General features: G+C 41.9%; 1 protein-coding gene and 1 long non-coding RNA gene across 3 annotated transcripts; one reads left to right on the forward strand and one right to left on the reverse strand.

Moving 5' to 3' along the window:
• Window positions 1-34,354: 34,354 nt before the first annotated feature.
• On the forward strand, window positions 34,355-97,394 carry LOC138751358 (uncharacterized). 2 transcript variants are annotated; one of them, XR_011349865.1, is made up of 3 exons: window positions 34,355-34,432; window positions 92,449-92,506; window positions 96,912-97,394. It is a non-coding gene; the product is annotated as an uncharacterized lncRNA (long non-coding RNA). The 2 variants fall into 2 exon arrangements; XR_011349866.1 differs by lacking the exon at window positions 34,355-34,432 and adding an exon at window positions 81,000-81,208.
• Window positions 97,395-103,197: 5,803 nt separating this feature from the next.
• Window positions 103,198-113,975, reverse strand: igf2b (insulin-like growth factor 2b). Its single transcript, XM_069897127.1, has 5 exons — window positions 113,650-113,975; window positions 111,535-111,688; window positions 109,561-109,730; window positions 107,507-107,760; window positions 103,198-103,452 (listed from the first exon to the last, which is right to left on the reverse strand). The coding sequence occupies exons 1-4, from the start codon at window positions 113,716-113,718 to the stop codon at window positions 107,530-107,532; spliced, it is 624 nt and encodes a 207-aa protein (XP_069753228.1). The 5' UTR covers window positions 113,719-113,975; the 3' UTR covers window positions 103,198-103,452; window positions 107,507-107,529.
• Between the last annotated feature and the right edge of the window lie 30,204 nt (window positions 113,976-144,179).

Consider the following 144,179-nt stretch of genomic DNA (forward strand, 5'->3'; position numbering starts at 1 on the left):
TTGGTTTGTCCTTCCAAAATGCAACACCTCACACTTGTCTGCATTAAATTCCATCTGCCATATTCTGGCCTGTTTTTCCAGTTGGTCCAGATCCCTCTACAAGCTTTGAAAGCCCTCCTCATAGTCCACAATGCCTCCAATCTTAGTGTCATTAGAAAACTTGCTGATCCAATTTCCCACATTATCATCCATATCATTGATATAGACAACAAACAACAATGGTGCCAGCATCGATCCCTGAGGCACACCACTAATTACAGGCTTCCAGTCTGAGAACCAACCATCCACTACCACACTTTGTTTTCTCCCATTCAGCCAATTTCAAATTCATTTTACTCCCTCTCTGTGGATACCTAGTGTCTGAACCTTTTGAACTAACCACCCATGTGGAACCTTGTCGAAGGCCTTACAAAAGTTTTACAATATCTATTCCCTTTTGTTCATCTACTTTCTTGGAAACCTCCTCAAAAAACTTTTAAGATTTGTTAAACATGACCTACTACACAATAAGCCATGGCAACTATCTTTAATCACCCCTTAGCTGTCCAAATATTTTAGCCAATCCCTCAGTACACCTTCCAATAATTTACCTACTACTAATGTCAGGCTCACAGGCCTGTAATTTCCTGATTTACTTTTGGAGCCTTTTTTAAACAACCCTCCAATCCTCCGGCACCTCACCTGTGGCTAAGGACATTTTCAATATTTCTACACTAGTTTCCCTCAAGGTCTGAGGGAATATCATGTCAGGCCTGGTGGATTTATCTACCTTTGTTCACTGTAAGGCAGCAAGCACCTCCTCCTCTTTAATCTCTATATGTTCTGTGCCACTACTGCTTGTTTCCTTTACTTTCTTATATACTATCCCAGTTTCCTGAATAAATACTGTTGCAAAAACCCTGTTCAAGATTTCCCCAACCCATTAGGCTCCACACACAGACGAGCACTCTGATCTTCTAGGGGACCAATTTTGTCCCTTACTATCCTTTAACTCTTAACATACTTGTAGAAACCCTTCGGTTTATCTTTATATTATCTGCCAAAGCAACCTCATATCTTCTTTTTGCCTTCCTGATTTCCTGCTTAAGTATTTTCCTACATTTTCTATACTCTTCAGGTATCTCATTTGCTCCTTGTTGCCTAAATCTGCTATACATCCCTCTTTTCTCTATTTACCAGATTGCTGAATTCCATTGAAAACCAAGGTTCCTTAATCTTGACAGGAACATGCAAATTCTGCATTCTCAAAATGTCACCTTTGAAGGTCTTCCACTACTGACGACATCTTTGCCAACTTATCCCAATCCACTCTTCCCAAATCCTTTCTCATTTCTACAAAAATTTTCCTTTCTCCACTTTATAATCTCAACTCGAGGACCAGACCTATCCTCACCTATAATGAACTTGCTAATGGTATTATAGTCACCGGACCCAACATGTTTGTCTACACATACATCTGCCACCTGACCTGTCTGGTTCCCTAATAGGAGATCAAGTATTGCATCATCTCTCATTGGTACCTCTATACGTTGATTTAGATAAAATCCCTGAACACATTTGGCACACTCCAAGCCATCCAGCCCTTTTACAGTATGGGAGTCCCAGTCAATATGTGGAAAATTAAAATCTCCTACTATTACAACTTTTTGTTTCTTGCATCGATCTGCTATCTCTCTACAGATTTGCTCATCCAATTCTCTCTGACTATTGGGTGGTCTATAATACAACCCTACCAGTGTGGTCACGCCTTTCCCATTCATCAGTTCTACCCATTCGGCCTCTGTAGACACGCCTTCTGGGCTGTCCTGTCTAAGTACAGCTGTGATGTTTTTCCCTGACTAGCAATGCCGCTCCTCCCCTTTCATCCCTGCCTCTCTATCACATCTGAAAGAACAGAACCCTGGAACATTGAGATGCCAGTCCTTCACTCCCCCCCCCCCCCCCCCCAGCAACCATCTCACTAATAACAATAAGGTCGCAATCCATGCCCTAAGCTCGTCTGCCTTTCTGACAATACTTTCTGGCTTTGAAATAAATACACATGAGAACATTTTTATCATGTACAAACTTTTGATTTCTGCCTATACATGAGTCTTCGCATGACCTTTATTCTCCTCCACCTCACAATCTGGTTCCCATCCTGCCAATCTAGTTTAAAACCCCAGAGCAGCACTAGCAAACCTACCCACAAGAATGTTGTCCCCCTTCAGTTCAATTGCAAACTGTCGCATTGGAACAGGTCCCACATTCCCTGGAGCAAAGCCCAATTGTCCAGAAACATGAAGCCCTCCCTCCTGTACCATCTCTTTAGCCACATACTTAGCTGCATTAACATCCTATTTCTAGCCTTACTAGCATGTGGCATGGGTAGCACTCCTGACATTGCCACCCTGGAGGTCCTGTCCTTCAACTTTGCACCTAACTCCCTAAATTCTCTTTTCAGGATCTCGTCATCCTTCTTACCCATGTCATTTGTTCCTACACAGACCATAACATTTGGCTGCTCCCCCTTCCTCCTGAGAATACCGAGAATTCAATTTGACACATCATTGACCCTGGCACCAGGGAGTAAACAAACCATCCAGGATTCTCGATCTCTCCAACAGAACCTCTTATCTGTCCTCTTAACTATTGAATCCCCTATCAATACTGTTTTCTTCTTTTCTCTCCTTCCCTTCTGAGCTGAGGGTGCCAGATATGTGACCACAACAATTTGTCCCCAGTAGATCGTCCCCACCAACAGTATCCAAAACGGTATTGTTTATGGGAATGCCCACAGGGGTGCTCTGTTCTCTCTGTCAATTCCCCTTCCCTCTCCTGACAATCACACAACTATCTCCCTCCTTATTTTTGGGGGTGACTGTCTTCATGAAACTCCTCTGTATCACCCTCTCTGCATCCGGAATATTTCAGAGTTCATCCAACTCCAGCTCCAGTTCCCTAACTCAGTTTGTCAGGAGCTGCAACTGGATGCACCTTTTGCAGGTGTAGTCCTCAGGGATAATTGTGCTGTCCCAGATTCCTCACATCTCAAAATCAGAGCAATCTACTGCCCTAACTGACTCCATTTACTTACCCCTAATGTCGATCCGAGATATCGATCCAAAGGCAGCCCCGCCAAAGCCTCGTTCATCACCAACCCACCGAAAAACAACATTCACTGCATCTCCTTTATCTAGTCTGCTTGCCACTTCTTCAAAGAATTCCAATAAGTTTGTCAAGCAAGAGATACCCTTTTGGAAACCATGCTGACGGTGGTCTATCTTATCATGTGCCTGACTAGCAGGTCCCATTGGCGAGCCCTGTGCTACAAAGCCTACACCAGTTTTGAAGACAGGCGCTGCCAAAAACTGATGGAAAACCACAAACGACGTCACAGAGCAGCAGCCACAGTCATTACAGCAACAGACGTCCCGTGCCCCCATCGTGCCAGACTTTGCGGATCCAGACTGGGACTACAGAGTCACTTTCGTGCCCACAGATGAACTGCACAACAACGTGTCTTCTTTGAACCAAAGGACGACCAATATCAAGTACTCTGCAGCTTCATCCTTGATAAATCACGATATAATAATTCAAGTTTAATACTTCAGTCTAATCTGCGAAACCCTTCCAGAAAATACTCTCAAATCTTTACACAGACTTGGCTAGTTTTGTTTTCATGCTATTTCAAGTTACACGTTAGTGACTATAGGTTTTTCCATCAATTTCTTTTACTGTCAATAATATTTATTTGGAAAGAGAGTCAGGAGATCAAACAAAGTTCAATACAACTGGATCCAGCTCCTAAAACTCTCTACACATTAACACTCTGGGAGGACCAGCGCCAGAAGAACAAAGAAGGATTTCACCAGAATTTTTCTCCAGGGAGTTAAGGCCAGCTAAAGAACATTAGCCTAATGAGCCTCACTCATTGTCTAAAAATAATTCTTTTTTTTTGTGAAGGGATATTGCAACATTTTGAGGCAGGTGTGTCATATATTGTGGTCAATTAATTTTTGATTATCCTCAGTAACTGTTATTCTTCATTGTTATCGTACTTGGTTTTCCAAACATTGGCCAAAGTTCACAGGCATCACTCTTGTATCTTAGATAGAAGGTTCAAGCTGCACTCCAGTCACTTGGCCATATTGTCGAGCTTGTGCAATAGGAAAGAACTAACATGCAAAAACGAATTGTGCAAATTAGATGCTAAAGTGAAGCCTGAATCAACCTCATAGTTGAAATTTAAAAAAACTCTATGCCATGATTTGCAAAGAGTAGGGGAATTCTTACAGAACTTGGCCAATGTTTAACCTGCAGCTAAAAGTGAGCAGATTATTTGGTAATTACCTTAATGACAACTTTGCTATGCTCTGACTGCTTGCTGGTGAAGGGGTCAGCAGGGTTTTGGTTTGGAGCTGTGGTGCAACTCTTGACCCTCCACACATGAGGAAACTCCTCTCTGCCCCTTCCAGGTGAGAATGGCAGAAGCTGCATTAACTGGAAACCAGCACAGCGGTCAGGTTTTCCATGGACCTCCATACCAGTGTGCCACATGCCTCGTGTCATATGTGTTAGCAAAGGAAGCTGGGAAGGCTCCTGTTCCTGAGAATGTGCCTGAATTTGATGCCTGGAAAAATGCAGGTACCTGCATGAAGTCTTCTGAATGGGTAATTGTGGAGGAGAATGTTTTTTTCTGCAAGGGCTCCTTGCAATCACTGCTGCAGTTGGAGATGTTGCTTGGACGACAGCTCCCCAAGAAGCCCATGTGAGAGAGGTGATTGGCTCCATTTCTTCTGTCAGGTAACATTCTTCTCTCATTTCCTTATTTCTCATCTGGGTAGCATGGAACCTCTTTGCAGTGTATCGCTTCAGAACCCACAGCAGCTATGGGGACTGGCATTCCAGATCATTTGTTTTACAGAGAGAGGTTTAGCATTCAATTAGAGAATAAAATTTAAATTTTAAATTTAGAGATACAGCCCGGTAACAGGCCATTTTGGTCCACGAGTCCATGCCACCCAATTTACACCCAATTGACCTAAATAAAAGAAATATGTATCTGTGCCTTTAAATAATGTCAAGAGCTTTTGATGGTTTGTAAAGCTTCTTCACTTCAGGAACAGGTGGCATGAAATGGGATATAGAGGGAAAAATGGGAAGATGCGTATTTCATCCTTAATAATCTAATGATTATTAAGTCCATGGCACTGATAATGCTTGGGCAATCAGTGAAAGACTATTTGTGTGTTTAATTCTATTCTGTCTCCATGTCCCAATCTCACAACCTCTCCTGATCAATAAGCAGATCATGTAAAAAAGCATCTCTTCTCTTTTCCTCTTTCTTCATCACAATCCCACTTTTGTCCTTTGCAAAGTACCCAGAACCTAGAACCTTCTGCATCTGTGCATGAATCAGGGGTGCAGTGCTGCCTCAGCTCACCGGAGTGCTGCTCCGCCACCTCAAGGGCCACTCAGGGCGGCGGTGGCAGCAGTTCGATGGGGGATCAATGGTCGCCTTCGTTGCCCATAATTCCCCCATGCAGCTGGAACTGCTGTGCCAGCGCCAGGGAAACGCACATGCCTGTCACACCCCCCACCGGACCGCTGAGCATTTTTTTCTTTTCTGGACATACATGTTTCTTCTACGACCAGTTGTCCTACTTTGTAGCCCTACAGTTCGCTGTCAATTACACAACATGGTAGCCATCAAGGCCAGGTCTCGCGAGACCTCCTTCCCACCATTTTTGGTGAGCTCCAGCACCTAAAACTATTGCACTGCACCCCTGGAAAGAAGACAATAAAAACAGTGAAGCTGGAAAGATGTGAACTCTCAATCTTATTGTCATAACACAGAGTCAGATATTTACTCCAGAAGTATTCCAGAGACGGGTTAGTTCCTGCACATGGTCAGATTACAGGCACATGAAAATCACTGTTGGCCATGGCCAAATGCTTGCTGTACTGCAAAGCAAGATGGAATGCATGCAAAATAAAGGTCAAGGAAGAGTGCAGTCCAAACAGAATAGTGCATAGTTTGGATTCCACAACACACAGCTATTTAGGAGCAATTAGTGGTAACACTGGAGAATAAAATTACAAATCTGGATTAACCAAGTAGTTAAAAACATTGGCAGTTTGATTCCATTGCTGATAATCCAGTTGAGACCAAAGAAGGATAGATCAAAGAATCATTTAATTGACAAATAAAAGTAACTTTGAAGAGATTTGAGGGATATATCAGTAAAATGTAGTCACCGAACAAAAAGAAAATTCCTAAATTTTTGATTGAGGAGAGATTTCTAAACAATTTGATTTCTCAGAATAAATCAGTTTGATTTGATGTAGGCTTAAAGGGTTTTAAAAATGATGATAGAGTGAAAATTCTTTCATTTGTGGGAGCACATAACCTTTGGCATTTTTACACAGAAACTTCAGAATTATTCCGAAAAAAAATAGCATACTTACCTCCGGTGTGTCCCGATGTGGTCGTTTACACAGGGGCACTCTTAGGGCACTTTTACACAGCTTCCCTGTGTTGCAGAGTTTGTCGGAAGGTGAACGCCATATTCATTAGGCCTGCTTCTTATGGAGTGGCTGCGGTTAATTTACGCTGCAGCCGCTCTGTAAAAATGTGTAGGGGTAGGAGTGGAAAAGTTACAGGATAGAATGTGGATTAAAAATTCCGTCCTGACATTTTTACACTGCCTCTGGAGCAGACATTTTCCTGAAAGGTTCTGCTGTTCAGTGGCTGTGTAAAAGTGCCTCTTAACTCCAATCCAGATCATTCAGGAAAAAGCATTGGGGGAGAGAACATGTAGTTTTGCATTTTAAAAAAAGTGGAAATTTGGAAGCCTCTCCCATTAAATGGAGTGGCTTCCAGCTCGATTTTTAATCTTGTGTCTGGCAAAGCTGTTAAAGGATGGAACCTTTTAGCTCAATGGTGTGAGCAAAATCTGTGCTCTGTGCATCAAAGAATGATGGCAAGTGTGAAAATGTAGACCACAGACAAGGCAGCTGGGTCACAGCTTGAATAGACTCAAGGGAATGCATGGGTAACTGAAGTCTAAATTAGAAAATGAACTAAAGACACTGGCGTACTTTGACTTTTCATGCACTAATTTTATTTATTTTTGTAAGTGGTTTATATGAATGTTTGCACTGTGACGCTGCCACAAAAAACCACAAAGTTTGTGACCCGTTCATGACAATAAATTCTGATCCTGATTCTCAAACTGGATTTTAACCTGCTCTTTATTGGTGTGATTTTAGAAGGATGCTCGGTCTGAGAGGGAATGGAAAGAATGTGGGTGAGCTGGTGAAGGGGGGACGTTGATTTGCGATCCTGATATGGGTCATGAGTAATCTGACTTTGTAGCAGCTCAGGAGTCGGGGCAACCCTTTCTCTTTTCCTCCTTCTATCACCATCTTCCTTGTGCTCTTGCTTGTCAGCATCGAATCTGACTGGAATTGAGACGCAACATTCCCACTAAATGGCAGTATTGCAAAATAATTTACATCATGTTCTCACAATGCTACATGTTCTTAAATATGTAAGATCTGGGACAGAGACAAAGTCAGACCATGGCTTTTGGAATTGTTTATGAACTTGTCACGTTATACCGAGTGCAGAGAGAAAGGTTCTTCTGTGAGCAGCTGAACAGGATAATTCCAACATACAACGTAAAGAGAAAGAAAAGGAGCACAATAACTGAGTATGGAGTTGTACCAACCAAAGGCACCATGCCAACACTGTTGTGGGGTTCATTCAGGAGCCCGACGGCTGCTGGGAAGAAACTGACTTTTAGACAGCTGGGGCATAATTTCACACTCTTGAGCTTTCTCTTTGATGAAAAGAGGGAGAAAAGATTGCGTCCAGGGTGCGATGCGTCCTTCACTGTGTTAGCAACCTTTTTCTAGGCAATGGGGGATGTATACATGGGTCCATGGAGGGAAGGGGCAGGGATTACATAATGTTCTGAGATGCCTTCCCTGCTTTCTGCAGTCTGCTCTGGCATTAAACAGAGCAGCTCCCATGCCATGCTGTGATGCATCCCACAAATATGTTTATGATAGTGGTGTACATGTAGAAGTTCTTGAAAGACATAGGAGACATGCCAAACTTCCTTGGATTGCAACATGGACTTTTTTGGCTATGCAGAAATATAAACATGGGAATTACATGAATTAACTTTTCCTTTGGTCTTGTCCTTCACAATAGGAATTAGTTAATTTTCTGCTTTTAATCAAAGATACTCTATAATGATACAACACGGTTGTTCCCTTTTTTTTAATTAAAGTTGTGACTTACAGATAAACAATTAAACTAAGAGATAACCTAACCCTCTTGGATGGGAAAAGATAACTCAAAAATGACATTACCAAAAAATGTTACCTGGCTGGTCATTGCTTCACCTTCATTCAACAGCACAAAATTTGTTTTTCTGGTCATTTTCTCATTGATGTTCAAGGGAGCTTGCAGCATGGTAAATTGGCTCCCACCTTCACTAAATTAACAGTGCTTGTTTTTGCCCCTCCTTCAGGTTTTAGATTTATTGAGTGATAGTGCTTTTGAAGTATTTAGAGACATAAAAGTTTTTTAGACTGAAATGTCGGGAAAATTAACCTAATGACTGCCTGCGTGGTCGTTCACACTGGGCGCCTGAGTGCAACAGTCCTGAAAGTTGGACGTGCAGTAGAGTGGATGTCCGTCAACAAATGTTTCCAGTGCGATTTACACTGCAGGCTTCCTCCAAAAAAAGCTAGAGGTGCTCTGTAGGAAAAATCACGGGGCAGGAATTGGCGCAAATTTCTTGCACATTCCCTTTTTCGACTGCCCGTGGAGCGGCAAAATTCCTGGATTGTGCCATTACGTGCCTGCAATCTAAAAACCATAATAGAAAGATACATCACATAAACAGTTTCTTCAGCCCACAAGATCTGCACCAACCATTTACACTTATCGACATGAATCCCATTTTATTCGCCCCAAGGTCTCATTGACCTCCAGGTTCTACCACTTACCTACAAACTCAGGACAATTTGATGCAGATAATTAACCCACCAATCCACGCTGTGGGATGTGGGCAGGAAATGGAACACCTGGAACAAACACATGCAGTCATTGGGGAAACATCAATTCCATTAAGCCAACCCCAACCCCAAAGGTCAGAAGTAAACCTGGTTTTCTGGAATTGTGAGGCAAAAGCTTTACTAGCTGTACCACGGAGCTGCCCAAACTAATTTAATTAGTTCACAACTTGTTGCAAAATCCCAAGATGAGAAAGGCACGGTCACTATATAAAGGCAAGTTTTTTTAACCTCTTTTTCTGACAATGAAACTCAAGACAGGCAAAACTACTAAATCTTGCAGTCAACCTCTATTAACCATGGTTTATAATCTCTTAAAGTACTGTATTATAACCAATGCCATGAAAAAGTGAGAGTGCATTATTTCAGATCAGATTTCAGATTTATTGTCAGTGTACATCACATTTGCCATTAATTGGTAGTGCAAAAATAAACTGTACACAGTGTAAACAAGAAAACAAATATAAGAATTGTAAACAGTTAATGAATTTAAAACAAACTGTCTGTGCAATACAGAGGGAACAAAAGAATATCAACAAAGTGCACAAGTAAGTCCTTAAATGAGTCTCTGACTGAGTTTGTCATTGAGGATAGTGGAGGGGTATCAGTAAATTTAGATATACTTTTACATACTGATTTTCACCTCATTGAATAAACTAAACAAAAACATTCAGAATGAGGTAGTTACAAAATGGTTTTCTTTGGTTGCATCGAGTTTGGCTTTGCAACCTCCCGACCTGCCTTGCATCACCACACACTGACCCTTCCGCCTGCACGACGAGCTTCAGTGTCATTCCAAAGGTGGTTTGAGGGTGCTATCACTGAAATCTGAGTGGCTTACTGCGGGAGTTGAAGAACCGATTGTGAAAGATGATCAAACAGCAGGGAGAAGCAGTTGGCAAGGCCAATCCCTTGCTGCAGTTGTAGATCCTGCGCGAAACAACTCGGCTCTTTCATGAGCGCAGTCAGCAGATCACACAAAGACAGCCTCTTGTTTTAGTATATTCCGACTTTCCTTCTCTACATTGTGTAACATGTCTGTCAATTCCACCAGGCAGAAGTGTTGTTCTGGGTGGTAACATTTTCAGTGAATGAATTTTTTTTTTAAAAACTGCAGGAATTGGAAATCCAGAATAAGTAAAAACAGCCCAATGTTGGAAAAACTCAACATATCAGGTAGTGTCTGTGAAAAGAGAAACAGATAATCTTTCGGTTCCAGGACCCTTCATCAGATCTGGGAATAGGGTAAACAAGATAGCTTTCCTTTTGTTCTATCTATCCCTCCACCATCTTTTCTGCTGTTGTAAGCTAACTGGATCTAATGAAAGATCAATGAGGAATGTCTGCATCCATCATTATGAGCTAACATTAAGTTTGACTGAATAGGACCAAAGTAATATACAGGTGCTCCTCAACCTACCATGGAGTTACACTCTGGCAAACGCACCTTAAGTCAGAAAAAATTGTAAGTTGAAGAAAAATACTGCACTTACCATTTTTTATAATTACATTTTGAATATATTTATTCCACACTGAAAAATAAAACCCATTGATGTACACAGCAGAAAGCACACTGGGTGTGAAGAATGTTTGAGTTGAGCCTACATCGCCAGAGACTATGCCGTATGATACTCTCACGTGGTGCTGCCATCGCCCAGCATCATGAGAGAGTAGCGTATTGCATATTTCAAGCACAGGAACAGATCAGAATTTGAAATTGAAAGTACGGAGTTGAACCATCGAAAAATTGTCAGTCGGACCATTGTGAGTAGTGGGGGGGGGGGGGGGGGGCACCTGTAAAATGATGATGGATCGCAACACAGTGGACATTGGGAGGCTCGTTCAAAACGTGTAGGGTTAAGGATTAGAGATCTCATAAAGAGCAGGGTTTTAAAAGGGACAGGAGGGAACAGTTTTTGTGAAGAGTGTAGTTTGGAATCTGAAATGAAGAGTTATGGTGGAGATAGATTCCATAGAAGTCTTTAAGCAGGAATTGGAATGTTTTTAAGAAAATTTGCTAGGGTTTTGCATAAAGGTTGCAGAGAAAGGGCCATTAGTTCTACTAGAAAATTCCTCCGATAAATATCTAGAATGCGTATGATGGACCAAATGTATGTTGGTGACTGCTATACATCAATTTAGCCAATATGCAATTTTATTGAAAATAAAATATCCTATATAAGTTTAAACAAGGATATTGCACCATTAAGCCAACCTAAGAAATATCAAGGAATTTTTTTAAAAATGATGAAAACACTGCCTGATTGCATATGTTAAGGGAAGATGTAAAACATAGCAATGTGCAAATGAGTTTACACTATAAAATGCAAAAGAATTTTTTTATAAAACACATACAATTTGGAATATAGTGAGAGTATTGGTCACCAAGAGCATCTAAAATGGAAACTATTCCTCTACCACAAGCAGCCATAGGCACAAATACTGACATGTTAGTCTGATGGTGATGGTCACAAAATAGCCATTGAGTTACACAGCACAGAGAGGGGCTCTTCAGCCCAACAAATCCATGCCAATCTTGTGACCCATTTACCCTCATTAGGGCAGTATCTTACTATGCCCTACCAATTCAAATACCTTCAGCCTTGATCAGGGTGCCAAGCAGAAATGTTGACTCTCCATTTCTTTCCATGGATGCTGCCTGGCCTGTGGAATCCCGACAGCATCATTTTTTTTGCTCTGTCCAATTGTATCTTCAATGTATTGATTGTTTCCAATTCCACCACCTTATCTTGTTTCAGATGGCAACTTCTCAACCTGTTAAAGAATTTTTTTCAGATCTCCTTTAAAACTCCTTCTCACATCATTTTTTTATTATTTGTTATTAAAGATACAGGCCCTTCCAGTTCAAAAGCCTGCGCCACCCAATTACATCAGTTAACCTACTAACCTCATACCAGTGGTGGATCTAAGTAAAACAGCAGGCATGACAAGCACTAAAATTGCCCCCATCATTAAAAAAGTCATGAACAAAGTTGCCAGTTGGGCAATTTCCACGCACAATTCAACTAGATTTGAAGACCTGCCTTGAGAAATTCCTGGCAGGAGCGGGGGCATCAGTATCCAGGCAGCAGCAGGGACGTCAGGGTCCTGGCGAGACCAGGGACGTCAAGCTCTTGGAAGCAGTGGGTATCTAAGGCTCTGAGCAGGAGTGGGGATTTTCATCAGAAAGCAAAATGTGACAGTGTCATTAAATATCCTCAGACTGTCCTCCATACCTCGAAGTTCTTTTGTCAGATGGAGATTCTTTGTTGGGCTCGGGACTCGGGAGTTCGATATTGGGTGGGCAAGGTGAGAACAGTGGCGCTCCCATTTCAAGTGTTGCCCAGGGCATGTGCCCTGGCTGCCATACCCTAGATACACCTATGTCTCGTATGCCTTTGGAACATGGGAGGAAACTGGAGCTGAAACTGCAGGAAACACAGATCATGCAGAGAATGTACAAAATCCTTACAAACAGTGAAGGATTTGAACTTGGGTCGCTGGCATCGTAACAACATTCTTCTAACTGCTGCTACACTAACTGTGCCTGGATCAGGAGATCAGGTTCATCAGGATTTTGGAAGAAAGCCATTTATCTTTTATTGCTCTTTAAATTGGACTTTTCATTCATAAACTGATCTCTTCTACAATCAGGTATTTTCACAGGGAAGGATTGGCCCACCAGCTTTGGGGACTGACACACTCTTAGTAGCATTGAGATTGTCTCTGCCCCACAGTTCCAGTGAAAATAAAATGTTTTAGAGACAAATGGGTTTGGAAATCTGAACACTAGTCTGGCAAATTTCCACAAATGTGTGGTGGAATGTGTACTGACCAGCTGCATCACGGACCGGTATGGGGACAACAATGCCCCTGAGGTAATGGACACAGCCCAAGATATCACTCGTAAAACCCTCCCCACCATCAAAAATGCTGCTATTGGAAAGCAGCAGAATCATCAAGGAACCTTACCACTCATCATATGCACTGTTCTTGCTGCTTCAATTAGGAAAGAGGTGTAGGTGCCGCAAGACTTGCACCACCAGGTTTAGGAGCAGGCCCCCCTCCCCACCATCAGGCTCCTCAACAATAAACTCAATCAGGGACTTATTTAAAGACTCTGAATTTTGCACTTCATTGTTTTTTTTTCCCTTTCTCTCTGTATTGCACAGTCAGTTTGTTTACATTTCTTTATTTGTCTACATATGTTCATTGAGTCCATTTTATTTTTTGCACTGCCAATAAGTGGTAATTCTGCCTCACTCACAGGAAAAAGAATCTTGGGGTTGTATGTGATGTCATGTACCTGGCAATAAGTCTGAAACCTGAAATCTGAAACCCTGGGACTGTGCAAGTCACGAGCACTGGAAGAACACTCAACTCCAGATAACTGATCAGTCTGTGAAACAAGTATGGGGGAGGGGGAAGGTGGAGAAGGTAGGACGAAGGGAGGAGTTGTGAGAATAGATCAAAAAACTGGCAGCTTTTCCAATGAGCCATAGCTGAAAAAAAGTAAAGGGCAATTCCAATGTTGGAACCCACCACAATTTCCATTGCATGCAATAGACAGCACGAGAATTATACTCCAAGAAGTAACCACAGGTTCCATGTTCTTTAATAAACATTACAGGTCAGGGGCACTGAGGTTTGCTTGCTCTTGAGTTCTGTTCGGATTGTAGTTTGGCTTGGACTTGGCGGGACTTTGTTCTCTTCATATCCTTCACTACAATATTGTTGAAATCTGGCAGTTTGGAGAATTCATTGACCTGGGATTGTTATACAGAGAGATTCACATTTGTCTCACTGTTTATGTCATTTATGCCTGTGTCTGTCACGCTATCTTGGTTTCATCTGACATTTCCAAGCACTTGCCTAATTTGTAGCTGACCTCTTAGATTCTCACGAATGTCGTCATAGGAGAATATATTAAAAAAAGAGCCTTTCCAGCCTCCAAATACTTTTGTGTTCTGTTAAAATAAACTGTAACGATCAGGAGATATTGTCTTGTAAATTCAACAAAGTTAGTTTGTTTTAATGAGGAAAGGCATTCAGTCATTCCCTTGCTTCAATGAACGAAACAAAATTAATACCTTTCCTTCACTTATTTTCTCCTTTACAATTCTCACTCCAATTTCCAAGGCACAAATTCTAGATTAAAAACTGAACTTAAAATTAACTTTATTTCGACACATCTCGAATCAAAGAAGGATCAAGCTTTCAGGAATAACTAAACCTTAAAACTGAAAATTAGTTGTAGTACTAAAAATCAAACATATGAATCATATAGATAAATAAAATCTATTCTTCAAATTACATTAGATTTCAGAAAGGTATTAAAAATCCATGACTCAAAACAAACTAGCGTATGAAAGTTATATTTTATAATTATTTTGTGAAGGGAAAGGTGTAATTAATATGGTGCCTGGAGGCCAAAGATTGCAAACGCACACTAAGAACACAAACATTTTGAAGTTACAGCTTAAGCTTTCTTATTTGCTTATCGACATAGCATTGATCATTGTTGTTCTATCCACTGGCCTCACACATTGGATAGAGGAGGGGATGTATGTGCGAACACTTTATAGGAGGCTGCCTATTGGATCGATTCCTTTGGATTTTTCATTGGAACGTACAAAGAGTGAATCGTTGAATAAACTCTAGATGCGCTGAATTGAATCACACAACTTCTCAATATCAAACGCACAGAATCTGATTTTACCTGCTTACGGACATTTTGGGGAGACATTGCGGCTTGAACAGCCCTCAAGAAGCTCAGCACCATAGAGGATGTAGCAGCCCAATGGACAGGTAGCCCATCCACAACCAATCACTCACTCCATCACTGACACACAGCAGCAACAGTTTGTACCGTCTACAGGATGCACTGCTGCAACTCACCAAGGTTCCTTGGTCAGCACCGTCTGAACCCGTGTCCTCTACTATCTGGAAACATGGACAACTAAATCAGGTTGCCTTCAAGGTCATGCACCATCTTGACTGGAAAGGTATCAAGTAGATTGTTGGGTCTAAAGCCTAGAACCTCCTACAGAACTGTAGGAATGCCTTCACAAGAAGGTCTGCAATGGTTCTGGTAGGTGCTTCACCACCACCTGCTCAGGAAAATTTGGGGTTGGCCAGTGGACACTGGACTTGATGCCCTGATTCTAAAAGCGAATTTTGCAAAAAGTGAAAGATGAATGAGGGCAGGTAGAGAGATTTTTATAAAAACGTGAAACTTGACTTCACTGTCACTGTGTTAAAATCTTGTAAGTCCCACCCCAACAGCATTCTGGGCGTCCCACTGCAATACTTCAAGAAGAAAGCTCGCTACCACCTTTTAGGGAGAGGTTCAGCAGGAGAAGCTCACGACCCTGGAAGAAAGAAAAGATTTTGTCGTGTGCATAGCCTGGTGAAGAGGTGCAGAGAAATCCTGTGCTGTCAGCTGTACAAACATCCAAACTGAGTTGAGCAACCAAAAGAAGAGGAGTAAGTAGACTTGAAACCAGAGGGCCCCGAGCAGAGGCTAGAAGGAAGTAAGAGTAGTGGGAGTGGGAGGTTGAAAAAAGTAGCAGAGAGGGGGATGTCCCGCCGAGCATCCATGCCCCTCACTGGATGGAGGAAGCTCGCATTGGCACCATGTGACTACCCAAGGGACTCCTTGATAGAGAGAGATTTCTACTAAAGAGCCATAAAAATCAGTCTATGAGCCCCTTCTCATACTCCAGACATCATCTCTGCATCTTAATAACATGCAGGATCATCCAGCAGATGCTAAACAATCCCTCAAACCGGCTTTGACGTTATTTTGCACTGATTGTGACATGTCAGTTAATGAATCACTGCTCAGTCCAAACACATTAATGACAGGTTGACAAGTTCTGTTTCTCCTGATCAGTGGGACCTCTCTCCCAGAACTCAGAATCTGAATCAGTGTCTTTTGAAAAATCTGATGGTTGAGGTCATCGTGACACATCTTGCAAAGATATGGAATTTTTCTCCACAGTTATCCACTGCAGTGGAATTAAAACAAGGGAATGTGGAAGTACTCAGCGGGGGTGGCCAGTGGGACAGAGTGGCAGTGTGAGTGAGCGAGAGAGAGAGAGAGAGAGAGAGAGAGAAGGGGAGAGGAAGGGAGAGAGAGAGAAAAGTAAGAGGGGGAAGAGCGGTGCGGGGTGGGGGGGGGGGGGCGATGCAAATAAATCCTGAGTAACCAATCCCTCCTCAGAAGTAAAGCCTTCAATTCCCGGCAACATTACATGGATGGGAGGGGCTAAAGCAACTCGGGCAGGAGGGCACATAATGTTTGGCGAAGACAAGTTGGGCCTGTGCTCTATGACTCTGTAGCATCCCGGTAAATGTCTTCAACACTCTTACTAATGCTACTGCATCCTTCCTGCAGTGTGTTGAATAGAACTGTGTGCAGTGCTCCAAATGTTGTCTTGACCAGTGTCTGACACAGCTCCTTTAAAAGCTGACAGCCTTTTCTGATTGCTGCACAGTGAAGTGTCAGGAACTGTGTTGAATTGAATGAGGTCCTGTAAGAAATCACACAGGTCCCAACTTTGTGATGGTTTCTGGATGTAAAAAGACCCTGGAGCTGTTTCTCATTGGCTTTTAGTCAGTCTTGCAGCATTTTTGCAGTAGACTCAATTTAGTGTTCACACTAATTGCAACCATGTTTTAACACAGTAAAATTGGATGCAGTCCCGAATCTAGCCAGGATGGTTACAATGAGATATTTGTTTACTATCATGTGGGTCATATAAGGATTTTCACCTCCTGTAAGGACTGCCAGATGACTCTAGTTACTACATTTCTGCTTCTCAGACAAGTGGCCCCAGTTCCAAGCTGACTCCAGGTTGCACTGGGGAAGATTATGTTGTTGCTGCCCTTCGAATGACCCTTTAAACCAGGGGGAGAATTGAGATGGAGCTTCAAGATCCCATAGCACTATTTAATAAACGAGCATTCTAGTGTTCTGGATATTGTTCTTTCTTCAAGCTAAATCATAAGATGTTAATCGTTTGTGACAGAGAGATATAAGGTGGTGAATAAAATAAAGCATTTCTTTTTATTAACATTGAAAGTTCATAAGTTGAAATTTGCTTTGCTCTGTCTCAGTTAACTACAACTGATGGTTTGACTTCTAAATGTTTTTTGAATTAGTTTGTAGAAATCTTAAATATGAATTAACAAAATGGATGGGGTAAAGAGATTGATATCTGTAGATGATGTGTTACACAGCCCTTGGGAAAACCAAGACAAATAACCCTGACATATTCTCCAAATCTCAAAACAATCTAATTCCAGTACCCAAGAAAGTAATTCCCTGTTGTAATATGCTTTGATTTGGTAGCACAATTTTACTGAAGCCTTACAAAAAGTATACTTTATTTACTCGTGGGATCGAGACATTATTGGCATGGCCATCATTTATTGCTGATGCTGCGTTGTCCTCGAGAAGCTAGCTCACTGCAGTGCTAATGAGTAGAAACTTCCAGAATTCAGAATGAGCAACCACGATGAACTCAAATTCCCATTCCTCAACCTTTGAACAAATATCCTGTAGGAAGAAGAAAAAGGTGCACAGATTTCAACCTTGGGTTCTGAGTGCTTGTGATGCAGGGTCAAGCTTATTAACTTTCTCTTTCAAGTGCAAACTCCTGCCATGTGTCATGTTTTGTTCATATTTCTGCATTTTAATTTCATTTTGCATTTGCCAATCCCTATTATTCAGGTCCCATCAGGTCCTGCCCTTTTTACGTTAACAAATCCAAAATGATTTGAATCAAAATAATAGTGTGCTCTGAAAATCGCTATCTTGAACCTGGCAGTCTGATTCATGTACATTTATGATCCTGAGACACAGGCACCCACCCTACTGTCAAAGAGAATGATAACATCATTACCAACGTCACAATGCCACAAAGGAATGAACTTGAAAGAAGAATGAAAAATGTGTTTATAAACTGTTTAATTGTTTAAATTATTTTTCTGCTTCCGATGACAGCAGGACTAAAACAATCAAGTTGAAGGACATGTCATCTGTCATCTGTGGACCTGGTTAATTCACACAGCCACTTTGCCTCAATCAGATTGATGACAGTGGGAACTCCAGAGAGTGGCTTGCACAGTGCATTTCAAATTGATGTGAAGCATCATCCTTGCATGTTGTGCCTGTAGATTTATGCCTCGTCTTTTTTTTTATCTGGGACTGAGTTTGAAATGTAAACTATGTGGAGGGGGCCTCAGTAAAAGACATCTGCATGGGGGATGTATAAATTCTCAGGATAAGTTCTGAAAGTCAGGAAGGAGATGCTATCAAAGTACCAGTCCACAAAAGAGAAAAGACTGAACAGGCTTCATCTCGCAGCAATTCAGGAGGTCTATGTTATTTAATATCGTCACTTCTCTCAAAGCCCTTTTTCTCCCGTTGACTGAGATGATCTTCATACACATTCTCACTTTATTGCTTCACTTCCTTTAATTCAATTAATATTTCTTCTTGACACTTCACAGTCTGAAGAAAAGTCCTAAACTTCAAGTGCTTGTTTTCTCCACCCGAACTGAACTTCAAGCTTGTCCTGCTTTGAGTTGAAACTAAAACACACAGAAATGCTTGAGGAACTTAGCCAGCCTCACAGCATCCGTAATCACTTTTGGCATTTTAGACTTCAGTTCCTGCATTTGTGCAAATACAAATTGTATGCGACACACTGTAGAAAGTTTTACTTCAGCATTTAGTTTGAAGCATGCCAACATTTCTCATCACTACCTGAATTATCTCTCCCAATCCGATATCTGTGCTGCTGAAGCTCAGTGTTCTGAAATCCTGCCATCCTCATGGAATTCATAATAAATATCCACCATATTTCAGTTAAAATTGATTTTTGCCTGAAGCATTAACTTCTCTCTCAGATGCTGCTTGATTTACTAACTGTCTTCTGAAATGCTCTGTTTTGATTTCAGATTTCCAACTTCTCTTTAAGTTCTTGGGTATTATTCAGATTTTCACACTGATTGCCTGTGAAAAAGATCCATGTTACTGAGGTTGCACGAAGAGACAAGTTAACCGTGGCTAAATCTCTACAGTCCAATTTCCCATGGTGTTCCATAATTAAGAATTATAATCTTAAAATACAGCAAATAGTCCACAGGACAACCATTTTTCACTGAACCTGCCAGTGCACTTAACACGTTGGCAGTAATTGTAACAATGATGTACGCTAATTGTCTAATTCCGTTTTAATTATTGGGAATAAGATTTTCCTTTTGTTTTATTTGATCAATTGTCCTCATTCTATATTGGATTGAACAGTTAAAATCTTACCCAGAATAAAGGGGCATCATTTCAGGTGTGCTGCTTTTTCTCTGTTGGAATGGTGGCTTCACTTCAAAAGCAATGCATTGTGTAGAATGACAGGAGAAGGAAAAGTAAAATGTGATCAAGAGGTGTGGCTACACAGAACTTACATTTGAAAATTAAGGTTGAAAATACCACATGAAAGTGAATAGGCTTCAAAAAGTCAAATTGATTAAGTCTATTGTCACATGTGCCAAGGTGCAAAGGTAGCTTTTATTTTGTGAGCTGACCAATAGATACCTCATACATAATACAAGCAGCACACTGTACAAAGCACAAAAATGAGGAGTTATGGAAAGAGACCAGCTGGTGCAGGGCAAAGGCAACTTAGTTCACTCAGGTGTCTGATAACAGTGGGAAATAAACCGTCCTTGATCTGCTGGTGCATGATCACATTCCTGCGAATCTTCTTCCTGGTGAGATGTCGGTGAGGGGCGTGTGTCTGGGGAGGGGTGAGTTTTTTCATATGTTGGCTGTTTTTCCAAGGAGGCAGGAGTTATAGATGGAGTCACTGGGGAAGGGGGTTATGTATGATGAGCCGCAGTGAACCGCATTCACAATGTCTTCCAGTCTTGGGTGGAGCAGTTCCATACACGCACGATGCATCTGTAGAAGTTGTGGAGTGATGCAGGTGACATGCCAAATTTCTTCAAGCTTCTAAGGAGGTAGAGGCCCTAGTGCTCTTTCTTGGCCAAGCATTGACATGGGTGGAAACACTGAGTATAAAAGCAAGGAGCTATAATTGCAGTTATACAAAACTTCAGTAGAAATATTTTATCTCCAAGGATTTGACCATCCAGAAGGGGACATGCCCTTCACTTCATGACAACTCCAAGTGACACGCAAGAAGTAACACCAGCAATCTAGTGTGCATGGCTTTTCTTAACCTCCCAGAGGCTTTTGACACCATCAACCAGGAGTCTCTCCTCAAATTGGGCTGCCTATAGAAATTTGCCTCCATCTGACATTTGCTTCATAAACGAACCAATAGAGCCAATCCCAGTGAAGACCTGTCAGGTAAGATTACACCATTACTCTGACATTTCTTTCAATTATTCTCACTGAAAAGTGGCACTTCCTTTTTATCATCTAATCTACGGGGCTAATGAGAAACTATACGACCTAGAACACATCCATTGTGGAACAAACATCACCCTGCTCTCAGTGATTGGAGTGCAGTACACTAATGGCACTTGTGCTTATGCCTGTTTCGGTGTCAAGCTTCAACTCATTGTCAAATCATTCACTGAAGTTTGGAAGCAAAGGGGCCTTATTAACAAAAGCACAGTGCTGTTAAATTACAGTGGTGCTAGAAGAGCTAAGTTAAAAGGTTAAGGAGCATATCATTTATGAAAGACTATCAGAAACAAAGTGTTGTAAGTTTGTTTCCACATTGGCTTAGAGTCAGCAACAATCACCAAGACTCTGGGTAATCATTTGTAGATTGTAGGGGAGTGAGCAATTACATATTCACACAAACATGAGTTTTTCAAACGCTGAGTGTTTTTTTAATACTGTATATGGGGACAATGGGTGTAAACTCAGTTACAAAGCAATTAGATCATTTGAAACAAAATAATGATGAAAAGATGCAATGAATGGAATTCGAGTTCAGGTGCCAGCTGAAGAGATGGCACTGTCTCTGTAGTTATCCATGTCGTCATCTCATGATTGAAGAGATATATTGAGAGGAAAAACTGTAGGGTGGAAACCATATATCACTCACCATGAAAACCAATAAAATTAGAAAATTAATGATCAGAGCAAAGAGAAATTTTTTAAGACAATTTCAGCACTTAATTAAGTTATGTCTGTGGATACTAGGTATTTGATTGGTAACCAAAAATAGATCAATCTGAAATTCAGAATGAACTAATTAGAATCTATTTTCATCAGACCGTGGTTTGTGACCACTAAATGCATTTGCCTGCTTTCTGCAGAGTCCCATTATGCACCCTGACACTTTTGCACCAGTCCCATTGTACATGAGTCCCATTGAGCACCAATATTGTGCACCATTTCCATTGTGAACCAGTTCCACTGTGCACCTACATTATCCCATTGTGAACCATGTCCATTGTGCATCTATCCCATCATGCACCAGTCCCATTATGCACAATGGCTATTGTGGCAGTGCTGTCATTGAAGACTGTTGTGGTCCAAAATCTGACCACCTGGGTGCTGGAACCATTGTTGTTTGTCATCTATATCGATGATCTGTATGATAATGTGATAAATGGATAAGTAAGTTTGCAGATGACACTAAGATTGGAGGCGTTGTGGACAGCGAAGAAGGTTTTCAAAGTTTGCCGAGGGATCTGGACCAGCTGGAAAAATGAGCTGAATTAATGGCAGATGGATTTTAATGTAGGTAAGTGTGAGGAATTGCATTTTGGAAGGACAAACCAAGAAAAGACATACACAGTAAATGGTAGGGCACTGAGGAGTGTAGTAGAACAGAGAGATCTGGGAATACAGATACATAATTCCCTGTAAGTAGCATCACAGGTGGATAGGGTTGTTAAAAAAGCTTTTGGCATTTTGGCCTTCATAAGTCAAAGTATTGAGTATAGGAGTTGGGATATTATGGTAAAATTGTACAAGACATTGGTGAAGCCAAATTTGGAGTATTGTGTGCAGTTTTGGTCACCTAACTACAGGGAAAATATCAATAAAGAGTGCAGAGAAAATTTACTAGAATCTTGCCCAGACTTCAGGAACTGAGTTACAGGGAAAGGTTAAACAGATTAAGACTTTATTCCCTGGAGCATAGAAGAATGAGGGGAAATTTGATAGAGGTATTTAAAATTACGAGGGGCTTTTTCCACTGAGGGTAGGTGAGAAACAAACAAGATGACATGGGTTAAGAATGAAAGGGGAAAAATTTAAGGGGAACATTAGGGGGAACATCTTCACACAGAGAGTGGTGGGAATGTGGAACAAACTGCCAGCTGGAGTGGTGAATGTGGGCTCAATTTTAACATTTAAGAAATATTTGGACAAATACATGGATGGGAGAGGTATGGTGGGCTGTGGTCTAGGTGCAGGTCAGTGGAACTAGGCAAAAAAAATGGTTCAGCACAGACTAGAAGGGCTGAAGAGGCCTGTTTCTGTGCTGTAATGTTCTATGGTTCAGGTCTAAAGCTGCTTGAGATCAACTCCCAAAGTCACCTGCTGCCTCCTCTGCCATAAGACTGCAGCCTTCCATGTGTCTTTCCACAATAATTGAGGTAGCAATTCATGAGGAGAGATAAAACCACCTGGAAATGTGGCATGAGAGTGCCCATGGTCAGTAGATAGAAGAAGACATGGTTTTAATTAGGGACTTGAAGTGAACTATTAATTTTGTGATGGCTTTTCCCTCTCACAATGGTCTGATGGTCAGTGACAAAGGGAAGCTGTGGGACTGCTAATGAAAGGGGATATGGTTGCAGTTATTGAGTTCCCACATTCATGGTAGGTCAGGCAGAAAGGGCTTGTTTTTTGTCTTAGCCTTTTTCCCTGCTGCTCCTTCACCTCCTGCACCTTAGATGCACTCTTTGCCCGTTCTGTGGCGAGCTGAGACAATATACTGCAGGCAACCAGAATTTCTGGCACTGGATCCGCAAACCTCTGCCACACCTACCCAAACAATGGAAACATGATTTCGGCCTACAGACGATTTTCTCATTCATATTGAGTGCAGCAACGACCTGAGGTGCTGAGTCACCTTCTTGGAGCATTCCAACCCTTTTGGTGAAGGCAATCCATTGTGTTATTCGGCATGGAGACTGCAATAAAGAAAAAAGGGTGATGGATTTCCAAGTCAGGATGGTGTCCAACTTGATGGGGAACCTGCAGGGGTTGATGTTTCTCTGTCCATGTGAGCTCATTGACACTTTCATAAGAACAGTGCACAGATGCACAAATTTATAACTTCCTGCAGCCAAACAGATATGTAAGACACCATAATATGCCAAAGAAAAGAGATAATAAATAGTAGGAGAGATAAATACATGTTCTCAGTTGCAGTTAGTGCAAGGAAAAAAAAGCAATGTTTTGGTAGTGCCAACAGATCCCAGACCAGCTTCTGGTTAGAGTAGTATGCAAACGTTCATGAGCCTGATTGCAGTTGGACGAAAACTGTTCTTGAACCTCAAGACACGGGACTTTCAGATTCTATATCTTCTGCCTGAATGTTACAGTGAGAAGAGATTGTAACCAAGGTGAAAGGGAGCCTATATGATGTTGGATGCCTTTTACGATCAGGGGTTGTGTCAGGTATTTTGGGAAACACATTGCTGACCTGCTCTGGTTTACATTGCATTTCTAAGTCAGTTCCAGTTGAGTTTCTGATCAACAGCAACTCCCACTCCCACCATTTTAATAACAAGGGACAGCAATGATATGGCTACTGAATGGGAAGGTAAGTGGTTTGACTGGCTTGTTAAAGATGTTCATTATCCAGAACTTAAGAGGGAGAAATATGGGAAATTAGATCCTTTTATTTAGTTCCTCAATAGGACATAGTCAACAAAACAAAACATTGGACATGTCATTAATGACACGGGAATACATGAATATAGAGTGAACTTGTGTGTTGCTTATAACATGTTCTCTCCACCTAGAGGCTTCTATCCAGAGAGAAGGAAATGACATCAGTTTTAGTATCAGTGATCTTTCATATTCAAGTACTAGATAACCACCTAAAAAGTCTTACAAGCAAATCCAGCTGCAGGCTGGAAGAAACAGATGCTCATTGCCACAGTCACCTTGTCTGACAATGAAGCCTTTGCCATGTTTCGCGGTTGAACATGATTGCACCATGTGGGAGATTTTTGTGAGCAAGTTCCTTCTGCAGAACAACTGGTTGAAATGGAATACCTATACACAGTCTCTTCTTTGGCTTGGCTTCGCGGACCAAGATTTATGGAGGGGGTAAAAGTCCACGTCAGCTGCAGGCTCGTTTGTGGCTGACAAGTCCGATGCGGGACAGGCAGACACGGTTGCAGCGGTTGCAGGGGAAAATTGGTTGGTTGGGGTTGGGTGTTGGGTTTTTCCTCCTTTGCCTTTTGTCAGTGAGGTGGGCTCTGCAGTCTTCTTCAAAGGAGGTTGCTGCCCGCCAAACTGTGAGGCGCCAAGATGCACGGTTTGAGGCGATATCAGCCCACTGGCGGTGGTCAATGTGGCAGGCACCAAGAGATTTCTTTAGGCAGTCCTTGTACCCTTAGGAAATTAGCACCCTCCTGTATGTTCTCCACCAGGAACATGTCCTGCTCTGCATTCTGGTTTGGAGAAGGGTGGATTGTATTTAAAGACATGGGCAAGCAGAAGGTTATGAAGGAATTTTTAAAAAATAGATAGAATCACGAAATAACTTAAAGAGCAAGGGGAGAGTGAATAAGGAATTTTAAGAGAGTCAAAAGTAAAGGAAGTGTTGTGAGGGGATTTAAAGACAAAGAAGGGAGGCTTTGTGGAACAGTCTGAAAATAAGGATAAAGATTTAGAATTGACCAGGTGATAATGAAGCATTAGCAGAAAGTGGTTGGGTGGACTACATATTAATTAGATCTAGTGTAATTAGCCCCCTGCAATGCTCGCTTTATTCCTATGATTATGTGACTTGCTACAACAACACCATTTACAGATTATACACCAGTAGTGAAGGTGTATAACAAGGGGTAATGAGTCAGCATAATGAAAACTTGACTGAATGAATGGTGTTCTAGCAACCTCTCACTCAATGTCACCCAAACCAAGGAGCTAACTGAAGACTTTAAGAAGGGAAAACCAGAGGTGTACAATCCAGTGATCATCGGGGTAACAGAGATGGAGAGGGTGAGCAAATTTAAATTCCAAGGACCTTTCCTGGACTCAGCATACAAATGTCATCGTGAAGAGCGCATGTCAGCACCTCTACTTCTTCAGGAGTTTGCTGAGATTTGAAACCTTGGCAAACTTCTACAGATGTGTAGTGGAAAGTGTGCTGACCAGTTGCATCACGGCCTTGTATGGTGGCACCAATACCTCTGAGTGGAAAATAGCGGGCACAGCCCAGAATCTCACAGGCAAAACTCTCCCCACCATTGAAAAAATCTACATGGACCACTGCCGTTGGAGAGCAGCAACAATGATCATGGATCCACACTGCCCAGGACATGCTCTGTGTTCGCTGCTACCTTGAGGAAAGAAGTATAGGTGGAGCAAGACTCATGTCAGCAGGTTCAGGAACAGTTACTAACCCACCACCATCAGATTCCTAAACAACAGACTCAATAAGGGACTCATTTAAGGACCCTTACTTTGCACATTATTAATTACTGAATATTTATCTTTTTCTGTATTGCACAGTCAATTTGTTTACATTTCTTTCTTTTGTATGTGTATCTTTTCCTGAGTAAAGTTTACATTTATTGATAAGTAGAAATTCTGCCTGGCCTGATAAACTCCGATTATCCAAAATGCTCGGGACCGGGCCTATTTCAAATAAATGATATTTTCAGAGAACCGGTCATGTTTTAAAAACAGCAAATCACTTGTAACAGTTTTTAAACAACAAGGGAAGGCTTTTAAAGCATGAAATAATATTTAATTTTTTTTCCCCAAGTTTTTTTAATTTAGCATATGTAACAAAATTGCATACAACACTAGAAAATTCTATTTATCAAAAGCTAAGCAGGCTTTTTTATAATTTTCTCCCCCTCTCACTCACTCCGTCCCACACAGAAAAATTCTGAAATAATATTTAATTCACACCAAAAAACAACCTGAACAAAATAAAATAAATCCAAAATAAAATACTCAAAATTTTACTTGAGGTTTTCCCAAAACTCCAAAACTTTTTCAACCTGTGACGTCAGTTTGGCGCCAAAATAAATTTGGATAACTGAAGATTTCTGCTTGTTTCGGGTATCCTCGTTTATCCAAAATTTTGTGGAGGTGAAATTACATTATTTCAGCTTTGAAATTTTTTGGATAAATGAGGATTTCTGATTTTTCTGAAATCCTCAGTAATCCAAAAACATTTTTGGAGCTGAACAGATGTTACTTCCGGGTCCAAAAAATTTGGATAATCCGATTTTAGATAATCTGAGTGTGTGATGTCATATCTGTACACTGAAGATAAATTTAAACTTGAACTTGAATACAGGCAAAAACCATTAAAATGGTCCAATTAATGAACAAATTGTACTTATGAACTGACAAGCCGGCTGGAAGTAGAGTGCCGACAACTTCCAGTTTGAGCATGCTTGAGTCAGCATCGCGAAAGATTATGCTGTGCGATACTCTCACATGATGCTACCATCACCCAGCATTATGAGAGAGTAGCTTACCACATAACACAAGCACAGGAACAGATTTGAAATTGAAATGTATGGATTCAAACATCGCACCTTTACAGTACTGTATACTCTTTATTTCGTCTGGTTTACCAGTGACTCATGAACCAACAGTTTGGTGATTCTTTACTGCCTCCTTGGGTTAAAGGCAGCTAGAAATGAACTGATGTTTCTTTGCAGCTGATTCCATCTCCAAGTTTCACGTGGCAAAAATCCTAAAACTGTACACCTGCACTGTATTTGTACTGTACCACATCTACTGGGGGAAAAGCCCTGAATCGACTGTACTGTACACACATAATAACAGAGTAACCACGCCTCCAAAGCATAACTCCAATGCAAGCGTTGCACAATCAAACCCTGACTCCAGCACCAGGTCCATCCTCTCCAACAATAGCCATCTCTCCATCATCTTCTCCTACATTATCCAATGTACTGTATTAATATGTTGAAGATGTTGTAGTGTTTTTGGAAGTGTTTTACATGCATAGAAAGGTAAAATATATACTATGCTATATACTAAGATAAGCATTTGACTAACTGACACTAAATAAGGACTGTATGTACTTGTTTCGACTTAAAAACAAACTTGAGTTAAAGACAGACTTAGGTCACGGAACTCATTTTTAACCCAGGGACTGTCTGTAGTTCAATTTAATGGGCTGTAGTGCATGAGAGAGTGTGCAGAAGAATAACACAAGCATAATGAACCCTTGACGTTGTGTGGCTTCCCTTGGCAATGTGTAACTTGTTCAGATAAGATTAACTTGGTCCTTTATGAGCTTTGCAGCAATCGTCAAAAACATGCAGCTTTTATTTGAAGTCTAGTAATCCTGATATGTTGTACATTTTCCAAGTCTAAATGACATCTGGTTCTTTTTTTTTAACCTGGCTTTGCATCTTTCAGTTAATGCCAACTTTCATCTGTTTTTTTCAATTTGGGTGTCCTTTGTCTTCTGTAAAGTCTCTTCTGAGTCCCCTGGTGTTTTTTAACAGTATCCTCTTGACACAAAAGATGTATTAATTGTATTGTTAGCAGCCCAGGGAATCTGGAACAAAACCAGTGAAAACAATAAAAGAGTGTAGGAGTATCCAGGTCACTGCAACAACTTGCAACATTGCTATGGGACTGTTCAAAGAGAAGGCAGCTTTAAATAAGACAATACTATGCTATGTGCAAGCACATGATATTAACCTGAGCCAATTTGGCTGCAAAATGCTCAGTAGGTCAGGCAGCATCTGTAGATGGAGCAACGGTTAATGTTTCAAGTTGAGGACCCTACACCAGAACTGAGGCAAAGAAGAGAGCAGGATAGTTTTAAGTTACAGAGAAGGGCGGAGGGAGATTGATGAGACAAAAGGATAAAGTAGGGTGAGGGTGAGGTAACTGCAAAGATAGTCTGAAAAGTAATCTGGTTGAGAAGTTAATAGTGGCAGTCCAAAAGAGAGAAAATGTACCAAAATCTGAAATTAGGACAGTTGGGGATTGGCCAGCACACCTGGATCCCATGTGATTTGACCTTCCGAACCAGTCTACCATACAGGACCTTGTCAAAAGCCTTACTAAAATCCATGTAGGCAATGTCAACTACCCTGTCCTTGATGATCCTCTTAGTTATCTCTTAAGAAAATTAAAATTCATGACATGCACAAATCTTGCTGTTTATCTAGAGGTAAAGATAAAGTTTCCATTATTGTCCCATTTAGATTGTAACATACATGAAATTCTTTCACTTTTGTCTACCTTAAGGCAGACAGAGAGTCACCACTTGTCCAGCACCCTTCACAGAAACCTACAGCACCTGGTGTTCCTAGGCAGACTCCTCTCCAAGTATTGACCAGGCCTGAGCCTACTTAGCTCCTCTTGTTTTTAATGAAATAGAAAATGGCTTGGCATTCTCGATAATCTGAATATTTAATGGCCCCTTTCGGCCTTCCTAATGCCCAGCATGAACTCTTTCCTGTCATCTTTGCCTTTCCAAATGCAGATAAATTTTAATTCTCAAAATCCCCTCCATTAACTTTCCCATTGTGGTAAACTACTGCTGCCGGCTGAACACGCCTCCTGAGATCAATCCTACCCATAGCCCTTTGCATGCTCCCCATTCCACTCTGCCTTGATCAATCAATGAGGTTGACAGCTATTCCAGTTTATAGTTAATGGAAGCCTATCAGTTTCACAACTTCAGTCTTTTGAGATTATTGACAGTGCGCCACCAATGTTAGGCTCACCAGTCAGTAATTCCGATTCCTTTCCTTGCAGCCCTTCTTATCAGCACAACATTAGCAACCAATCCCGACTTCTGGTGGCTCACCCTTAGAAAAGGAAGATACAGAAACTTCTACCAGGATCCTTGCAATTTCTCCCTTAGTTTTCCACAATGTCCAGAATACATGGCCGGGCCCTAGGCTCCACCTTTATGACGCCCGAGACTGCCACCACCTTCTTTTTTGTTTAGTTGATATGCTTCAGGGGATCAGTGTTCTCTTCCCTGAAATCCCTAGCTCCTCTCCACAACCAGTAAATTGTGAAAAAGAAGCATTGCCTATGGACTGTTTTACCTATTGGAAGTGTATGACCAGTGGGGTGCCATAGGGGTCGCTACTGGGATCTGTGCTATTTCTCATGTTTATTAACAACCCTGAGAGTATTTTCTCCTGCGGGCACAGCACAATTACTACTCATTGGTCATGTAAAAAAAACTGTACACAGCGTATACATTTAAACAAATAAAGAACTGCAAAAAGATAACGAATGCAAACAAACTAACAGCGCAATACAGAGAGAATTTTTAAAAATCAATAAAATGCACAGAGTGCTTAAGTGTATCCCTGACTGAGTTTATTGTTGAGGAGTCTTATGGTGGAGGGGAACCTGGTGGTGCAAGTCTTGTGGCATCTATAACCTCTTTCCAAATGGTAGCAGTGAGAACAGAGCGTGTGCTGGGTGGTGTGGATCCTTGATGTTTGCTGCTGCTCTCTGATGGCAGCGTTCCCTGTAGATGCTCTTGATAGTGGGGAGGATTTTGCTTGTGATTTCCTAGGCTGTGTCCACTACCTTTTGCAGGCTTTGTTCCCCCTGATATTGGTGTTCCCATACCAGACTGTGATGCAGCTGGTCAGCATACTTGCCACCACATATCTGTAGAAACTTGCCAGGGTGTCCAATGTCATACCAAACCACCGCAAACTCCTGAGGAAGTAGAGGCACTGACGTGCTTTCGTCACAATGCTTTTAGCGTGTTGGGTCCAGGAAAGATCCTCTGAGATAGTGAATCACAAGAATTTAAATTTGCTCGCCCTCTCCCAACGATCACTGGATTGTATACTACTGGCTTTCCCTTCCTGAAGTCAACAATCGACTCCTTAGTTTTGGTGACATTGTGTGCAAAGTTGGGGTTGGTGCCCCATTCAGCCAAGTTTTCAACCTCCCTCCTGCATGCTAACTCATCACCTTTCTTTGTACAATCCACGACAGTTGTACCATTGGCAAATTTGTAGATTGTGTTATTGACATGCTGAGCCACACAGTCGTAGATGTAAAGTGAGTAGAGCAGGGGGCTAAGAACACAGTCCCATGGTGCTCTGGTACTGATGGAGATTTTTGAGGAGATGTTCTTACCAATCCTCACTGATTGTGGTCTGGAGACGAGGAAATCCATGATCCAATTACTGTTGAGTCCCAAGTCTTGGAATTTGCTGATCAGTTTTGAGGGGATGATGCTGTTAAATGCTAAACCTTGACAAAGAGCATCCTGATGAATGCATGTTTACTCTCCAGGTGTTCTAGATCTTTGTTTAGTGATGGCATTTGCCATAACCCTGTTGCTACAATAGGCAAACTGGAATGTACCCATGACAGCACTCAAACAGGAACATATAAGCTTTTTAAAACACTTCATCCCTGCAATGCAAGTGCTTCTGGTTGATAGACATTAACGTAGGTTATTACACTCTTCTTGGACACCAGTATGATTGATGCCTGTTTGAAGTCCCCTGCTCTACTCTCCCTTATATCTACGACTGTGTTGCTCAGTATGATGGTGACCTCATCTACAAATTTGCCAATTATACCACAGTAGTGGATTTTACAAAGAAAGGAGATGAGTCAGCATGCCGGAGGGAGGTTGAAAACTTGGCTGAATGGGGCACCAACCCCAACTTTGCACACAATGTCACCAAAACTAAGGAGTCGATTGTTGACTTCAGGAAGGGAAAGCCAGTAGTATACAATCCAGTGATCATTGGGGGAGGGCGAGCAAATTTAAATTCTTGCGATTCACTATCTCAGAGGATCTTTCCTGGACCCAACCCAATATGCTGGAGTGAGATATTGAAGATATCTGTGAATACCTTGGTAAGTTGGCCAGCACAGATTTTTAATATTCAGCCCAGGTACTCCATCCGGGCCAGATGTTTTCCTCGAATTCACTCTCCTGAAGACAGCACACGCGTCATCCTCAAATATGAACAGGATGGGATCATCAGGGAACATGGGGGTGCGGAGGGGTGATTCTTCGTTGTTTCTGTCATCAAATAGGTATTGAGTGAAGCTTTGACATCTGCTGATTTGGTTTTGTAGCAGGTTATGATATTCAAGCCCTGCCACAGGTGTAGAATGTCCCTTGTTGTTTTCTTTTTCATCCAGAATCTCCACTTTGCCAAGGAGATAGTTTTTCACAGGTCCTACCTGCTCCTTCTGCTTTGATCTGGATTTCCATACTTCAATATCTGTGATCTGGATCTCAGCAGTTTCATTATTCATTATTCATCCAGGGCTTCTGGTTGGGGAAAACCCTGAATGATTTGGTGGGGACACACTCATCCACAGCTGTTTTGATGAAGTCTGTTACAGCCCTGGTGTAATCATTCAGATTCTCAGCTGAGTCCCTGAACAGAATAGATGGGAAATAACTGCAGGTCCTTACCAGATGACCAACATTTTATTTTTCCAAAGTCAATGATCAAACACTGCTGACAATTCAACAGGACTGGTGGAATCCACTGGCCCTGCAGGAGCTGGTGGGATTACCCACTGTTTGCACTGAATCCATTGACTTAAATGGTGAATACAGGATTGGAGGGTAACAGTAAAGACAAGGGAAGCTACACTTTCCTGCACTTTTTAAAAACATTTTCAATGTTTATCTTCATTGTTAAACTGGAAAGATAATCAATGTTACTTTTGCTACTGGTTCAATATTTTGTTTATAGTTTAGTTTGTTGTGAATTTTGGACTTTTTGAAGCACAAAAGGGTGAACTATGGGGGGATCAGTCAGTGTCTGAGTCGATGGGATTCCCGTGGACACTACAGCTCCCCACATCTGGCCAGCTTCACTCATGCAGCCCTTCCGCAAGCTGCAACGTTCCCGAATAACCCAAGAAACTGTTAAAAACAATTGACACAAAAATGTTCATTAAGAATAATGCATTCATTTTAAACCACAGTCACCTCTGAAAATTCATCGTAAACATCAGTACTACTGAAAATAAATCACTTAACGAAGGTGAATGACTTAATTTAAATAAATGGAGCTTTGCTATGGCTGGAGTATCGAGTCCAAGAATTAAGGAGTAGAAAGCAAATCATTTAGTCCACCAAATTCATGTAAATTGTCAGGCACATGTGAATATTAATCCCATTGCAGACTCCCCACATTCCCATCCACACATCACAGATTCTATTACTCATTCAACATAGAAACATGAATATAAAGGGGACGGAGTAACATCTATTAGGTGCAAGGTGAGGTTTTCGTTTGATTTTGACATCAGATTCGATAAAGATACATGAGTCAAAGGGCCTATTCTTGTGCTGTGCTGTTCCATGTTCTATGTTCAATCTGCTTATGGGAGGAAATCTGAGTTCTCAGGGGAAACCCTTATGACTGTGGAGAAAATAGCAAACTCTACACAGACAGCACAGGTTCGGATTGAACCTGTCCCATTGGAACAGGCAATGGCTCTATTAAGTGGAACGGCATGTTGTCCTCAGCTGATGGATCAGTACTTTCTCTGTACCTTTGTGATTCAAGTGCTTGCCACATTACTTCTTGCAGTGAGAGTCTCTGTCTCTATCCTCTCTTCAGTCAGTGTGTTCCAGATTTCAACAAATATCAAGGTAATGATAAATTCTTCTTGAAATCCCTTCTGGCCCCATAACCCTTCTGCTATGGGGAAAGGCTTCTTACTATTTATATTGTTATTTCCCTCCTAATTTAGAATATAGAACATTACAGCATGGTACAGGCCCTTCAGCCCACAATCTATTTTAATTTAGGCCTACAGCATGGTAACAGGTCCTTTCGGCCCATGAGCCCTTGGAGCCCAATTGCACCCAATTAACCAACAACCCCTGTACATTTTTAAATGTTGTTGACCTAAATAAATCTATTCCATGACAATCTGATCCTTGCCTACCTCACACCCATGACCCTGTATTTCTCTTACATCCATGTGTCTAGCTCTGTGTCTTAAAATGTCCCCTCTGTACCAGCCTATAAATCACCACCCCTGACAATGCATTCCAGGCATCCAACACTCTCCATGTGTAAAAAACATACCTCTAACATGTTCCCTAATCTTTCCTCCACTCACCTTGAACAGATGTTCTCTGGTACTTGCTACTGACGCCCCGAGGAAAAAAAAGATATTGGCTGTTCAGCCTATCTATGCCTCTTGTCATCTTATATACATCCATTAAGTCACCTCTCATTTTTCATCAATCTAAAGAGAATAGCCCTAGTTCTGGTAACTTTGCTTCATAAAACATATTCTCCAGTCTAGGCAACATCCTGATAAACATATAACATTTTGTTTGCCTCTATCAGTGCCTCAGCTCCAATGACAACCCACCAGGAACATTCTTACTGAATCTGCTTTGCACCTCTCCAGTGTAATCGCATCCTTCCTGGAGCATGGTTAGCAGAACTGCATGTAGAACTCCAGCCTAACCAGTATTGTATTGAGTTGTAACATAAGCTCTCTGCTCTTACATCATGTGTTCCAACTAATGAAGGCAAGTATGCTTCCATTACCACTTTATCCATCAATGCTGGCATCTGCACAATCCTTGAACTTTTATACCAAGATCCCTCTGTTCCTCATACACCCTATGGCCATTCATTGTGGATGTCTTTAGAATGCCTAAAGCGCATTATCTTCCAATCATGTGAATGAAATTCCATCTGCCAAATATCCTGGATCCTGACTATTATCTTCCCTGTCAAAGAATCCTCTGATTGTGAGAGGTGTGGGAAAATCAGGCTATGACAGACTCTGATTTTTCTCTGTATCTTTAAAACGTTGAATGTGATGACCAAATATTTGGCATGAAGGCATTTCTTCTCACTCCTTTCTAAATGCAGTTTGCACAAATGAAAATTTTGAATCACAGTTTGTTCTTCCTCACACGATCCATTACAAATAGTAAATAATTGCTTGAAAGAGACAAATTGTCTTCCAAAATAGCATTATCATCTTCACTCCGGCTGACAAGCTTTCAGCCCTGCAAATGTACTTCTGTTGATCTCAGGACGACGTGTTCCACCAACCCTGTAATGTTTCCCTTTCTAATAATTGAGATGAAAAGATGTGAAGGATCACTCTGCTCCTCGTTTGACTTCTTTTTCTTATCCAGGAGGATCATCAAGAGCAGTTCTCTTGAACAATCAGTGGGTAAGAGTAAAGGCATTTTGTATTGCACAAATTCACTGAGGAAATCTGTATCCAGCATGGAGGCGAGATGTGTACAAGGTCTGAAGAGTTCAGGTTTGCACCTTGCGCTTTCCTGAGACGCTGCTCTCGGGCAGTGCAAGAGTATTTGTCAGCATTCTCTCTCGAACTGCTGTTTCAACCTTGCTTCTTTAAAATTCAGCTCTTAATGCTCATTGTATCCATGCATTTAATTTAATTTTTTTAAAATTTAGACATGCAGCATGGTAACAGGGCATTTCACCCCACGAATCTGTGCTGCTCAATTTACACTTAATTAACCTACATCTCTGGTACATTTTGAATGGGAGGAAACCGGAGCCCCTGGAGGAAACCCATGCAGACATGGAGATAACATACAAACTCCTTACAGACTGTGTGGGATTTGAACCCTGGTCTGGTCCTGATCGCTGGCTCTGTAAAGGTGTTGCGCTAACCGCTATGCCAACTGTGCATCATTACAAAACAGTGTTCGTCGTTGTCATTCTCTGAACTAATTCTGGTAGTTACTTTATTTTATTTCTTAAGTGATTGAACAACAGTGGAACTTAATGTCTACGATTGGACAGGTGCTTATTCCCTTCATCCCTAATTCCAAAAACCGAACATTTTTTCCATTGGTGTTATGTGCTCACCAAACGTGACCCGACGCGGCCCACACTGAACTCATGCTTGAAAATCCACATCGTTAATTAATGGAACATGAGGGAATGCTTACTTTATAAGTGCCACCGGAAAAAACAGAGACCAGCGACCCCAATGTCCAGCACTGCTGCCACCACTCCCTATCCAGCGTTGTGCGTCATTGTTTTGCGCAAATCTATACCACCGCAATTTTAATTCCAAAAGCCGAAATAATCCAAAAACTGAAAGTGCCCAGTCCAGTCCCAAGAATTTTGGATAAAAGATTAGGCACCTGTATTCAATAAATCTCCCAGTCATAGGAAACCAGAACAAAGGGCTACTAATGATCTTACTGTGACAAGCGTGATAGAAACATAAGGACAAGTTAGATAGAACCTGATGTCTTCTTTAGAAATGTAGTGGAAAAAAAGGACTAACCCAAAGGTTGACCTGGAAAACTAATAAACACTTACAGGTACAATCTTCTTTGGCTTGGCTTCGCGGACGAAGATTTATGGAGGGGGTAAAAAGTCCACGTCAGCTGCAGGCTCGTTTGTGGCTGACAAGTCCGATGCGGGACAGGCAGACACGGTTGCAGCGGTTGCAGGGGAAAATTGGTTGGTTGGGGTTGGGTGTTGGGTTTTTCCTCCTTTGCCTTTTGTCAGTGAGGTGGGCTCTGCGGTCTTCTTCAAAGGAGGTTGCTGCCCGCCAAACTGTGAGGCGCCAAGATGCACGGTTTGAGGCGTTATCAGCCCACTGGCGGTGGTCAATGTGGCAGGCACCAAGAGATTTCTTTAGGCAGTCCTTGTACCTTTTCTTTGGTGCACCTCTGTCACGGTGGCCAGTGGAGAGCTCGCCATATAACACGATCTTGGGAAGGCGATGGTCCTCCATTCTGGAGACGTGACCCATCCAGCGCAGCTGGATCTTCAGCAGCGTGGACTCGATGCTGTCGACCTCTGCCATCTCGAGTACAATACCCCTTATCCAAATACCCAAAATCCCAAACTTTCTTCGTCCATGGTCCCATAAGGTAATACGTAATAGAGTTCAGAAATCCTGATCGGAGAACAGGACATTGCAGACGTAAGTAGTGCATTATTGAGTGTCGATTTTTCATTATATGCCTACTTCAGTAAATTTGTGCAAATGTAAACATTTGTATTGTAATGTGAATACAGGTACATGTCTGAGTGAATGAGTGCATTTTTGAAATGGTGTTCCAAAATCTGAAACACTTCTGGTCCCATACATTTTGGATGAGGGGTACTTGACCTGTACCACTAAGTTTGAAATATTAAACAATATTTATCACCCAAGGATGGCCCAAGTGCAAAAGCAAGTAATAATGAGGGTTTTGTGCAAGGTCTTCCAACATAAAGGCAAGCAATTATTTAAATTTAAAATTTTTAATTTAGACATACAGCACAGTAGCAGGCCCTTCCAGCCCCCGAGCCCATGCCCCCTAAATGTCCCAGTGAACCTACAACCCCCGTACATTTTCTTTACAAAAGACTTAATTTGTGAATCAACATGATTTATACTTCTGAAAAAAAATTTCAGCAGGTTTTTAATGGCAATTGTAGCTTCAGGCTGTGATCTTGTACTTCCCTCACCCAGGATTGCAATGTCTTTCTTGTGTGTGAGTATTTAGTACTCATCAATGAACGGATTGGAGAATGGAAATTTCCACTTCAGGCATCAAGAGCTGGCTCTCACTGTGAGGCCAGGTGTTGTATGCTATGAAAAGCTCTCTCTACTTTGCTCCGATCTTCCAAAGAAAATCCCCATTACCATGCCAGCAGGGCACTCTGCCATATCCCACACATGCTACTCCTTGGCCAAAATAGTGATAGGCAATTTAGTGGCAGACAAGGGTCAGTTTTGTCCAGCAACGTCATGCTGACTGTGTTTGGATCAGGAATGCCCCAATGCCATTCATGTATGTCCCCAAGAATGACCAAAGGCCGACACTTTCAACCATCTGAGCTGACTTCTCCACCGAGAAATAGAGCTGACTATTCAATGCACTGCCTTCATTTCTGGCAGATCTTTCCTAATTAAATCACCCCTATATACCATCAGAGCTCACCACCTATTATACCATGCAAAATAAATTGTTTCAGTAGGGAAGAATGGGAGAGGGATGGGAGGGAGAGACAGAAGTCCCTGAGCGATACTTGTTTTTCTCAAGCTTTGGGAGATGATGTCACAATAAAATCTCTGTCTGTCTGCTTTGAGCTTAAACAGCTGTTCCTGAACCTGATGATGTTCCAGTGGCTGATAGAGTCAGCTGAACAGGCCTCACCATACACAAACATGCATAGGCTGAGCAGAGCAGGAAAGATCATTACAACCCACCAACCATGTGGTGCGTCCACTTGTGAAGATTATAATAAACTGCATGAAATCTCATTGTTTGATCATTCCTTTTAATAGTTTGCAGTAAGTAATATATTTGCCCAGAAATATATCGCAAGATATATTGCAGCACTTACCTAAAAAACTTTCTTTTATTCAGATATATCTGAACAATTGTTGGGATTCACAGAGTAAGAATGAGTCAGCATCACAAAAAAAGATAAATGATACTCTTAGTTAATATCGATAATTTGACTCTGAACTCCTGGCAAAGAGTCGTGTTGGTGGTGTTACGTGTTGGAAAGTATGACTCCTGTTCTTCCACACCTACCTCTGCCTACTGCCTAAAAAAAAATCTGCGGATTTTTCTGTGGATATTTGAAATAAAACTAGAACTTGCTGTCAATACTCAGCAGGCCAGGCAGCATCTGCAGAAAGAGGAACAGTTCATACTTCAGATCCAGGACCCTTCATCAAGAGGGGGAAAGAGAGAAACTACTTACCAGGTAAAACTAGCTTGTTTCCCTCGCCCAGTTCTGCGGGCGGCAGTACCTGGTACGCTACTCATTTCTACTCAGTCTGCCTGATCTGCTGAGCGTTTCCAGAATTTTCTGTTTTTTTTATGACTATTTCCTGTTTCTTCCCATCAGACATCTTGATGCACAAACTTAAACAAACCTTGTTCCAAATGTTCATCCCTTATTTAATGATCAACATTACTCCACAGAGCTTTCACTATGAGCATCCTGGCCAGTCTCTCCTCATGGGATGCCCTTCATAAACTCTCCTCATGGAAGTCCTACACCTTAAAGCTTCCTTCAACCTTTATTCTTGGCTAAAGATGCCTTATAATTAGAAGTTGGTCCAAGCATTGGTTGATTTTGTGAGCCTGTGATGCTGATACATTTTCAATGGGTTTATCTTGCACTTTTCTGAGTTGCTGCTGGAGCTGAGATCAGATTATGGCGAGCGGGGGCATGATTCTCAAGGTTCTAAGCAAGCTCGACTGTTTAGAAGATGAATGACATTCAAGACATTTAATTCTTATTGCTCACTCTCTGACACCTTGCATTTAGGGAGCCTCCAAGTCGTGCCCAAGAGACTCTCCTTTGCCTTCTCCACTTCATGAAAGTGGCTGTCAGAGGATTGTGACATCTCCCACAGAGATACCTGTGAACAATATCTGAATCATCTCATAGGAAACAAATTTGCTTCAGCGTGAGGTGTTCACGTCACTCCATGCCTTCAATTCACAGGAGGCACCTATTACATCAGTTTGCCACTATTTATCTGTATTACTCTAGTGGCAAATACAATGGTTTCAAAAGAGATGATAGTGGCAGTTTTCCCAGTGGAAAAGAGGCACAACCTTTGCAGAACACGCAGTTTTCATTAGGTGGCAAAGTATTCCTGAGAGAAGGAGTTGTAAGTAGCATGCAAGGAAGCCCTAGGGCCTTTCATCGAAACCCCACGGCCTAGATAAATAGAACAAACTTTCACTGAGTTAGTGCACCAGTGTGTCTGACCTCAGAATCAGCCTATCTATTGCTACATTATGTCAGGCTTTGGGATCACAGCAAAGAGCTGAAATTTTTTTTTCCACAACTTTGAGCCTGTTTAAAGGATGGGGGGGGGTTGACGGTGGGACAGAAATGCAGCAACTTCTCTCAACAAAAGCAGAGTTATTTCTATGGAAGAAAAACATAGCATGTGAGGGATAGGGTAGTGTATACATAAATCATTTGTATAAAGTCACTCTCATTGTAATGCAGGCATCAGACCTGATTAGCTTAGCCACCCGGCCATCACGCACACACACTGTCTGGGAATAACACTGCCATTAAGTGCAACTTACAGAAATATTATCAAGCTTATCCGTGTCTGTTCCTCCACAACTGATCTCAATATTGGATGAGTAATAAAGCGTTCAGAACTGGAGGCACAGCATTAAGGTAACAAGGCTAATCCTTGCTTCTGCACACGTTGAGTTCACTGAATTGTCTCCAACTATCCAAAGTAACTCTCAGACTGGATCCATCTACTGGTAATTATTTTCCCCAGCTCTCATCAAGCAAAAGTGTGCAACAAGGTCCTGGTTTAGTAAAAAGTAAGGCGAAATGGCAAGGATATGGTAAACTGGCTGGATCAGCTTTTCCCAGGATGGGAAGCAATACCTATTCAAATGTGCACGTCGATGAAGTACTTGATTAGGTATTAAACATTAATACATTACAGCACTGTACAGGTCTTTCGGCCTTACATGTTGTACCTTCTCTACCTTGCTCAACCTTCTCTACCCTTTAACCCTCCATTTTCCTTTCCTCCACATGCCTGTCTAATAGTCTTTTGAAGGCTCCTCATGTTTCAGCCTCTACCACCACTCCTGGCAAGGCATTCCAGGCCTCAACAATTCTGTGTGTAAAAAACTACCCATTGATGTCTCCCCTATACTTCCCTCCCTTAATTTTATGCATGTGTCCTCTAGTGGTTGTTATTCCCACCCTAAGAAACAAGTATTGGCTGTCCAACCTATCTATGCCTCTCATAATTTTGTAGACCTCGATCAAGTCCCCTCTCATCCTTCTACGCTCTAAAGAGAAAATCCCCATCTTTGCCAACCTTGCCTCAAAAGACATGCCTTCCAATCCAGGCAACATCCTGGTAAATCTCCTCTGTACCCTTTCCATAACCTCCACATCCTTCCTATAATGAGGCGACTAGAACTGGACACAATACTCCAAATGTGGTCACACCAGAGACTTATAAAGCTGCAAAATGACTTCTCTACTCTTATGCACAATCCCCATTAATGAAGCCTTGAATCCCATAGGTTTTTTTAAACTATCCTATCAACCTGAGCAACTACCTTGAAGGATTTATGGACATGAATCCCAAGATCCCACTGTTCATCCATGCTCTTAATTAACCAATCATTAACCCTGTACTCAGCTTTATCACCTCACATTTGTCTGGATTGAAGTTCAATTGCCATTGTTCTGTTCAACACTGCACCTTGTCTATGTCCTCTTGCTATGTCTGACAACCTTTAGCTCCATCTACAATTCTTCCAATCTTCGTGTCATCCGCAAACTTACTCACCCAACCTTCTGTATCATCATCCAGATCATTTATAAAAATCAGGAAGAGCAAGGGACTGAGAACTGATCCCTGTGGCACTCCCACTAGTCAATGCCCTCCATGCAGAGAGCCTCCCTTCCACCACTACACTCTGTCTTCCTCCTGCAAACCAATTATTTATCCAGACAGCCAAGGTTCCACTGATCCCATGCCTCTTAAGCTTCCGGATGAGTTTCTCATAGGCGATCTTATCAAATGCCTTACTGAAATCCACATAGACCACATCTACCACCCTACCCTCATCAATTTCTTTCATTATTTCCTCAAAAAACTCTATTAGGCTCATGAGGCATGACCTTCCCTTTACAAACCCATGCTGACTATTCCTGAGTAAATTATATCCCTCCAAATGCTGGTAGATCCTACCCTGAAGGATCTGTTCCAATAGTTTACACACCACGGACATGAGACTCACCAGTCTATAAATTCCCAAGATTCTCCTTATTACTTTTTTTAAACAAAGGGACTAGATTTGCCATTTTCCAATCCTCCTGCATCTCTCCCATAGTCAGAGAATATTCAAAGACTATAGCAAATGCTCCCACAATTTCTTCTTTTACCTCCCATAGCAACCTAGGGTATATCTCATCCAGGCCCGGGACATATCAATCTTATTGTGACCTCTTAAGTCATTGCACATTTATGAATGAAGAAATTTATTTAGCTTCATCTTCCTTTGGATGTTAATCACAATTTGGAGACCAGACAGCATGATCAAGATCAACACATTTGACTGGATTAGCAATCTCCATCTCTAAAACTTCCTTTGGAAAATGTGCAAGAAGAATTATAGCAGAGAAATACAGAATCGAAGAGGAGCTGCAGTAAATTGTCATTTTCCAACATTGCTTCCTTTCCTAAATATTTTTTTTGAGGGTGAAGGCAGTGAAAGATAATGAAGTAATTCTGAATAAAATAACTATTTTTCTCAAACTAGGGATTTGTTTTGATAATTGTGATGTGGTAAACATGGACAAGAAATAAAAAGCTCAGCCTCTCTCAGCATAATTTTGTGGTAATTGGTTTATTGGAAAATAGACAGTTCATAGACTGGAAGCAGGTGCAAGGTGGTGGGGGCAGGAATACAACCAGCCTGTGCCATCTACTCAAGTACATGTTTGACACCTCTAGAGTCCAACAAACAATAGTTTGAATGCAAGCCACAAAGGCAGCAGATGCTGGAATCTTGAGCAAATGCAAAATGGCTGACCACTTTGTCAAATACCTCTGCTCTGTTTGTGAGTCTAAACTTGAGCTTCCTGGAGCCAACTATTTTAATTCCCCCTAACCATTCCTGCTCAGATAAATCTGTCCTTGAGAAACAATACAGTATATATCTCCCGGACAAAATTAAGAAAGGTGTGAAGACTGATTTTTCTAGTGTTCTGTAACCCCCACCTCCATCATCTCTTCTTTACCTTCTCCTGTTCAGTACTTACTTTTTCCACCCCTCTCTTTAATTTCTCTTTCGACCACCCCCCTCACCTCCCCTTACCAGCTTCTACCTGTTTATCCATCTCTCACACCTGATCTATACCCTATCACCTTTGCGCCCTTCCTCTAGCTTCTTTCCCCTTTACATGTGTATTTACACATTATTATCTTTATCTTAATCTTGATAAAGTATCCCCACCCAAAACATTAATTGACCATATCTATCCATGGACTCTGCGAGACCTGCTGAGTTCTGTGTTTTTACGAGTTATTGCCCTTGTTTTTCAAATTAATGAGTGTGCCTGGAACTTTGGAAATTGCAAAGTGCCTCTGCAGTTGAAAAATAACAAAATTATTACATAGCAAATGCAATTTCATCATAGCCTAATATATGTTGTAAACGGGACAACACATATAAGGAACTAATTCAAATTAATTACTGAAAAATGCACTTCCATTCATTTTTTTATTGCTTTCTCTTTTAATGTTTAATAAATTCTGTTTAACAGTTGATAAATAGCTTGCTGTTCATTTCTCAAGGCACATTCCAACATTGGGCATGGTCTCAGAGCACAGTAGAACATAGAAATCAAAAATTAAAAAAAAAAATATTTCTTGAAAGTAAAGCCCTCCATGTTGTTCCAAATAGCAAGTTTAGATGATGCTGTGGGAAGCATTTCTGACAACAAGTCTGTTTTTAAATTGTTTTATTTTTATTCTTCCTTCAGAGTGGAAAGAATGAGAAATGAAGTAGTGTTTCCGGAGGTATATTGTGACCTCTTAAATCATTGCACAGTTATGAATCATATTTCTGGCAGTAATCTATATTTGACTTATTTAGACTGCCAGACAACTGCATCTCAAGCCCACAATAATGCATAAAACTTGGCTTGGCTTCATAAATGCTCATTTGTTTCTTGTCAGAGTTGCTCCTTCTTAACCAAGATTATGGGCATAATGAGAAAGCACAAAACACTTAACACTGAATCTTTAATATTGTGACAGTAATTAACACTGATGGAGTGGTGGAGAGTGACTCGTGTTCTGCAACCAAAATCATGTTCACACTTCAGCGCATCTCATCATTACAAAATAGAAACAGATGAGAAAGTTTGCCCTACTTGGCTCATCCCTGCAGGAAGATCAAGAACCCGTACCACCACCACCATCCCTGCATCTCAATCTCCACCACTCATCACAGCAGCTAAAACGTGCCCTCATTCTCCATGTAACAGAAACTAACTTGAGACAAATTTAATTTACAAATTGCTCTGGCCAACATCCTGAACTGTTGTTTAAGAGAAGATGTGTAGACAGTGAGGGACAGAACTAGGGTAAGAGTTTCAAGGAAAGAGATCAGCTGCTTAGGAATGAGAGGAGAATAATAAAGATCTTGGGAATTCTCCAATTCAGCCTGGAGTGCTCGCTGTTGAGTGTACTGTATTTCAGCTTGTGGCCATTAGAGCTTTGGACAATGATGAATCAATGGGTATGGGGATTTTGTGGGAAAGTGGGTGAGGCATAAGTTGAAGTAATTGAATAGCTGGAGGACTTGAGGGCCATTTGATCCATGCCAGCTTCTATTTCTCATGTTCGTATTGGAATTATGTTCAAATTGCCTTTTTCTTTGGGTGATTTGAGCAGGCTTGAGAAGAATGGTTCCAAACGGCATGGCCTTAACTTGTACATTTGATTGAGAAAGGTCAAATTATGAAACCATAATGAATGCAATCTGGGTAACATGGTGGTGCTGCAGTTAGCAATGCTAGCCCAGGGTTGCTGGTTCGATCCTGACTTTAGATGTCCCCTAAATGGATCTTGCAATTTCTCGCTGCGATTCTATGGTTTCCACTCGCTACTCTGATCTCTTCTTATATGCCACAGATCTGTCAATTGATTGGTTAAATTGGCTATTCTAAATTGCGCATAATGCAGGAAAATCTGTGTGGGGGCACACTTGTATGGGGATGCAAGATGAAAAATGGGATTAGTATAAATGGATTCTTGATGATCAGATCAAAGATAATGGTCCAAAGGGCCTATTTCTGTGTTGTGTGATTCCATAGGAATGAGAATTACTTGTCTTATTCCAGATGCGATATCCAGAATGGCCTCTCACTGATCAATGGGAAACAAATGTGAATGAAGAGTACCTGCCCTCCAATAATCAATGGTCCTAAGGTTAAGATTTAAAATTTTGTCCAGATGATGCATCAGATATGTGAGGAAAAACCTTTGTTACGCAAAGTGGAGAAAAAAATTTGGATTCACTATATCTATCAACTCCCCTCCATCCCATCCCATCCTCCTTCACTAAGGATAATTTAGAGTCACCAATTAACCACCCAGCTTGAATGTTTTTGGGACTTCAGAACAAATTTCAACACCCAAGAGATTGCATGTAGTTAACGGGAAAGTGAGCATGGAGCTCTCCAAATCAGCACATTTACCGCACTTTTTCCAATGGATAGATGGTCAATCAGGGTGAACAAAATTACCCCTTGGCACTCATTGCCCCAAGATGTCCTGCTGCCACTCAACTTGCCTGTACAATGGTGCTAGTCAAGAATTTTCTCTCTAAGAACCTTGGACATCAGGTGCCCAAGATGGTGGAGTCCATACTCAGCAGCCCAAACCTCCAAGATTGTGGGCTCTGGGGAAGCAGGGGATTGGCACAGGGTAGCAGAGTGGCAGCAGTACAGATGCCTGTGGTCTGTCCCCACACATCTCAGCTCCAGGGTGGCCTTCCACAAGAATTTTGGAATGTCCCAGTCAGCATTTGAGAGCACCGTCTGAAGAGTTACAACCATGCACAAAGTTCAGTCTCCAGCTAAAAGGGACCAACACAGGGCTTTTGCAGTGCATATTTTTAAAGTGATAATGAACTTCGAGGTCACCCTCCTTAAAGTGGATACCAAGGGGAAAGGAGGGAGGCAATTTTATTGACTAATCATCACATGGAGAAGTCAAAATTCTACACTCTCACTTTCATTCTCATTAGACCAATAAATGGAATTTTCATTGCCTGTGAAAATATTCTATGTTTTCTACCTCAAAGCAGCTTGATGGTTCTGAAGTGGTCGTCCCAAAGATTTCAGCCAAACTTCAAAAATCCTGGTAAAGATACTATGGTAGATAACTTGGATCACAAGAAATCTCTGTTTTAATGCTGATGGTAAGATGGTAATGTAATATGGCAAGAAAAAAAATTGCATTTATACAGCACCATCAATTTTGTCAGATGTTACTTGAAATAAAGTATAAATAGTGGCTTTGCAAAAGGTGGCCAAGATTTTGCTCAGCTTGAAGATTTTAAAAGAGGAGAGACGGTTAGAGAGATCATGTAGTTTGGAGGGAATTCCAGTTTGGCCAAATAGGCCAAGCCTATTTATAAAACCCTGAGACTCCTTGATGTAGACTACATTTGAGAATGTAAGTTTGGTATCAGCAATAGTTACAGACTTAATAGCCTAGAAATTCATTAGTCTAGATTTGATCATGTCAACCATCACATCTAGTTGAGGTCATATTCTATTGACAGGTCCAGATACTTCTTTGCCCTAATCATGTTCGTGTGTCTGATGTTTCTCTGCTGCCAGAGACGTATCTTGAAATGCTATATATTGCACAATGGTCTTTTCCTCACTTAAGTTTTTCTGATTGTGCAGCCGGCGACCTACATTAAACAGTCACAGTAAATCTAGAAGCACGCTGTGCTACTTTGTTGGATTAAAGTCTCTTTAGTGGGCCAGTCTGTGTAGCACGCTGAGATTGGGATATTGACTGCAGGCTGCTCAAACACCTTCCAAAGTCCATGGTGTGCTCAAGGTTACAGGGAGTGCTTTCCACAACAAATAGCTCATTCAGTGGCTATCGCTGTGGTGACATCTCTGGCAGCATTCTTTTACTGGAGCTTCACTATGGCAATGATTGGCCATGCTCAGTAGGTCAGCAACCGTGGGAGGAGTACCTACTCCCATATGGTCCTCAGAAACACCCTTTCTAACCTGGACCTCACTGATCAGTGATGTGTTCACAGATTTGGATTTTCCACATGCTTGAGACAGAGAGAAGAGCTTCGACCATATGATCCTACTTAGCTTGCGCTCGCCGTGAGGATTAACATAATAATGACTCTCAACATCTTTGCCACAAGTGGCCAACGCAGAACTCTGACACATCTCCCAATGTGTTGCTCATTGCAGCATCAGAGACCTCACCAAGTCAATGTGCAGTGTAATTGCAAAGAGATTATTTCATCTACTTTGCTCTCGTGAGCATCCTGTGGCAACTTGGGCACTAGGATTTGCCAGCACTACTGTCTTCTCACAAGTGCAGCTGGTTATTGAGTGCATTCACATACCTAGAAGGACTCCCATCAGTGACCTGGACCAACAGGAAGGGTCTCTTCTCAAGTGTCCAGTCAATTGTGGATCATCAGGAGAATTTCCTGTTGACCTAAATCATGTTTCTTGGAAGTACAAGGGATGCTTTCATCCTCAGACAGCCAGACATTTTCCATGACCGGCACTGGCCCAAAGGACCAGGGACAAGGTCTATCTAGCCTTTGCTCACACCATTGCCCAGTCCCATTGCCGCGGCTGAACAATGAGTTCAGTACAGTAAAATGAATGTACCTTGGTTAATCCAGTTTCCTGCTTATTCCCATTCAGACTGAAAAAAGGAAACTAAATTTATCTATAGCTTCTTTCTTCTAAATTTAGGATCAAGACAATCCCTTTTATTTGCAGCTCACATTAAAAAAATAAGTTTGATATCAGTCTATTAAATCTAAACAGGATCCTTCTCGATATTGGCTAACAATCTTTATAATGTCAGTAAAGATCCTGAATCCTGGCAGTGAACAGATAGGTCCTAGTGGATGGCTCTTTCCCCTTGTGGTCTTTATTAATTTATCATTGTAGTGCTCAGTTCCTGTCAAATAACATAGAGTGATTATTCTTCTACATCTTCAGTCATATTCTTTCCTGTTCAGATCTAGTGTCGCCTCTTCTAGCTTTGAACACACACACACACAACTTATCAACAGCAGAAGAACATCTTCTGCAGAAGTGAATAACTACTGCATACAGAGACCCCGTTTACGTGAACTATACTTGACGAGTTCACATTGGTGAACCCTGATTTGTTAATAGAATCCTTCCGTTAAGAAAAAAATCATTCCTGGGTTGGCAAAACAGAAAAATCTGATTTCAGTTAATTATATGTTCATAAGCAGGAATTTAAACAGGGCAAAATTATAAGTACCTATACCTGATTATCAACAGGTTACATATAGTAAACAGACAGAAGAGATATGTTAAACTTGTTGATAACAAAAAGATAGTTCTCTGTGACATTTCTCCCTGACCCCCTTAGGTAATGGAATGAAATACCAGGATATCAATCCAACAGTGCAATCTATACTACCCAACCCCGAGCAGTCACATTCCAAAGATGGCATTCCTCTGGACCAGCGGCATTCAAATTTTCTGGTTGCACAGAGAAATTGTGTAATCCACAGTCTGTGTCCACATGCACTTTCTACATCACATATACAAAGTGTTCATTCCCTAAAGTGAAATTCACTTTTCCTTGCTTTTGCTAAACCTTTATTCTGTAAAACGCATTTCATGCAGCTGCCTCCCTGACATGAAGACTTGCACAATGGGTTTCAAGATCAATTCACTAAGCGCAGAACAAAGAATTTGCTTTCATCAAGCCCTCTCAGGGTTCCTTGCAGTGGCTCTCGACAATGTAATTTTAAATGAACTTTTTGAAAACATGGTGATCAATCCCTCTCAACTTTAAAACATCCCAATGTGCTTTACAGCAAGTGGACAAGTTTTAGAAGTGCAGAGCTTGCTGTATAGTGGACAATATGAGCAAACAATCACTTCTGGAGGAAGTCAGGGGAACACGACCCAGTCCTCATTGAGGGCACAGCAGTGGAGAGGGTCAAGAACTTCAAATTCCTGGAGGTCAACATCTCCGAGGATCTGTCCTGGAACCTCCATGTCGATGCAATCATGAAGAAGGCTCACCAGCGGCCATACTTTGTGAGGTGCCTGAGGAGATTCGGTATGTCACCGAAGACGCTTGAAAACTTCTACAGGTGTATCACGGAGAGCATTCTGGTTGGTTATATCACCATCTGGTTTGGATTTTCCAACCCTCGAGTCAAGAATAAGCTCCAGTGGGCTGTTAATTCGGCCTGCAACATCACAGGCACCAGACCATTTCATCGAGGACATCGACATGAGGTGGGGTCTTAAAACAGCAGCCTCTATCCTCAAAGACCCCCACCACCCAGGCCATGCCCTCTTCACTCAACTACCATCGGGGAAAAGGTACAGGAGCCTATAGACAAACACTCAGCAGAAAAAGGACAGCTTCTTCCCCTCTGCAACCATATTCCTGAGTGTTCAATGAACCAAAGACACTGCGTTACTTTTCACGCTCTATTACTTTTTATGTAGTAAACCACCTACGGCTCCTAGAACGCTTCCACCAGCGTTGTCTCCGCTCCATCCTCAACATCCATTGGAGCGCTTACATCCCTAACGTCGAAGTACTCGAGATGGCAGAGGTCGACAGCATCGAGTCCACGCTGCTGAAGATCCAGCTGCGCTGGATGGGTCACGTCTCCAGAATGGAGGACCATCGCCTTCCCAAGATCGTGTTATATGGCGAGCTCTCCACTGGCCACCGTGACAGAGGTGCACCAAAGAAAAGGTACAAGGACTGCCTAAAGAAATCTCTTGGTGCCTGCCACATTGACCACCGCCAGTGGGCTGATAACGCCTCAAACCGTGCATCTTGGCGCCTCACAGTTTGGCGGGCAGCAACCTCCTTTGAAGAAGACCGCAGAGCCCACCTCACTGACAAAAGGCAAAGGAGGAAAAACCCAACACCCAACCCCAACCAACCAATTTTCCCCTGCAACCGCTGCAATCGTGTCTGCCTGTCCCGCATCGGACTTGTCAGCCACAAACGAGCCTGCAGCTGACGTGGACTTTTTACCCCCTCCATAAATCTTCGTCCGCGAAGCCAAGCCAAAGAAAAGTAATGTTGTAAGGTGGTTATAATATGAAAGTTTGCTCTACGATTGCTGCCGCAAAACACCAAATTTCATGACCATAAATTCTGATTCTGTTTCTGAAAGATAAATTTTGTCCAAGTCTGATATTGAGGTCTTTGAAATAATTTTAGATCCTCTACACCTAAAAGGACATATTGGATTTCAGTTGAAGTTATTACCTGTAACTGATTTAACTGTAACAGAATTTTAGTCAGAATTTTATGCTCACTTCTTGAGAGTGGTGAGAAGATACAACTAAAGCAGAATAAAAAAAAGCTTTGCTGAAGTTGTAGTCTTCCATTAAGACAGACACAGAAGTTCAAGTATGATATATCTATGGCATAACCCTCCCCCCCCCCCCCCCCCCCCAGAAAGCATAGGTGCTAATTATTCAATCCTCTCAAGTTGATGAACTAATAGTAAATTTTAGCTCAATTGAGTTGTGAACTAAAATAGTCTTATTTTACTTCGAAAATAATACTTGTTGAACGTTGATTCACTGATGTAGAGGCCACCAAGAATATCAGCATGTTATTGAATTGTACTAGTCCTGTTGGTTGAGGCAGAAGTTTATTTTTCAATGGTGTCACATTCCTTAAATAAATACAATTGACATAGGTCAAGAGTTACTTCATTATCTGAATACCTTCATGTTGATCCCCTTGTATTATATATGAGAAGAGTGGCCTTAGGGACTTTTAAGTACAAAAGGGCACTTTGCACTTTAATCAAGGTTCCTGTTATCTTGTCCTACATTCTAAATATTCAGCCACACTCTTAATATTAAAGTCACTGTGTTTCCCAATGGTTCAACAGTAAGTTATATCTTCTTTGGCTTGGCTTCGCGGACGAAGATTTATGGAGGGGGTAAAAAGTCCACGTCAGCTGCAGGCTCGTTTGTGGCTGACCAGTCCGATGCGGGACAGGCAGACACGATTGCAACGGTTGCAAGGGAAAATTGGTTGGTTGGGGTTGGGTGTTGGGTTTTTCCTCCTTTGCCTTTTGTCAGTGAGGTGGGCTCTGCGGTCTTCTTCAAAGGAGGCTGCTGCCCGCCAAACTGTGAGGCGCCAAGATGCACGGTTTGAGGCGTTATCAGCCCACTGGCGGTGGTCAATGTGGCAGGCACCAAGAGATTTCTTTAGGCAGTCCTTGTACCTTTTCTTTGGTGCACCTCTGTCACGGTGGCCAGTGGAGAGCTCGCCATATAATACGATCTTGGGAAGGCGATGGTCCTCCATTCTGGAGACGTGACCCATCCAGCGCAGCTGGATCTTCAGCAGCGTGGACTCGATGCTGTCGACCTCTGCCATCTCGAGTACCTCGACGTTAGGGGTGTGAGCGCTCCAATGGATGTTGAGGATGGAGCGGAGACAACGCTGGTGGAAGCGTTCTAGGAGCCGTAGGTGGTGCCGGTAGAGGACCCATGATTCGGAGCCGAACAGGAGTGTGGGTATGACAACGGCTCTGTATACGCTTATCTTTGTGAGGTTTTTCAGTTGGTTGTTTTTCCAGACTCTTTTGTGTAGTCTTCCAAAGGCGCTATTTGCCTTGGCGAGTCTGTTGTCTATAGAGGCTCTAAAAAAGCATTTGTGGTGTTGCAGGTACGATAGAAAAAAGCAGTTTCTCTCCCTCTGTTGAAGCTTTCATGATCTGAAGTGGTTCAGTTTCAACTAGAAATCATTCTTTGATTTGCTCAGTCAGGTATCTGTTCTTGTTTTCTCCCTGATGATTGACTTCAAATCTAACCAAAGGCAATTGCTATCTCATCTTCAAACTCTCCATTCCCAATATGCGGCTGGGTTGCCGGACATCAAAAAGCTTTTTGCCCTGCTGAATGATTCATCAGGTAGGATGGTACATACCAAGCATTTTTTAACAAATTCTACCCGGCAGACATGGCACATTCCAAAACCATGAGCACATCACTTACAGTAATTTAGGATTACTGTTAAAAGTGTTCATCTCATGACAGATGATTGTAACAGAAAGACAGGAGATGTATTGGATACCCTGGGAAAATAAATAAAGATGCTTCATATGGCTCCTGATAACTTTTTTTTCTTAGAACAATGTTGAAGTAACATCATATCAGGTCTCATCTTACACATAAACACATCTATGGGATGAGTGACACTTTAAGACAAAGGATGAGACGATCTGAGAAGTGAGCATCCAATGCAAAGCAGAACTTCAAAGGATCTGTGATTTACTTTATTTAGAAAGCAGCATCATCAATATAATATTTTTGAAACTTTTTGCTGTGATTTTGCTATTTTGCTTTCGTGATCAAGCAGTGCATATTGTAACAGCCACAGACTGTCAATTCAATGTATGTTTTGTTTGATGTCATGTGAGTGAATGCCAACAGTAATGGTGTAGGAAAGCTACAATTTGCTGTAAATTAAAATTGTAGTAATGTCAATTTAAAATTTTCACCACCAATTAACTGGACAGGCCAAGGAAATACACATTTTGATCTGAACATAGATATGAGATATTGTATTATTTCTCATGATGCCATCAGCAATGCTGATATTGAGAAGAAGATTATTGATCTGAAGACCAAACCCAAGTTTGTCATAATTTAAATACAAACAAAGTTTGCTACCTCATTGAAAATACTCTATCTTAGATCTTAAAATGAGGAAACTGTCTCCTTGTACTCGTGGATATTTCATGGTAAAAATCTCTGACACTAAGGAATACAGAGCACTTCCAAGTCCAGGGAGCCTTCTTCACTCAGCCAGTAACAAATTAACCAGTTATTCCATTCATTGGTGTTTGTGCATCATTAAGTCAGGACTACGACTATGTGGGGGTCATACGAATCATTTCATAAATATATCGTGGAAAGTACTTTGCGATATCTTGTCACCAGAGGGTGCTGAACAATGCTGGTAATGATCTTCACTCCAATAAAATATTACGACGCCGATATTAGCATAGATTTTCTCCCAGACAGTAATGAATTTCTGTAATTCTCTACCCAAAGAAGCAGTAGAAGCTGCCTTATTAAATGTACTTAAGATACAGAGAGATTTTAGACGGAAAGGGGAATTAAGGGTTGTGGGGAATGGGCAGGTTAAGTCAAGCTGGCCAGATCAGCCAGGGTCATGTTGAATGATGGAGAAAGCTTGGTGGGCCAGATGGCCAGATCCTGCTCCTGTTTTTCATGTTCTTATGTAGGAAATGACACTGAAGATGAAAATAGCACCAATAAAAGAGTATCTTACATGAATGTAATAATGTTTGAATTCTGTACAATTCATTGATAAGGTCAGATTTAATAATATTGGTGTTGAATTCTCAATCATCAACAGTAACTGCAAAAACTAGGGAAATAATTTCTGTAGACGTTCATACAAATTTGCAGTGAATAATTGAGTGACCTTTGTGAAGATCCAATCTCAGTTACTCTGGGTAATAAAATCCTGGACACCTGGTGCCAGAAGGGGATCAGGTGAATTGAGGATTGTTACGTGAAGGCATCTTATGTAATTCTTGCAATGGAGGAACAAATACCATTTGTCCATTAGAATATTCTTCTGCTATCTGCAAATAAGATCCATTTTAAGGGAAAAATTGGGACCATCTATGACCCTACCTAGATGTGGTAATGTGAAGATTCTAATTCGACAAGGGAATGTGTGTAAATTTATCTCTAAGATGTATTACATATTCCAAAGTGAGGGCCCGAAGCCGGGCTTAGAAAGGTCAAGGAAGAGATGGGAGTCGGGCTTAGGCACAACAATCAATGAAGAATGGTGGCAGGATCTGTGTCTGAACAGCGTGACTGGAGTCATCATTGCCAGATACAGGTTGTTGCAATACAACTTCTTGCACCAGCTGTACCTCACACCTCAAAAATTACACAAATCAAAGCCTTAAATTTCAGAAATGTGCTTTAGGTGTGGTGTGGAGGTTGGAACTGTTGTCCACTCCACCTGGTTATGTACAAAGGCAAGATCTTTCTGGGACATTCTTTAAAAAATTATAAAAGTGGATTTTTCACAGGATCCAGAAGTGTACCCTCTGTGAGACTTTGGGAACATGAGTTTTAGACTGTCCAAATACCAAATTTTGTTCGTGAAAGTCACCTTGGTGGTAGCCAGGAAGTGTATCGAGGTTACGTGGAAGTCCAACTCCCAATTAAATACCACCTGATGGAATATGGAAGTGCAGAGTTGCATTCCCCTGAAGAAAATCACATACCATCTAAGGAGGAAACATGATGCATTCATTAAGGTGTAGCACACAGATAGATTTGTCTCCTCCCCCAGTGATCCATCCCAGTTGGGAAATTAATGTAATCAAGAAAGAAGGACATGGCACAGGCAACGTGTTTCTTTCAGTTTCATTTTGAGTTTTTAAATTTCTTTTTTAATTTAATTTAAGTTCTTTTTAACTTTTTATCCTCTGTTACTTAGCCTTTCTGATTTTTTTGCTTTGGTTTTCTTTCCTAGGTTTCTGTAACAGGTCTTTGACTCCACTGGAATTTGTATCAATGTGTAATAAATCATTGTTACACCATGATTGGCTGCCTCTTGCGATCGATCCTACCCATAGCCCCTTGAAGGCTGTCCCTTTCCTTTTGCTCTGATCAGATGGTTGTTTGATAGTGTTCCTGTGTTTAGCTATTAAAAGCCTGATTGTTTCACTGCTCAGCCTTTTGTGAATTATTGATGGTACATCACTATGTAATTTAATTGACTGTACTTTCATTTGTACGGGGGGTGGATTTGGGGAGGTAGGAGGGCATAAATACAGACTCTACATAGTACATGAATGTTAAATAAGATTATAATGTTTCTTTTAATTTTCCGAGTCTACGAAAATTAAAATAAAATATTCAAACAAAGGATCCAGTCTCGGTTACACCTAATTTTGGACAGCCTTGCTGAAAGGAAGAAAGTGTTGATAAAACTATTGCTTTCAATTGTGGACAGTTGGTTACTGGAGGAACATTAGGGCTAGAAGGAAAAAGATGCTCTGCTGATGGACTCAATTAATAAATAGTATCAGAAATCACAATTAAAAAGTGGATAAATTGTTTTTTTTTCAATAATGCATGAAGGTAATGTGGAATTTCAATATTGTGATGCATCTTTATAAACAGAGCAATTGGTGTATTATTATCAAGAAGCAGAAATTTTACCATTTGAAGAACCAACAGGATACTTGAAAGCAGCTGAGTATTATTACAAGCTTTAAATAGCTGTGGGGCAGAGAGATTTGCATCAGTATTTGTCAGGAAATAAGTTAACTAAGGATACAGGAAAGACCTAGGATGCATAAAATAGCTCAGAATGAATTTTCCAGTAGTAGGGTAGGTGTTATGGGCTGAATGGACCCTATTGGGTTTTATGTTTGGCAATTCAAAATTCAATTCACTTCAGTTATTGAAAGGCCAGTGATCTGAATCATTAACTCTATTTCTCAACGCACACAACTCTAATCTGTTGAACATTTTTCATGTTTTATGAGTGTTGATGTATCAAATAGATTTGCTCATAATGGAAGAAGAGAAGTTGAAATTGGCATCAAATGAGTATGCAATAAAATATGACTGCTTATCTTTCCCTTAGTTAATTTATATCTAGTCTTCTGCTGGTGTAATGCTTCAGAAAAGTTATGAAAGCTTTATCTCATCTGTACCCTGCAGAGAAGTAACAATTTTGGAATTGAATGGATCTGCCTCGCCCTCTCTCACAATCCTCAATGCGAGCAGAGAATAGTTGTGCCTCAGTATTTTTCCAACCAATTGTTTAATCAATAAAGAGGAGTTATATAAAAGAGACATCTTAATTAAAGGAAATATTTTTTTTAGACATACATACATACAGGCATACAGCTCAGTAACAGGATCTTTTGGCCTATGAGCCTAAGCCACCCAGTTACATCTCATTGATCTACAAGCCTTGGTATGTTTTTGAATGGTGGGAAAAAACTGGAGCACCCGTAGGAAACCCACGTAGACACGGGGAGATCATACAAACTCCTTACCAACACCACAGGATTCAAACCCCAGTCCCAACTGCAGGCGCTGTAATAGCATTGCGCTCTCTGCTATGCTAACTGGAGCTAGGATTTCTTAGTTCTAAAATATGCATCTTTGTTTTCTTTCCTGCATCACAAGATTGAACGGAGGATATACTGAAGATCTGAAAGGCACTATGTAAACGTGTCTCGTGAGTGCAACTGATGGTCCAGAAAATGTCCCCAAAATTTAGCTTCAAATAAAGAACACAAAATTGTGCTGGGCAGACTGGGCAAAGAGGTCCTTTCATGAGAGATGATTGATAGCGTGATTTAAACAAAACAAAATTTATTGCCCACACAAGAAAGAATCTGCCTTCAAGCTCCACCAACTCCAGAGTAATTTAGAAATGTTAGCAACATATTTAAAGGAGTTCAGGAGCAAAAGGCAAAGAAAAATATGTCAAGGAATCAGCAAGCATCAGGTGCATATTTTTTTTAATCAGGTATATGATCTTGACTGACACATTTACCTGGAAGCTGTGGAAGTAGACACCAGGTCTTTATAAGCAAAAAAAGATTCCTGTCACATTTGCTGGAAGAATATTTGTGACCAAAGATGCCAAAAGGAGAATAAGATTCAGATTTCAGATTTATTGTCAGAGAACATACCTGACATTACATACAACCCTAAGATTATTTTTCCTGCGGGTGACCACTTACTGGTCGTGCAAAAAAAAACCTGACTTAACCTACATGTAAACAAATAAAGAAATGTAAACAAAATGACTGCGTAATACAGAGAAAAAAATCAGTAAGTGCAAAAGTGAGAGTCCTTAAATAAGTTTGTTGTTGATGGAGATGGGGTAGCAGCTGTTCCTGAACCTGGTGCACTGAGATCTCTTTTCTAATGGTAGCAATGAGAATAGAGCATGTCCTGGGTGGTGCAGATCCTTGGCAATTGCTCCGAAGGCAACGACCACTGTAGATGTTCTCAATGATGGGGAGGGTTTTGGCTCTGATATCCTGGGCTTTGTGCACTAACTATTGCAGGGCTTTACCCTCGAGGGTAATGGTGTCCTCATATCAGCCATGATGATGAGTGATGAAGACCAATTGGCGGGAAAGATCATCTCTTCTCTGCACTTCCTATCCATACCTTTGAATTATGTAATTGCACTCATCCCAGATACACCTGCCTTCTGAATTGAAGTATTTTCCCCTTAGATCCCTCTTAAATTTCTTCCTCTCACCTTAAACCTAAGGACCTCACATGAAATAAAGGGAATTAAGTCCCAGTGTATTTAACCGCTTTCTATGATTCAAGACCTTTAGTCCCAGCAATATCCTGATGAATCTCCTCTGCATCCCTTCCAACTTTTTGACGTCCTTCCTATAAACATGTTGTGATGTGGGGAATGAGCATTGAAGATTGACGTAAGGATTAGATCAAAGGGTCATGGGATTGCGAATAAAACTGAAGGCAGGAAGGTGGGTTTGAGATCAGCTGGTAAAACTCCTGGATAAAAGTCAGTTTTAAATCAGTGTAGATGATAGAGGATCTGATGTCAATGGCTGTAGATGGTAGTGAAAGAGAACTCAAAATCAACTCCAGAAGAAGATGGATCCAATGAGGCTTGAGATCAACCATTATGGGCAATGGGCAAATATGCTTTTGAGTAAATCCGCAGAAAAGAAATCATGAGGAAAGCTCATGGTAAAAATCAAAGAATTTAGATGACGGAGAAAGGAAATGAGAGCATTATAGGTTTAAGGTATGTAGACGTGGCCATTCTGAGCCATCAGAGCAGCTGAAGAGTATGTTGGTTTGGGGAGCAGCAAAGTGCACGAGTCGGACAATGAAGAATCTGCCAGAGGAACTCAATAGGTCAAACAGCATCAACGGATGAAAAAGAATGGTCAGTGTTTCAGTTCGGAGCCTGTATTGGGGGGGGGGGGGGAATAAGCAGGTTTTCGAGGATTCCAATTAATGAGAGAGAAAAAACACTCTAAGGGTGCACTTCCCTTCAACATCAGGACATGACAGCAGCACAGATAGGAGGGCTGTTGCCTCACCCATGAGCAGCCTGGGTTTGATCCCGACCTCTAGTGCTGCTGGTGTGAAGTTTGCACATTCTCCTTGGACCTTCTGGGTGCTCCAGTTTCTTCCTACATCCCAAAGATGTACAGGTTTGCCTATTCATTTGCCATTGCCCTATTGTTCCTAGAATCTTGCTGAATGGCTAAACCTGGGGTGAGTTGATTGGGAATTTGGAGAAGTAATACAAGATTTGGTGGGCCAGAGGACCTTTGCGTGTGCTGTATGACTTTATCATTGACTCAATGACTCTCTTCCAGACTAAGACAGCAATCATCCATAATTCCAGCTGTTGCTACTGACAGATGTGGAAAACATGCATTGCTTAACGTAATAACATTTATGGCTCCTTTCTCATTGAATAACAATGGCATGGTGTACAATTACAACGCTTTGATAGATTACAAAAGACACAAAAGTTTGGCATTCAATAGATGGCATCTATGTTCTCATGCAAACTACTTGACATGATGCCATGACCTAGATTATTTGCGAGAGTTTTCAATCTATTAATGTGCAGTTCGGTAGTAATCAGGAATTTGCATTGTACAGCAAGACTAATCAACATCCACAAGACCACACTCTAACCTCCAGGAAGGTAAATTCAGATTGAAAATAGAGTTCCTCAGGAAACTGTTCCTTCCCCTTTATTTCTTCAGAGTTGGAAGTCACTTTGATTTAGAAGATCAGGTTAAGGGAAGGATTGCATAAAATTAGCCATTACCCCTGGGGTATTGTAGAACTAAAGGTGATCTATTCAATATATTTAAAATTTACAATCAGGGGGAGACAGAGAAAAACTATTTCCTTTGCAGTCAGATTTTTTTTTAAAAAGCCAAATTATTAAAATTAGCTTGATATTTTAGAATGGATTCAGGAAGTGTTTTCTACTCAAAGTCGTATAGCAGATGGTTGTGAATCCCTGGGCAATTTTAATCCAGAGAATGACAATGACCGACAAACACCAGTTTAAATGCATCAATACAATGAGCAATAAAAACTAAGTCTAAAAGAAACAAGGTCAATGAGGGAAACTGCAGTTCTGGAGAGAATGCCGCCACATGCACCACATGAGAACAGCATCTCAGGAAAATACAGGGCACCAACCTAGACCTTGTACATTCTCACCTCCACGCTGGATACAGATTTCCGCAGTAAATTTGAGCAATAAAGTTGTCTTTGCTATTTACCCACTGATTGTTCAAGAGAACTGCTCTTGATGATCCTCCTGGATAAGAAAAATAAGTCATACGAGGAGCAGCGTGATCCCTTCACATCTTTTCATCATCCTTTAATCTCAATTATTAGAAAGGGAAATATTACAGGGTTGGTGGAACACGTCGTCCTGAGATCAACAGTACATTTGCAGGCAGGGCTGAAAGCTTGTCAGCAGGAGTGAAGATGATAATGCTATTTTGGAAGACAACTTCCCTCCCTCATGTAACTATTTACTATTTCTAATGGATCGTGTGAGGAAGAACAAACTGTGATTTAAAACTTTCATTTGCGGAAACTGCATTCAAAAAGGAGCTGAAGGGTTTGGTTTCATGCCAAATGTTCTGTCATCACATTGAAAGTCTTAAAATTGTACTTAAATATGTCTTCTATCAAAGAAAATCAAAATCCATCATAGACTATTTTTACCACATGTACAGCAGACAAAATTATCATGTATATACTGCGCAGACCAACTAATGGAGGTCCTTACAGACCTCTGTGACAGAGTATATAGATATGTTTTTGGGAGATAAACTGGGAAAGGTTTGTTAGAGTAGGTTACATACAAATACTTTAAAACAGATCTTATTTGAAATACTGGAGCTCTGTCCCATGCTAGACATATCAGGGCCTCAGAACTTTCCTCAAGGTCCATTGTAAGCCAAACAAATATAGCTCGATCCCAGCGGAGGAGATTACTGATTGGGACTTGCTTACAGGAGAATGCGGTTCAGTTCCATTTATTTTGCCCAAAGGGAATTCTACTCCCAGGAGCTGGACAATACATACTTTCATCAGTGTCCTGTGTCCTCTGTAACATGTACTGGATTATATGATGCATGTGAGGGATAAGGCGATCTATCCTCTGAAATATTTTCTAAGTCTTTCTCAACAAAATTTCCCTCATCTATATAATATTTCACTATAATCCTCTGTATTTGTATTTTCTTCATCCAATGCTTAACTTCAGTCAGTTTTAATCCCTTAGAAATAATCATCAGTTCCCCTTTTCTCTTGCTCTGCAACTCTGCAGGTGATGGTTGTGACAAAAAATGTATCAATGGATATTGCTGCTGTTTTTCCACACACAAGCTTGAAAAAAAAACATAATCTTCAACACATCATTGCAGTGGTCCATCGTCCCCACAGGTTTTAAGATAGCCATTATTATCCTGGAACCAGGATAAAGGCCTCAATGATCACTGTCCCATGGCAATGACCATGGTGATGGAACGTATCAAAGCGTACCTTCCAGAGACACTGGACCCATTTCAATTTGCCTATAGACAAAACTGTTTCACTGATGATGCTGTAAACACTCGGTCCTGACCCACCTGGAGAACAATGCCTCACATGCCAGGCTGCTGTTCATCAACTTCAGCTCAGCTTTAAAGATGATCATTCCCAAGAAGGTGGTGGAAAAGTATCCTCACTTGGACGCAACCCTGTAACTGGATTCTGAACTTCCTAACGGAAGGACGGCAGCCTGTCAGTGTGGGCAACAGGACATCGAGCACCATCATGCTGAGCTCTGGAACTCCTCAGGGCTGTGTGCTCAGCCCACTCCTGCTCATGCAATTGACCCACAACAGCATTGACAGATCCAGCTCCAAGAATGTCATCAAGTTTGCAGATGACACAACTTCTATTCCTAAATCTTTTTTTTCTTGATTCTCTTTTTTCCTTCCTGCATATGGCTAGAAAAGTACCCCCACTTGAATAAAGTTCATCTTCAAAAAATATTTTACTGGCCGGTCAATGTACATAATTTGATTCTTTTATTGCAATTTGATAACCAAATTGACCACCACATTTGGGTAGAAATGGAATTAAACCTTACTAAGAATATTCCCATGTTGGCAAATCTTGGGTCATCTTTATCATCTTCTTTATACAAACTAACTGACAACCTGATTGTTAAACACAGTTTGAGAATATGGACACAATTTAAAAAGTTTTTTGGATTTCAGAGCTTTTCTCTTATATTCAATCACCTCTTTCCACCTTCTTTGCTAGACTCTGCCTTCAAGGATTGGCACAGATTGGGTATTAAATGTTTTAAAGACCTTTTCATTGACTACAATTTTGCATCTTTTGAACAATTGGTTGTAACATTTAACTTAATCAAAAGCTCATTTTTTTAGATATTTACAAACTGGACATTTTGTTCATTCACAGATTCCTGATTTTTTTTCCTGGGAATCCCAATGTAAATATTCTTGGTACATTTTTTGAGCTACAGCCTTTCTATAAAGGCTTAATATCAATTATTTATGACAAATTGGCTGATTTAAGACAGGCCCCATTAATTAAAATCAAGAACGCCTGAGAGCAGGGTTTGAACCATTCACTGTTCAATACGGTTTGGAATTCTATTTTTAAACTGATTATCTCTACATCCCTCTGTGCACAGCATTGTCTGCTGCAATTTAAAGTGGTTCATAGAGCACATATGTCTACATTTAAATTATCTCACACTTATTCGGACATAAATCCCCCGATGTGATAAATGTAAAACAGGTAGTGCTTCCTTAATTTGTATGCTTTGGACCTGCCCCGGCTTAGAAAAATTTTGGAAGTAAGTTTTTCAAACATTATCAGTGATTTTAAATTTAAAGTTGGAACCTAGCCCTTGAATTGCTCTTTTAGGAACATTCTGAGAAGATGATGTGTGTCTAACTTCAATTCAATGCCACATTTTATCTTTTACTTCGTTGATGGCCAGACATGCAATTTTGATTAAATGGAAGGATAATTCTCCACGTACACCTGCACAATGTCTAAGAGATATTACGTCTTGTTTAAATTTGGAAAAAAATTCGATATGCGGTTAATAACTCAAATATTACATTTCAAATTAGTGTTAATCTGGACTCTTGCCGCTATGATGTCCCTCTCTAAGACTATGCCACTTGGATTCATTCATCTTTAACCTTGCTGAGGGGAAGGGGTGTCGAAATTTCTTTCTTTTTTTTGTTTCTCTTCTGTTATGTACTATTTTATTATCTTGAGTGTGCTTTGGAAATTGTACTTAGGATCATTGTGGTAACTTTTTTTTCTGATCTTATAGGACACCTCGTAAATTTATGGTTCAACTTTTTATTGTAAAACATCGATAAAAACATTTTAAAAAGGAAAGCAAGGACAGTGAGGGTGGGGACAACCAGCCTTGGCTAACCAAGAAAATAAAGGAAGGCATCAAACTAAAAGGTTGTACATATGAAGTTGCCAAGAGCAGTGGGAAACTAGAAGATTGGGAAAATTTTAAAAAGCAACAGAGAACCACGAAGTGAAGAATAAAAAAGGGAAGGTGGATTATGAAAAAAGTTTGGTAAAAAATGTAAAAATGGACAATAAAATGTTCATAATTAAATAATGAGGAAAAGGATGGCTAAAGTGAACATAGGTCCTTTGGAGGATGAGAAGGGTCATTGATATTGGGCAATAAGGAGCTTTGAATGACTGTTATGTGGCACTCTTCACGGTGGAGGATGCCAAAGATAGAGGTTATGGCGGCGATGAGAGGTGAGGACCTGGATACAGAGCACTGAAGAGGTAGTGCTGAGCAAACTAGCGGGTTTTAAGATTTATAGCCTCAAGATTTGGAGTACAAGTAGTCCCCGACTTGCGACAAAAATGGGGACTGAAGAATCGGTCATAATCTCAAAAAGGATGCAAGTCAGAATTGTGCCCGCATGTGTGGAGTACCAAAGTCTTAAGGCAAACTTTTTAATTAAATCTTTTTTTCATTGTACATTTGATGATAACAACTTAAAGCTACCTGAATTTGTCGATCAACCTTGGAGAATCTTTACTCATTCTGGTCTATGCTTATCTTGTTAGTTGGCATTCTGGGGTCCCAGGGCTGGGTGCAGCCATCTTGATTCCTGTGTACATGTATGAGTCTTTGGTTGGCACATGCACAAGCTTTTGGTGGGTTCATATATTGGAGTTCGGTTGGCACATGCATGAGAGTTAAGCACACTGATGATATTGAATTCGTGTCCTTAACTCTCATGCATGAACCAACCATGCATGCACCTATCGAAGACTCATGCATTCACACAGAAATCAAAGACATGCCCAGCCCAGGATCCCCAGAATGTTGATTAACAAGGTAAGTACGCACATTTTAGTTCTTACATGCAAAGAGCATGTTACAGTTTGTGAAATAAAACATAAACCGTGTAGATTTTATATATTTTTAAAACATTTGGCAATATATGCAGATGGTCGTAAGTCACATAGGTCGTAAGTCGGGACTACCTGTAGTAGATTTCGAACTATTCACCGATGGTGAATCTGTGGAATCCTCTGCCCATTGAAGCAGTGGAGGCTACATCCATAATCATATTTAAGATGAGATTTAATAGATTGTTACGTAGTATAGGAATAAAAAGATATGGGGTAAAGGCAAGTATTTGGAGATGAGCCTATCACCAGATCATCAATTATCTTATTGAATGGTGCAGCAGGCTCGATGGGCCAGATGGCAGACTCCTTCTCCTATTTCTGATGTTTTTATGGTCTTATCCTGGACCCACGACATCTCCTCACATGTCAGGGTGGCGCAACAGCAACTGCACTTCCTGCAAAGTCGGAGGCGGGCAAGGCTACCAGCTTCCACCTTGTCAACTTTCTAAAAGAACTCTATCGAGAGCCTCCTGCTGGCTTCATCACAGTGTGACGTGATTGCTGCAGAGCATTGAATGGGAGGTCAATCTCCACAGGTCCATAAGAGTGACAGAGAAGATCAGTGGTGTCTCATGGCCCTCCATTGGCGTGATCAACTCGGATGGTTGTTTAAAGAGGACATGCAAAATCATTCCGGACTCTTACTATCCCACACACAGCATCTTCCAGCTACTCCTTCAAGAAAGAGATATAGGATTTTATGTTTTAGAAGTGTTGACATACAGTGCGTTCAAAAAAAGAAAACTGAGAAATGGAAATGGGGAAAAGGGGAAAGGTGGTGGTAAGGAAGCAGAAATGAGATGTAAACAAAGTATGAGATGGCCATGTTGAACTATATGACTATAAATATTAATGGAATACATAACCAAATCAAAAGGAAGAGGATATTAAATTTACTGAAAAAAATAAAAAAATAGATATAGCATTCGTGCAGAAAACACATCGAACTGAAGTGGAACACAAGAAATTAAAAAGAGACTGGGTAGGGCACATAACAGCAGCATCATATAATTCAAAAGCCAGAGGAGTAGCTATATTAATCAATAAAAATGTACCAATCAAAATAGAGGAGGAAATAATAGATCCAGCAGGGAGATACGTAATGTTAAAATGTCAGATATATTCAGAACTCTGGAATTTGGTCAATATATATGCACCTAATGAAGAGGATCAAAAGTTTATGCAAGATATTTTTTTGAAGATTGTAGATACACAGGGGAATATATTGATAGGAGGGGACTTTAACCTTAATTTGGATTCAAAGATGGATAAAACTGGACAAAAGACTAGAAGAAAGAACAAAGTAACCAAAGTTATGGTTAAATCAATGCAGGAAATGCAACTTTTGGATATATGGAGGAGACAACACCCAGAGGAGAAGGAATACTCATATTATTCGAGTAGACATAAAACATACTCAAGGATTGACCTGTTCCTGTTGTCAGCCCATATTCAAGGGAGAGTTAGGAAAATGGAATATAAAGCTAGATTGTTATCGGATCACTCACCCCTGTTATTAGCAATAGAGCTGGAGGACATCCCACCAAGAATGTATAGATGGAGATTAAACTCCATGCTACTTAAAAGACAGGATTTTAGAGAATTTATTGAGCACCAAATTAAAATGTACATTGAAATAAATACGGAATAAGTGAAAGACAAATTTATATTATGGGATGCAATGAAAGCATTAATCAAGGACAGATAATAAGTTATGTAACTAAGATGAAGAAGGATTACAATCGGGAAATAGAACAGCTGGAAAGGGAAATAGTAAGTACAGAAAAAGAACTAGCAACAAGGGAAGATACAACAAAAAGAAGACAATTGGCGGACAAAAAAATAATATACAAAACACTTCAAACATATAAGGTGGAGAAGAACATAATGAAAATAAAGCAGAAGTATTATGCGCTAGGAGAAAAAACACACAAAATACTGGCTTGGCAGCTTAAAACAGAACAAGCTAAAAGAACGGTATTAGCATCAAGGAAAAAGGACAAATAAATTACATATAACCCAACAGAGATCAATGAAAACTTTAAGGAATTCTACGAGCAATCATACTGAACTGAGAACGAAAGGAAAGAAGACAAAATAGATGAGTTTCTAGCTAAAACTGAACTAACGAAATTGCAAGAAGAGGAGCAAAACAAATTGATAATACTATTTGAAATAGAGGAAATACAAGATATAATAAAAAAGCTACCGAACAATAAAATGCCTGGGGAGGACGTACTCCCAATAGAATTCTATAAAACATTTAAAGAGTTACTAATTCCTTCTCTCCTGGAAGTAATGAAGCAGATTGAAGAAACACAAAATATGCCAGATTCATGTAAAACAGCAATAATTACTGTAATACCAAAGACAGGGAAAGATCCACTAAGAAAAAGATATAGGAGTATCAGAACCAGAACCACCAGACTGAGAAACAGCTTCTTCCCACAGGCAGAGAGACTGCTAAATGAATGGATAAACTGCACATACTACCCTTCGAGACTCTACTATTTATATGCATTTACGTCTGGTCGTGCGTTTACATATTTTTGCACCGAAGACCAGTGAACGCTCTTTCAATGGGTTATACTTGTACAATCAGGTGATAATAAACCTGAACTTGATCTTAATGAGCCACATAATCTCAGAGGATTCTTTGACAATGAAAATGATAGTGTTGGCATCCATGGTTAAATTGATCATTTAGTAAGATCGGCAGAGCAATGGCAGTTGGAAATTAATCCTCATGTTGTGAAAGGTTGGATGTTAGGAAGACTAATAAATGTAAGACATATGGAACGAACAGTTAGGGAACAGGGAGAGTAAAGGAATGGCTTGATCTTGGTCTAAAAGTTTAAAAATTGCCAACACAAAATTGCCACTGGTAAATCCAATATTGAAGGAGGCTTCTGACATAGTTGCCTTTGTTAGCAGGGGCATTAATTGTAAGAGCAGGGAACATGATACAGCTTCATAAAATGTTGTTTGGGCCACGCTGGTGTGTTCTACATGCATTTCGGGAAACCTCATGCCTGGAAGAAAGTGATTACTCGGAAGAAGTGCAGAGATGATTCATCAGGGCGTTGTCTGGGATTAAGCATTTCCATTACAAGGAGAGCCTAACTATCATGGGATCATCTTTTGTGAAGCAGAGGGGGATCTTGATCAAAGCATACATAATTATAAGGGGCAGATGTAGGGTAAATATTGGGAAACTTTTCCCCATAGCAAAGGTTTCAATTGAAAGAAGGGATTTGAGGGAGATGTTTTTTACCCAGAGCACTGATAGAGCTGGAACACATTGCCTGACCCAGATAGGGGAAGTGGAAACCACTACAATATTTAAGATGTCTTGAGGCAAGTTCTAGAATCACAAAGGCAGAGAAAGCTACAGAACAAGTACCAGTGAAGTGAATGGGGTGAGGACATCGTACTGTAGTGTTTGATGGTTGTTATGGACAGCACACAAGACAAGACAAAGCTTTTAACATGACAAAAAAACAATTCATTCAATTTCTGCATTCTTTGATTCCCTGTCTTGAAAATATGATGAGAATTTCCTTTGGTAATTCAGAAATATTCTTGTAAACCCAACATTTGAGGGACAGATTGGAGAGTATAAAGAGAATCTCAATTGCATAACAAGTTTAACCCTCCTGAACTCACAGCAGAGTAAACATTAAATATTATTGATCGCCTTAGGCAACCCTCAGGATTGAAGATGACTTGCTTTCTCTCCATCTCTCTAGGATCTGAGCTGACTGATGTAATCCATAAGGGAATGGAGGATCCTTGTATTGATGGGAGGAGGGGTGTCCAATGAGGGAGGTCAGTTGGGTGATTTGTGGGGTTGTGAGCTCCCATATCATTCACATTGGGGTCCTATGTGCTCCCACTGCATGGACTCAATTTGGATACAATGAGCTCACACAAATTAGAATAAGATCATCATCTCTCCTTCCCCCATGATTTTAACTGAGGATCAAATATTGGACAGGACAGGATGGTTTCTTTTCCATTTGTTTGTAACTCAAGGTTGATGCATTCTTCATAAAGTTACTATCATAGAGTATAATTCCATCTAATGTAGAGAATGAGATAGTATTTCAGTCTAAGAGTGCTGTGGGATGTGCCCCATTTCCCCAAAATTACCTTCTCTGGATACAGAAGGCCACCTCCCTGACCCATGTGGTCCTGGAATGAAATGGTGAAACCCTCTGTGGTTGCCGGGCCACAAACAGAGAAGTGTGTTAAGGGAGGAGAGTGGAGCATTCAGGCCCTGTAATCTCTGACAACTGCCAAACTTCTCTCACCCCATCCATTTCCAGCTTGTCAATGGTTGGATTCACCAATGGCTTGTTGTTGGATCCTTGGAGAGGCTATGGCAGGTAGCAAAACAAGCCCCAGAGCATCCTGGACTACAGAAACTACACACTTCAGATGTGCTGTGGTTTAATTCAGGTGCGTATGACCTTCTCCACTTATATTTCACAAATGTACCATGGAGAGTATTTTGACTCATTGCATTACTGTCTGGTATGGAGGTGCCAACACTCAAGACAGGAAAAAACACCAGAGGGTATTTAACTCGCCCTGCAAGATCACAGACACCCAGTCTTCACTCCATCGAGGATATCTACAAGAGAAGGTGTCTAAAGAAAGCAGCCTCTATCCTCAAGGCCCCCCACCACACAGGCCAGGCCCTCTTCATTCTGCTACCATTGGGGAAAATGTCCAGGAGCCTGAAGACGAGCACTCAGCGGCACAAGCTTCTTCCCCACTGCCATCAGATTCCTGAATGAACAATGAGCCCCAGACACTAATTACTTTGTCTGTTTCTTTTTCTTGCACTATTTAATTTGTTTTGAAATGTAGTTCATAGAAATATTGCACTTTTGCTGCCACTAAACCAGGAATTTCACAAAATGTTCATTATGGGTCTTAGACTACAATGCCGGAAAAATCGTGGAAAAAATTAACATAATTACTGCCTGTGTGGTCGTTCACACTGGGCGCCTTTTTAGACTGCAATACATGAGTGCAACAGTCCTAGTGGTTGGACTTGCAGTAGGGTGGATGACTGACAGTGAATTTTTCCCGGTATGATTTACACTGCAGGCTTCCTCCAACAAATTGCAGGGGTCCTGCTGGATTAATCGCGGTGCAGGAATCGACTCAAAGTTCCCGCTCATTCCTTTTTCAACTGTTTAGTTGCAAAAATTAGTTTAGTGGCAAAATTCCTTGATTGTGCTGTTACATATACCTGCAGTCTAAAAAACATAAAACAATAAGTTCTGATTCTGATTCTTTACTCTCCTGTGATCCGGGTTCAATCCTGACCTCCGTGCAGTTTGCATAGAAATTTCAAATTTCCCTTGAGAGCTTTGTTTTCTTTCCATTCCAAACACATGCCGATTGTGGAGTTAATTTGTTATTGTTCATTGCCTCTATTGTATTGGTGAGTGATAGGATCTGAGGGGGCTGGATGAGAATGTGGAGAGTGGGTGATTCATGGTCAGTACAAACTTGGTGGGCTGAAGGGATTAGTCTATGCCTCTATATCCATGGCATCTGGGCAAATGGTCACCTATCTTGATTCTTTGTTTTGTCCTCCTCCCCTTCCTTTTATCTGCATGCTGCTTCACAGTCTTGGGCTCCCGCTAAATGATCCAGGAAGCAAAGCCACGCTTTGAGGTCTGCGATAATTTATCCAATCAGATTGTGGTAAAACACTGTAATAAATCACTGTAATCTGGTCAAGCATACCTATTGGCCGGTTGTACCTGTGGCCCCTCCCCCAGGTTTCTGCATAAAGGTGACTGTTCCACAGCCCCCTGCAGGACAGCTGAACAGGAGGGATACACTATGTTCTCAAGTGAATTAAAGCCTATGGGTTTCTCCACAATAGTTTCCCGAGTGATTGATGGTGTGTGACAGCATGTCAATTGTTGTATGTGTGGATATTGATGTCCATTGCCATTGTTAGGCCTCATTGCCCAGCCATCAGTTTCTCCTAATGCCTCAAAGGCATGTAACAGAATGGAACAAAGAAATCATGATGCTATCAGATGCTTTAGGTTGCACAATGCAAGAGAGTCATTCATAACTTAGTCTTTGAGACAATGGCAACATCAATTGTGCAACATCGTTGAGTTGGCATGTAGCCCCTGCAATATACCATCTGTATGATCGATAGAACTCTGCATCAATGTTCTTAGATCGCTTTGTCCAGAGAATTTTGATGGTGGATGGCAAATTGCAAGGCATTGAAAATATCTCCAGATCAAGACTGGAAGAAATGGGATGCATAAAATCTCTGGTTACAGTGACTTTGGCAAAACAACATGCTAATGGCTGAAAGAAGCAGCAATAAACACAACAAGCGGAAGAACCTCACACATTGTTTCTTGCTGAGATTCCGCCAGGAGAATTATCCGTGAATACTCTGGGAGGATGCCACTTTTGCTTGGAGCCATTTTTCACTCCAATTCCCTTTCCCAATTGCTTCTGCAAGGCTGTGGCTCATCCTCCTTTCCGAGACAATTGCCAACGGATGTGCCTGCGTGCTACTGGAATGTGCAGAAACCTTGAAGTCAAGTTCTTCAGCACTTTGCCACATCACACTCAGTGGACTTCAGCGGTTTTAAAAATAAAGCTCAACAAAGCACCAACCACATGCAGAATTCCAGCAACAGCCAGCTTCAATCAATCAGCAGCCAGCCTGCAAGTGGTTGATAATCCCTTTAAACAGTCGTGGTGGGGGTCCTTCCTACTGCTGAATGTGTACAACTTGGTGAGGTTAAGAGAGGGTGTTGCTGAGGCACTGAGCTTCACTTTTGCAGTGTTTATGTCAAATTAGCATTGTCCATTGATTGATGTCATGCTTCCAACTACAGGGACTGCACAGCCTCAGTTTGTGATCTTATACTTGGGTACATCTGCGGAATAAACAACTAATGAGGAACAAGTGCTGAATGCTCGAGGCAGAACATTCATTTCACTTATTTTCAACTTCTCTGGGAATTTGAACAGAGGATCGAAAACTAGCCCATGTAGTGGGAAGATTACATTTGAGCCTTATTCTCTTCTGTATAAATGCGCAAAATAGCAACATGGGCAATTACAGCCCCATTGAGTCAAATGCGAACAAGTCAGGGTGTTGCAAAGCGTATGAACATTTTGCCCTCCCAACCCTGGGTTACAGGCTTAAAGACAGCTGGGAAATCGTGACTGCTAGAGCTCTGTGGGACGACTTTGGGTGGTCGCGACTCAGCTCCAAAAGCAGGAGGGTTTGCAGCATAAAGCTGTTTAATTGGCCACCAAATTGTTTGGCTGATTTAGAGATTCTATCAGATTACTAGAGTGGAAAGAGAGAGAAAAGTATAGATTATCCAAGTGATATTAGGAATAGAGGTCTATAATTGCACGAAGAGATTGAAATTATGTAATTTTTGCCACCAGGGCTGAGAAGAAATTTAAAAGAGAAGCTACATTTATATAGCACCTTTCAAGGAATTGCAAAATACCATCCTTTTGTAAACAGGAATCTTCCATGGACAAATACACATTAATAGTCAGACTTCCTGCTTCAGTATCACTGAGCAAGGATTAAACAGTAACCGTGAATAATGCCCCTACCTCTTCTCGAGACAAGGGGGTGATGCTACTTTGCAGTAACCAAAAGAGTGGACTGGGATGCAGGTTATCATTTTATTACTTTAACAGCAATACAACACTTCCTCATACAGCAGTGGAAGTGCGTCGGGGCGTCTGAACTCAAGAATTTAGACTGAAATAATGAGATTGCGAGATTGTTGTCATATACATTATACAATATACATATGCACTAAAATTCTTACTTGTTGCAGCCAAATGGGTACTTCATAAAATAAAATAACTATCATAATTTATAATAAATATTCATTACATTATATTGAAAATTAGTCAATAAATACAAGAGATAAACAATAAATTATTCAGTTACCCAGGGTGCAAGAAAAGAGTCCTCTTGTGGTGTTGGAGCAGTCCATGACTAACGTAACAAAGGAAGGTTTCTAGAGCCTGACAAATGTTGGAAATAAACTGTTCTTGAACCTGGAGGTGCTGGTCTTCAGCCTTCTATACAAAGATCCAGTTGCAGAGAATGAACGGAGTGCTAGATCCGTTAGATTGGTCATAGGTTTTGTGGGTATGATCATGTGGGTCCTGAACCTATCCCCTCCTGGCTCAGATGCAAGAGTGCAACTTACTGAGCCACAGCTGAAAGTTAGCTGTCTGGGAGCAGTTCTTAAGGTGACAAGGCGGAAAAAAATTATTTGGTTGAGAATTTAATTATGCACCCTTTGCAATTTATGGAAAAGTAAAAAACAGAAGAAATTACGTTGTATAAAATAATTAATTGAATTTTCTACCATTGTGAGTAATGAGGACAGGACTGTAATTTCTTTTAGCTGAACATGGATAAACATTTGAAGCAAATACACAAGATTTGCAAGAGAGAGGGTTTCGTTTTACATTGTTTTCAGTGGTTTGAAGATGATGGAGCTGAATACCCTCTTACTCCTTTGAAACCTTCTATGGTTCAGAGAACATCGTGTAGATGTTAAATTTACATTAAATATTTTAAAATTTAAAATTTAGACACACAGCACGGAAGCAAGTCCATGTCCACCAATTAATGTACGCCCTCCGGTATTTTTCCAAATGGAAAACGGAGCCCCTGGAGGAAACCCACACAGGCATGTGGAGAACGTGCCTATGCCAACTGTCCCTTTCAGAGTTCAGAGGAAAGAAAATGAATTTTAAGAGTTTGGTACAAAGTATAGGATGCCTGCATTACGGAAATAAATAATTTATCAGAGTTTTGCTTGGTTAATTACCTATTGCCTTCAGATTATCTGTCAGAAATAATGACGATGATTTTAATAACTATTTGATCAATATTACAATAGTGTGTCTTTTAACAAGCCCATAATCAAACCTCCTAGAACGCTTCCATCAGCACTGTCTCCACCCCATCCTCAACATTCATTGGAATGACTTCATCACCAACATCGAAGTACTTGAGCTGGCAGAGTCTGCAAGCATCGAATTCACGCTGCTGAAGACCCAACTGCGCTGGGTGGGTCACGTCTCCAGAATGGAGGACGACGCCTTCCCGAGATCGTGTTCTATGGCGAGCTCTCCACTGGCCACCAAGACAGAGGTGCACCAAAGAAGAGGTATAAGGACTGCTTAAAGAAATCTCTTGGTGCCTGCCACATTGACCACCGCCAGAGGGCTGATCTCGCCTCCAATCGTGCATCTTGGCGCCTCACAGTTCGGCGGGCAGCAACCTCCTTTGAAGAAGACCGCAGAGCCCACTTCACTGACAAAAGACAAAAGAGGAAAAACCCAACACCCAACCCCAACCCACCAATTTTCTCTTGCAACCGCTGCAACCGTGCCTGCCTGTCCCACATCGGACTTGTCAGTCACCAACGAGCCTGCAGCAGACGTGGACACACCCCTCCATAAATCTTCGTCCGCGAAGCCAAGCCAAAGAAGAAGAGAAATCGAAACATTGTGTGCACTCAAATCCAGTGCAGTTTGAATTGAAACTTATTATTTTAAATTGTTTGCAGCAAAAGACATTGCATTGCAGTGGGGATTTGCCTTGATCTCCCCCTCCTCTGAATAAATCCCCAGGCTCTCCTGGGCTCCCTTGGAGACTGGAACACTGAAGAATTGAAAGTTTAGCCAGCTGTCAAAAGCAATAAATTATTTTGTCTTTCAGAAACAATTGAGGAATAGTGAAGTCAACAACTAAATACAAATATTGCACTGATTGAGGAATAACACAAAACCCAGAACTACATATATTTGCTGATCAATCCCTCAGAACTGTTCCAACCTTTTTTAAAAAAACCTCCCTGCATCAGATTTACCCGACACAGATTGTTTGGGAGGTTTCTCCACTACAAAGTGCTGGATCATTTCTGCAGCCTTGCCTGCCTTCCCTGGAAACATTCAAGCACAGTCAGGAAAATACTGTAAACTGCTGACAGTAGCTTTAGAACTTCTGAGTTTGCGTATTAGTCCTGAAATTGCAAACAATTATTTAGGAAAATGTTGGCAGATAGATGGAAAATTAGAAAGTTATTGCTGCCAAATTTAATTTCCTTAGTATATTTCCTCACTTCATGGTTTTCCCTCATCTGATGGTATAATGTTTGCCACATGAATATCATTCTCAGTTGTTATTGTAAACTGTTATTTCTCAACCTGTGGTCTGGTGGTCTTACTGTTTGTCATTGGTAGTCCATGGCAGTGGAGAAAAGACAAATCTCACCAATAGAACAAACAAGTAACAAGTAACAACTAAAATATGGCTGTAAATTTGATGAGAAAAATATTTAAAATAAAATTCCCACCAACCAATTATCTGGAATGGTGCTCAAGCTTTCCAGGCCCAGATTCTCCTGTCCCTCCACCATCACCACCAGAGTTCAGTGTTTTTCTTTCATAGGCGGTCCCTGGTAAGAAAAGACATATTTAAGATGTACGTGGATAAGAACCACTGATCCTGGTTATTAATGGCTGGATGTTCCACCACGTTTACTTCCCTTTCATTGTTGGGCTTCAAACCAACCAAGGGATCCCGTTCACCTTACAGGAACTCCATTCCCTTGTTCCCTTCTCCGTGTTTCTGCCCAAGTGAAGTTGTCATTTCCTTCCCTCGATTATTATTATTCCATTTTTGTCCGTCATTTCCCCAATTCGGTTGAATATTCCTCCTTCCGCTTCGATAGAAGGCCCTTTTTCACATTATTGTCACCTTTGTTTTAACCTGCCACTCCACTCTCTGTGGATCGTAACCTGCCGCATTTACTCCTGTCATTAATATAATCTCTAATAAATAGACCCACAGCTCTTAATCTTTTTGCCATTTTTCCTTATATTTTTTAAACATTCAATATCGAGGGGCCAAACTGGCCTGTTTCTGTGCTGTAATTGTTTTATGGTTATATGGTTATAATATCTAGTTCCCATTCCTGATTTTTCTAAAACCTTTTCTCATTAATCCTGACTATATTTAGTTAACTGCAACATGATTGCATCATGTTTTATTACTGACACTGTACACTATTGTCCTCAGTTGCATGTATTAAACACACAATGAAATGGATATTATATTGTCCCTCTCTTTCACAGTGCATTTAGCGCTTGCACCCGAGGATCATTTCTATTTTACTTAGTTTATTTCTGTGCAGATGAAGTCACTAACAGTTCTTCACATTATTATCAATAATCTTTTCTTTTTTAAATTGCACTTCTATAGTTTTTGTTCTTGGGCAGCGGAACAGCGGAGCAAGCTTGAGGGGATGAATGGCCTACTTATACTCTTATTTTCTGATATTTTTTGATCCATGCTTTTCTTCCCTGTTTCATGCTTCTCTGAGCATTAGCGGTCTGCTCCTGGATGCTGAATGGAACTTCAAGTTTCCAAACATTTTTATCTCCTCCTTGCATTCTCTCACAGTCTATCTTCAGCCTCATTCATTGCCAGGGTGAGGCCAAATGTAAGCTTGGGCAACATCATAATCCACCTGGTTAGCCTGGAACCCAATGGCATTAAAATTGAATTTTCCAATGTCAGCTGGCAACCATTCTCACTTTGCTCTCAGCCTGTCCCTCCCCTCCCAGTGGTCTTCATCTACTCCCACCTTCATTTGTCCAGTAGACTACCTGCTCCACCCCTTTTCATGCTTGCTGCCTCCTTTTTACCCTTTTTGTAAAAGAGTGTGACCTGAATGAAACGTTGACTATTTATTTCTCTCCATGGATGCTCCCAGACCCATTGAGTCTTTCCTGGTTCTGTTTGGTTGCTCAAGATTCCGGCATCTGCAGTTCGTGTGTTTCTCAAACACATTTATGTTTACTTACTGAATCTCCTTGAAACTTTAAAGTTTTAAGAATGAATAGTGCACCCTTTAAATTTAAAGGATATTACCTTGGTAGAAAGTGTTTGGAATACCTGCATAATATTTTTCAGAAGTGTGACACATATGATTTATTTCATTGATCTATCTCCTTGGCATTTCCATTTGTGAAAAGAGAAATCCATTGCATCAGCATAATTTTTGTTATTGAAGACAGTGATGCTTCAAAACTTCAATACCCAGCAATTTCCTGATTAACGCACATCTCAAAATATCTCCACACAGTTAAATCAGTCTCTAATTTTGTTTAACTATTCAACTGTGGGCTAAAGTACTCCACTCATGTTGACAGTGGGGTTGTTTCAGCCATCACATCATAATTGAAGCTTAAACCTGCCAAACAGATGGGTGATTCTTGGGATGCAACTTCATTCCCGATCGACTGAATTATGGATATTTTGACAAACTACTCAAAGACATGGTCATCCCATTTGACTATTGATACAATTACAAATGATTTCTTTAACTTTATATGCCCGTTCTCTGTTTTGTGGTGAAGTAATGCCGAATTGTACCTTCGAAGAGGAAGTGACTGTGGATAGGAGATTCTGGGTATCAATGAGCATGGTTAGACTCTCAAACTTGATTCATCATTTACAAAGAACAACAGTAACAGCATGCATTCATATATTCCCTTTAATGAAGTAAAACAGAAGTCCCAACACAATTTGAAGTCAAGCCCATAGGGAAACATTGGAGCCAGTGACCACACTGATGTGGTGAGTTTCAAAAGGTATCTGAAGGCAAGAAGAAAAGGTTAAAGAGTAAAATCCCAGAGTGGGTACTGCTGATTGTGGTGGGAGTATTTAAACCCGAAGATGATCAATGAACCCAATACCTCCAAAGGTTAGAGGGTTGGCTGGAGGAGATTGCAAAGAAAGTGAGAGCAAGACCAAGAAAACCAGGATGAGAGTTTTTAAAGTCTGCAATACCTGGGTATCCCTGATTTCATGGGAAGCCCTTACGCAAGCCAGCAGCATTTAAAAGACATTGTGTCTCTAGGCTGAGTGCCAAAAACCAGTCACTAGTCACCTTTACTGCTCAAGGGTCTTTGTCTCTGCTGGTTTGGAAAGTGAAAGTAATCTCCATTACATTTCAGCACTTGTCCTCAACTCCTGAGGAAACATCAACCAGGTATCAGCTTTGTGAACTTTTTATCTTGATAAGGAATTTTGGAGATCATAGTGCAAGTGAAGTAGGTGACATCTGACTGTTTACCTCATCAACTGCTTCTTACTTTAGACAAAGCAAGTCTCAAGATGGCTCACAATCAATGAAATACCCTGGAAATGTGGTCACTGCTTATTGAAAGAAGATAAAGATTCAGAATTCCAAAACCTATCCTAGATAAGATTGAACTCTATGGCTTAATTTCATTAGAGACCTATAGTGACTTTGGAAAGCCAAGAAAAAAGAAGTCAGTCCTAGTATATTTCCTTTTGGTGATGTTAGACATATGCTTATGCATAACCTTTCCCATCTCTTTCATTGACACTAGCCAGAGATCTTCACTTCCTTGCAATTGTTTTTCCCATAATCCTGAGGCCCTTCTCATCTCCAAGAGCCATCTCTTGGTCCCTCCTCAACACTGCCACACTCAGCTCCTGATCACTCAACTCTCTGACTGCATCACTAATGCTTCCCTTTCTGGCTGGGATTAGCCTTCTCAAAAAAAAATTACCTCAGAGTTTTTCCATCTTTCCCAACAACTACTCCCAAATGTGTTAAGGCCATGGCATGTTTTTGAAGTTCTCTCAATCGTACACAAATATGTTTGTCAAAAGATAATTTACCTCTGGCGCTTTTGTATGCTCTCCAGATTCTGAGATAAGTACACAAATAATAACACAAAAAAAGTCCCATGTGACTCAGGACCACTTCAGATATCTTAAATTGTGGCCAACATGTCAATGTGCCACCAAACTAATCCTGACCACAAACCATCAGTTCAAATTTCCTACAATGCCTGGTAACAGCGACAAATTCCATCACATTTTAAGTGTATGTTTTCATATGCTGTATGTTAACCACCACTGTTAACATAACTTGTTTGCTTTATGCTTCTGATTATAAACATGTGCAGCTTTACAGTATTCTGAACTGTTTACTCAAAAAATTCAGCCCTATTCATCTTGGATGAAGTTAGATTTGATGTCTCTCCAGCAAATAAGTGATTAGTTCAAAATGCCTTTCTCTTGATTTTGTCTCAATTGTTTTGAACTTTCACACAATTCTAGTTCCCTTTGTCACTGACCAACAATAAGACTGTGGTGAACTTCAGCCAAATGCAACTCAGTCGTCAAATAAAATAACAAAAAGAAGTTTTTAAATGAACCACAATAGGATTCTTACTTTGCTTTATCAGATTCTTGCCAATAATTCACTTCAAATATTCATGATGCGATGGATATGCTGTGGTGCACCTCAGTCAATGTCGGCGCATTGCTTACTTTTGAGGGTCTGCTATGATAATAATTTACATTTGCACTAAAATTCTTACTTGCTGCAACCAAGCAGGTACTTTTGTAATAAAGTACCCCAGTACAGAAAGAGAAAATAAATATAAAAGAGAGATGGATAATATGTATTCACAGTTACAGATAATGTAAGTAAGTGCAATAGTGCAGACAGATCTTTTTGTGATCCTGCTTATGGTTAGTGTAGAAAGGGGAGGTTCAAGAAACTGACAGCCAAGAGGAACTTCAGGTTCCTGTACCTCCTTCCCAAAAGAAGCACGAAGAAGAGGTTGTGACTAGGGGGATGTGGATCCTTTCTGATGTTGTCTGCCTTCTTAAGGCATCACCTCACTTCGATGCCCTCAGTGGATGGGAGGTCAGAGGCTGCAATGGACTTGGCTATGTGTTCTACTTTCTGCAACCTTCTGCATCACTGGACACTTGACCTATCAAACCAAGCCGTGATGTAACCAGTCAATATACTTTCCACTGTGCACAGGACCTATCTCCCATAGAAGTTTGAGAGAAAATCTCCTCAGATCTCCTCAAATGTCTTAGAGAGCTGAGGTGTTGGTATTGGTGCATCATAGTAAATATAAACCATTTGAACCCTTTATATAGCTACCAGTTTGACTCATTCATGGATAAGGATATAAACCACAGGAATTTTGGTTAGCAACTTGTTCCACAAGGTCCATCAAATCTCCAAGTTAAATTTTAGCCTGCACCATCTCCTTGATGCTCATTATTTAAAAATAAAACGCTTGAATCTCACAAAGGTTACCGTTGGTTCATGTTTATTTGTCCATGAAAGAGCTCCAGCAAATTTTATTTTAAAGGACAGAGAGAGTTAGTAAACATCAATGAATCATCATTGCCTTCATTTCTATAACGAGCTCAACTCTTATGCTTCATAGGTTAGCTGTTGTGTCACTGTTTAATTTAACTTATCAAAGGGCACAAGAGTTATTCCAAAGTGTTACAGTCATACTTTTTATAAGCTGAGTTTAAGATTTTATTTTGTGCAGTTAAGGTTATTTGACACATCAGAGACATTGTAGTCAGTGAGTGGCATGTTACCAGGACATTGACGGAAATTTCACATACTGCACTGTACCCTCGTGTTCTTACCACATCTGGCCCCAAACCCAGAGTGCATAGCCTAAGTATACTGCTGGTTATTAAACTATGTCAGATATCACACAATTCAACTTGTCTTTCCTTTCATTTGCAAGAAAAAGTTGCACAAAACTGACCCAGCATGTGGTGCTGAATATCTCCCCCTGTCCCACAGAGAGTCCATTATCCATAACTGGATTGCACTTTACAGAGTCCTCAGCCATTGGTGGGCTGAAGCCATCAAAGGCGATGTTATGATCAGAGGCAATTCTCCTTCTCATGTTGCACACACCCTCTTGTGCCACAAACCCCTCAATTGTCAAGCTGCAGTTTACGCCTCTTGCTTCCCTGTGAAATCCATTCCTCACCAACACAATGGCCAAGAAGTACAATGTACTGAGAGCACAGCAGAAGAACAACAGAGGATGTACTTTGGATCTGGGCCTCAGAATTACAGCAACTTGCTGACTCTGGGGCAGCCTCACAGCATCACAGTGTCCTGGGTTCAATCCTGACCTGAAATGCTGTCTGTGTGGAGCTTCTGACCATGCCCGCTCCTTCCAGAGCTCTTGTTTCCTCTGACAATCCAAAGTCGTCTGAGTCATTTGGTTGATTAGCTGCTCCAAATTACTCCTTCCATATAAGTGATGAGTCGAATATGGAAGGTGGAGCCATGGGGGTTGTTGAGTGTAGGATTAGTATACATAGATGGTTGACCTACAAAACCATCAGAGGACCTGTTTCCATTCTGTATGGCTTCATCATTTTAAGTATAAATGTAGGTACTACATTTATTCACATCATTTAACATGCAAGGTCAATGCTTCTGGTCAATGTTTTTCATCATTTTAAAAAAGCATTTAGATTTTTTTTAGCTATTTTTAAAATGTCTCTGTCAGAGCTTTGTCTGCCTGTCACTCAGCCCTTGCTCCACTTCCAGAGCTGCCCATTTGATTTGGAGAGAGGGATGGTCAGCTCAGCCCACTCATTGGATCCAGAATGAACTGACAGTGGGTACTACCTGGTGCATCAGCAGGCAAGGGGGTTTACCCAGAGCCTGAAGCCCAACCCTTCCAGCACAGAAGCAGCTTGGCAAATTAATTTTAATCATATAGCGTCAGGGAGCCTATACTATTAGCTTCTTTGCAGAAGTTCCTCATGGTTCTGCACTACAAGTTCAAGCCACCAACTTGCTATCTTCATGGTTGTGAAGAATATACTGCAAAGGAGCTAAAATGACTTCGGAGCATTCCCACAATCTGCCCTTCAACAGCATGCCCATTGTTTGGATTCATCAAGGGAACTTCTGCCTTCTGTCAGGACAACAGCTTTTGTTATCTCACACTGTTGTCTCGCAATCATTCATCACAGATCACTGTTCCTGATGATCCAACGGTGAAATCAGAAGCAAGGCCTTCAAGGTCCAGAACTGAAGTCTTGGACCTTGAAGCCATTTGCAATTTCCTTTCCCTCTGCTCAGCATGCATCCCCCAGCAAGACTGCTTCAACCGGTGGGACACTGACCCAATGGCTAGCTAGTGTGAAGAATATAGGCACTAAAACAATGGGCATCTAATTGCGTTGTCGTTCTGCTCTCTGTTGACCTTTATTTGGTGCTCTGATGGGCCTTTCCATTTTGTTTCCTTCCTTTATCTTCCTTTTCACTCTCTTCCATTTCCCCCTCCTCTTCCTTCCTTGATCTTCCTTTTCATTCTCTTCCATATCCCCCTCCTCTTCCTTCCTTCATCTTCCTTTTCGTTCTCTTCCATTTCCCCCTCCTCTATTTCATTCTCCCTTCTCTTTCTCCTGCTGTTGTTCACCTATTAACGATTGAAACATTGGCACTGGATCCTCAGGGAGTAGATGACAGCAAGCGCGTGGAGCTCTGCATGTGAGATGCAAGGATCCTCCAGAGTGATCCAGACAACAAAGTTGCTGCTGACCATGCAAGAGGCTACTCCGCTCACCTTGCAAGTAGCAACATCTCACTTGATATTTGCTCAATATACTTGTGTGCATTGTACTCTGGATCAAGTGGTACCATCATAGTCCTTGCAATCTAGCAGCCACCTCCTCACGCTCGATTCCTTTACACTAAAGTGCCTGATAGTAGCATTCAAGAGACTTCTAAATAGACATGGGAATTATGCAGGGAATAGTTATCTCCAATCAGCAGAGATGCACTTTAATTTTGGCATTACCACGGACACATTTGGCCGAAGGAACTGTTCTATACAGTTCTACATTCTATGTACAATGCCATTGTCCTTGTTAAGACCCTGTTGCAGGCTGGAAATAAGCAACTTGGTTTACACTCATGCTGTTTGTAGTCAGAATGTCTGCATTACCAATTGCATGATATATCCACGCACTTAAATTACTGAATGACGAGATGATTAATTTTAATCATTACATGTACTGTTAGAGTAGTAAGCATTGTGTGGGAATTGAATAATCTCCTTCATTGAATGACGTTAATCTTTGATATTGTTTGAAAGCAGAGGTCCTTGAAAAGATTAGAGCATTTGTTTCACACCAAAACCATGTTAATAGTGCTCAGTTTGAAACAGGCCAAGCACTTGCAACATAGCATCTATTGTATAAAGCCTTTGGCAGTTGTTTTGTAACTTGGGTCACTATCACAGCCTGAACCAAACTATTTGCAACCTTGGCTCTTATCTGACCCCGGCATGGCTTCTGATCCCATCTTTTCCATGGCAACTACTTATTTCCACTTCCATAGCAACTTTGACCTCGTCCCTGCCAATGTACACCTGTATCTGAGTGTTTCCAGATATCACTCTTCCAAAATTCAGATCTCCAACTTTCTCCCTCTGAAAACATGAGCTCAACCAAAATGCTGTGCTTGAAAATGAATCTGGCCCACTTGCCCCTTCCTGTGAATTACATTGGCTTCTCAAGTTATGAATCCATTCAAAATAAAGGGAGAACATTCAGCAGGCCAGACAGCGTCTGTGCAGAAATGGATCGCCTTAAGATTTTAGGTTGATCTACTTTCTTTATGTTTGCGCCCAGGAAATCCAGGACCTTAGCTTAAAGGTGAGTGTTACATCCTCCTCCTTTACAACCTCCAATAATGGTTTTTGTGCATCTTCACACCTTTTGGAATCCATAAGGACCATACCTATAACTACCTCACCTCCGAGCTCCTGCATTCTCTGACTAATTATTCATCCCTCCTCTTTTAATACATTTCTTAAATCGATCTCTTGGACCCTTTGGTTTTAAATCTGCCTCTTTAGTTCAGTGTCAGTGTTTGAGGATGTACCTTGCGGTAAACCACTGTATGTATATATTTACCTGTCTGGGCACACCCATTGGCCCATTCGTACCTGTGGCTCCTCCTACGCGCTCCTGAGTAAAGGTGACTGTCTCTCATCCCCCTCCTCAGTTCAGGACAGTCGACCAGCAGGGATGTCCCTTCATTCTATTGAGAATAAAAGCCTTTCAGTTTTGCTCAACTTCAGTCTTTTGATTCATTGATGGTGCATCACACCTGGTCAAAGCAATGTTATTGTCAAGATAGCATGAAATGTGGGTTGTTACTTGTGATATTAGAGCAACAAGACTGTTTCATATTTCAGACAGAAATATGAGCTACGAAGAAAGTCTTCACATGTTACTTTTTCTGATGAGATTAGTTTTCTTTTTATTTCATTAAACCGATGTGGGCATTGCCAATAATACCAGCATTTGTTGCTTTCAACCCAATGTGTAACAGTCACATTGGAATTTAGGGCAGAAATTAGAAAAGTGAAGCACTGCAGATTTTGGAGGTCATTAAAACAGAATATGCTGCATGAATTCAAAAGGTTGTGAAGAGAGAGTGCAAGGAAACCGATCTAAACTTTTAGGCCAATGGCATTTATTGTCCTGAAGGATTAACTTTGATTCTGTCCCCACATGGGGCACAGAAGAAATTGCTTCATTGATATTTTACATTGACTTTGAGGATCAATGTCTTCAGGTTCCAGGGATTAGCTCAATTTTTCCAAAGGCCAAACTGAAAACTGCATTTAGTGATAACCTGGCTAATCCCCAGCAAAAAAAAGCAACACTATTAATTGGAGGTTAAGGGACACGCTCCCAATGCCAACTCCGCTGTTTGTTGAGGAGACAAGGTTCACTTATTCTGAAAACACACAATTATTTGAGAAGAATGCATTGCGACCTCAAGCTTCCTCATTACGCATCAAATTATTACGTTGTGACCATTAAACCAAGAAACCTTGCAGTGGATTTTGCTGTCAACTGGTTATGCCTTTGGCACACTTTCCCAATGCTAACTTAGTTCGGCCATAATGAAATTAAGTTAGGCTGGCAAGTCAATCACACTGAAGTATTTCCATGGACAGATAAACTAGAAAGGAAATGTTAATTGTATTTTAAACATTACAGAACTGAAGAAGAAAATTGGAGGATATATAATTAAAGGCTGAAATGTCATAAATGCACTTTATTAAATATTTGAAAAGATTAATTTTGAATGTTACTCATTAAAATCCATATGCATAAAATATTTTTGTACCAGAAGGCTTGCTAAACCATAATTCTGAGAAGTAAACAAATTTTAAAAATAGTTACACCACTTGTGAGATGTAAGATTTGGTGGATTTTTCAATGAAACGTGTTAATAAATACGTGATTTCCCTTTGATTGCAATGGAAACGTGAAATAAAAGCAGCAATAGGTTTGGCGTTTCCACACCGAACTTTGCTGAAATGAGTGGACTAAAAGCCGCTGCCCATTTCACAGAGCAATGTCAATGTCCTGGACGTTACACTTTCATTGCAACCACAGAAACTGGCCCTCTTTGGAAAGTTACATTCCCCCAAGTATTTTGTGGAAGAAAATCCCACCCCCTTTGACCAGGTGTGATGCACCATCAAAGTACAATACACTGAGCTGTGCAATGTTCACAGATTTCTGTCTTCCCATTGAACTACGACTAATAATAATCCTTGAAAGTAAGTAAAATTCATTTTCTTCAAGTAATGGAAACAGACTCTAAATGGAGTCTTGCTGCCACGCACACCCTGTAAGGATGTACCACCCTCAGCTTCAAGTACAATGTCATTTTGATCAGAAATGTCACAATGCAAAATGATGGAGAATGGCTTCACATCAGCATCAGCTGCTGCAGGTTTCAGAAGTATCTGTAATAAAATGTATTCAATAAACACAATGTCTTACCTTATGTCTTTGATTGGTGGCTCAATTGGTGCACGTCATTGGGCTGACAAACAACGTGCCGCAAGATTCATCAACCAAAACTAGTATCTTTCGGTCAAGATGCTGGAAGAGACCCAAACAGCATTGATCCCTCAAACCACATTTGAGACTGATTCTTATTTGAGGGAGGTGGTTCTGGACAATTTACTACCATGATTCCAGTGTGGAAACTGTAATTACTTTCTGCAGCATGATCAATGACCACCTGCAGACACGAAGCAAGTAGTCAAAGGCTTTATTAACCAGAAAACCTCGGCAAGCCTCTACACGCTGCCGACTCACATCCAAGGCAGGTATGGAGGGAGGAGGAATTATTGGCCTTTATTAGGGATCTTACAAGGAGGAGCTACGGGGATGGAAGGTGAACCGGCCACCCCAGTCCAGCGAGGTCATGCCTGCAACACCCTGTTGCATCACACATGTATAGTCTATTTAATGTTGTAAGGTGGTCCGAGATGTTCTGCAATCATTGAATGTGATATATTGGTATGTGCCTTCCTAACATGTATGTATGTCTAAATTGTGAAACAAGTTCAAAGTACAATACACTTAGCAATACAAGTGCAGTATAAGTGCTTGAGAAACTCAGCAGGTCACGAAGGATCCTCAGGAAGTAAAGGGTTTCCAATGTTTCAGACCTTTCCTGAGGCATACAGAAGTACGTTCAATACCATGGTAAGTTCAAAGACAACTGTAAGTTCATTAAAGTTTTCAAAGGCAAATCATTAGCTTAATGTTTTGTGATATCAAATTATCAGGCACAAGAATATAAACACAGCTTATTTCTGCTGATTCTGTGTGAAAGCACATTGCATTATCAGGCATTGTAACTGGAAGGTACAAGCATTCCAAATGCTAGAAAGATGAGCACCACCTCCATCAGTTGTAAAAAGGAAAACCAAATCAGGAACTAGTTCGAAATACAAAAGTTCTGAAGAAGTTAAAAGCAAGAGAAAAATGTACAAAATGACACTGTAACTGAAGCTGAGGCTTGGTACATCCCTTAGTCTTAGATGAGGCACATGTTACCATACATAGAGGCCTTTGGAAGAGGTAAATGTGTTCCACATGATAATGAGTCGATTGTTATAGATATATGTACAATGTGCATTTACACCAAAATTCTTACTTGCTGCAGCCAAACAGATGTTTTTTGTATGGAAAGTGATAAATATAAAACATTGGTAGATAATAAATATTCATTTACAGTTAACATAAGAATAAAAGTGATGTTTCAATAGAGCAGGAAGGTCTTTTGTGTCCCTGGAGTAGTTTATAGTTGGGGTATTAAGGAGAGGTTTGAGACCCCGATGGCCACTGGGGGAAAATAACTGTTCTTGAACCTACAAGTGCTGAACTTCATTTAAGTCCTGTCAGTTTATTCCTTATGAAACAATATTTCATCACCAAAGATGCATTTATGAATAATAAATTAAATAATTGAAATTATATACAGTGACCTTCCTAATTTTGGGACAAAGACATTTTTTCCTTTATTTGCCTCTGTTCGCCACAGTTTTTAAAATTTGTAATCAAACAATTCACATGTAATTAACATGCACATTCCAGATTTTATTGAAGGTTACTTGTATACACTTTGGTTTCACCATGTAGAAATTACAGCAGTTTTTGTGCATAGTCCTTTCATTTCAGGGCATCATACTATTTGGGATATTTGGCTTCACAGGTGTTTGTGAGTACTCAGGTATGTTTAATTGCTTCATTTGTGCAGGTAAAAGAGAGTGAGGCTTGCTTCCAAGATTTTGATCATCTTTGGAGTTTGTAGTTGCCATTTTTCAACATAAGAACCAGAGTTGTGCCAAGAATAAAACAGTAAGAGATATCGCCCAAACCTTAAGATTACCAAAATCCACTGTTTGGAACATCATTAAGAAGAAAAAGCATACTGGTGAGCTCAGTAATTGCAAAGAGGCCATTGGGCTAAGGAAGGTCTCCACTGCTGATGACATAAGAATCCTTATCATAATGAAGAAAAATCCCCAAACACCTGTCTGACAGATCAGAAACACTATTCAGGAGCCAGACATGGATGTGTCAAGGACTACTGTCCACAGAAGACTTCACGAACAGAAATACAGAAGCTACACTGCAGGATGCAAAGCACTAGTTAACCACAGAAACAGGATGACTAGATTACAGTTTGCCAAGAAGTATTTTAAAAAGCTTGCAGAATTCTGGAAAAATGTCTTGTGTACAGATGAGACCAAGATTAACCTGCACCAGAGTGATTCCAAGAGGAAAGTATGGAGGTGTAAAAGAACTGCCCAAGATCCAAAGCATCCCACCTCATCTGTGAAACATGGTGGTGGGGGTGTTATGGCCTAGGCAAGTATGGCTGTCAAAGGTATCGGTGCGCTCATCTTCATTGATGATGTAACTGCTGATAACAGTAGCAAAATTAATTCTGAGGTGTATAGAAACATCTTATTCGCTCAAGTTCAAGCAAATGCCTCTGAAGTCTTTAGCTGGTGCTTCATCCTATAACAAGACAATGAGCCCAAACCTACTGCTAAAGCAACAAAGGAGTTATTCAAAGCTAAAAACTGGAAAATTCTAGAATGGTCAGGTCAGTCATCTGATCTAAATTCAATTCAGCATGCCTTCCATATACTGAAGAGAAAACCTTAGAGGACAAGCCCCTGAAACAAACAGGAAGTGAAGATGGTTATAGTAGAGGCCTGGCAGAGCATCACCAGAGAAGATATTCAGCATCTGGTGATGTCTGTGAATCACAGACTTCAAGCAGTCATTGTATGCAACAAAGTTCTAAACATGACTGCTTTAATATGCTGTACATACCCATTTCTATATCCCAAACATTATGGTGCCTTGAAATGAAGGGACTATATATAAAAAGTGCTGTAATTTCTACATGGTTAAACCAAAAATAACCTTGAATAAAATCTGGAATGTGCACTTTAATGACATGTGCATAGTTTGATTACAAATTTAAAACTGTAGAGCACAGGGGAAATAAATGAAAAAGAAACATTGTGGAGAGCACTGTACGTACACACACACACACACACACACACACACACACACACACACACACCTCCTTCTATGTACACACACACCTCCTACTACGTACACACACTCACACACACACACACACACACACACACACACACACATGCAATGTGTTATATACATATTTATAATTTCTTTTTTTCTGAGCAACATCCCAGTCATCCTAAATTGTCCTTTTTAAGACACCCAGATTCAGAAAGAGCTCTACACATTATTTTCCAATTGAAGACTCACTTTTTTATCATACTGAATTAATAGAAACACTTGGAACTGGATCCCAAGTTAGTCACATAAACAAGGTTTTAAATGATGCTCAAATATGAGTCATTAAATTTTCAGTAGTAACTGATGTTAGTTGATAATTATACAGAAGCATTGGCCTAGAACTTCGTCCACATACAAAATCCATGAGCACAGTCCATTTTCAGTAGATGCATGCCATTTTCAAGTAACACCAAGTTAGCATATTCAAATTAGAAAACACATCATGATTGGAGTCACACAGTCAGAAATTCTGATGAGCTCTGTGATTATATGTTTGGTCATTAACTAGACATGGAATTGAGTGCAGTAAAAATATACATCCAACCTACATCTAAAAACGTAGGATGCAAATAAGTATTAAATTATCCCAAGCCAAGTCTTCATTCTGTAAAAGTACAAATATAACAGATTATTGGGGATAGGGAATTGACTGATTTGATAAGAGTTCAAAACGCAGTTACAAAACTATTTCCTACTAAACTTCTGACAAATTTATTTTTCTCTTTTTGTTTTCCTGATGTGAAATGGGTTAAACTCAATATCGCAGGTGGTGGGTTGGGGGGTGGGGGGAAGGCTTTGGGGGATGGAAATTTGTTAATCATTTTGGAACTTTGTAAATAAAAATTGAGTGTTATCTACCTTTGATCTATATCAATGCAAATAACTGCTCATCCTTCAAAACCTGTCATACTGATACCAAATGGCTTCAGTGCACTGATGACATATACAGGCTCATTATTTCAAATTACCTTCAACTCACACTTACACAAACTCAAAGCCGTCTAAAAACTTAAAATCTGAAACATTGCTTTTCAATTAAATTTGCATACCTCATACAGCTGGATAATTTAGATGTTTTTTTCCAATCAAAATAAGATCTTCAATTAGGCTTCATTTCAAACAATTCAGTGAAAGGTTGAACCAGCATTACTCCACATAATAAGAAGTTCAACTTTGCAGAGATTAGGGAGCAGTGGAATAAAATGGATAACTGCAAATATTAGAGATTCGAAAGCAAAAAAAAAACAAAAAGACGGGAGGGATGAAAATACGTCCCAGTAAGAATTTAAAGGCAAAAGTTCCATTATTGTCATGTAACACTACATTTAGAATTTAATGTATATGAAATTCTTTAACTTTTGTCTACCATAAGGTAGACAGAGAGTCACCACTTTGTGCAGCGCCCCTCACAGAATCCCACAGCACCTGGGGTTCTTAAACAGTCTCCCCTCCAAGTACTGACCAGGCCTGAGCCTGCTTAGTTTCCAAGATCAGACAATCCCAGGTGTATTCAAGCTATTAGGTGTTAAAGCAACAATGCAGGTTTGGTCACTCCATTTGATACCAATTTATTTTCACTCATTCCCAAATCTGGGATAGGGTTCTCAACCTGTTTCTCTTTGTACAGATTCTGTCTGACCCACTAAGTGGTTCAAGCATGTTCTACTTGAAGTCCATAGCTGGACTAATAAAAGGACAATGTCTAAACCAGGACAATTCATCACTTCAGAGGGGTTCTACAATGAATTTGTGGTAGATTCAAGGGAACAATAGCATGAGCTAAATTATTGGATTAATAATTCTGTGGCAATACTGAGGATTCTGAGGTTATTAGTAAATATTTTACCATTAATTAATCTATTTAGATTTTTATAAAAATTAGGTCTGACTGAAATACCAAGCTATTGTTAAAATCCATCAGGATTTCTTTTGTTCTGCGGGCCTTTACCAAATATGAGGAGTGAATCCGAGGAAACCATCTGGTGCGGATGGAATACCCAGCGAGTATTAGAAAACTGTGCTGACCAACTTGTCAATGTATTCACGGATATCTTCAACGTCTCACTCCGCCAGGGTGTGGTGCACATCTGTTTCAAGCAGGCACCCAAGAAGAGTGTGGTAAGCTAAATGACTATCAAGCAGTGGCACTCACATCAATAGGGATGAAGTGTTTTGAAAAGCTGTCTGAGTGGTGGCATGGATCCATTCCAATTCACCTACCATAGTAACAGGTCTAAGGTGAATGCCATCTCACTGGTATGACATCAGAAACCCTGGCAAATATCTACAGATGTGTGGTGGAAAGTGTGCTGACCGGCTGCATCATGGGGATACCAATAACCCCGAGAGTAAGACCCTGCAAAAGGTAGTGGACACAGCTCAGGACATCATGGGCAAAACCCTCTCCACCATCAAGAACATCTACAGGGAATGCTGCCGTCAGGGAGCAGCAGCGATCATCAAGGCTCCACACCACCCATTACATGCTCTGTTCTTGCTGCTGCCATCGGGAAAGAGGTGCAGGTGCCACAAGACTCGCGCCACCAGGTTCAGGAACAGCTGCTCCCCCTTCACCATCAGACTCCTCAACCACAAACTCAAACAGGGACTCTTTTAAGGACTCTTACTTGTGCATTTTATTGATTTTTTTATTCTCTCTCTATTGCACAGTTTGTTTACATTCGTTAACTGTTTACGGTTCTTTATCTGTTTAATGAGTTCAGTTTTTCCCCCACTACCAATCAAAGGTAATTCTGCCTCACCCACAGGAAAAAGAACCTCAGGGTTGTATGTGATGTCATGCGTGTACCCTGACAATAAATTTAAACTTTGTACTTTGAACAAATCTCTTCTATCTGTAACTTCCAGGCACCTAGTGGTGTACTCACAATTGCCTTTAAATGTAATGCATCAGTGATTCATCAGCATTTTGCACTGTCATGTGAAAAGGGCAAGAATGAACCATAAATGTTGGATTTTCCTGTGATGTCCACGTTCTCCAAATGTAATACCTTGGAAGCTTGTTGAAAGGGACAATGATTTAAGCATCATGGAAGTATATCACTAATGAGCAGTTGAGATCCATCATCCACTGAACCTATTCCTCATCTGGAGCAAAGACCCCATCTTAGCTGAAGAACTGCAAGAATTATTAACCTTATTCAGTCTTTCCCTCACCTGTCATCCGCTGAAGAATGTCTCTGGCAGAGGTTGTAGAGAGGGCGAGTGGGTGGGTTGGGGGGGGGGGGGGTGGTGCCTAAGCAGGAACAGATTTGGGCCAGAGAAAGGGTTGGAAAATGAACTGAGATGGTGATCAGGTAGGGATCAATGTCACAAAAGAACCAGGTTCATTGGGCCCATGAACAATCAGAGGTAATTCTGTTCTTGCTGCTGCCATCGGGAAAGAGGTGCAGGTGCCACAGAACTCGCACCACCAGGTTCAGGAACATGTGGTCAACTTCTAATGGTCTTAAAAACAGACAGAAAGATTGGATGCACAATTAACCTGTCTGTCCAATCAAATGATGATAAATCATAAGATTCAAAATTCCATTCAGTGTAATGTACACAATATTCGAAAAAAAACCCTCTCCTTTGTTTGCCCTGTAAAGATGCACAAAGAACCACAATAAGTTCAGTCACAGGGAAGACAAGAATTAGAAGCAAATCAATTCCCATCAGAAACATTGAGCGTCTGTGGATACTTTCCCCTTCTCTGCTGCCAGCACCTCCTGTGCCCCCATAACCTCCATAGCCGCATACCTTCCTGTCCTGTGCCCCCATGAATCCGAGCTCGAGGCATCCGAGTCACACCTCTTCGACCTCTGGTACTAAACCCCTGAGGTATGAGGAAACACTCAGCACCCAAGTGATTGTGAATGACAGCGGCATTCAGTCAGCAATAATAATCTTGGCTCCAATATCAGCAGCTAGCACCATTTAAAGCTGGCCTGCTCAGCTCAGTGATAACCTGCACTGCTTGAAGAGTGGGTCTCAAGAGATTCATGGATGCATAGCATTGTACAGAACAGAAATTGGTCCTTCAGCCTCTCAGGTCCATACCAGCATATTAGATGAAGTTGTGGAAATGAGGGGAGATATTCTCCATCTTCAGTGGTTAAAAAAAACTCCAGAGAGTGGGGGAAGATAATGAATGTCAATTCCCATAGCATGGGACTAGCATCCACAAGGTTCAACATGCAGCAGGCTAAAGTTAGCTATTCTCCTTTGGTACTTGTTACTTCACTGGCCCTAAATTTCAAAATTTCAAATAATTAAAAATGAAGATAAATTAAAATTAAGGATCAAATTATTAAATTACTTCTAGAGGTTGAGGAGCGCATGAACAAAGCACTACAGAATTACAACAGCAGTAAAACAATGTCAACTTGCAAGAATGACTGGTGGAGAGCATCGCTTACAACTCAATAGTGACTCAAAAGAAAAGTGGCGTTGGAGCACTGAGCTCCAAAATAAGACAAGGATTTTAGAGAGCATGGGCTGAATTCAGATCTCATTCGTTAATGCCTTTCGGTCCTTCTCACACCTTGCTTCTGAAGGTACACTATTCTTTCCCCGTATGTTCAAGTACATGCAATTGTTTCAATTCTTGACTGAAAAGGTATCCATTGTCTTTATTCACCTCAGATATTTCTTCTTTTATGTTAAGATGTGTTGATTAAGAGTTTGAACTTTATTTTCTTAGCTTTAGACCTTATATATTCAAAGCTACAATTCTGTGCTCAACGTTGATGCTCTTTCAGTTGCGTTCAGACATCTGCACTCCAGCTCCGTGTGGAAGACTGTTTTTGTTTCTTTTAATGCTGCTTTCATGATTAATTTTCTTCTGAACGTTGAGGAGCACATGCCAGAAGCTGTGATCCATCTGGATTTGATTTGACAATCAGCAATGAGGAAAGAGATGACCCTTTGCTGCTTGTTCACCACCCAGAGAGGACATGTGCAAAGTGTGCAGTCCCTTGATTTCAAAAGGAAACAAAATGAAGCTTTGTTAACCCTTTGTCTTCCTTCACTGCAGCCTTCCTGGCCCAAAAAAAAAACCTCTGGTTTTGTTAAGAGACGGTCATGCTATTTGAGGCCAAGTGTGAGTGATCCAGTTTAATTTGTCGTTCCTTGTACCTTCACAAAAATACAGAGAATCAGTGGAACATTGCATATGATTATTTAATGATTACATGTGTTGACATGCACAGTCTTGTGTAATATTTCACAAAGGAGCAAAGTTGAAAGGACAGTAAATGAGACCTACTCTCATTTCTTGCCTTTCTTTTAAAATATTTTATTGAGTTTAACATAATACTGCATACACAAAATATTAAAAAAGCAAGGCAAAATAATAATGCATACATAACATAAAATTAAAGTAAATAGACAGAATGCCATATTTTAAATTCCATCCCTAATTATTAAATGCGATTATCTGTTAAAATAATTATACATATAAATCAATTAAATACTATTATAACAAATCACATTATACCTTACAAGATCTTAAAAAAGGGATATTATACAGGATTATTATAATTAAACTAACAAATCCACTAATTTAAAAGAAAAAAAACCTGTAACTAAAACTAATCTAACCCCTCCCTCTAATCAAGATCACAAAAAACTACAAAGATGGATCAAATCGTGGCCTGTAGAAGACGGGCAGACCAGCCTTTCCTAAAGCTCTCTTTGATGAAGCTGAGAAATTCCCTCATTGGCCCTGATTCCCTTGAAATAAGGAAATCTATCACAGGAGGTTCAAATACTTTGCTGCCATTTTGTTTTGATATTTCCTTCTCTACTGTGTTTTACCTTTGTTTGAATTTGTGAGGCACCTCCAGTCTACAAGTTGCGTGGCTGGAAAGCATCCATCATTTCAATAAGGTCATTCATTTTGATGATTTATTTTGTACTGATTACAGCACATCCTTCTCATTTCTTAGGTGGATGGAGAATCTGAGCAGACGCAGGACCAAAATCTAGTTTGACAAGGGGAAGCAGGTAAATGGAATAGGACGATCGATGGAGATGCGCAACAATAACATTATTCACTGTATATTAATGTGGCACTTTCTACATAGTACAATGTTCCAAGATGAGTTGCAGGAGTGATTATCAAACACAATTTGGCACTAAGTCACATTAGTAAATATTGGTCAAAGCAGTAGGTTTTCTGGAATTCTAAGAAATGAGGAGAGGTGGACACATTTGGGTCATCAGTAATTAGGCGCTGGATTTTTGGACTCAGGAAGGGTAACCCCTCATGTATTATCCACGGCATGCAGCATTGATTTATATCCTCTGTTAACAGATATTGTTTTCTCCCTCTCCACAAGGAACTGTATTTTTTTTACAGTTAAAAAAAATGCCAGAAAATAAATTCCTTCCTCTTCTAAATGTTGGCCCTGTTCTGTGCTACATTTTTCTTGGCTTGTCACCATAGTTTTCCGGCAAGAAAACAGCCACTGTAATCTGTCAGTGCCATTGGCAACAAAAATTTAATCTCATATTACTGCTGACACAATGATTGTCATGTCACAGTGCCATATATTCGCACTGCCTTCCATCCAGACACTCTAACCTCGTAAATGCCACTTGCCTTCTCACTGCAGTGTCTCTCTGCTATTGACATGAACTGCCATTAATACTTGCCCATGAGCAAATTAGATCAAGTGTGCCAACCCTTTCAAAGTTCAGTGCTTCAAATTGTCTTTCAAAATTTTGCATTGAAGAATTACACCATCAATTTGCCATGAACGTAGAAATTAAAAAGCGGTGTTAGTAAATACAGCGTAGGGAAGGAAGGAATTTCTTTAACTGAACAAAAGTGTACCTGGTGAAGTATTCAAGCCCAAAATAAGGTTAAGAAAACAATGAGCTGCCGGAGAGACTCAATAAGTGAGGCAGCATCCAACGTTTAGGGTCTGGACACTGGCGTCACTAGAGAGGTGTGGCGGACGCGAACCACACTGAGTGACCCCATCAGAGGGGGTGACACCAAAATGACTGTCTATAAAATTTTCTGCAGTGTTTCAGCAGAAATGTTTTTATTTTTTTATAAAAATATCCCTGTCATTAGTTACAACAGAAACATTTTTTCCTAAACCCATCTTATATGTATCAATATACCTACAAAGCTAAACCTCTATGCTCATTTACTTTTTGAACCTTCTAATGCGCTGTCATTATTACCCAATTACAAGGACACTTCGAATCACATGGTTTCGTCCACATGCACTACAAGCACGCGTTGCTGCTGCCATTTTTATAGTCGTTGCTTTTGTACAATTTTTTAGTGTTTTAGCTACAATATTGTGGTCATTGGTATTTGTGAACCTGTATCAATAACCTTTTTTGAGAATGAAGTAGCAATTAAAGGAGAATCACGGCGGGAAGGTGGCACCGTGAGTTACCGCACCGGGTGGCACCAACCCTAGTGATGCCACTGCGTCTGGATTCTATGAAGACTAAAGTAAAAATGGGGTGATATTATAGATGAGCCCCTCTTTATTTTAATCTCAACAATGGATCCCAACCCAAAACGTTGACTGACCATTCCTGCCTGACCCACTGGGTCCCTCCATCAGATCATTGTTTGCTCAGGATTCCAGCCCCTGCAGCTTTTGTGTTCCCTTCCATAAGATTACTTGCTTTCCTTAAATCTAGAAAGTAAAATGCATTGATCAAAACTGCCGATTTGAGATTTTGGTAAGTTTGTTGCAAATTCATTGCTCTAACCATTGAAATTTTAAACATGCCTATCAGGCCAAGTGTCGTGGTAGGACATGATGACGCAAATGTAGACAGTGTTGGAGCACACTGTGGTCTGGCATACTTGCACGGGGTGAAGGTTCATTGTGTGAGGTAGCTGGAGAAAAGAACACTAACACCCTCCCACTCCCTATTTGTACTTCTGACACCCCACCCATTCTGCAGAAGCACTGCTTTGTTCACTGGTGTAATAATCAATTCCTTATTCATTTTTTTATGTTGAATTCACTTTGAAATTCCCCGTAATGGATCGCTGTTCAGTTTTGGAACTGGATTATTCACGCTCCACACATCCAAACACAAAACAGGAGTTAATCATTCCGCCTGTCCACCTATTCTCAGCTTCATTCACCCAGCAGGATTCTCCAGCCCTGAGCTAGCACAAAGTTGCCAATCTGTGCTTCTAAATATTCAATAGCTTTCTGAGGGAAAGCATTCCACTTGGTGAAGAAATGTTTCCTGATCTCCCTGATTTTAATGCAAGGTCTTTTTCTCTGGCTTCCTCACCAAAAAGCAGTTTCTCTCGGTATATACAACTAAATTATTTGAACATCACTTTATCTTCTATCTTTGGCTTGGCTTCGCGAATGAAGATTTATGGAGGGGGTAAATGTCCACGTCAGCTGCAGGCTCCTTTGTGGCTGACAAGTCCGATGCGGGACAGGCAGACACGGTTGCAGCGGTTGCAGGGGAAAATTGGTTGGTTGGGGTTGGGTGTTGGGTTTTTCCTCCTTTGTCTTTTGCCAGTGAGGTGGGCTCTGCGGTCTTCTTCAAAGGAGGTTGCTGCCCGCCGAACTGTGAGGCGCCAAGATGTACGGTTTGAGGGGATATCAGCCTATACTTAATCAAATACAGGCCAATTTATGCAACCTATCCTCCTAATACTGTATCGGACTCTTGAACTACAGCAGGATTTTCTTTTCACTTAATACACACTAGCTTTTGAAATTTGTGCAATTCATATCAACCAAACATTTCAGAATATAACTTGTCCTTTAATCAATATCTCCGTTAACCCATTTTGTCTCACCCTATCAAAGGTATTCCTGTTCTTCTACCCTTCCCTCCATCCTTCACTTTCTCCCCCATGGGAATCTAATGTCTTTCCTCATTTAAAGGGGTGACTTCTCAGACATGGAAATGTTAACTGGTTTTTTTCCCTCTCTCCTCAAATGCTGTCTGCCTGATCTTTTTGGTTTTTTTCTTCTGTATTTCTTCAGATTTCTTGCACTTGAACTTTTATTTTTGGTCTTCTCAGATTCTACTATATTCTCCACCTAAGAAATGAGAAGGAATACATTGTAATCAATACAAAAAATAAATAATCAAGAGGATTGATTTACTTATGGTGATAGGTATCTTCATACTATTTAGAGAATTGCCATAAATTTACTGTGGTACGTCATTAATGTTAATCCTTACTCAAGGTTTCCTGGTGTCCTGGAAGACAATTCACTCAACCATCATCGCCGAAACCAAATAATTTGGATATTTATCCCCATTCTATTTGAGAGATATTTCTCTTTACAAACTGTCTGCTGTTAGTTAGCTCACAAAACAGGAGATGACTAGGATATAATTGAGGCTGAAGCTCTTTGGGAAGTCCTGAGAACATAAATGGAAGTTCATTCCTTCACATTAAACCTCTTCCAAAGCTTTCTGCCTAACAGCTTGCATATGGTAGGTATGCGGACTCAGCTTTGTATTATGGCTGTAATCATTCTTGGTATAATATGTGCATGTAGATTAAGAAAGTGCAATGAATCGTTTTGTGCTTACTTTTCTTGGCTCAACTTATCTCAGCTATTAAATATAAATTTGTTTAAGCATAGTTTATGGTTTTCTGACAGCCTAATTCAACATTACCAGCAGTTTAATACACTGATGAGATGCTTCTTAAGCCAGACATCTGAGAGTGACCTCGACAAACCACATAATTTTTTTTAACTATTTCATTTTCTGGATGTTTTTCTTCTCGGTAGATTATTATTCCCCATGGTGAAAAGAACTTCACGGCGCTTGTTTTCTTCTCTTGGTGAAAAGAAGCTTGATTACTTTTGTGTTCAACTCAAATGAAGATTCAATTTTCCCTCTGAATTTCTCACAAAATCCCAATTTGTTTGCTGTGGGAGAATGAAGCACAAACAGGCCGTTTCAATAGATATGAAAAGTTTTTCATCAGTTTTCAGGATTTGGTCATTATTGAGAAGGCCAGCACATTTTTTTTTGCCCTACCCTATAATAGTCCTTGATCTGGGTGTCTGTTGAGACACTACTCATGGGGTTAAGAGTCAGCCTCATTGATGGGACTGGAGACACATCTGGTAAGTCCTGAGATTTTGTCCCCTGTAGGATATCAGTGAAGCAGACCAGATTTACAGAAATCCCATTTCATTTTAAAATGTGGTGATTACACAGGACAACCATATTTTTCAAAAGGTTTGCTTCCTGAAAATTAATTGTAGATTATGATAGACAACTTCAAGCTGAACACAAGATAATTTCAGACTTTTCATATCATGTAGAAACTTGGAGAAACATGAGCTCTTATTGTTTAATTGCATAATGATGCTAGCACATTGTGTTAGTTCAACTGACCTAAAAATGTTTCACCAATGATTTTCTCTTGTACTAGGTATCAGATGTCTCTCATGTCATTGACCAACAATAGTTGGCCAGCATTGATGGGTTCCAGTTGCCCTGATACCACTTTTCCACGGTTGCAATGTCCTGGTGAAACCTTTCATCATGTTCGTCACTGACTGCACCAAGATCAGCAGGGAAGAAGTCCAAGGGTGAAGACAGAAAATGAATGTGCAATGACATGTTTCACCTTACAGCTTTTTATGTTTGAAATAAACTTAAAATATGACAGGAATTTTTTTTTAAAAAAAGGGATACATCTAAAAAATGTGATCAGAAGACCAAAATCCATAAAATACATCCAAAAGTGCTCAGGAAGCAAACTCTTCATTATCCAGTGTTATTATTTGAATTTAAATGGTGGAATTTGAATGCAGATCAGTAACATAACCCTTTTGTGTTTTATTGTTGCTGAACTTAAATAATGTACACAACAGAAAAAGTAAAAATTGCAACCAGTGATAGGCAAATTTTTATCAAAACTGACGAATAAAGTCATCCTAAATTTAAGTTTGCAGAACTGGTCAATTTATTCTTCAATGAAAGTGTATTTTGGGTAACATGACAGATGTTATATCGTACAAAAAAATCTGCAAACCATGGGCTCTTGTGCAGTTCCCAAAAGTGCTGGAGGCCTTCTCCAGGAGGACTCAGACCCAAATCATTAACTGCTTTCTACTTTCTTTGGATGCTGCATGACCTGCTGAGTTTCTCCACCATTTTCATTGCCTTAATATTGCATTTGTTTCAAGCATCTTCTGGAAGTGCAGTTTTTGTCTACAACAAGGTGGACAACACATTCTCACCTAGATTGTGACTCACTATAGTGCAGGTATTGTATATGGTCCAGGAGGAGACTAGGAATGTCCCTTCCAGAAGGGAAAAGTCCTGGATAGACCAGTAAAATTGTAATTATTGCACATTGTTGCAATCTGAGAAAATTAGTCCTGGCACTGAAGTAGGTCACAATATGTTGTCCACCTTGTTGTAGACAAAGACTGCACTTTCAGAAGATGCTTGAAGCAAACACTTGCAATGTTAAACCAATCAAAGTAATATCAGATGCCATGGAATCCCTAGTTAATAAGGATAAGAGAGAAGTACATAGATGAATACTTTGTTGACAGTGATTAAACAATGGATTAAGCATAGATACAGGATGAGGTCCTTACCCGGGAAGAGACATACAAGGCAATTGAACAACTGAAAAGTGGCAAAGCAGCAGGTATGGATGGAATCCCCCCCAGAGGTCTGGAAGGCTGGTGGCAAAGCTCTACATACCAAACTGCATGAGTTTGTCATGCTCTGCTGGGACCAAGGAAAGCTGCTTCAGGACCTTCGTGATGCCATCATCATCACCCTGTACAAAAACAAAGGCGAGAAATCAGACTGCTCAAACTACAGGGGAATTACGCTACTCTCCATTGCAGGCAAAATCTTCGCTAGGATTCTCCTTAATAGACTAATACCTAGTGTCACCGAAAATGTCCTCCCAGAATCACAGTGTGGCTTTCGCGCAAACAGAGGAACTACTGACATGGTCTTTGCCCTCAGACAGCTCCAAGAAAAGTGCAGAGAACAAAACAAAGGACTCTACATTACCTTTGTTGACCTCACCAAAGCCTTTGACACCGTGAGCAGGAAAGGGCTTTGGCAAATACTAGAGCGCCTCGGATGCCCCCCCAAGTTCCTCAACATGGTTATCCAACTGCACGAAAACCAACAAGGTCGGGTCAGATACAGAAATGAGCTCTCCAAACCCTTCTCCACTGACAACGGCGTGAAGCAAGGCTGCGTCCTCGCACCAACCCTCTTTACTATCTTCTTCTGATGCTGAAACAAGCCATGAAAGACCTCAACAATGAAGACGCTGTTTACATCTGGTACCACACGGATGGCAGTCTCTTCAATCTGAGGTGCCTGCAAGCTCACACCAAGACAAAAGAGCAACTTGTCCGTGAACTACTCTTTGCAGACGATGCCGCTTCATTTGCCCATTCAGAGCCAGCTCTCCAGCGCATGACGTCCTGTTTTGCAGAAACTGCCAAAATGTTTGGCCTGGATGTCAGCCTGAAGAAAACTGAGGTCCTCCATCAGCCAGCTCCCCACCATAACTACCATCCCCCCCACATCTCCATCGGGCACATAGAACTCAAAACAGTCAACCAGTTTACCTACCTCGGGGGCACCATTTCATCTGATGCAAGGATCGACAAAGAGATAGACAACAGACTCGCCAAGGCAAATAGCGCCTTTGGAAGACTACGCAAAAGAAAAACAATCAACTGAAGAAACACACAAAGATCAGCGTGTACAGAGCCATTGTCATACCCACGCTCCTGTTCGGCTCTGAATCATGGGTCCTCTACCGGCATCACCTGCTGAAGACCCAACTGCGCTGGGTGGGTCACATCTCCAGAATGGAGGACCATCGCCTTCCCAAGATCGTGTTATATGGCGAGCTCTCCACTGGCCATCGAGACAGAGGTGGACCAATGAAGAGGTACAAGGACTGCCTAAATAAATCTCTTGGTGCCTGCCACATTGACCACCGCCAGTGGGCTGATATTGCCTCCAACCGTGCATCTTGGCGCCTCACAGTTCGGCGGGCTGCAACCTCCTTTGAAGAAGACCGCAGAGCCCACCTCACTGACAAAAGGCAAAGGAGGAAAAACCCAACACCCAACCCCAACCAACCAATTTTCCCTTGCAACCGCTGCAATCGTGCCTGCCTGTCCCGCATTGGACTTGTCAGTCACCAACGAGCCTGCAGCAGACGTGGACATACCCCTCCATAAATCTTCGTCCGCGAAGCCAAGCCAAAGAAGAAGAAAGCATAGAAAATATTAATTCATATTAATGTAATTCCACATGAATGATGTGCTGTCATTCTTAAGGTACTGTATAATGTGCACGTGCATATCATGCACAGAAAATCATAAATTGTATGAAAATATTTTCATATAATGCGCACATGCGTATACTGCATGGGTGTAGTATTCTAATATTCTAAAATTCTCAATGACAAAAGCAAATTACATTTAAAGGGGAGATGAGACAAAGCACATCCAAGTATCTGCCACAGTTAATCTCCCGTAATTAACACCCAATCCACTTACCCCAGAGGTGTCAATCGACCATTATATAGATGATAACATGCTCCAACTGCAACACATTAACATGCTTTGATTGAAGACAGGCTTCAAAAGAATTAAGCAGTATTTTAAATTCTAATATTGTCTCAAGTCAGAGCCATTTGATATGTTTAACTTTCTCCCTCAGGGAGGGGTGTGGACAATTAAGATAAGGTGCTGTGCCAGAATGTCTTGTTTAAAGGACATTCAGTAAGAAGAGATATTTCCAAGATCAAAATTTCTCATGCCCACTCTAAATTGTGTACGTTCTTTTATTGCTGCTATTATATTCTCATGCTTGTTATAACATTCCCACGCTCACTATAAATTGTGTCATTCCCACGACCGCTATAAATTGTATGCGTTCTTTTAATGCCACTATAATATTCCCACACCCGCTATAAATTGTGCACGTTCTTTCAATATGTAAAGATATTCTCATATAGTGCACACGTGTCTAATATGCTGGGAAGAGTACCTGGCTGGTAAAATATGCATATAACGCACACGTTACAAAAAGCAAAAGTTAATTCTTGTGCCAGTTGACTGAAGAAGCTGTGTTCCTGGTTGCAAAATTTTGAAATTTCAAATCATGGTCTTTTATTAGTCAAAGGATATCAAGTGACATGAAACCCTGGTCAATAATATGCAGATAAATCTTCATCTAAGTTAATGAAGGAACTGGCTTTGAAGTGCTACACAGCCATACCTAATCAGGAGGAAGAAAGATTTGCTCTTTCCCAGAGGTAGAGGGAGAAAGTTGTACTCTCCTCCCACAAAATATATAGTTGAGGAGATGGTCAGCAAAAGCATTGGACCCCAGTTATAGATAGGATGGACAGAGTGATTTACCCTAATAACTTAACCAAGTCAGGAGACATGAGATCATACAGTGATTCTCCCTGTCTCTGTCCGACCCAGCATTTCCATATACTCTGAAAGGAGAATTTAGAGAGGGCCACAGATAGGCAAAATGTTCGGAAAGCTTTCCCTGTAGCTGACATGCCTAACACACAGAAGAGCATGAGTTTAAGGCATGGGGCAAAAGGCTCATGGAGGATCTGAGGAAGAATTTCACTCATTCGGCAGATGGACAATCGTCAAGGCATAAAAATGTGTGGACCAAGTATTGGTAAATGAGCTGAACATGGAGGAATAATTGATGGCCAGCATAGGCCTGGTTTTGTGCTGTATGGCTCTGTGATTTTCACCTTGCAGTAGCATAGGCCTCTGTACTCCCTTCACTTCATTACCTCGCTAGTCATTCATGTACTTTCACCTCTCATGCTAACTGAAGTGGAATTTGTGGCATCATTTCCATCATCATCCTCCCTAACTCCTCCAGCTCAATCAGTCACAAGACTTTATCCATTCCTTCTCAGGAAGGAGCATGCAAAGTGCCTACAGAGAGGACAGAAGGAGGGCAGTCCTAATTTATGTGTCCCTCAGATTCAGCAGAGGAGGCTTTGAATACTGAGAAATGGCACATCAGCATCCCTCTCAGTCTGAGCCAAAGAGAAAGGCTTGGTAACTTGCAAGTATCTTTGACCTTCATTAATTAACGTGTGTCATCTGAACCATGGGGGGAAAGTTGGGATTTGGCGACAACTATGTCATGACCCTTTCCCTGTCTTCGCTCATACACTATGTACGACAACAATGTTATCCCTCAGGGAAGCACATTCCATCGAAGCGTGTACAGTTGTTTGGCTGGCTGGGATTCCACCCCACCATCACAACGTACAAATGAACACTGCAGATAGTGGTGAGCGTGATCGCTATGGAGATTCAGTGATAAAAGATGCAATCTTCACACAGATGCTACCTGAACTCTGGAACCTGCCATTGGAAAGGAGAGCATGCGAGGTACAGGAGCAACAGCCAGGTGGGTGCGTATGTTGTTCTCAACTAGAAGGAGTACAGACAAGTCCCACTTATTTGTGAGTGGAGCAAAACATGATTTGCTGGAGGAGTTCCGTGGGCCAGGCAGTATCTGTGCAAGGAACTGTAGAGTCGACATTTTGGATCGAGACCCTTCAGCAAGCAAACTCTCCATTTCCCACTACAGATGCTGGCTGACCATTTGATTTCCTCCAGTAATTTATTTCTTTGCCCCATGTTTCCAGCATCAGTAAACCCTTGCGTCTCCAGCCCCTTGTGGGTAGACTTGAAGCGCAAAGAGATGATGAGCTTGCCTGAGTTGGTGAAGTTTGAAGTACCCACACAAGCTGCAGGGGATCTACGGCGAGGGGGCCTGCACGGGCTGTAGGCTGGCTCATGGGGTCCCAATGTCAGAGCCTGGATTTGAGCAAGAATGGCTGCTGAGGAGAACTTAGGAGGCCGAAGCCTTCCTCATTGTGTCGGAGGTTTTGATCTGGTTGCTGATGGATCGAACAGGAGTCGATGTGGCTGCAGAGGCAGCGGGAGTGCTGGAGGCCAATCCATGGACACTTACAGACTATGAAGGGATTCTTTCTCATACTGGAACGACACTAATGGCAATTCTTAGGCTGCCCTACAGTACGCAAAAGGCAATTTCTGTCATATTACATTTTGTACTATTACATAACAATAAAGCATTCTTGAAACTTGACATCCCTGTGGTGAAAGTCTACCCACTTAACCATAGGATTCGATTTGAATTGAAAAAAAATTGCATATACTAGCAATGTGCAATAAAAATAGAAAATGTTGTTAATACTCAGCAGATTGGGCAGCTTCTGTGGAAATAAAGAGTTAATCTTTCAATAATGTTTTAATTTGTCGAGGAAGGGAAGGGGAGGAGACATGTCATTAATATGGGGAGAGCAAGGGGGACCGGATGACACAAGTACCGGTTAATCATCGACATCCCCTATTTAGATGAGGTGAAATAGGAGCTGAATTCAAAGAGGGAAAATAGAAAACAAAGCCAGAATTGTGAGACTTCGAAGCAAAACGCTGGAGATACTGGAATAAAGACAGGGACTGCTGGAAATACACTGCAGGTCAAGAAGGTACTGTGGAGAGAAAAAATAAGAGTGTGTAGCTAGCTGCTACAAGCTAATGGCTCTGTGGAGCCTACAGCAGAGGAGAGGTTATAGCTGTATGGGGGTTAGCTTAGAAAGAGCATGCTGTTCAAACAAAGAACGACACGAACCCCAGTTGAGAGTAGTTAACACTGAGCTTTATTGTGCTCACAGCCCTTTTATTCTCAAGCTGAGGGGCGTGGTCAAAGGCCCCTCAGCGCTGATTGGTGCGTTTGTGATCTGCTTTCTTGATAGGCCAGTTAGTCTCCTTCAGTTGCGGCCAATTGGAGGGCAGCGCTGCGGGCCTCGTGCAGCCTGCTGGGTGATCACGTTCGTCCTTCATTTTGTGAGGCGCCCCGAGAGGGCTGCTGCAAGGGTCATCAAGCAGGTACTGCAAAGAGAAAAATATGAGTGAACCTTTCAGGTTGAAGAGTACTTGTTTGTATTCTCACTCTAATGCCCCCCATTTTATAGCACTTTCCATTTTCTCTCTTTCACCTTCCTTCAAGACGGGTTTGGGTCATGCAACACAGGAACAGGCCCTTCAGCCAACTATTAAACAGTTATTTCAGTTAATCATTGCATTGAATAGCATGGCTACAGGCATCTTTACCCTAATCCCTGTTTACACAAATCCCATTTTATCCTGCTCACATTCCACCACCCACCTCCACACCAAGACCAATTTACAGTGGCTAATTGACCCACCAGCCCACACATCTTTGTGAGAAAACCAGAACATTCAGGGGAAATCTTTCAGAATGACCACTTTCACCCCTATTGATAGCACCAACAGTCCAACCTTTCTCATTCATTAGGCTGTGAAGTTAATGAACATCTCCATAGCCACACAATCATCGCATCCAAGATTTCATATTTTTTGCCAGCAACTTCTGAGCACATTTTAGATTGGGTTGTGATAACCAGGAGGACTCACAAACAGATGAAGATTACCATTTTACAATTGGTCATGCCATCATTTTATTGCATCAGAGATTAACAATGGTCATTTTCCTGTTTGATTGTAAACGTGCAGCGCAGTTGACAGCCCTGTTACTTTTAATTGGAATGGTTTAGGTTTGGATCATTAAGACAGGCTTCATTCTCCGAACAATATTGAAGGAATGCAATCTTGTTTGGACAAGATTATAGACAGCTTTTATACAGCTGCTGAAAAGCAGAAAATCTGCACTCATTTCTGCTCCTGTGGCAGTGTAAAAACATCATGTCAGAATTTATATGCTAAATTCTATCCCGTAATTTTTCCAAGACCCCTACACTTTTTTATGGAGCGGCTGCGGTCCAAATTGACTACAGGCATTGGGCTAATAAATAAGATGTTCCCAGTGACAAGCTCTGACACATTCAGCTCACGCCGGCAACACGGGAGTTTTAAATACCGAGGGACACATTCGACTTGAATGCCACGGACAACAATGGCCATGTCATGCACTGGATTGCTTCCGAGGTCTAAGAAATTGACCTGCACCTTATGGTCAATTACAATGTCCACGAGGTGACGATGCACGTCGGGAGTACGTTGCACATCCACATCAGCGCCGACCCATGTTTGCCCTCCGACAAACTCCGCAACACAGTAAGGTAGTGTAAATGACCACATTGGATCAAAGTTTTTACTTTAAAAAAAAACTGAATTTCTCCTTTATTTCTGTGTAATCATAAATGAGAAAGTGAAGCAACACTTGTGTGTAAAAGATACGATGGTTGTACTTGGAAGAAGAGCAATCTGGTCAATATGTCTCCATCAACTAATGTTGCCAGAGTAGGTGATACAGCTGTTTACTATTTTGGGAACTTGTTTAGTGCAAATTGGTCAGTTTCACACACACTACAGCAGCAATTACAAAAATTACTTCAATGTTAAGTGACAAATGGTGAGTGGATCTTTATATAGACACCAAGCATTTACTCAGGATCAAAAAGATGGCAGACTAGGCTAATTTCTGTTATTTCATTCTTGTACAAATGGCTACCCATAAGAAGTTGGCAAACTCCTAGTGATAGTTGAATTCTATGGGAAATTTTGCAGTTATCTAGTCCCAAGATCAATCACCAAATATGACAGCATCAAAGAAACTTTTCTTAAGGCCTAATGATGGGAGCACAGACGAGATGCCCATATCCCTTCTGAATTTCTTGTCCTCACTTTAAACCTTAGGGTTGCAAAGGACAAAAGGTCATTTGCAGTTCTGACACAGCTCTTTCCGCCCAACCAGTGGCATCATTGTATCTCAGCAAAAAAAATATAAAGGCAAGGAGGTGGCAATATGCAACACTGCCATGAACAAGGCTGCTTTGGGATCATTTATATTTTCCACACAGTAAAAACATTTTTAGTTTGAAATTCACCAGAATTATGCCACCTGATTTTTTTTTTTTTTTTTTTTTTTTTAAATGTCAATTTTCAACCTTGCTTGGGGAAGGAAATAAAACAAAAGCCATGAATATTGCCAAAGTTCCCAAAACTTGATAAATCTCATATACTGTTAACCTCTGAAACCCTTCAAAAATTAGTCTACAAATGTTGTCCGCTGATACTTTTCAAATATCCAATTACTACTTAAAAAAAAAAAAATGCTGGTTATCCTCTTGGAGATCATATTAATGGAGTTACTGATAGAAAATCACCAGATACGAGAAGCATGATCAACTCCGCCTCATTTCAGTTTTTAAATGAATTGGAACTCTCAACACCAGAAATTAGACATTTACCAAGAATTATTTTAATCACAGTTTAAAATAGATAAGTGAAAATATTTTAAATATATTGTAATAAATTGCTTTTATTGATATTAAAAGAAAAGTACAATGATTGTGAATCTCTTTCTCTAGTGTCTAGTGTTGGTTGAGTGCACATGTTAAATACATGACATTATATTAGTTAAAAAGAGTACATCTTAACTGTATTTGCTAAAACATTTAAAAAAGTAAAAAGCTTTAACTAATGCGACTGCAGATGTTTCCCTTCATTCTGGCTGATGCAAACATATGACAAAAGGACAAGGTTTACTAATTACTATTGAAGTGAAGTAACTTCTGAGTTTTTTTTTTAAAAATGAAACTTTCCATTTTTGACAAAACAATGGTGAACAGAATGAAGAGTCACTTAAACCAGAAGTGATTCACAAAACTAATAAGAAACAAAAGCTGTTAACACAATGTGGGTTGAGAAACAAAGCTGTAACCAAGTAATTACACTTGATTATACCATGGCTGACAGCAGTGAGCATGGGTATACGTCCATAGTTTCCACAAAGAAAAAAAGAGACCTGAGGTCATTTGGCTGAATCAAGGCACCTCACAGAGGCTTCCACTACCAAATAACACCCAAGAATGTGCGCGCACAAGAGCGAGAAAAAGAGAAAGACTTTCTTTACATTTTTTGGTACAAAGCATCTACGAAAGCTTTACTAGTACAAAATTAGACAAAATAGTTTATGTCTTTGCAGTTGCTCATCAGTGCTAAGTACATTATTTGGACCAATTTTTATATATATTTTTACACAAAATAAATAATGCCTTTACGCAGTGCCATTTTTTTTTAAAATAGCTTGGCGGCTCAACACTGCAAGATATAGCTCAGTCTAATTCCAAAAAGAGATTGCTTCTGGTCACTAAGCTCGAGTTCAAGTAGGTTTTCAAAGCAAAGCAAATAACTAAGAGTAAGAAATAAAGTTGCAAAATATAGAAAATAATAATTACAACACTGCTGTTTCCCTTTGATTTTGTCTTTTCTTTTCAAAATGCCTTGTCTTCTCCTCGCTTATCTTGCGCCGTCAAAACCAAGCTAAATTTTTTATATATATATATATAAAAACATTTCCTAAAACGGAAAAGTTCATTTCAAGTTCTATTTGATGTTCGTGCATTTATTAATTCTTCGAGTCAGCTCTTTCGCTTCTTTTAAAGAAAGTTAGCACCGTAACACAAGTGTGCATGACCACACTTATCATTCAAAGAAATAGTGCCGTTGAAAGAAAAATAATTAAAAAAAAGACGCAATGTGAGACTGCACACACCCCATTGCCTTTTGTCCCTCACAGGACCTCCTAATCTCATCTTATTTAAAAAGGTGCAGGATCTGGAGGACACTAAGTATTCCACAAAGTGTTGATATCCCTTCTTGTATAGGTGCAGAACAAATCGAAGATACATTATCTAGACTGCATTGCATGACATTTGTATGGAAAACGAACTGTACTCTTCGGTGTGACCCCTTTGGCCCAAACTTCTCAGACGCTGCGACTTCTTTTGCCAGCCACTTTTTACTGGGTCGCACATGCATCATTGCACTTCTTTGTTGGCTGATAGGAGGGGAGGTTAAGTGGGAGTGGGGGCATTGGAGGAGAGGAAGGGGAGAAAATAACTCAGTTGGAAGGCCACAAAATGACATCCTGTACAAAGCTATAATCCCTGTCTTTTACCACATGTGCAAAATATTTCTTCTTCATTCCTGACTGAAGTACTTCTTAGATGATCCTCGTACGTCAAGGGGTGGTTTGACAGGGAGAGTCACAAGTGGCTTGTGCATTTCGACATACTGCAAGCTCTCAATTTGCCTCCTCAGCCTGAGGGCCATGTAACTTGGAGGAATGCTTCTTCTAAGACGTTGGGCAGATCTTTTTTGCCAAAAGTCATATTTTGAATACTTGGCAACCAAAGGCTTCTTAAAGCTTTCCTGTAATTTAAAACAAAACAACATTAGCAGCCATATCAATAGGATGGAAATAATAACATCAAAAGGCTATCTGATGTTCCTAGCCTCAGATAACTGATAAGCAAACCATCATGTCCCATTTTTCACTGGCTTAGCACTGCCAGTTCTCCAACAAACAGCAAGTTAAATCTATTGACAACCAGTAAACAAGCCCACACAAGAGATTGGAAGGTTTTTCTTCTCCCTTTCTGAATAGTGAGGCATTTTTCCAAAGTCTACCTTGAGAAAAATCAACAACAGGTCATTAGAGATGAAAAGTTTCAGTGAGGTTATGGAGTCTTATAAAGCGTGGATCCAGGTCAAAGTTCAGGTGTTGATCTGGTCCATCCCCATTACATCAGCATGGTAAGAGAGGCTCGCCACCTGTGTCCTCAAAAAGGGGAAATGGCCCATAGGTTATTCTGCTCTTTACCTGTTTGAAATGGCTTTCAAATTTTTGTTGACAAATAAAAAATAGCTGAGTAATGAGCTTACAATCAAAGGGAAGTGGAGTTGGCTGGTTTTAAGAAATCAAAACAAGGTGGGCCTATTGAGTTAAAAGGATGTTGAAATAATAGCCATGCCTTTGTCTGTGTGGATCAAAACCAAAGATTGCTACCAAAAATAGACTGCCCTTTGCAGGCTTTGCACTGAGATACCTCTCTGGGGAAAAACCAACTGAAAAGGTCTCTTTCAATAAATTTCTTTACTTTAAATGAAACAATCTCTCAGATGGTCTTAATTTTGCACTGGTATCAAAAGATAAAAGGCTTAGCAGAAAAGCTCAGATGTTGAAAGTAGAATAGTAATACTTTATATCACTGGGGAAAACAATTAACTTAATGTTTCCTACAGTACAAAAACTCTCCAAATATGCGTTGCCAGCAACTGGAATTAATTGTGTTTTGATCATGTGATGAAAGCTTTAGGTGTGCAATGAAAGCAGGCTCCTAACTACTTAAACTGGCTGGTGCATTCACAATTATGAAGGCTTTTTGACAGAATAAGTAAATAACAATGTCACTAGAAGGGTTGATAACAGAGTTCATAAATTTACAAGCTGGCAAGAGAACAAAATGGAAAAAAAAAGATTTTCTTTTAAAAAAACAGAAACAGGTGGACAAGATATGGAGTGCACTGGCAATTAAGGAAGATTCATTAGGAACGTGCAAACTGGTAATATTGATACCCTTGAAATATGCAGGGCTTGAGGAAAAGTGCAGAAGTTTGGGACTAATTGAATGTCTTTGAATGACCTTGCTTTAAGGACCAAAAAAACCCTGCTTCTATGCATTACATCAAATGCCAGCAAAGTAATATTTACACTTGGAGAATCAAGTGCTTTAAGCACAGCTTTTGATTGGTTTGTTAGCAGCCCATGCCATGACACACAAATTTCAGATACTCTGGAATGAAGGATGCAAATACAATGATAAGTTTTGATAAGAAACCCAACATTAAAAAAAAATCAAGTAAATCAGGTACAATTTAACTAACAAAAACATATTTTTCACCAAGGCATATTTGATTTTGTCTATCATAACTGTCAATAATAAAAAGGAAAATTAAAATTTTGCATCCCCTGAAAGACCAACAACTCTTGTGGTTGGGGGAGAAGGTGGGAAAAGTGACTGAAACAGCACTCACCCCATTTGCACACTAGTTTACAAACTACTCACCCCCCCCCCCCCACATTCCCCCATTCCCCCGAAGCATGCAGCAAGGGCACAGAGTTGAAGTGTTCTTAGAGAGACCACCCGAGTGAGGAAACAAATCACATACCTTGTTCGCTGGTGGTAAGAGGTTGAAAGGTGACCCAGAGAGATCTCGCTCTTTCTTGATTGGCTTTGCACAGTAGAGCTCTAAGAGGCCTAGGTCACAGCTACGGAAGCAACATTCTTCTACTATTCCTCTGTTCTGTCTGCGGCTGTTGGAACGCCCAGTTGGTCTACCTGAAAGATGCAAGAGAATACATCTTATTTTTCTCCTCAGTTTTCAAAAAGATTTCAGAAGATACTTGTAAATATGGACTTAAAACAGTGTAAAAAGTTGCACACCTTTTCAAAACAGCAATGACTACTTGGCCTTGCCAACACAGCAGATAAAGCCATGCAATGGGGTCCAATGAACTGTATGCTATTAGCTGAAGGATCGGAGTAAAAGATAACTGGCCGAGGTAATGTGCAATCACATTTAATGTCAGTTTACTCTGAACTTTACTCATGTTAACTTATTCCAGTGGCTCAAGGACTGGCAGACAGTAATTATCCTTTTGCGGATCTCACTGATGGCTGCATTCCTTTTTCTCAGGTTGATGTAGATAGCATTACCTTCTGTTGTGGTGGGGGCATACAGACAAACCCTTAAGCTACATTGTTACGAAAGAGTTGCATTTCCGTGCAAAGGCTTTATCTTTCTCTTAAAAAGAACCCTCTACACATTGTCATTTCCATCTTAACTGCATGTCCCTTCCCTTGCGAAGATTCTCCAGATCATCAACAAAAACAACACAGACATGTTGACTCAAGACATAACGATGTCATCATTGATAACCAGTTCTACAAATTGGAGTGTTGCTAAATATCAGTCTAGCCCACATTTGTTTTAAAATGAGGACAATTCCATTTGTACGCCGCTACTGAATACCAGGTGCAATAATTGGGGACTACCACTGACACATGCAAAAAAAAAATTCTTCCCCCTCCCCTTTCTTCAGTAGAGGCCAGATCATTAAAAAGGTCTTTAAACAAAAGATGGAATGCTGCAGTGGTATTACTTTAATCAGAAGAATGTGGAAATTAACAAACACTCCATTGTGACTATCAGTCGAGGTTGAACTTTGCGTCCTTGTATGTGAGAGAGAGAGAGAGAGAGAGAGAGAGAGAGAGAGAAAATGTGCTTATTCAGCATGGGTGCAAGCTTTGAAATGAGTCGATTACTTTTTCCACATGTTCTAACAGTGAATACCGGCCTTTTCTTTCTTTTCTGAGCGTGTCTCACTGTGCGTATTTTTTGTGTGTTGACATACAGGAGTTTCATTCAGAGGGATGCTGGAGCTCTAGTTATGAAAAGTTCAGAACTACAGCTTTTAAGCTGATGAGCACTTGGCCCAGATAAGTGTTTTTCTTTTCCTCGTTCCTTGGCATTCAAAAATCCTCTCTTTGCCGTGCAAGCCACTGTGTAATGCAACTTCTTGACCTTCTTCCAGCATTCCACAAGATCATGACTCACCTGTACTGTAGGTCCCATTTACCCATTTTTGACCCATATCCATTAACAAATATATTCAACTTCTCAATAGCAGTCCCTGGACACAATTCCCAAATTAAAATGATTCTTAGTTTTGCACTTTCAATTATTTAAACATGGATCTAAATATTGTGCTACTTAATTTGCAATACTTCAGATAGTGGTAGTCGTGACATGAGCTCAAAGGGAGTTGTTATCAAAAAAGAGATTCAAGAGAAACACAGCTTGAATGAACCACCAGATTTAAAAAAAAACTGATAAGATTGGCAGACCCCAAAATCTCCAGACACCCCAAAAAAAATGAAGTCTGAGGCACTGCAAAGAAGATGCAACTCTGTGAACCCCTCCCGCAGCATGGAACAAATAATCACCAAAGTGAAATAATTAGGGATGGGTGTGTGGGGGGGGGGGGGGGGTAAGTCACATTAAGCAAGCTTCACACATATCCACACCCCTCAAGACAGTTCTGTAACTCCCGGATTTTTAATGTACAAGCGGTTAACTTACTGAAGTAGAATCCTCTCTCGCCGCAGACAAACTGTAGCGTGTCCACCAATTCACCACCACAGAGTGTTTCAGCTGCATTCACTCCTTCTACCATGTAAATTGTGAAAGCAATGGAAATGAACAGCAGGTGCCTGGTTGGGAACATCTTTTTACCCTGGAAAGGAAAAAAAAAGTTAACCACCTGAAGATGCTGATTTTCCAGTGATCTTAAGTACCTGCACTGAAACTATGCAACCATGTGTTATTTTGTTTTTTCAAGACGACGGCATGGCTGCTGTTAGCATAGGGGACAGTGAATGTTCCGTAGTAATAAGTGCAGATTTCCATTGCTTTCATAAAGAACTCCAAGCAGGAGCTCGATTTGAAAGATGGTTTTGATTAGCTCTGATCCAACTAAGTAATATCATTACATTGAGCCAGAGTTGAGATATTATCCTTGTAACACGAGCAGAATGGATACAAGCACTCCAGTATCTACTCCAGTCAATGTTAGCGTGTTGGCTAAAACCTTTGATAACATCAGTTTGGTCTACTACTTCAAAAGCAAATCAAAATGAAAACTGATTGCAATAGACTGCCATTCTGCAATGACGTTTATCAGCAGAGGTGGATGTTAAATGGTATGGGTTGATATTAAATGATCCACTTTCTTTCACAAGTCTCGTCTGCTGTTATAAAGGCTACTGACAATCCGTCAATTCTTTCCAGCAGATTTTGAAGTTAATAAATGCACAAAAATGCAATCTCGGGCACTGTCCACGGTACCCAGAACAGGGTGTCGAATGATGCAGTCACCTTGCAAACCATTTTGTATAGGGGGTGGAGGTGTAAGATGTTAAGTATGCAGTCAGAAGTCCATCAATAATTGACAATTCAAAGAGTGGAAGATTCTGGATTACTAACTGCTGCAGTTCAATCTGTCTGAGGTTCCATTCAACCTTTCTTTAAAAAAATACAATGTCCTAAAATGTATTAAAAAATTAGGATGAATATAACAATGACAAAATTAGTGATTTGCAATCAAAAAATCTGATGCAAATTCAAAGTTTCTGTTTTGAACCCAAATCCAGGAGAGACCACCTTACATCATGTTAAAATAGCCTGCAATGAATGGTATGCTCCAGTGTCTTAGGAAAGTTTTCGCTATGATCACAACTGGTTGCAAGGCGTCTATGGAACTCGTCCCAAAGCAGCAAATTGTGCTTCTCGTGTGTGTAAGAAAAGAAGATATGGAGCGAAACTTCCACTCTATTCATGAAACAGAAACACGCCTGGAACAGTCTGTGCCATTCTCGACTTTCTCACCTCCCCCCCCAACTTCGATCTTCTTGGGGCAAAAAAATCCATTGAAAATGTTACAATTCTGCAGGCGTGGGGGGGGGGGGGAAAGAAAAACTTTTCAAATGCTAAGGACTTCAAAGCTCAACTAGATTCGGATCTGGTTTCTTTTAAGAGACGGGGGGGGGGGGGGGGGGGCTCTGTGGTTATAGGATGCAACAGAAATCAATCAAAGCTCCGCTCTGCCCGGGTCCGCGATCCCACAGCGAAGTCAACTCGAGGGAGGGAGGGGGAGTGTAGCTGGGAACACACGCAGGACGCTATCGCTACCCAGTGGAACAGGCTGGGAAAGTCATCGCGAACCGCCACGAGAAAGCAGGGGGCAGCGAATCGGACTTCTCGGGGCTTGTCAGCGCCGGGGCTTTTTGCAGGATCCTCCACTTCGCACCTCATGCCCCAAACGACCGAAACCTTCCCCCCCTCCCCATCTACTTGCTCAACGTTGAGTACGGCGGCGGAGAGGAGAGGGGGGGGGGGGGGGGGAGTTAAATGCCACCGGTCGGAGAAGGAGTGTTGCATCCACAACTTTTACAACCATTTTTTGTTTAAAAAAGGTTTTTTTTTTGCAACTAAAAGCAAGAAGCCGATTTTTCCTAAAAAATTAAATTAAAAGGCACTTCTTCTGCTTGCGCTCTCCTCGCACAGAAATAAGTTCTCCCAACAACAAAAGTGGCTCTGGAACTAGTTGCAACTGAAATGAACAACAAGCCGTAAACCCCAAACGCGCGTTTCTATTCGCGAGGGAGGAGAGTTTTAAATCCGCTCCCCCATTGTTACCTTCACGGAGTTGCGGCGGCAAGCGGAGTCGGTGCAGGTCGGGCAGAGAGCTGGGCATTTGGAGTCCATTGTACGGCGCGGCGGTGCGGAGACGGAGGGGCGCGCTCCAGATGAAGTTCCTTTAAACGCTGCTCCAGGGTTCAGGAGACAGACAGAAGAGAGCTCCCGCGCTTCTTATATACCCGCAGCGTGATCCGCCAGCACGCAAGGCCACGCTCCGAGGGGGTCACCGGCGCTCCGCGAAAGCTGGCAAGCCCGTCTCCCCGAGCCTTGCCTTCCCAGCCGACGCTGCCACCAATTTGTCCTGCTGCAAGATTAAAAAGAGATAAAACGCTCGCAGCTTTTGTTGAGCGCTTCTGACCGCCCGTCTCACCGTGGTCCTGCAATACCATTTATTTTTCTTTGTCTTTCAATTGGGCCATTCTAATAACGTGGGAGGCTGTGATATTGGAGGGGCAGGCGCTCCTTTGGGGGGCGGGCAACTCTTTTCCTCCTCACCCCGAAATAAAGCATTATTTCATGTGGGTCAAATCTTTTACTCTTGTTGACAGCCCCCCCCCCCCCACCCCCAGCAGCCCGTTTTATTTTGATAAACTTTTCCAGAGTGGGAGGGAGGGGGTTTCTTTCCAGTGCATAACATTTCCTTATTATCACTGATAGGGTTCAGAGGGTGGAGGGCCGAGAGCTGGAATTTGAACTCAGGGCCGAAGGGCCACCCTATCAAAGGGAGGCATTTCGCCATCACGATTTCCCATCTCCTTCCAGGCTTGAGGACGGTTGGGAATTAAGTGAAAACCCTCTTGGCCCCCGTCGGCCGTGATCGGCCACGGGTGCTGCGCCCCTGGCCGACACTGGTTCGTTTCGAGCGGCTGCGGCCGTCGGGGCCGCTCCTGGATCGGCAGGCTCTGCCCACGCGTAGGGCGTCGTTGGGTTGTGGCCTGCTGTCCGTTCTGCTCTTCGCTCCTCAGACCGACTCAAGATGACTTTCTCGCCTTGCTCTCGGGGTTGGTGAAGAGTATCTCGCCAGTTGTGGCGGTCACCTGCTGTATTCTCCCAGCACTTCTGACCCAACACCCATTGTATTGTGCCAAAGGCCTTTATCTCCTGATATCATAAAGAGGTGGCATCTATTTTCTCCATGCAGGACCTTTCCCATCCTCCTTTGCAAACCAAGAGTATCAGCTTTTGGCCTGTGTCACTGTCCCACTCCTTCAGCATTGATCACTGTCTCCTTTTTGCCACCTCTCATCAAATGCAGCCGTCTGATTGCTGATGAATCACTGCCGGTCGATGACCATGGGCTCCTTCCTTTCCTCCACAGCATGCCTACTTGTCAACCTGCCTGCAATCTACTTGGTCGGGGTCCATTCCTGAGGCAGCCCATCTTCCCCTACCTCCTGGTCCTTGTTGTCTATAACCCAGGTTGGCCAACAGGGAGCAGAAAAATAAAATGATAAAAGGTCCTGCCGTGAAAGTCTGGCAGCATCTCTGCATCTCATTCTCACTGGGTTCTGACCCCCTCCCTGTCTCCCCATAAAGAGTGGAGCCATGGTGTCTGGTTCGCATTTTAGGAAGTTTTGGCCAACTCATTCCACATCTAAATACTGGATTTAAAACTACATGGATGGCAAACCTAAACTGATTCATTCTTCTCACACACAACTACACAATTGCCTTTACTTTAGTTTCTCTTGCTATTCAAATAATAAAGGTTTGTTTTGGAGTTAATTCATCATAGTGATGTTTTAACAGGGCTCATTTTTAACTGAAGCTTGTTTATAAAGAGAAGAGCGGTCAGGCTCTTGCTTTTACTGTTTACCTGCGATGTTGAGGTCTAAGTGGTGGTTGTGTGAGTGAGTGTGTATGGGCTCAAGAGAGAGAGAGGAGGGAAAAAACAGGCTAAATGCCCTGAGCCTGACTGCTATCCAGAGACACCTACTGGAACTTTATACATAGCAATGCCTCAGTTTTAAAATTCTTATTTTTGTTTTCAAATTCGTCTATCATTCCAATGCCCCCAGTCAATTAATCCTTTGCTACCGTCCTCCTCCTCAAGAATGTGCTCTACTATAGTGGGTTCTAGAGTACTGCCCACTTTCTTTCCTTCATTGTGGTTACCGTATAAGACACCCCTGAAATGTTAAAAATGTCATTCCAAAACCAGGGATCATCTTATACACCAAGTATAAAATCTGAACGTTAACAGCGAAATCACAGCACTCCCTCGTGCCAAGCGTAAAATCCGAACCTTAACAGCGAAATCTCAACACTCGCCCGCGCCAAATATAAAATCCGAACCTTAACAGCAAAGTCTCAGTGCTCCTCTGCGGGATCTATCCATCCAATTTGAGCGCCATCAGCTCTGTAGCTTTAAATGGTGAATTCATTAATTAGTCAATTAAAAGTGCCAATGACCACCGCTTCATTGGTCAGCGTCAAGTGCCAGACTTAGGGTAGTCTGATACAGCGAGTCTAGCTCATAACCTATATATTTGGGTGGAAAGAGAGTGGGTCACCTTTTACACATGTCATACGCTGGCATATACAGTAACCACGTTTCCAGCTTTCTTGAGTCTAACTTCTGGAGACCCATTCCCAGATGCTCTCCTTGCCTGGCCTCTTTCTGACTCTACATTGGTCATCCATCCTCATATTGCCCTCTGTTGCTTCCTTCAAAATCTTTTTATGAATCCATCTACTTGAACTCAATGACTTCACCTCCATTCAGTGCCTTGTTAATTCCCATCTGTGAAACATAATTACATTAAAGGCACTATCTAAATACAGCACCTTAAAACCAATCTTTTGCATAACCTCTCTGTATCCCCATCAATTCCCGCACGCACCTACACCCAGGGCAGTTCACAGTGACCAATTAACCTACCCATGGGAACTGTGGGAGGAAACAGAAATGCAGATGATCTCAGGGAGAATGTGTAAACTTCACACAGGCAGCACTGGAGGTCAGGATTGAACTCAGGTCGCTGGAGCTGTGAAGCAACATTTCTCCTAGCTCTACCTCCATGTCTCCCAAGCTGAGCCATTCAACCAAGGCCCTCAAACAGTTATGAAGTCATTAATCCAGGTCCAGATTTACATAGTAGTGAGAGTTGTAAATGCTACAGACCCTATAGTTTCCAGGGCCCCCGTGTTAATGTGCTGTAAATTATGAGAAATATTTTCATTTTCATCTTTGTGCAGTGGTTATCAGATTCCACCGATAGTCTGTGCTAATAATCCCGTTTAAAGGTGATAATGGCCTAAGATCACTAACCTAAAATTTATGTTAGCAATTTTAGCCAATTATCACCTTTATCAGGGTTAACACAGTCTGTGGGTGTGTTGTAATTTGTGCAACCCCAGTCGAGAAACCACACTGATAGTCTGTAGACTATCCCCAACAGCTCATGGTGATGGCTCTGTGTGGAAGCAATGGCTGTCTTGGTTACCCATAATCCCCCATACAGCTGGAACCACTTTGCCAGTGCCAGCGCCAGGAAAACAGAGTGGTTACAACTGTGTGGGGGATTATGGGTAATGAAGATGGCCATAATCTTCATGCCACCTGCCACCACTGCCACTAGTTTTGTTTTAACAAAATGTGTTTTTTAACAGGGGAGGGGTGGGGTGGAATCTCAGTATAAATGTAATTTCAGTGGAAGAGCTTCACCTCTCGCCGTGCTTGTGCTAGCCGGTACTATTTAGAAATGTGCTCTTTTGCTCTAGGAAGCCACCTTGCTGTGTAAAAAGACTCATTGACTCGCCATTTCTTCTGTTCTGTGTGAACAAGCAAGCCGGCTTCTAGAGACTGGTCTTGTATACGGCAATAATGAGGGTTTTTCGTGTAAAAAGAGCAATGGACTAAGATCCATGCCTATACACCAGCTGAACAGAATCCCTAAACTCTGACTGGAAAGCATTATGACAATTATGTTTATATAGGGCCCCTTTAAAATATTTGTTGTGGGCCCCGCAATACCATAATTCGGCATTATAGTAATCAAGCCATACATCTTAATAATGCTGGATGAGGGATAGATTTTGACCAAGATAATGGAGAGTGCTTTCAAATGCTGCCTTGGAATCTTTGAAAGGGAAGACGTATATCTGCTTAAAAGCTGATTGGTGCCTCTACAGCTGAAATAATTGACATCAGGCCAACAAACCTTTTGTTTGATTTCTTGACAGTGGGAAATTCAATGGAACATGAGACCCATGTTCAAGGGTGCCATTGTGGATGGCTCAAACTAAGGCAGGTAAATCTGAGGCTGGTGCCAATACAGAGACAAGCAAGGTTCAAGGATTGGAGGAAGAGTTTGTAATTCAAACAAAAGCCCTTGGCTTTCACTCATTTTCTCTTGAAGCTAATATGGATTATAGTGGGAAAATTTCCAGACAGGAGGGTTAGAAATACTAGTGCATTCCAAAAGTTGGGAGGTGCAGATGGACACCAATGGCAATCTAGTCATGGGATCCATGCCATATCCTTCAGTCTCCTGTGTGGCTCCACTTCATGCATACTTTTGAGTCTGAAGATGTGCCACCCAGCACTGTTACATGGAGGGTGGGATCATCAGACTCCATTGAGATAGCGATGAGGTGGTGGTGACATAGGAGTCAGACTCTAATGAATAGTTAGGGATGGGTGAAGATTGACAACAGTGATGATTGGAATGTAGTAGGCAGGGATCAAAGGATTTTGGGAGTAGGATGTCAGGACTGAGGACAAGGCCTTGTCCATGGAAGAAAAGGTAAGCAATTGACTTACTTGTCATGCAACACTGCAACAACAGGGATTGCCAAGGGACTGCCCCATGATGCAAAAAACAATCTGCTGCAGGAACCCAGAGGGTCAAGTAGCATCAGTGGGAGAATCAAAATAGTCAACCAGTTAAGACTTGGTGAACAGTTCTGACCCAAAACTGTTCTGACCATTCATTTTATCTCACTATTACGTTTTGACCAACTGAGTTTCTCCGGCAGACTGTTTTTGCTCCAGATTCCAGCATCTGCAGTTTCTCGTGTGTCTCCTGCACCCAATGATAGTCTTGTTGGAGACAATATTTTGCAAGTTCCCCTGCATTCTAGCAAGAGGAGGATGACCCCATGTTTCCCTGAAGCAGGAATTTCATCAGAACACCAGCATGGCACCTAATCACCCGGAAATGTTTGGTAAAGAACTTGTCCACAAAAAAGGATTTCAAGAGCATGCCCATTTCTCTTTCTCTGCAGGTCACATTAGACAAAGGAACATGAACTGTGGAGGAAATGGGATGAATTTTTCTATAGCACCTTCAGTGGTTGAAACCCATTCCAGCTTGAGTGTTTACCCAAATAAGAGCTTGTGTCCTCCCAAGTAAGGGGGATTTGTGGATGTATGAGAACAAGGCAGTACCATCTGTCTGCTGCCATTATTTTGGGAGAGGTCAACCTGATGAACCAATCCTTGTTCCATATCTATTAAAACAATGTGGCTTCCCTTCTACCACCATCAATTCAGCACTAATAAGCAAGTCCTTCATTACCCTCACATCTGCCCTAGGCCCCTCTGCCCTCCCCCCATGCATAACAAAAAAAAGCCTCTTTCACACTGTCAACCCTCCTCAAAAGCAGGAAAACTTACCAGGTATGCTACACTTGGGAAGCTTTCCCTTGCACCATGATTTACTTGGTTAATTGGCAACCCAGCATTTTAAGTGGGGGGAGGGGTGGGGTTCTGCTTCCAGCTGTAACACAGGTTGTACTTTCACACCACCAGAGACAATTGGTGATTTAACTCGCCCTGCCAGGTTGGGATGTTTTACATCGCGCGATTACTGGGAATGGACCTGCTAAGTTAGCCGATTTCCCTTGTCCTCACCTACCAACCCAATAGACTCTGCATCCAACATCTTATCCCCAACATTTCTGTCACCTATTACATGATCCCACCACCAAAGACATTTTACCTGGTCCTCCCCTTTTCACCTTCCACAGAGATTGCTCCCTCCTTGTCCTCTCCTCCCTTCCCACCTTCCACCATCTTGGCACCTTCCCCTGTGACCACAGGAGATGCTTCACTTGCAGCCACACCTCCTCCCTCACCACCATTTGGGGCCCCAAGGGAAGCAGCACTTCACTTGTGACTCTGCAGGGGTCATCTAGTGCATCCGGTGCTCCTGTTGTGGTCTCCTCTACATTGGAGAGACGGGAAACAGACTGATAGGTCGCTTTGTTGAGCACATTGGCTCTGTCCACCACAATAACGGGGATCTCCCAATGACCACCCATTTCAATTCCCTGCCCCATTCCTTGGCTGACACATATGTCCATTACCTCAGGCACTGCCAGCCTGAGATCACATGCAAAGTGGAGGAACAATACCTCATGTTCTGTCTGGGCACCTTCCAACTGGATAGCATTAATAGTAACCTCCAGTTTCCATTTGCCAAACCCCTTTCCCCACCATGTCTCATTTCCTGTAATTGTCACTCTCTCTTCCCTTTTCTCTCTGTCTCCTTTATTACAGCTCTGCATTCACAGGTCCAAACTCCCCCCTCCCCAACCCTTCCCCCCCACCCCCCCCCAATCAATTCTCACCTTTCCTCTCTCCTGGCCTCTTCTCCATATCCAATTATTATAGTTTGTTTGTTACTCTGCATTCTTCCTTATTCCGACGCTGCTTGCTTTTTCCATACCTCGATCAGGCCCGAGTCATTGGTAATGTATCTTTACCTCTTATGGATGCTGAGTTCCTCCGACACTTCTGTGTTTTTGAACCAAACCTGCTGCTGTTTGGTTTCACCAGCAGGACTATGATGGGAGGCCAGTTCATTTCTTAAATGAAAGGAAGGAAAATCCGAATGGAGGCAAATCAAGAACTTGTTTATGGATGCCTGGTTTCTGGTTCAACCCTCACATGTACCCTTTTTACACTGATTCTTCAAGCCGGGTATAATCTGCCTTTAATACATCTCACCTACCTCTATAAACACGACGAAGGCGGATTGTGGGGGGGGGGGGGGGGGGGGAAATTTCAGACCTATCTTTTATCTGCCAAGCGAGGTAGTGTCAGAGGCAAACCGGGCCGAGTGTTAAAGGGCGAACCCCATTGCCGGGTCCAATTGGGAAAGGGATGTGATGTCGTGATGTGTGCAACATAAATGCAGGAATTTTAAATTTAACTGACAGCTAGCGCTGCTGCGTTACACATTCCGCCTCTTTTGCTCTGGGCAGCAGGCTTGCAGTGTAAAAGGACTCACTGACGCGGCATTTCTTCTGCTCTGTGTGAACAAGCAAGCCGTCTTCCAGAGACGGGCTGTGTAATAAGGGTTTTTAGTGTAAAAAGAGGAATGGACTAAGATCCCTGCCTATACACCAGCTGAAGAGAATCCCTAAACTTTGACTGGAGGCATTAAAACAAACTGCTCTTAATGGTTAGCAGTATTACATTAATAAAATATAAATTTTTCGTGCACACAGCCTGTATCTATCCTTATTTGTCAGACAATGGAATGGAGATAATAATTTGCTTTTGTTTTAATGGAAGGGTGATAACCTTGTTAGATCAATTTCCTTTCAAATAAAGAGCCTTTTGTCTGCTCTTGGACTTTAGGTTAAGTAGTTGTTCTGAAGAGGAATTAACAGCAGATCATTCCCCACTGGAAATTCGGTGATTGCTAAACAGAAATCCTTTGTTTAATTTAATGTTAAAAAAAAAGTGCATAAGTCGCCTGGCCATTTGGCGATTTTTAAGTTTAAACAGCCTGAGTTCCAAGAGCTGTGGAAATCCACCCAAGAGCCACCTTGGGTCGTGTGAGTTAACACCTTTACTTTTGAAACCCAGAGACGAAAGGAAGCGATGGGAACACAGGTGAAGGAGAGCAGCTAAAGCAAGTACATCAGTCTGGAAACACCTTGAATTAATGTAATTACATCAATGATGGTGCAATCTGAATGGAACAATAACTTTCACCCCTGCAGGGCTTTTAACAGTGGCAATCTTATCATTGGTAATTCTCCAGATCAAAGTTAAGACTTTTAACCCATGGTGTATAACTATTTCCATAGTTGTTTCATTCATGCCAAGTCTCAACTGGCATCTCACTGCAAATAACCTTCATTGTGACTTTAGTATTCGGACTAGATTTCAGCTCTAAATTCTTAATCCTGACCTACCTAATTCTTAGGAGCAGTTGCCCCTATTCTGCCAACTTTGGTCTTTCTCCGATTCTGGTCTTTCAGGGGTCCAGAATCTTCTGGATTTTCCTCAGCTGTGACTCTATGACAACGATCTCTTCACTGGCCAGCCCTCACGTTATTAGTTCCCAGTCTCTGGGAATGTCTCTTTCCTCATCTTCTTCAGGATCCTTCCTGAAAATTTACCTTTGAATCAATCTCCTAGTCACCCCCAATTTTTCAATTTCTAATGTTACTCAGCTCAGCAACACATTTTGGGACATTTGTATTACTTACTGGTGTATTGACTATGCAGTACCTGATTCTCCCCGACATCAGCTGTTGATGACGTAGACAGCCCCACAGGGTAAAGTTGTTTTAAATTGTATAAATACATACATCCAGAAATTCTCATTTTCAGCTCAGACAAATACACAAGTTCTATTTCACATTGACCACCACCAGTGGGCTGATATCGCCTCAAACCGTGCATCTTGGCGCCTCACAGTTCGGCGGGCAGCAACCTCCTTTGAAGAAGACTGCAGAGCCCACCTCACTGACAAAAGACAAAGGAAGAAAAACCCAACACCCAACCCCAACCAACCAATTTTCCCCTGCAACCGCTGCAACCGTGTCTGCCTGTCCCGCATCGGACTTGTCAGCCACAAACGAGCCTGCAGCTGACGTGGACATTTACCCCTCCATAAATTTTCTTCTGCGAAGCCAAGCCAAAGAAGAAAGAATTTACATTTGCCTACGCTGGTTTGCTGTTGTGGCCTCCTACCCTGCAGGGTCTTCTCCTTCTCGACAGTGGGGGTGCTCTCTCACTGTAGTGCCTTTTGACACTCCGTCATTTCCCTGGAGTCCATGTGGTGTGCTCCCATTTTTCAGTTCGTTTTCATTTGTGTGGGACTGCCACTTTAAGAGAACAGATTTAACAAAAGCCTGCAAGTTTTGGAAAGTGACTGTGAAGGGGCAGCAGGTTTTGAAAACAGCATGTTTCTAGATGGATACACTTGCAGAGTGAGAAGAGAAGCCCTGGAAATCCCAGGTGCAGAGTCAATGTGACCAGCATATGCTCGGGGGCCATTTTAAGGAGTCAACACAAGAGCAAACACCTCTTAAATACTGTGCTGGATTGGCCTCATACGTGGTTATAGACAATTTGCCTGATTTCCTCTTGTTGGTTATAGAGGAGTGAGAAGACCACTCCATGACCAAAAGAGTGAAGGTCACTTGTTATTCAACTGACCCACGGGAAAGGTTCTACTTGCAGAAGAAATACTGGTTGGGATAGTGACCAGAGTGACCATATGATAGTGACCATAGTCACTTGAGTTCAGCTGACCCACAAGAAGCTTTGTGAGCATCGCTTTGAGTCCCCTAGAGGGGAGTTCTGGTTGGCACTCATCCAAAAACGACATTTCGTTGGAAGTACTTCAACAAGCGCTTCGTGAATTATAAAGATTCACCCACTTCATGACCTGCTAAATTCATCTAAAGCCTGTGTGTCGCATCCACCTAAGGCCTCAGTGTCTCAACCATCTAAGGCCTACGTGTCGCATCAATTTCAACCCTACATGTCATCGCTGAATTTCTGAAACTGAACTTTGAACTGCCTTTTGAGAATTGGGCCTTGACCTGTTAAGCCTGGGGTATTCCACACACACACCCCAGTATATTCACGCATAGTTGGGGGTTAAGTTAGATAAGTTTAGAGAAGTGTAAATAAATTAGTTGGGATGTTATAGTATTGTTAATTAATAATTAAAAATATTATTTTAAATATAACACTTTCTGGGCTAATTTCTATTGCTGCTGTCTGGTACGAAACACCCACAACCCTCAAGGACTGGGTGCAAACTCGTGAATTGAACCTCATGCTTGTAAAATGATGTTGCCTTTGCCCTGACTCTCTGATCTCTCTCCGTAACTCTGTGTTTTTTATTGCTGTACTATGTATGTGTTGACTAGCTGGACTGCAAACAAAATGAACTTTCTACAGAACTTCGAAAAGTGTGGCAATGAACTTGAACTCATGTGCCCTTTATGTCCAGTAGCTGGGTGGCAGTGATCATTTTGGTCGTTGGCCCATCTGCAAGAAACTTCTATGCTGCCTAAGGTCCAACATTCCACTGTCCGGTCTCTTACTCAAGGTCAGATTGTGCTTTGTGAATGCAAGTTGGGGATGGTGGTTTGGGAGCAGTGGTTGAACCAGTTATTTGGGAAGAACTGGGATCAGGAGCAGAGAGAATTGGATTTCAAGATGAGGAAGAAGGATTGAGAAGATCAGGAAGTGCTGGTAGTTAATTTGAAAGGATGAAGATTCCAGCATTGGGTGAACAACCAGCAGTATATTGGGAGTAAGGTGACAGGTGAATCGGGAATCAAGGAGCATGAGGAGTTGGGCTAGATATTGGGACAGGTATGGGGGTGGGGGTGGGGGGGATGGTTGCCTAGATGATTTAGGTGAGTTACTAATCTTACAAGTCCTGTGGTCATGACAAAGTATGAAGATCCTATGGATGCTTTCGTGCCCTCAGGATAAATTACTGTACTCCCCAATGGCACAAATCTAGCAGCAGGAATTATATAGCCCCTGGCATGGAAATCTCAAAGGTTCATGATGGGTGATAGGAGTGAGATGTCGAGAAATGGCAGGTTGAATTAGGTTGGGAATCTGGAATCACTCCCTCTCATTTTTCACTTTGGGGAAAAAATGCTTTCACCTGGAGTATTGCGTCCAGTTCTGGTCCCCACATTTAAGAAGGGACATACTTGCTATAGAGGGAGTGCAGCACAGATTTACAAGGTTAGTTCCCGGGATGGTAGGATTGTCATATGTGGATAGGTTAGAAAAACTGGGATTATATGCGATGGAGTTTAGAAGGATGAGGGGAGACATGATTGAGGTATTTAGGATTATCAAAGGGCTTGACAGGGTGAAATCAGAGCACATGTTCCCAATGATGGAAGAGAATAGGACTAGAGGGCATAGTTTAAGAATACAGGGAAGGGCATTTAAGACAGAAATGAGGAGAATTTTTTTTACCCAGAGAGTTGTGGGTCTGTGGAATGCATTACCACAGAGGGTAGTGGGGGTGGATTCGTTGGATAGATTTAAGAGAGAGTTGGATAAGGCTCTTGTGGGCAGGGGAGTTAAGGGCTATGGGGATAAGGCTGGGATTGGTTATAGAAAGGGAAAGATCAGCCATGATCCGATAAATGGCGGTGCTGGCTCGAAGGGTCAATTGACCAACTCCAGCACCTATTGTCTATTGTCTAATTGCACAATGCTGATGAAAACAGTTGAGGAATGGAATTTGTAGGCAATAGTTGACTCGCATTTGCCCATACAAGACGGAATATCCAGCACCCTCTGCGGTACCAGATTTAACGCAGAGTGATGTTGGAGCTCTGGTCTGGTGCACTCTGGGCTGTGGCATCACAGAAACAAGCAACCAAAGCAAAGGTTTGCCCTTAAACTCCTGAAGCTAACATGAAATTAACATTTTGTTTTGTACCAACGGATGTTTGAAGCTTTATCAAAAGCAGCATTGCAAGACTGTTGGGGTGACATCACATTTACAAGCATTTATTCCTTCTTTATTTTATTGAACCACACATCATAGGCCCAGAGTTTTTGCCAAAGCCCACTTGTTAAAGGAACAAGCTAGTTAATCCTAAACTTCCTTGTCCTTTCCTCAGAACTCTGCAATACTTACATTTCATGCTCAAATTCAGTTTCCCTCACAAAATAAGTTTTAAATTTGCTTCTGCTAACATTTCAGAAAAGATGAGGTAATTTGGGTTGCAATTAAGTTGATCAATTGTTTTGTTATTTTGATTTTCTTAAAGATGCCGCAGGATATCAAACCCTTCCCGCCCATGAACCCATGCTGCCCAAATAATCCCCCTGTACGAGGGTGGGAGGAAACAGGAGCATCTGAAGCTAACCCTTGCAGACACAGGGAGAAGGTACAAACTCCTTACAGGCAACCTGTAACCTTGGTTGCTGTGATATTATTGCGCTAACCGCTGTGCTAACCATGCCACCCTTCACATTACAGCTTCGCCCCAAATAAAGCATCAATCCACAGAGGCAGCATGATGGACAACTACAACTCAGCACCATCTTTCTTGACCTAAGGAGGTCAAGTGGAGGAAGATGACTCGAAGAGGGTGGAGGATGGGTAATAAGTAGGGACAAAGGATGAAATCTGATGTATCAATAGTGGTACAGTAAGACTCTGGTTTAAGAACATCCGACTTACGGATACCTCAAACTTAAGAACGGACTATATGCAGCTTCAGTGATTCGTCGGCTCGAGGAAGGAGAATGGCGTCAGTCATTTTTCAGTCTGATCACGTTGCCATTAACACTGTGTTGAGTGTGTAACTTTGCATTTGGCTTAAAAGTTTTCTCTTATTTACCCTTGTAATCCTATGCAAGTGCTGGTGATGCATCGAAGAAAAGGAAAACGATCACATATGAAAATAAAGTGGAACTAATGAAGCAATTGGAAAAAGGTGAAACGTCATCAGTCATTGGAAAAATGTTAGGCTACAGTCAGTCAATGATCGGAACAATTTTAAAGGATAAAGTGAGAATAATGGAGCATGTGAAAGGCCCTGCCCCCATTAAAGCTACAATTATTACTAAGCAACGCAATGGTTTAATTATTGGAATGCAAAGTTAGAGGAGCAAGATCCTAATACAGAGAAGTTCACCAAAGTTTACTGTAGAGTTACCGAGGGCCTCAGCTGCTCCAAGGCCATTAATGATGAGAAAAAGAAAAGCTCTGTCCAAACCTCCCTTGATGCCTACTTCAAGAAATTGACTCCAGTAGTTTTATATGCGTAGAAAGGTAAAATATATACTATAAACTAAGCAAACATTTGATTGATGCTAAATAAGAACCATATGTACCTGTACTGATTTAAGCTACAAATTCGACTGAAATACAGACTTAGGAACGGATCTCGTTCATAACCGGGGACTGTCTGTATAATAAAAGCTCTTAGGGAGGAGCTGCTAGGGAGGGATAGATGAAGCTAGATGTACCAAAAGTTGGGGAGAGAAGGACCCTGTAGGGAAAGAGTTACCCTGTAGGGAAGAGGATGAAACCGGAGGGGAAGGGGGATAGAAGGATAGGAAAGAGGACAAAAATGGGGTGGGGAGAGGGAAGAACACAATTAACTCATAGGGATCTGCATCTTGATAGGCTTGTCATATCTAAGCACAGAAAATTATATAAATTGTCAAAACGTCAGGCAACATCTGTTAATGTTGCAGAGCAAAAAGGAGGAAGGGTGAAGAAGATAGAGTGGATGCCATTTCACTGATCTCCAGTGTAACTCCTAGCTAATGCTTACCCTTGTTCATTGGACCCTCCTGGTGTCACCAGACCTACCTCAACTAAATCACAACTTTCAAACTCTTATCCTTGTTCAACAGCCTCTAGTTTTAGCCTCCCCAACCTTTGGAACTTTACCCAAATGTGGAACTCTCTTCAAAGCTCTCCCCTCATCCAATCCCTTCCCACCTACATCTACATGCTATCCCCCATTTGATCACCTTCCATTTCCCTGCTTCCCACTGCCTTATCTGCAGCATGGACATCCAGTCACAATGCCCATTCATTCCCCATCAGGAAGATCTTAGGGCACCTCTGTTTCTTTGCTGAGCACAGATCCAATATGTTCACCGCTATTAATGTTCCTCTCTGCTTTGCAGAACTTGTTCTGATCCAATAACAACCTCTTTTTTGATTCCTCCCATTTTCTATGAATCATATGTGCAGCCATTGGCACCCACAGGACTCCGAACAATGCCTGTCTTTATCGGCTACCTTAAACAAACATTTATTCCCCTGAACAACCTACCGAGGTCTTACTATACCTCCAATTGAAGAAGGGCTCAGGCTTGAAATATTGATTAAATATCAAAGAAGTCCAAGTCAAAAGTTGGTTATCCATAGCACCGGTCTCATGACAACAAACCTCTTGGGAGGACAAATAATCTGGAACTGAGCAAAGGTTCCCAGTTCCTCAGGACCTCTTCGAACGGAAGGTCTTGGTGGAATGCTGCAAATTTGAGTCCGTAGCCTCCAAGGCACTATGGATAACAGTCACTTTGACATAAGTGTTGACAAAAATTGTAGAGGTGAACTTCCCTCTGGACCCGGAATTGTTTCTTCCGGGGAATTTGGCAGTTATAAAAGTTAGCTTCTTCAGAAGTAAATCTAAATGTATTGAAATTTTATTGTCAATTACCAGGAAATCTATAGCGGTAACAAGGAAATCTGATTCCCTACTTCACATTGATCGTTGGAAGTTGGACGTTGTGCTCCACTTGAGAAGATTACTTATAGTCTTAGGAATAGATAATGTTCATCAAAATTTGGCAACCTTATTTAGATTAGTTAAATGCCCAGATGGTATAATTTATTTTGATATTTGTCAATTAGTGGACACTTTATGAGAAATTTAATACTTCTAAAATGATGCGACTCTGAGATGTCAAATCTTACTCCTGTTGCTTTTTCTTTTCTATTTTCTTTCTTTTTATCTCCTTCTATTCTCTGCTGTCCATCCCCTTTTTGTTTGAATCTGGGGAGGGGGCGCTGTGAGAAGAGGGGCTCTCCCTTCAACTTTTTCATATTGTTATTATATTAATTGAGTCCTATCTTCTGTATTTTCTTGAAACATAAGTAAAATATTTAAAAAAACAGTCACTTTGAAGTGATCAAGAACCCAACAGGATGGCAGTGGATTCTCCAGGACTTCCAGGAGAAGGGGAACATGGCTCCACTCTCACAATTCAAGGCACAGCCTCTCTTCACCCTCTCATTGCAGAAGGAATGACTGATAACAATGCACATGTTTAACCCACAGGTGCCAGTCATGGACATGCTCAACTTACTTGGACATTATGACAAAGGGACAGGGATCTGCATGGATGTCGAAGACACGATTGGAATCCAGAACAGTAAATGCCAAGTGAAAGTGAGGCAGAGAGAGGACCCCCCCCCTCCCCCCGGTGTTTGCCATTGGAGGGAACCGTGGGTACCTGGTCTATGCTGGAGAGCTCAGGGAGTGCAGGGACTGCAACAAACCTGGGCATGCAGTGGTGAACATATTGGATCTGTGCTCAGCAATGAAGCAGAGCTATCTACAAGAACTGTAATCATGAAGGCCACCAGACAAACAACTGGGCAGAGGGCAAATGCTGTAAATTGTGGGGAAACAGACCACCTCTTCAGAGCCTATCCAAAATGGGTAGCCACTTATCTACATGGAACAAGAGAGGAAACAGGCAACATCCATTGAGGTCAACAGCCCCTCAACTTCAACTATGACAGAGATCCCAAGAGACCAAGAGAGAAACGAATAAACCCAACTGTGGCATGTACAGCACCCAGCAACCCAAAGCTCTGGGAAACTAGGAGCGACGCAGAGGGCATCATCCCCCAGCTCTGGGAGACCCAGAGCTGTGCAGAGGCAGTCACGGGCATGCCCTACATCCAGCTCTGGGAGACCGGGAGAGGTATAGAAGCTGTGACCCACCCCCCGCCCCCCCCACCGCCAATGCTCCCTTCTCCAGCTCCAGGAGACTGGAAGCAATATAGAGGCTATTGTTCCCCCCAGCCCAGCTATGAGAGAAGACATGCTAGCCAGGAGACAGAGAGCACAGTCAGATCTCCTTCCAGCATCACTATCAGCATTGCCTGAGGGGACCCCACTCCAAGAGGAAGATCACCCCCTGTACTTGAGCCTGAAATCAGTACTGCAGCTCACCAAAGTGGTGGGCATAAGGGCACAGGGTGATTTACACTGACTGGACTGGAAGAATTGCGAACTGGAGATTCCATTAAACAACCATGGAGATTAAAATAGGAACCCTAAAGGTGCCCAGTGTCAAACACACTACGCAATGTGTAAATGCCTTGCAATATCTTGCCATAGTCAAGGCAGATGTGACGTTCATACTGGAGTGTGACTGCCACACCTCAGGAACTATCAGAACTGGTTGGAATGGTGGTCCCATGCATTGTCTATGTGGTTGACTGGAATGATTGTCGTGCATCCGGCCTGGGTATCTTGATGCAGGGAGGCGATTTAGTGATCATCGAGGTTAAGAGGTGGAGGGCTGGTGGGGGGGCGGGTGGTGTGGACCTAAAGTACTGTAACACCCAGCTCTGGCTGATCAATGTGTATGCCTCACCCTGGCCATCTTCCAGCAGTTCCCTTTGTTGATGGAGACATCCAAGCCGGTGTTTCTGGCCGGGGACTTCAACTGCATCATCGATGCGGCTAGACGATGAGGAGGTGCCGACACCAGACTGGACATCTCCTCCAGACTCCTGATAGAACAGTACAGCACAGAAACAGGCCCCTTTGACCCTTCTAGTCTGTGCTGAACTATTTTTGTTGCCTAGCCCCATTGACCTGCATCCAGTCCATAGTCTTCCATACCTCTCCCATCCAAGTACCTGTCCAATTTCCCTTAAATGTTAAAATGGAGCCTGCATTCACCACCTCAGCTAGCAACTCATTTCACACTCCCACCACTCTCCATGTGAAGAAGTTCCCACTCATGTCCTCCTAAACCTTTCCCCTTTCACCCTTAACCCATGACCTCTGGTCCTCAGTGGAAAAAGCCTATCTACATTTACTCTGACTATACTTCTCATAATTTTAAATAACTCTATCAAATCTCCCCTCATTCTTCTACACTCCAGGGAATAAAATTCTATTGACAACGTTACCATCTTCTGCTCAAATGCATGATCGGTCCACAGACTGAGTCTGCATCGGGTACCAAGGTAAACCGGAAGAATAGTGACTGATCTGACTGGTCCACCATTCCCTTCACAATCAGATCTGACTACTTGAAGGTGTCATGGATCTGGTTTTGAGGGGTTGAGGCGTGCAACAAAAATTGGTCGGAGTGGATCACAACAGACCAACAGAAATTGGGTCTGCAGGCTCAATAGCAGGGAAGTGCCTGGTCATTAAGGATGAGGTGATTTCGGTGCTGCTGTATGAGGTGCCCATATAGCCCATCCACAGTCTTTCACAGTTCATCTCCACCAGCAGCGTAACAGAAGACTCCCTAATTTACAGGCTGTTCCTGGGGATACACACAGAGTCCGACATCATGAACTGCTGGAAGACCATCAACTCCAATGAAAGACACTCTTTGATCTGCCCGAAACCTAGTTGTCTTTTAGCACATTGAGATGTCGGTGCAGGAATGCTGCAAACAGGCACATTCCAGGCTGCAGTAGTACATGCTGGAAGGACACACTGAGGCTTGGCGCAGCCAACATGAGGGTACTGCTGGGAGACTTCAATCTAGAGTCCTTCCGTTACCGTGCATTAAGGGGCTGAGACCAAGGGGAAGCTGCTCAACAACAGAGGTGGGTGTAACAACCAGCGCCACAGTGGAATAATGGTGGAATTAGAAATTAATGTAACAATGTTCAGTGATGGAAATATATGGATACAAAATTAAGAGTAGGAAGAGACTTTGAACAGTTTTCATTTTGTAAACAATTTATCATGAATAGAGTCTAGTTTTGGTTAAAAAACCCCTCCATTTGACTGTTGCGTTGGGAAGATTATCAGGTTTGGTGAATTCACAGAGAGATGAGTCTGGACACAAATGTTACAATCACACGTAACTTTAATTAACACACGGGAAAAAAACAAGGAAGAATGTTAAACGGTACTCCATGACTATTTCACTTAAGCAATGATGTAGACATTAGCCTCGGACCTAGGTTGGACTCTGACAATAGTGAACCTATACTCAGCATGCTCAATCACTTGAGTACACACACTAAAAACAGGGACTCTTACACACACCCCGTTCCCTTACTAATGGGGGTGTGGCTCTCTGCAAATATGGCCGGCACGATTGGCGTAGTGGTTAGCACAATGTTTTCACAATGCCAGCGATCAAGACTGGGTTTCAAATCCCACGCCATCTGTAAGGAGTTTGTGCATCCTCCTCGTATCTGTGTGGGTTTTCCCCACGGGTTCCGGTTTCCTCCCACCCTTCAAAACATATGGGGAGTGTTCATTAATTGGGTGTAAATTGGGCAGCATGGACTCATGAGTCATAATGGCCTGTTACCATGCTGTATGTCTAAATTTATAAATTTAAAAAGTGTTGATCTATCAGAATACTATAGCTCAGCTTCAATGTTGTGCACACCTTAACTGCGACACTTCCAGCGAAGTCCACAGTAAGAACCTGAAGCTACTTAGGAGCAGTATCTGGGACTTGAACCATGAGGCAGAGAGAAAGAACATGCTGTGCATTGGCATTATATACAGTGCTAATCTATGCTTCTAGCCAATAATGACCCTAGGTGATTTAAATTAGCCAACAGCAAGATATGCACCAATAGGTGACCAGAGTCCAACCTTGATTGACAGGTGATGTGACTTCCGAATAAGTTTCAGACAGGGAGGACACGTGATCACCCTCAATGCACACGTTCCAGACAGATGGGGAAGCCATCTTTCCTCCACACCCAACATTGACACAATGACTTCTGTTGCCTTTTTTTTTTGACAGCTGTACCCCCAGCTCTGTAGCTGGGCTCTGATGTCCCCTTGTCTAAACTCCTTGGCTCTCTTTCCTCCTTTAAGGCTGTCCTTAAAATCTATCTTTTCTATCGTGATGTCATTTGGTGTCAGATTTTATTTCATTGCAGTGTGGTGATGCTCTTTTCAGGTTTTAATTATGTCAAAGTTAATAGACCTAATGTAAGTTGTTATTTTGGTCCCATCCCCCATGTGGGACGTGGTCAAGGGAGTGTTTACCAGCAACATCATTTTGGAACCAGCTGTTGGCTTATATGTTGCTCCTGACTGGGCCCGTGACTCACCCTCTTATGTTTCATCCCACTCTGTCGAGTGAGCAAACACTCGGCTTCTTCACTGTTTATTTACCCTCTGTGAAGTAAATGGCAACAATATCCTGACCAGTTCAATTTGCTAATTTCAGGTGTATGGTGTTAGAATCCTGATCCCTTGTGGTGCTAGAATGGGTTTTACCTAATGCAGTGATTGTCAGTATGCAGGGGCCTGGGCTGTTGCAAAAAGAAAACTAACTGTTTATTCTGACAGAGGGCCTTCCATCTGAAACCTTAACGCTGTTTCTCTTTTGTCAGATGCTGCCTGACCTACTGAGTGTTTCCAGCACTTACTGCATTTACTTCAGATTTCCCCATCTGTGTTTTATGATGTACAAGCTGGACTAATGATTCTAAGGTGGATTTAAAACCTTGCCATAACATCTTGGGAAGTTAAACAGTTAATTAGAAAAATCTGGAAGTTTACAAATCTATTATGAGTAATGATAACTATGAATGACATGAATTCTCAATGAAAACTCAGCTGATTCACTAGTGTATGTAACGCCAGTCTCACAATTGTCCTCAAAAATGAGGAAGTAAGATATCCAGAGGTGGACAGACCTGGGAATATGGGCTGATCTTGCAAACGCAGCAACAGTTGAATGTAGCCGAGTGTAAAGCTTGGGCTCAGGTAGTTGCACTCTACGGGTAATATTGACTGTGTCAAATTATTAAAAAATAGTCACAGCCAATAAGTCCTGATGCTTCCTTTCACTCTCTTGAATAAAAACGTGAAGTCCAGGAGGGACGCGGAATGGCTTGCTGAGTTTCTATCACCTGTTCTGTGCCGTGGCAAAGTGTTGGAATTCCCTCCCTGTGTGACAAAATCAGGGGTTAAACCCAGATTTTCGATTTGAACACATATTCCTAGCTAGCAGAGTACTGCTATATTGAGGAAACAGCATTGGTGTATAGGCTGCAACCCTCCTGGGAGATATTAACTTTAGGATGACGTCAAAGAGTGATGCAGATGGAGAGAAGGAAGGATGGTGTCAAGTAGATATGGTAGAAGGTCAGTACATAAAATTCCCCTCTAAGTCACCACCATTTTGTCTTGGAAATACATACACCTTTTTTCCTTATAGCTGAGTCAAAATTGTGGAACTAATTTTTAACAGTGGGAGCAGTTCCTTAAAAAGACTGCAGCAATTCAAAGAGGCGACTGCAATGTCGGGAAAATCACAGAAAAAAAATTAACATGATTACTGCCCGTTCACACTGAGTGCAACCGTCCCGGTGGTTGGACGTGCAGGAGAGTGGATGACCATCAACCAACGTTTCCGGTATGATTTACACTGCAGGCTTCCTCCAACAGGTTGGAGGGGTCCTGCAGGATAAATCGTGGTGCAGGAATTGACTCAAAATTCCTGCCCATTCCTTTTTCGACTGCCCGTGTAGTGACAAAATTCCTTGATTGTGATGTTACATGCCTGCAGTCTAAAAACCCCTCCTGCCACCTGCTTCAGGGCCATGAAGGGAGTGTACTAAATCCTGACCTTGCCAACAAAGCCAACATCCAGGAAAGAATTGAGGGACTGGATAGGTAGCCCCCTCCCCAACTCTTTGCATTAGCAACGATGAGATCCTTTCAAGAATTAAACAACCAAGAGATTCTAGGACAACAAAAGATTGACAGGAGTCGATTGCAGATAACACAGAAGCCAAAGACCTGGAACTCAGCGTAAAATGATCTCTAATTAACTGCTTCTGAATGTGTAGCAGATATTGAAGATGTCATCATATCTGGTACTAAATGTTCACAGCAGACGGTAGCACAATGTGGAAATCTAATCTTTCTTGTCTCAAATGGTTTATCCCTGTTTTCTGTTTCTTTCTTTGGGTTGTGATACTGAGCAAATGATTAAATGTGACTGTTTACAGATACTTTACTCTAATTGTGTGTCTTAGTTCATTCATCACATTTCTTGGTAAACTATGTGTGGAGATTCCCCCATATGGAGGAATTTAGATGACTTTCTCCCACTTTGCCATCTTGGAGGGAAGCTGGTCTTGATTACTCCCACAATTTATTACAGCATAAATGGAAGCCATTTGGCCCTTTGAATGGATGCCGGTTCTCGGCACACCCCCGGCGATTTCATTCATCCATATTTCGATGTAACCATCACACCCAATAACTGCACAACCTACACAAGGAGTCATTCACAGTAGCCAACTTATCTATAAAACCACACAACTTTCGGATATGGGAGGAAAGCGGAGAACACACAGCTCACACGGAAAGGTGCAAATTCTACACAGCACCCAAGGATATGAGTTAGTAGGAGTTGTACACCAGTGGTACCAGCTGCTGTGACAAAAAAAATCTGCCTTTTATTGACTATGACAGTCCTCTGGAGACAATGACCTTGTCCAGTTCTATGGTCCTTTCTATTCTAGCAGATTAACGAGGAACAGGCCAGGAAGAAGTGAGATCCAGGAGGCTGTATCTTCATTGCTATTAGATTTTTAGGGAGTGGGGGCCAGCAAGAGGGTGTGGGGACCAGCCAGAGGGAGCAGGGACCAGCAGGAAGGTGTGAGGACCAGCAGGGGGGAGAGGGGACTAGCAGAAGGGTGTGTAGGCCAGCAGGAATGTGTGGGGACCAGCGGGAGGGAGTGGGGACTCATAGGAGGGAGTGGGGACAGCAGGAGAGTGTGTAGGCCAGCAGGAGGGCGTGGAGTCCAGCAGGAGGGTGTGGGGACCAGCCAGAGGGAGCAGGGACCAGCAGGAAGGCGTGGGAACCAACAGGGGGGAGTGGGGACTAGCAGGAGGGTGTGGAGGCCAGCAGGAGGGAGTGGGGTCAAGCAGGAGGGTGTGGAGGCCTGTAGGAGGGAGTGGGGACCATCAGAAAGGAGTCGGACCAACAGGAGGATATGGGGAGCAGCCAGATGAAGCAGGAACCATCAGGAGGGTGTGAGGACTGGAAAGAGAGAGCACACCCTCTGTACCCCACATGTCCCTGTGTAACACGTTAATTTGTGTTTATTATCATCCTAAGCAGAAAAATAAAACATTGTAGTATCTCCACATGCTCTCGAGCACAGCAGCTCCGAAGCTACTGTTATCTTTTTGACTCTACATTGCTCTGTTATTCTGCTTTCTCCAGGCCCTGTGTGACAGTGTAATGCTGTAATTATATGGAACAATCTATAATTATTGCGCATATGCTGTTGTTTTTCACTTGATCTGATGGTATCGAATCCACCTCACTGTTTCTTGCTGTGCCCATTAGAAGCAGTTCAGGAATCGAACCAGTGCTTTCCAAACTCTTGTGGGACATGCTCACTATTTAAATTTAGTCATCTGACACAGTAACGGGCCCTTCTGGCCCTCAAGCCCAAATATCCCAATGAACCCCGGGCGTTTGTTCAATAATGAGAAAGCAATGTATTGATTCATCATGAGCTTTCCAGTACACTGGAAGAATTTACTCCGAACGGTTGGGATGAGAGGGATGTGTAATGCTTTCCTGTACAGAAAAAACTCCGACTCAAAGCAAAAGGCTGCCCTGTCTCCTGGAACCACCAGTGGGAGCTGTTTAGCTGTGCCATCTCTGGTACCTGACGGCACAAGGATCAACTCACAATTGAGCAGGATATCTGCAGGCTCAACGGTTAGGACCTGAACGTCTCAAGGCTACCTCCAACATCACTGCAGTGTAACACGGCAGATTGTAAACCCATCAGCCTCAGATTACATTTGAACTAATTCTACCAAAGAAATAAAACATAAGAATTAAAAGCAAAGCACTCAGGTCACATCCTCACCAAATGTATTACAAGAAGACGAATAATTTGTTGGCTAGAAGCACAAATTTAATCCTGGATTGCAGGGAGTGTTTGGGAGTTACACGAGCATGACTTGTCAAAAGCTTATATGTGTGCAAGTTCACAAGTCTGTGCAGCAGCTGTCTGATTGTCTTGGACCTCACTCTGACAAGATTGTGCAGATATTAATGTGCAAAGGCCACCCACATTAAAAAAGAATCACGGACAAGCATTTTCACCCCTCAGGAATGGAGCGCATGCATGTTAAACTTGATCCCAAAGATTTGCCTATGGAGAAGAAGAAGTCTTTGGATAAACAAGAAAGACTGCCAGATGATGGTCAACTGGAGCAACACATAAATTCCTGGAGGACCTCAGCAGATCAGGCAGCAAACATGGAAGGCAACAGATAGTCAAAGCTTTGAGTCGAAACCCTTGTTAATACATTGTATAACTTTGGATGAACGGAACTGTAAAGTTGTAGATAGCAATGAGGACAGTAGGCAATGGACATGTGGAGCAACCGACAGAACACTGGAGGTACATCACCTACAAATTCCTGATAGGCTCTTTGAAGCTCATTGTTGGTAAGGAATTTTGTAAAAATGATATCCAAGTCATCAATACTGCATTATTTTCCCCAAGTTATCATTGCTCAGCTTGTCAATGAATGGTGAATCCAGAAGTTTCTTTCAGGTTGTGCTTTCACTCCTTCAGGTGCTTCCAAAGTGCCTTACAGCCAAATAAGTACTTTCGAAGTGTTGACCCTGTTTGAAATGTGAAAAAATGTGGAAGGCAATTTGCCATCAGCAAGTTCAAATTGTAATGACCAGATCACCTGGATTTACCGTCATAAGCTGGACCCTTAACTTTAGCAAGCATTTGGGTTTATCTTCCCTGTCCTACTTTGTATCATGGAATGAGTTCTTTGAAAGTGCAGCAATCCTTCAGTATCAGACTGAAAGTATTTTTTAAAATTTAAATTAAGACATATAACATAGTAAAAGGTCATTTCGGCTCCCAAGTCCGTGCCACCCAATTGACACCCCATTAACCTACACCCCGGTATGTTTTGAACAACGGGAGGAAACTGGAGAAACCCCACGGAGGCACGGGGAGAATGTACCAACTCTTTACAGACAGTGTGGGATTCAAACCCTGGTCCAGTCCCGATCGCTGGTGTTGGAAAGGCGTCGCACTACCTGCTATGTCAACCGTACTCAAAGTCTTTCAAAGTGTTAGTTCCTAGATCCATTGCAGTTGGACTTAATTCAGCCATCAGCTGATCTCTCCAATCTTTTGGATATAAAGTATTACTTTATCTAAAATTGTTGTCAACAATAAGCCTAATGCCTGTGGTGTTGTGAGTGTTACAGATCAGTAATTAGTGAGCTTTCTTTAATGCTTATTTACTTCCTACTTCCTGACTGCTGCAACATTACTGTGTAGTGAAAGTAAATTCTAAGTGCTAAAGATGAGCATTATGCTATTAACCTTTCTATTGCTGATAATACAGCTTGTTAATATCACATTGCTCTCTAATGCAATGATAATGACTTGCATATATAAAGCTTTATATTGAACTATTTTTGATGCAAAAGCTACAGTCTGTGATCTTGACTGCTTCGTTGAAGGTGAACTGGCATCCTAGTCATCCAAAATGTTGTAAGCGTCATGGGAATGCAGTCAATGAGTAGGCAGTAGTAAATCTTTCCCCTTGGACTGACTTGAATGGGTTTTTGCCAATAAAAAGATAAGGGAGTTGGAGAGAGGCTATAGACCGACCGTCATCTCATGGAATTGACTGGGTTAAGTTTCCTGGTCCTGTCTCAAAATGTACCTTTTCTGGGGAAATTAATGGAGCTACTGGGAAGAGGCATGACTAAGTTGGAACCAAATCAATAATCTCATTTGAAAATTGGTAAATTAATTTTAATAATTTAATCTCCTTGGTAATCCTTTATCCAATGCCCAATCGGTGTTAAGCAGAGTATGTTCATGAGGAAACAACAAAATGATATTACACAGAGAGATTCACAATTTTGTTCCTGTGACAGTAAAGAGTCAGCCTTATTGTCCGATCCATGTCCATGTGTTAACTGGAGGGAAACTCAATTTCTGGAGGAAGTTATTAATGAAATTGTAGCTTGAATGAATGTTTCAGTGATATAAAACTCTGGTTAGACCACACTTGGAGTATTGTGTACCATTCTAGTTGCCTCTTTACAGGAAGGCTGTGGGAGTTATGGAGATGGTGTAGAGGAGATTTATCATGATGCTACCTGGATTGGTTTCTTATGAGGCAAGGTTAGCAGAGCTAGGGCTTTTCTTTTTAGAGTGAAGAAGGATGAAAGGTGACTTAAATGAGGTCAACAAGATTATAAGAGGCATAGATCAGGTTAACAGCCAGCATCTCAGCATCTTTTTCCCAGGGCAGCAGTAGTAAATACAAGAGGATATCTGTACAAGATGAGGAGAGAAACATTTAGGGAGACATCAGAGAGTCTGGACTGCATTGTCAGGAGTGGTGATGGTAGGGACATTTAAAAGATTTTTAGGCAGCTGGATGGACACAAAAAACATAGAGGGTTATGGGTGTGAGGTAGGGAAGGTTTAGATTACTGAATAGGTTTCTATGGATCAACACAACATTGAAGGGCCTGTACTGTGCTGTAATGTTCTATATTCTATGTCCCACATAGAGCACAGAGAGTTTCATACATCTGTATCAAATATATCATTTCCACAATTATGGTATATTCTCTTCTCCATGGATTGTCACCTTATTGTTGTGGAGAAGCTTGTATGGTCCTGAGATCCCAAGATCGATGCCGTCTGGAGCTATGGTCTTAGTAGGGCCACCGATGGCAGTAAGATCAAGGGTGAGGTCCTGACAAAGAACAATCCAACCAAGTCCTCAGTGGTTGAACAGGCAGACAAGTTATTTTCAACAATGGCTGTGGAGGTGAACGAAGGCTGCAACAAATCCATCAGCACCAATCATCATGGTTTCCATGCCATTGCACAAGTTGGTTGATTTGTGAAGTATCGCCTGCTTCTTGGAGTTCAACATCAAGTACACATTAAACAAATACATGTTAAACAAATACACGCACATGGAACAGTCATTTTGGCCACCAGATTTTCCAATCCCATTTTAAAGGTGACCTGATAACATTATGTACAAGCATTAACTTTAAAGATCCTGGAAGTTAGAAATAAAGTTAGATACTTAATAAATCAGGTGGCATTTGCAAAAAGAGAATGAACGAGATGGGTCAATCACTTAGAACATGCATGAACGCATAAGAGTGGCGCTATCAAAAAGCATAAATTCGTAAAAATTTGGAGCACATCAGGGAGTCAACTTCAATCTTGCGAACGTCAGAGTTACAAGAGACCACAGAAGCTGGAATTTAGAGCAAAGCACAAACTGGGAGGAACTCAACAGGTCAAGCAATATCTGCGGAGGAAAGGCATTGCTGAATGGGTTGAAATTCTGGCTGGGAAAGTAAAGGCAGCATCAATGGAAAGAGAAGTCGTTGTAATGTTTCACATTCAAGACCCTTCAATGGACTTGCATTATTTTGAGCTTGACTCATTAACTGGACTTTACAGCACCTGCAGTTTGTTTTGATATTTGAGGAAGGAAACACATTGAGATTCCATGTAGAGAGACAGTCAATGGTGGAAAACTTCAGTAGATCAGGCAGCATCTGTGGAAAGAAATACAGTTAATATTTTGTCATGACTTTTGTTCTGATGTAGGATCCTGGATCTGTTCCTTTTTCCACAGATGCTCCCTTACCTGCTGAGTATTTCCAGCATTTCCTGTTTTTAATTCAAATTTCCATTTCATGCACTTTTTAAATGCATCTCACCCGACAGCTCATTGAAGCCCAGCCTGAGTAGTGCAAGATGTGGTTAGAATTCAAGAGAGGTGTCAAATCATATCGTGGAATGTCTACTACTCTCTGTATTTGGACCAGTGCTCATACAATATTAATTTTGTTCTGTTATGCTTTTCTTGCATTGATAAAGCACATTAAAAGGCAATGTTCAGAATCATGGTGTGTTAGTAACAAAAATTTCATAGTGTGGCGGCTCACCACAAGGCAGGCGAACCAGCCCCGCTTGTAAGCCATGTGGTGGGGCAGCCAGCCAAAATGGCGCCATCGAGGGTTTCCCTTCCTTCCAGCTCGGGCTCAGAAACCCGCACTTGGGGAACACGTGACACCCGGATGACATCAGCGCCCTCCAGCATAGTTCTCAGCCAGGTCTGGGCTGGGAGTAGAAGTGCAGCCCAGCAGCCTGCAATAAACTAGTCTGCTCACTGAGCTCAACCAGTCTGGTTGCGTGTGTTATTGCAGGAACAGTGTAGCCACCGCTACAGTTGATGACCCCGAATGGTTCAAACATCTTTGAACCCATCATGAGCTAGCCTGGGATCAGCGCTATAGCCATGAAACTGCCTGAATTCTGAGTTCAGGAGCCGGAGACCTGGTTTGTCCACAGGGAGGCCCAATTTCACCTCCGCCAGATTTAATCTAACACGACCAAATTCTACCATGTGGTCACTTCCCTGAACCAGGCCACCACCAGATGTGTGCTGCACCTTGTTCAGCACCCACCCGCCGAGGACAAGTACGAGACCATCAAGCGAATGCTTACTGGGTGCCTCGGACTATCCAGACCCCAGCGTGCCGCTCAAGTGCTGCACCTCAATGCCCTGGGGGACAGGTCCTCGTTGGAACTGATGGATGAGATGCTCGCGCACATGGGTGAGCACACTAACTGCCCACTTTCCGAGCACATCTTCATTGAACATATGCCCGGGGACATCCGCCCACTGCGGGTTCAGGAGAGCTTCACTGACCCGAGGAAGGTCGCCCAGAAGGCCCAAAAGCTATGGCTCGCACAATTCTCGGAAGGCTCAGTGGTCCAGCAGGTCACGAGGCACGGGCACAACCACACCAAGCCTGCCCCTAGCACTGTGGTAGAGCACCTGGCCCCTGCAGGGGCCCCCAAGAGCATAACCAAGGCCAGAGGATCTGCTTCAGGCCTCTGCTTCTACCACCAGTGCGGGGGAGCCAAGGCTCGGAAGTGTCATCAGCCCTGTTTATTCCAGGGAAATGACCAGACTGGCCGGTGTTAATGGCTGTGGCGGCTGGCCAAGGACACAGCCTTCTCTACCTGCGGGACTCAGTCAGCGGCCAGCAGTTCCTCATTGACACTGCAGCCCAGATCAGCATCATACCGGCCACGGCCATCGAATCCAGGAACCGACCTCGTGGACCTCCCCTCTGTGTGGCCAATGCAACGGCAATCTGGACATATGGAGACAAGACAGTCCTCTTCCAGATCGGCCAACAGAATTTCGCGTGGAGGTTCACCGTCTTGTCCCTCCTGACTGCGATCCTGGGTGCAGACTTCCTCCTCGCACACAGGCATCTGGTGGACATTCGAGGTAGGCGCCTGGTGGACGCCTGTACCTTCTAGGCCATTTGCCTTGATGCCTCACGCTCGGAGCAACCGCAGATGGCCACAATCAGCACGCCCAGAGACAAGTTCCAGCAGATCCTGGATGAGTTCCCAACACTCCTCAAGCCACTGTTCTCCACTGCCTCACTGCGTCACGGGGTGTTCCACCACATCTCCACCCAGGGCCCGCCGGTTCACGCCAAGGCACGTCAGCCCCTGTCTGACTAGCTCCAGGTAGTGAAGGAGGAGTTTTCGCATCTGTTGGAGCTGGGGATCATTCGACGGTCCGACAGCCTATGGGTCTTGCCGCTCCACCTGGCCCCGAAAGCCACCGGTGGCTGGCATCCCTGCAGAGACTATCGACGGCTCAACGAGGCAACTGTTCCTGACCCTTACCCCATCCCTCACATCCAGGACTTTACGGCCAACCTGCACGGTGTGAGGGTCTTCTCCAAGGTTGACCTGGTATGCGGATATCACCAGATCCCGGTGCACCCTGAGGATATACCATCATCACCCCCTTTGGCCTGTTCGAATTCCTGCGCATGTCGTTCGGGCTCAAAAATGCTGATCAGACCTTCGAGCACCTCATGGACTCAGTGGGCAGGGACTTGGATTTTGTCTTTATTTATTTGGACGACATCCTTGTCGCCAGCAAGGACCAGTCGAAACACAAGGCCAACTACGTGCCCTTTTCTCCTGGCTGGTCAACTTCGGCCTTACCATCAATCCGGCCAAGTGCCAGTTTGGGAAAGAATCCATGCATTTCCTGGGCCATAACATCATGGTCGAAGGAGCCATACCCGCCACTGCGAAGGTTACCGCCATCAGGGAGTTCCCACACCCGAACAGTCTCAAGGGGCTGCAGGAGTTGTGGATATAGTCAACTTTTACAACACTTCATCCCGGGAGCTGCACGCATCATGCAGCCGCTGTTCGCCCTCATCGCAGCCAAGCACAAGATGCTAATTTGGAACCCAGAAGCCTGCACTGAATTCGAGGCCACCAAGGACACTCTCGTGAAGGCCGCCATGCTCGCCCACCCGCACACCAACCTGCATATGCCATTCTCTGTTGATGCCTCTGCCAAAGCCATCGGTGCTGTCCTGGAGCAGCAGGTGAATGGGCATTGGAAGCCTCTGGCATTCTTCAGCTACCTGTTCTGCCCGCCGGAACGCAAGTATAATGCCTTCAACCGCAAATTACTGGGCATGTACCTGGCGGTGTGGCATTTCTGCTATTTTTTGTAGGGGAAGACTTTTATCATCTTTACTGACAACAAACCCGTCACCCAGGCGCTCGCGATGGCAAAGGATCCCTGGTCGGCCTGCCAGCAGCGTCACCTCTCCTTCGTGTCGGAGTTTACCACTGACATTCGGCACAAGGCGGAGAAGGACAATGTGGTTGACGATGCACTATCGTGACTGGCCATCTGTGCGCTGGCGCCTGGCCTCGACTTCGACCAGCTCGCCCGGGACCAGGAAGATGATGAGGAGACGAGGGCCTTCAAGACCGCCATCACCGGCCTGCGGTTCCGAGACCTCCCGACTCCGAGTGGTGAAGGCACCATCCTGTGCGATATCTCCTTGGGCACCCTGCGGCCAGTGGTTCCGCAGCAGTGATGCAGGCAGGTCTTCCGTCACATCCACGACCTTTCACATCCGTCCATCAGGCCCACAGTCCAGATGGTGGCAGAATGGTTTGTATGGCATGGGCTGCGGAAGCAGATTGCGGGCTGGGCCAGAACATGTACCCATTGCCAGACGTCCAAGGTGCACAGGCACACCATGGCGCCCGTACGGGAGTTCGAGCACGTCCAGGAACGATTCAGCCACATTCACGTGGACATCATCGGGCCCTTACCCATTTCCCGGGGCAACCGTTACCTGTTTACGGTGGTGGACCGCACCACTCGCTGGCCTGAGGCAATCCTGATGCCAGACGCCTCCACCGACTCCTGCTCCTGAGCCCTGTTGCATGGTTGAGTCGCCCGGTTCGGCGTCCCGGCTCACCTCACCAGCGATCGGGGCGCCCAGTTCACATCTGCGCTCTGGGCACAGCTCGCCAACAGGTTGGGGATCCAGCTACACCGCACCTCGGCCTACCACCCGCAGGCCAATGGACTAGTCGAACGTCTGCACCGCCACTTTAAGTTGGCGCTCATGGGCCGCTTCACCGGTCCCGACTGGG

Source organism: Narcine bancroftii, chromosome 1 (genome assembly GCF_036971445.1).
Source record: "Narcine bancroftii isolate sNarBan1 chromosome 1, sNarBan1.hap1, whole genome shotgun sequence".
Lineage (NCBI taxonomy): Eukaryota > Metazoa > Chordata > Chondrichthyes > Torpediniformes > Narcinidae > Narcine > Narcine bancroftii.

Bases quoted from the DNA above. Each gene is read 5' to 3' on its own strand.
- igf2b (XM_069897127.1), bottom strand. From the start codon at position 113,718: ATGGACTCCAAATGCCCAGCTCTCTGCCCGACCTGCACCGACTCCGCT. The intron at 111,689-113,649 runs GTAACAATGGGG...TTTCCTTTCCAG, and splicing joins GCCGCCGCAACTCCGTGAAG to GGTAAAAAGATGTTCCCAAC. The intron at 109,731-111,534 runs GTAAGTTAACCG...TGCATCTTTCAG, and splicing joins CGAGAGAGGATTCTACTTCA to GTAGACCAACTGGGCGTTCC.